This window comes from Notolepis coatsorum (assembly GCF_963971535.1).
Source record: "Notolepis coatsorum genome assembly, chromosome: 8".
Classification (NCBI taxonomy): Eukaryota; Metazoa; Chordata; class Actinopteri; order Aulopiformes; family Paralepididae; genus Notolepis; species Notolepis coatsorum.
Genome location: NC_140172.1, coordinates 86,454,667 through 86,598,845, shown reverse-complemented (window position 1 = coordinate 86,598,845; position 144,179 = coordinate 86,454,667). Strand labels below are relative to the sequence as shown.

At 44.7% G+C, this 144,179-nt stretch overlaps 1 protein-coding gene across 1 annotated transcript; it reads left to right on the top strand.

Moving 5' to 3' along the window:
• Positions 1-74,539: 74,539 nt before the first annotated feature.
• dlat (dihydrolipoamide S-acetyltransferase (E2 component of pyruvate dehydrogenase complex)) lies at positions 74,540-143,252 on the top strand. Its single transcript, XM_084320644.1, has 14 exons — positions 74,540-74,995; positions 86,669-86,770; positions 89,136-89,260; positions 95,901-96,054; positions 106,255-106,381; positions 120,336-120,517; positions 129,122-129,272; positions 131,349-131,419; positions 133,414-133,530; positions 133,824-133,931; positions 134,157-134,275; positions 134,743-134,905; positions 135,246-135,382; positions 140,478-143,252. The coding sequence occupies exons 1-14, from the start codon at positions 74,735-74,737 to the stop codon at positions 140,605-140,607; spliced, it is 1,947 nt and encodes a 648-aa protein (XP_084176770.1). The 5' UTR covers positions 74,540-74,734; the 3' UTR covers positions 140,608-143,252.
• Positions 143,253-144,179: the final 927 nt, after the last annotated feature.

Sequence of the window (144,179 nt, the reverse complement as noted above, 5' to 3'; positions counted from 1 at the left end):
AGGAGATGCTCTCCATCGTGCACGCATGCATCAAGTTTCACAACTACATATTTGGAGCACATGTCACAGTGTACAATGACCACAAGCCACTCGAAGATATTTAAAAAAAAAATGCGTCTCTCGCTGCAGTGGTACGACTTGACAATCAAGTACAGAAGAGGGAAAGACATGGAGTTGCCCGACACACTATCCAGAGCACAGCTCCCAGAGAGCACACCTCAGTTAAGCGGACTAGAGTGTGTCTCCATGCTCAACTATGTTGCAGTAAGTGACCAGAAGTACACAGAGCTGCAAGACAGCACAAAAGAAAAACGAATCGGTCTCCAGCAAACAATTCACCACGGCTGGCCTGAACACAGACGGGAAGTGCCCATTCATGTTCAGCCATATTGGGACTCAAGAAGTCAGCTGGTGCTGTCTGATGGAATCATCTATAAAGGACTGCGTATTGTGGTGCCCCCCACCATGCGTGAGCACATGCGAAAGCTCATACACCAGTCTCACCTAGGCATGGTGAAAAGCAAACAGCGGGCACGTGAAGTGCTATACTGGCCAGGCATGAGTGCAAAAATTGAAGAAATGGTCAGAAACTGTAGCAAGTGTGCAGACTTTCAAAACAAGCTGCCCAGACAACCCCTCAAACCAACTGAAACACCAGAGCTGCCATTTGAAGAGGTAGCATCAGATCTGTTTGAGTTCGAAGGCAAGCAGTACATCCTACTTGTGGATTACTACTCAAAATTCATTGAAGTAGATGTACTGAAAGACATGCAAAGCCGCACCACAATAGAGAATCTGAAAGCTCAGTTCTGCAGACATGGCATCCCTGCCACTCTTTGCACAGACAACGGTCCACAATACGCCTCAGAGGAATTTAAGGACTTCTGCAAGAGCTATGGAATATCACACAAAACATCTTCACCACACACGCCGCACTCAAATGGTGAAGCAGAGTGGGCAGTGCAAACTGTGAAGAGGCTTTGGTGCAAGGCACCAGACAAACACCTTGCGCTGATGGATTACAGGACAACTCCACTAGAGACAGTAGGATTGTCGCCAGCTCAGCTACTCATGGGCAGGAGGCCACGTGATAAGCTGCCTGCTGCTCGTGAGCTACTTGCACCAAGAGGATATGACCCCCACAAAGTCAAGCGTCTGCTGGACACGAGCAAAGACATTCAAAAGTTCTACTACGACCAAAAGAGAGCAGGCAATTCTCGTGTTGCTCTTCAGCCTAGGGATGAGGTTAGGATGCAGCCGCAACAGTCAACATCTTCGCATGAGCACTCCAGCCGCTAACCATCCTCGCCGCTGGGTACAGGAAGAACCGTGGACTGAAACATTAGGCCCACCCGCCGAGGAGTTACAACCTCCAGCTCTTCCTAGAATACCCCACTCCCCACCCAAACCGCCTCCGAGCCCCACCCGAGCCCAGCCACCTGGACTGAATGTTACTAGGCGGGGCCGAGTTGTTAAACCTCCAGATAGACTCAATCTTTAAGTGAATTATGCCATGGACTGAATCTATAAGTGACTGTTCTGTTTGCACTTTAAGTACACTCATTTTCAGGTTATTGGCAAAGTCATTAGCTAAAGTAAAGTTCTCACAGTGACTGTTATTTCGTTAATTGTTATAGTCACTATAGTACTACAGTTGGATAGTCGGTTTCTAATTAAAGTCTGATTATCTAGTTAGTGTGAAATAATTTAAAATAACAAACAAGCAGTTTTGATTTAAAAGTTTGGTGTGGAAATTCATGCATGTGTTATTGTGTATTGTTTTTGCTAAAAGAAGGGAGATGTAACATACTGTGTGTTATCTCACTAACACACTGATGTGATTAGCTTTCTGCATCCGTCGTGTCCCAACGGAGTTGCCATAGGTCGCGACTGTCAATCAGAAATAAACACACGTCTACAAGCTAAGTCGTGTCCGTGTCTGCTCGAGTACATTACAAGAACTAGAGCTCGGTGAAGGCTGCAGGGCAGTGCTGCTGGCTGTTCGTGCATCACTCGGGGGGCGTGCTTCAGCGGCCAATCAGAGCGCAAAATGGCAACGCGGAAACGGAACAGCGTTGTAGAAGGCATACACGCACCCCGGTCGGCTGTGTTGCACCGTAGTGCTGTATGCGGTGCGCCACTCGGACGCCCCCATTTTCTCAATTCTGATTAATTGAAAATGGTGGACCCCGATGTAAACAAGACGGAAGTCTTTTTCCGGTCTGCATCCTCTTAACAGATGTTTTGTATTGAGCCGTACTGTATTGTACCCATTCTGCAATCTCTTAATAAAGTTTTCAATCAACCCCCCCCCCCCCCCCTCTCTCTCTCTCATGATTTCATAACGCCGGAAGCCTGAATACTTTCGACAACAAATGTTTGTTTCCGCGTCTCTGATTGGCCACGCGCGTTTCTGGTCATGTGACATGTGCGCCAATCGTGGGACCGCAAGTTTCTACACTGGTTAAGCTTAGGCGCTCTTTCGAAGTTGGTTAAGGTTAGAGTTTGTCTTAGAGCAGGGGTTCCCAAACTTTTCAGGCCGTGACCCAAAAATAACGGGGTCAGAGAGCCGCGACCCCCACTATTATAGGAGGTAAAAAAAATTCAATCTCAATTTTTTTATTTTTATTTTTTTATTTTTATAAATGGAAATGTATTGTTGAAACATGCACACGTTCAAACGCACACACACTAATAAGCATTGGAGGCTTTTAACCAGGGCCGGACTGGGGAAATCATTCAGGCCAGGAAATATAGTGCAAAATATAGCCCCAGTCAGGCCACTTTTTAAGCAGGGGGTCTGGGGGTCCCCCACCAGGACATTTCTTGTTACAAAGACTTCATTTCCTGCATTCTGGTGCAGGCATTTTTTTATTTGTACCCTTTAAATGCCAGTGTTTGTGATGGCATCACAAATTATTGTTAAAAACAGGCTAGCATATGTATGATTAGCAACAACACTGATTTTGATGGATTTTCAGTTTTTTTGTAATGTCAGATTGAAAATAATACAATCTTTTATTCAACTTCAGCCCTGATCATAACACCACATATTAATTTTATAATTCTAACCCTTTAAATGCCAGTGTGTGTGATGGCATATATTTGCAATATATCAAATGCAAAGTAGATTTTTCTGGGGGGGATTATTACAGGCTAGCATGTGTCAATGATTAGCAACAACAGTTTTTTGTAAGGGTCCCGCCTCCACCAATCACATGCGGCTCCTTTTGTGTGTGTGTGTGTGAGAGCAAGAGAGAGAGAGAGAAGAGAGAGATAGTTCTCCAACTTGTGTGAGTTGCAGTGATCTCCTGGTTGTTCCCCACCTAGGTTATCTAACTATTGCGCTGCTGCAACTAGAAACAATGTCCTGGCCTGCTTCTAAGTTCAGTGGCCTGACTGCAAAAAAATAATTGGAAATCATCTGGCGACCCCCCCCCCCCCCCCCCCGCGGCGGCTCGCGACCCTCGCGACCCCGACTTTGGGAACCCCTGTCTTAGAGATTGATTGATTGATTGATTGATTGAAAATTGTATTAACAGATTGCAGAATGGGTACAGTACTGTAACGCTTGGTGTACTAATTTGAAGTAGAGAACACAGTTTAGCAGACAAGGGAGAATAAACGAGGTAGAGACGAGGGGTGAAGCTTAAAGAAGGGATATTTACTAAAATCAAAACTACAAAACAAAGGAGGCACAGCCGGGCTGGCTCTATAACAAACACGGACTGATAACAAAACAAACAGAAGAACGATCTCACTGACTGAACAAACTCACATGATAGGACAAAGGCACGGCACGGGGAACACACAGCATACTGGAGGAATGTCGCCACAAGGAAGGGAGGACAGACAAGACACCTAAATACCCACACTAATTGATAATCAACAACACCAGGGGCCCCGTTCCCCGTACCTGGATAACTGAGTTAGCCGGATAACTTTCGGTGAAGTCTGACTTAAGCCGGACTTTCCGGCTCCCCGTACCTGGATTATCCAAATCACCATGACAACAGATCCAAAAGTTTGAGCCTGGTCGAAAGCAGGGTTTAAGTTCAAGTTAGCCGGATCAACCATCGCCACGCCCCCGCAAAGAAGTGACAGCCCGTTTCCTGAAATTATTCCCACAGTCTACGATCTGCATTATACCATTCTGAATTACGTTTTTGTGCTCCATTCTTCCAGAGGGGGCTTTTGAAATGTAAAATAGACCCAAAATCCTGATACTAAATTCACTTTGTCCTAAATAATGCACGTTATATATACCGTGGCGCTCGCTCGGTGCGATGTACACATTATGTGGTTATTTTAATTGTAACTGGGATTAAGATGTCTGATGAGATGCGCTGTTTGACGGATTTGAGAAATGTAATGAGCCGTTGACGTCACATTAATGAATGAGGATAAAGAAATAAAACTTCATTCAAAATAAAGAATATTCTAAACACGGGTCTCTCGTTCATTAATGTATAAACAATGAATTTATCCCATCTGCCACAGTGGCGCAGCGGTAGTGCTCAATCCTGCCAACCCAGCGACCGGTGTTCGAAACCCTGTGTTTCCAATATAAATGTTTGGAATATAATATTAATGATTATACGCCAAAGTAGCCTGGTTTTAAGTTAAAATATTATAAATCTACATGCATTGAGGATGTCATTCTTTATATAGCTCTCAACGTGCACCAAATTGAATTATTCCTATATTGCAAAAAGAAGGAAAAGACTAGGGTTTCGAACCCCGGTCGTCTGCGTGAAAGTCAAAAGAACAACCCGTTAGACCACAGTGGAGATAAGTAAAAGATCGACCACACATCAATCAATGGGTAAGAGAGCCGTATCGTAATTCTGTATAACAGTTTAACTAATTATTTTCGCTAGCAAGATCTCATTTGATTATTCAATCCAGCAGGCAAGTTTAAAGAAATATAATCTGATTGATTGAGGTAATGAGGGACTTAAAATTAGCCTATAGATAACGCATTTAACTTGTCGGCGAGGCGATTGAGCCGTACTGCAATATGTTACTAAAGTTTTAAATCAATTAATCAATCAATGCCGCTAGAGAATCAGGATCTCTGCTCTCGACACTTGCTGCCTTCTCGGCTGAGGCGGGCACGCGCATTTATCCTGGGTCTCAAGTCTGGCTTGAGTTAACGAGACTGAATCCACCTTCGAGGAACAGGAAAATCCCGGCTTCAAACATCGGGTTAACTGAATCTGGATAATGACATCTTGATCGACTTAGTTGAACCAGGTACGGGGAACGGGGCCCAGGCCAACACAGAATCACAACATACACAATGACAGTAAAGCAATGACAAACTAAACAACAACTAGACACTAAGGCAATGACACACAACAACACAACAGGGGAGTAACATTACACATAGACAGTGGTGGCCAAAGATAATAAACAATTAGACACTATGTCTATTACTTGGAACCACAGTAGAATAGCCACCTGTACCCATAGGCTAGTCTGGCCACTAGAGGGTAGGAGACCAATGTCAGGAGGAGAGCAATGTCCAATGTTATTCTCCTGCCGGTCAGCAGGACCGGCCCTTGGGTCGTAACAGTACCCCCCTCTCAACGGGGGGCTTCCAGACCCCCGAGAACAACGTCCGCACCCAGGCGAGGGAGGAAGCCGGAACCCCGGAGGAGGCCCAAGGAGAGGACCCGGAGACCAGGAGCCGGGAGGCTGAGCGAAAGCCCCAGGAGGGGCATAGCAGCCAGGGGGGCTGAAAACGGGCGCAGACGCCCGGAGAGGGGGGAGGGGAAGGGAACAGAGGCACGGAGAGGGAAGCCGGATCCGGGAGCAGCGGCCCGACGAGGGGAGGTGGGGATGGGCACCGAGACCCGGGGAGGGGGGCTGGACCTGGGAACAGAGGCCCGACGAGGGGGGGTAGGAACAGGTGCCGAAGCCCGGGAAGGGGAGCTGGACCCCGGAGCAGGATCCCGGACGAAAGCCCCTCCAGCCGCCGGACTAGGAACCGGTTCAGGGGAGCCGGAACGGAGGAGCGGCGGCGGCGACCCCCGGAGCAGGATCCAGCGTAGACCACAGCGAAGACCACGGCGAAGACCACGGCGAGGACCAGGACGCCGGTCACGGCGTGGGGGTGGACCAGACGGAAAGCCAGGACCAGTCGAGGAGCCGGAGCCCAGCGTTGCAGCCGGACCAGTTGTAGAGGCTGGGCTGGGCGTGGAGACCGGTCCAGTCTCGGCGGCGATGCGTGGCGTAGAGGCTGGGCTGGTCGTGGAAGCCGGAGGGGGAGTGATGACAGCCAGGGCTACACCGAGCGGAACCAGGCTGGCAGCGACGGCCGGGTCAGCTGTGGAGGCCTCGTCTGCTGCACTAGCCATGCTAGCTGTAGGAGTGACGCTAACGGGCGGAAACAAACAGAAGAACGATCTCACTGACTGAACAAACTCACATGATAGGACAAAGGCACGGCACGGGGAACACACAGGATACTGGAGGAATGTCGCCACAAGGAAGGGAGGACAGACAAGACACCTAAATACCCACACTAATTGATAATCAACAACACCTGGCCAACACAGAATCACAACATACACAATGACAGTAAAGCAATGACAAACTAAACAACAACTAGACACTAAGGCAATGACACACAACAACACAACAGGGGAGTAACATTACACATAGACAGTGGTGGCCAAAGATAATAAACAATTAGACACTATGTCTATTACTTGGAACCACAGTAGAATAGCCACCTGTACCCATAGGCTAGTCTGGCCACTAGAGGGTAGGAGACCAATGTCAGGAGGAGAGCAATGTCCAATGTTATTCTCCTGCCGGTCAGCAGGACCGGCCCTTGGGTCGTAACACAGTACAGCTCAATACATACAATTGTTAAGGGGATGCAGACCAGAGAAAGACTTTCGTCTTGTTTACATCAGGGTCCCCCATTTTCAATTCATCATAACATATATGACATACATGACATACAGATAGACAGTACTGCTACATCTATACATTTATGACATACCAGATTTGCAAATACAGTACTGTTTGTGATACGAAAAGAGTCCAGAAAATAGAGTATATACATTTGACATAGAAACTGTACATTGGAGGAGGTTGGGGGGGGGGGGGGGATGTTGGGTAGGAGGAGTGGGTGGGGGACACTGTACAATTGAACAATCAAAACTGTACATTGGAATATTGACAAGACCATACTTGGTCATTTACTGTACATTTGGGGGGGTTGTGTTAGGAGATTTACAGGGGCCAGTTTAGAATTGCAGTCTCCCGTAGGTGTTTTTTTAGAGTGTTTTTGAAAGTGGGTAGTGATTCACATTCCTTTACAGTGTGGTAATATTGACATTGAATTTCATAACTAATATGTGTGAATAATTAGAGAATCCATAATGTAAAAGCAGGGCTTAGCCAAAAGTGATATTATTGGTGTTAGATAGACATTCCAAACCAACCCCCTCTCAGGGTAAGACTGGATTAGAGAAGAACAGTTGCAGGTCATAAAAGCCATCAGGGGACAACAAAGACTATGTAAATAAGTCACACCCCACAGACGAAACGGTGACTCACTCTAACTAGCAGATACCAGCACAAACTGGCTAAATATAATTCTGACACATCCAAGGAACTATTAAGTCAGCATACTTTATATAGGAAATCTGGTATTAAAATATGTAACTTATTACATTAACTATATCAATTTAGAAGGTAACTGTAAGGGGCTGAGGGGAATGGTGATCAATGGATGCTATGTTCCTGCCTGTTGGCTCCCCCCAATGGAGAGAAGAAGACTGACAGCTGCACACATGCAGACACACACACACAGCTGTCTTTCAATTAGCAATCAGCATGCCTCTCAAAGAGGACAGACCAAGAACATCAGAGGGTGTCTTGGAATGGAGAGTGGGAGAGCTGTGGGGAGACAACCAAACCGTGAGTTAAACAGCCGGTAAGCCGGACAGCGGCCCGGCCTAGTTAAAGACTGGACTATAGCAAAGACAATTCGGTGCTTCACTGGGAGCCAGTATGATTTTTGTTTGTTTCTTAATTTTCTGTTTTGTTTAAATAAATGCCCCTGGCCATTGTCCAGCGGGGAGCTAAAGCTGTTTGACTGTGTGTTTGATTATTTGTACAACCATATTGCACCTTCCACCTACCCCTGTCTGCTACCTTTGTTACATTGATGGAGAATGCGGGCATTGCAATATGTTTTTACAATAATCAAACACTGTTAAAAGCTGCATGGACAAATAGTAAACAGACTTGATTAAAAAAAAAAAAAAAAAACAGCATGGAGAACCTGGTGATACAGCTGTTAAAGGCCAATGAGGAGCAGAAGACTATGCACCGGGAGATCCTGGCAGAACAAAGGCAGCAGAATGCTCTCATGTATGCAGAGATGAAGAAAGGTATGGCGCCAGGCCCTACCCATCACAGTGGAGCTGGGGGTCAACCCAACCCGAGCAGGTTTATCCCCAAGATGACTGAAAATGATGATGTGGAAGCCTATTTTCTGGCATTTGAACGAACAGCCACCAGGGAGAAGTGGGCTGAGGACACCTGGGCAGATCTCATTGGACCTTTTCTCACCGGGCCTGCGCAGCATGCCTATCTTGACCTCTCCCCTGAACAAGCTAAGGTATATACCCATCTAAAAAAAGAGACTTTGGCTAGGTATGGTTACAGCCTGCATGCTCGAGCTCAAAGATTTCATTAGTGGAAATACACCCCAGATATGTCTGCCAGAGCCCAGCTGTATGACCTAGCTCGTTTGGGCAAATCCTGGCTGACTAATGACCCAGAGGGGGTGAGTGTGTTGGAGAGAGTGGTTATGGACAAATTTATCCGTACATTACCCTATGATGCCAAGAAAATGGTGAGCCATGGTAACCCAACCGGGATTGATGATCTGGTCAATCTTGTTGAAAGCCACCAGGTCACAATTGAACTGCTAAAGTCAGGAAGGACTGAGCGACCAGAGGCTGGGAAAAACAGGAAAGTCCCAGAGAAGGCCCGAGTGTGGGAAAAAGAACCAGAGCGAGAAGACCAGGTGCTGAGACGCAGACGGTTCCCAGTGCTTGGGGATAGGAGGAGGTGCTTTGAGTGTGGAGAGGTGGGACACCTCGCCTGGGACTGCCCCACAAGGGATGAATCCATGCCTAATGCGGCCTCGGCTGGTGGAGGCTCAGGGAGGCCTTGCCACCTACTGGACTCCTGTTGGGCCACCGAATGCTCCCCTCCCCACATGGTGCCAGTAAAAATAAATGGAAAGGATGCAGGAGCACTAGTGGATTCAGGTAGTTCAGTCTCACTGGTCCAACCCCATCTCCTTGACCAGCTGGAACCTGGTGAGTCGATACCTGTGTCCTGTGTTCATGGGGATACCAGGGAATATCCTGTGGGTAAGGTTCAGCTCACCACACCTCAGGGTACCTGTGAACTGAAGGTGGGAGTGGTTCCCTGTCTCCCCATCCCGGTGCTGGTTGGCCGAGACTGCCCCCTCTATGAGAAACTATACCGGAGGAAAAAGGTGAGCGAGAGAACTCAATATACTCGATGTAATGTAACCTCAAAAGGACGCAAACGTGTACTAACTTCCCCAAAGGTGTATTCCCCAGGAGGAGAGGCCTCCAAGCTGGTGTGTGTTGCTCCGGAGAACGATGACCAGAGCTCCACAGGGCCCAGCTCAGAAGAGGAGTTGGAGAACCCATTTGCTTCCTTTCCAGATGAAGTGAGCTCGGGGGAAGCCGAGCAGGGAGCCCATCCCTTACCCCGGTTGAGAGGACAGTTTGGTACGGCCCAGTTGGGGGATCCCAATCTGCTGCATGCTCGGAGCAATGTGCAAGAGATAGAAGGGAAACTGGCTCCCGGGGTGAGTAAACTCTCATATCCCCATTTTCTGATAAAAAATCAACTTCTCTACTATGCTCAGATGGTGGACCGTCAAAAAAGATGTTTGCTAGTGGTGCCCAAACAGTATGTGTCCACAGTTTTACACCTGGCCCACAGCCATGTCCTCGGGGCCCATCTGGGTGTCGAGAAGACCAGAGACCGTATCAGGGGACGGTTCTATTGGCCAGGAGTGGTAAGAGTGGTAACAGACTACTGTCGCACATGCCCAGAATGTCAAAAGATGGCACCAAAACCCCACTTCAAAAATCCATTGATACCATTGCCGATTATTGAGGTGCCCTTTGATAGGATTGCCATGGACCTAGTGGGACCGCTAGTGAAATCTGCAAGGGGACACCAATATATCCTTGTTGTCCTTGACTATGCCACCAGGTATCCTGAGGCCATTCCTCTCCGGAACATGACAACGAAGGGCATTGCACGGGAGCTGCTCCAGATGTTCAGCAGAGTTGGGATACCCGGAGAGATACTTACGGACCAAGGGACCCCCTTTATGTCTAGGATCATGAAGGACATGTGTCGGCTCCTCAAGGTAAAACAAATTAGAACTTCAGTATACCACCCACAAACGGATGGTTTGGTCGAAAGATTTAACAAGACCCTGAAGTCCATGCTCCGGAAAGTGGTTGATAAGGATGGCAGGGACTGGGATCAGTTGCTGCCTTACCTCATGTTTTACATTAGAGAAGTACCACAGGCATCTACAGGATTCTCACCATTTGAACTCCTGTATGGAAGGCAACCAAGGGGCCTACTTGATGTGGCTAGAGAGGCCTGGGAGGAGCAGCCCAGCCCACATCGCAGCCTGGTGGAACATGTGGAGGTGATGCGGGACCGCATGAAGGTACTGTGGCCAATGGTAAGTGTTACAAAGGGTCCGATTAAACCGAATATATATATTTATTACTTGAGATATATTGTATAATATTTGTATATCGTCTGATATCCCTTGTATATTCTTTGTACATATACACGGAATATCCCTTTACCTAGGTACAAGCCAGACCATAATATTCGTTCTCCTATTGGACAGCGACCCCTAGGCGCCAACGACCATACCCCCAATGGCGAGTTCAAAGCCACCGCCAAGACTTGTCTCAACATGTCCAGGTTTGCGCAGTAATACGAGACAGAACTGAGGTTGGCACTAGATTATTCACCTTACATATAAATACGGCGCAGGTGGAAACAGCAGCACTTCGTTCAAGTATCAGTTCATTCAGTTCATCATTCGTTCAAAGTAACGTATCGTCTTAACGCTAAAGCCTTCACCACGAGTCAACGACCAAGTGAAGTGAGCAACCTTGCGTCTAAATAGAGCACTTAGAACCGCGTGCGAATAGGATAGTAAAAGTGTCAGAGCTTGGTGAAATAACGTCAAGTTCAACATAGTTAATGTGAAGTATAGTGCACAGGAGAATCTACACCGGCGAATGCAGAGCCTTTTCCGGCTGGATTATATTGCTTTTGGTACTGTGGCTGCTGGAGCAGAGAACCGTCTACCCCACTGCTGTGTGGGATCTACCCGTGAGGAGCATCACTCGAGCCCGTCTCTAGGAAGAGGCTGGCTGACTTTCATCCATGCTGTCGCGCATACTGGATTATAGCTGCTGCTTTTGTCTGCCGATCAAGGGAGTAATGTACCGCCTCCCGTAGCTGGAGCTTCTTTATTCTTCGTTGATCCAGACTCTTGCTTCCGAACATTCTCCTACCCTGCTGGCTTACAACCGGAGGGAACCCCCTTAGTATCTCCAGCTGACTACAAGTGTGCCTTATGTAATTCTTATGCTACAGGTGGTGTCAATTCTACCCGTCTTATTATGCTCCTGGACTTACGCTCTTGACCTACTTAAGTGTCTTCGCCATATAAGCGCAATTCATAATTCTCATTCTGTAACCTATCGTTGCTTACTATAATAATAAATCCCTCAAAATAGAACTTTCTTTGTCATTGTTGTATTCTTGTGTGGGTGTTCACCAGATATACCGTGTACTGTATGGCCAGTAATTAAAGTACATAACTAAGTAGTGGTTTAATAATACCATACTCTCAATACAGTCAGGGAATTGTACCCCTCAGTTACAATTGGTCCTTCGAGCCGGAGGGTATCAGTGTAATATCTAAATATAATATTGATATTAACCATGGCCAGCGGTGAACACTCCCCAAGCAGCTCTCCCGAGCTAGAACGCCCGCAGCGCAGACGTCAGCCACCTCCCTATCTAGAGGCATACGCCGTCAGTCTAATACCTAGCTTTATAAAGACGTTAAATGCGGATAAAATAAATAAAGCGGATAGTCAAAGCATGTCAAATCCTACCGACCAGACGACCCTGCCAGTAGAGACCCCAGTGGGTTCTAACGAAACTGACCAAGCCCACGGGGGGGACCAGGGGGGACATGACATGACTATACCCCCAGACAACGTCAACGGGACGGTCCGCAGAGAGCTCCAGGATAAAGAAAGCGCTCCAGGGACAGAACCCGACCCACTACCAGAAGAGAAGCGCGCCCAGGAGACGGACCTTGAGGCGCGCCCAGAGAACAGATCTCCAATGAGCACTGCCAGAAGCCGATCACCTCCGTCGGTGTCTTCCCCCAGCGAAGCGGACAAGATGCTGGCGCAGGCATTCATCGCCACCCTGGCAGCCTCCACCGAACGCGATCGACTTCAGGGTGAACGCGATCGACTTCAGGGTGAACGCGATCGACTTCAAGCGCAACAGACGAGCGAGCGCGAACAAGCTGCAGACCAACGAGAGCGCTTCCAGGCGCAACAAAGGAGTGAAGACGACCGCATAAGACTGGAGACCAGACGCCTTCAGACGGAAGAGAACATTGAAAGAGGCCGCGCCGATGCGCAGCACGCCGCCGCCAATGCACAGCGCGACGCCGCCAATGCACAGCTCCACGCCGCCTATGCCAGGGCCAATGCGCAGCGCGACGCCGCCAATGCCCACCGCGACGCCGCCCATGCCCAGCGCGAAGCAGAGCGCGACCGGCTGCAGGCGCAGATGTTAGAACAATTGATCGCCATGGCGACACCCCCTCTTTCCGCACGGAGCTCCCGGAGATCATCACGACAAGGGTCTAGGGCACATTCCCCTACCCGACCAAGCGACCCGGGACCCCGCCAACAGGAGGATCCGAACCCCCTCCCCGACCGGTCCATACGAGACCCAGCAACCGGGAAGAACCGGCCTACGTAGCCGAGAGACTGACTAGAAGACTCCAGGACCTAGCAGAGGAAGAGGAAGAGGAGGAATGTCAAGCCGACCAGCAGCAATGTACTCTGGACCAGGAGGCCCAGTACAGCCCCGACGTCAGCCCCGAGCCACTGCACTACAAACCCCCGACCCAACTCACGGGTGAGTTTGATGTACAGTCAGCACCGAGGAACAGCACCTGGGTACCCGGCCCCTGGTACCCACCAAGTACCAACCCACGACAACACGTACGGGGAGACTCGCCCAGGAGGCCTCTTCCCCAACGCTCACCGATGTGCCAGCCATCCATGGCATCGTACCTTGGCACACCGACGTTCCCAGACTTTACGCGCGAGGATAGAGCACAGTACACGGAATTACGGATGTGCTTGGAAACTATGATGTCCGACGTCCCCGATGAGTCGTACAAATATGCCATCCTCAAGCATCTCAAGGTGCCCAGAGCGCATAATATAGCGCTGGCATATTCCAACTCAAGCACCCCATACTCCGCGGCTCTAGTGGCCCTCGACCAGCGCTATGGACGCATATGGGACTACGTGATACAGGAAATAAGAGATATCGACCGCCTCCCCCCAGCCAGAGACAATAGAGCATTGGATGACCTCTCTATCAAGGTACAGTCCCTGGTAGGGATGCTGGGGTCCCAAAAGGAGAAAGGGATATATGAACTGTATGCTAACTCTAATGTAGAACGGATATTAGAGAAGCTCCCTCCAGCCCGCCAAGAGCGCTTTCGGCGGCAGAGAGACCACCGCGACCCCAACGGCCCAGAGGCATCCCTCCTAGACTTATCTGACTTCCTCGCGAGAGAAGTCAGCAGCCTACGACTGGATACGTTCGTGTGGAGTGGACCAAGCCCAAGAGATGGACCTCGGAGATCTAACGATAACCGCCGGTCGGTGACCGTTATGCACCAAGCCGAATCAGTACCGCAGCACAAGAACCACAACACCCCCTCGACGAAAGAGGAGTGGAAGATTGAATGCCAGTACTGTGAAGGGGAACATCGGCTGTATCAATGTGACCCTTTCAAGAAGCTGACCACGGACGAGGTGAGTCAGTGGATCAAAGACCACCGCCGCTGCTTCCGCTGCGCGCGCAGCCATATGGCAGCTGAGTGCCGTTTGAAGAAGAAATGCAGCAGGTGCGGCGGCGCCCACTTGGAGGTCCTGCATGACATCAACAGGCGTCCGCCAGGACAACAAAGTGGGCCCGTCACGGTAATGTACCAGGCCGAGGCGGTGGCACCAGTACCGAAGATCCACCAGACCGCCCCCTGGTGTACCGACTGCTACAGCAGACACTGGGAGTCACGGTGCTACTCGGACGACCGCGAGTCGGCACCACTCCAGAAGATCCAAGGCAACCGACCAACAGGAGTGCTCCATATAGACCAGCATAGCGAGACCCCCCGAGTGCTCATCAAAGTGGTCAGAGTGCTCCTGAGCTACGAGGACAAGGTCCTGGACACTTACGCCGTCCTAGACGATGGGTCTGAAAAGACTCTCCTCCTCGCTTCCGCCGCAGCCCAGCTGGGTCTGCGGGGTGCCAAAGGAACAATGACAATACGTACCATCAGAAGAGACCAGAAGACCATAAAGGGTGAAAATGTCTCCTTCAAGATAGCAGCGGTGGACCAGCCCGAGAAGCAGTATAGTATTACCAACGTCTTCACCAGCCACGACATAGGCCTGTCACAGTACACCTACCCCATCCCACAGCTGATGGCGAAGTACGTGCACCTACGCAGACTACCTGTAACTGAGGGGTACAATTCCCTGACTGTATTGATAAGTATGGTATCATTAAACCACTACCGCTTTATGTACTTTAACTACTGGCCATACAGTACACAATATCTAAATATGATGAACACTTTCCCACAAAGGTAATAATCAAATATTTAATATATAGCAAAAGGTACATATAATAGTTACTATTACATTTATGATTTGAATGCACTTGTAAGGCAAATGAGTACTCGTAGGCAAATCAACACTGAATGTCCAATCTCTGGTTACGCAGGAAGCAAGTATACAACCTGGCTCTTAGGGAATTAGATCTATGGTACACTTAATGATATAGCGGGATATTCTTGGAAGGGGTCCTCCCGGTTGTAAGCCGGTAGGGGGGGTAGGAGAGCCGTCGGTAGTAGACCGTCTGGTCAACGATATCTAGGGAGACTTCAAGTACAGAAGACAGTGCAGTAGACTCTTGATCCGCAGATGAATACACCTTGGTTCTCTTGTAGGCTGTAGCTCCACAGTGAAGAAGAAGCTAGGCGACCTCAGTCTCTCTGAGCGCCGACTCAACTTGACTCCTCTCGGGGGTAAATCCAACACTCACAGGCGTTGGCGATTATCCGCTCCACAAATCACAGTACCAAAGCAAATATATATTCCAGCCGCATAGGGCTCAGCAGTCGTCGGGTAGGTAATCCAGTGTACATGTCCCTCGGTCCTCGTCTAGATCTCCTCGGATGAAAGCGCCATGTGGTCGGCCCAGCCTGGTTAAGACTCTAGATAACGGCTAACACGAAATGACTTCCGGTGGCATGGACTGAACACAGCTTGCGTCGTGTCGCAGCAAACCCTCGAATTATCACTATTTTTGAACCCATAATGAACAGAAACTAAGTTGACTTCACCTCGACATTTATCAGCTCCTTTTATTTTGTAAGCAGATTCTTTCAAAACGATCTAATCGTCCTTGAACAAACACATGTCCACGCGTGCACAAACAAAGTTCACAATGGAGAACGCTGACCTAGCGGTGCTCATGAGAACAATTGTACGAGAAGAACTTGCTACAGGACTCGAAACCAATCTAAAGCCGATCAAGGATCATCTAAACAAAATCCAGCTAAAGGTAACATCATGCCTGGACAAGATTGACTCTCTTGAGACGGCTGCCAACGACACTGATCAAAGGCTGTTACAACTGGAAGCGGAGAATAAATCACTATCTGAGGAAGTTAAATCATTAAAACAGAAGACGGAATCGCTGGAGGACCACAGCAGAAGACTCAACGTGAGAATCTTTGGGCTACCAGAAGGAACAGAACAAGGCAACCCGACACTGTTTGTAAACGAAATGCTGAGCGAACTTTTTGGTCAAGATCTAGGACGTCCACCTCACTTGGTCAATATCGCTCACCGCATCGGAGCAAATAAAGGCAAGACGCGATGCCTAATCGCTAAACTCAACAACTCTGATATAAGACAGACGGTTGTGCGTTTTGCCGGTGGGAAAGCTAGAGAGCCAGGCGGGCTACAGTACAAAGGACATAAAATCAGCATCTTCCGTGATGCCACAGCAGAACAACGCAAGCAGCAAGCCTCCTTTGATGAGCTCAGATCACTCTTACGCAAAACAAAACTGCGCTACGGGGTGGCTCACCCTGCGAAGCTGCTCATCACCTTCGAGGATAAGACTCACTCCTTCACCGAAGCATCGGAGGCAATGGACTTCTACACAACCGAGATCAAGCCCACATTAGACGCGGAGGCACACTCATCACCAGCGCCGACCTAGGACGAGACTGTCTACTACTGTACATACTGTACACATCATACAGAACACAGGTATGCCCATGGTGGCGCTGTCCACACTGGTCAGCTGAAAATATTGTGAACATTTCAGTCTAACGTGGCCACATGGACTTGGAGTAATATGAAACCCTCTTCTGTTTGGCACTGTTCATGGGTTTAAAAAAAAATATGATAACTTTTCTTTCTAACCATTAGTGCTGCTGTGGATGGTGCTGTTGTCATCATGATTGATGGGGACGTTAATATCACCCATGGCATTACTCTCCTTACCCAATATAACTTGGTCTATATATGGTTTATATTATTCATATATTTGTTTTGCTATTATTACAATCTATGTTATTAGCGACAGATATAGTGGTAACTGTGCTGGGTGAATTATTACTGCTGGTATCTTTATTTTATTTTATCTTTATTACCAGTAGTGTTGCTGTGGATGGAGCTGTGGTCACCATGACTGATGGGGACGATAGTATCACCATAGCATTACTCTCCTTACCCAATATAATTTACCATAAATTAAAGAAAGAAAGAAAAGGAAAAATAATTGATCTCCCTGTTTCCCTTCCAATTTAGTTTTTTGATAATGCATTGGATAGTTACTAACACAGGGAGACCAATAGAGGGAGCTGTTTGACCAGCTAACATGTCACAACTCTGCAATAGGCAGAAAATGGGAGGTAGGGAGATGGCTATGTGGAATAAGAATACTATGGTATTCTACCCACGCGACCGTCTTCGCTCTAAAGCGGGGCAAAGTGTTTGCGCATTTAAAGTCTCTTAACGCTGACATAATGTTTCTACAAGAAACTCACATAAAAGCTACAGAACAGAGGCGACTGAGGGCTAACTGGATATCTCAAGTTTACCAGTCACCTTTCACATCCAAAGCTAGAGGTGTCGCTATTCTTTTTCGCAAGAATATCCCATTCCAGCTTTCCTCAATAGTCACAGATCCAAATGGCAGGTATATTATGATTACTGGAAACATACATTCGTTCCCTATCACTTTATTGAACATATATGGCCCAAACACTGATGATCCAAATTTCTTCCGCAAAGTATTTGATTTAATTCCAGACCTAGGCACCACTAATTTATTAATGGGTGGAGACTTTAATTGCTACCTTGACCCATATCTGGATAGACTCTCCTCCCGCACCCCAACAGCAATAGCTTCTGTCCTAACATTAAATAATTTAATTAAATCTAGAAACATAGTAGATATCTGGAGACTACAACACCCAACGGACAAAGACTATTCGTTTTTCTCGCATGTCCATAAGTCATACACGAGAATTGATTATTTTTTAGTGGATGCAAAATTAATAACTAACATTGTGAATACCAAATATCATAATATAATAATATCGGATCACAGTCCAGTTTCACTAGAAATAAAGCTTGCTCTGCCCAAACAAAGCTACTGTTGGCGTTTTAACCCGTGGCTGCTCACAGACCAAGAGTTTATTAATTGTATGACAGCTCACTTGGAGGAATTCCTTGAGTTCAATGACACAGGGGAGGTCTCAGACTCCATACTCTGGGAGACTCTTAAAGCAGTAATGAGAGGTCATATAATTTCCTTTGAAAGTTCAAAAAAAAGGGAACAGCGCCATCGTCTGGTGGAAATCGAAAACACACTTCCGACCCTTGAACAGACTTACAGGAACTCTCTTTTGCAAGAAGACTATAATAAGATCTTGAATTTAAAGTATGAATATAATCGCATTCTTAGTGGAAACATCGGTAAACTCTTATTGAAGCTCAAACAGAGACATTTCGAACTGAGCGACAAACCAGAGAGGCTGTTGGCCAGACAGTTGAAAGGAGCACAGGCGAGCCGTGCAATCCACAAAATTGTATCTAAAACAGGTGATTTGTTAACTAACCCTAAGGAAATAAACAACCGCTTTAAAGAATTTTATTCAGAATTATACAAAACAAAGTCTCAGGCCACTAACGCAGACTTTAAAAATTTTTTTGACTCCCTCAACCTGCCAAAACTGGATGAGTCATCCAGGTTAGAACTCGATTCAGATTTTTCAGAGAGTGAGCTAGTTGAGGCAATTAAGTCATTCCCCTCTGGTAAGGCAGCAGGCCCAGACGGATTTGGCTGTGAATTTTACAAGACATTTCACAAGACACTTGCCCCAATCCTACTCAGAATGATCAATGACTCCATTAAGAATAACAGATTTCCGAACTCTCTGTATGAAGCAAATATATGTATCTTACTGAAGAAGGGCAAGGAGGAAACAGAGCCTGGGAGCTACCGGCCCATCGCCCTCCTTAATTTTGATCAAAAATCGATCACAAAAGTATTAGCCAATAGATTAGGGAGACATATTCCATCAATTATACACCCTGACCAAACAGGGTTTATCCCAGGCAGATTTTCATTTTGTAATGTACGTCGGCTCCTGAACAATGTTTATACCAACCACGAGGACAACTCCAGAGCGGCCATTTTGTCCTTAGATGCAGCCAAAGCGTTTGATCAAATAGAGTGGCCCTACATGCTCGAGGCACTTAAAAGATTTGGATTTGGAGACTCTTTTATTGCATGGGTCAAAATACTATATCTCTGCCCGACATCCTCTATCCTCACTAATAATGATAAATCTGGACCTTTTGACTTGCAACGTGGGGTCCGACAGGGCGATCCGCTTTCTCCCTTACTATTCGACGTTGCTCTGGAGCCCCTCGCGATAGGAATCAGGAGCCACCCCAATATCAGAGGCATTAAGATAGGGGACATGGAAAGCCGGGTGAGCCTTTACGCTGATGACACATTGTTATATCTTTCAGACCCAGAAACCTCTGTTCCTCCCTTGTTAGATTTCATTGAATCATTTGGTAAGCTTTCTGGCTACACAATCAATTGGGGTAAGAGTGAGTTCATGCCTCTCTCGGGCGGCCTGAACTCAGACTTTCTTAAGGCTCTACCATTTAAAGTAGTAAATGACCATTTTTCATATTTAGGACTCCGAATATCTAGAAATCCCAAACTCTTATTTAAACTTAACTATGCTGACATGCTCACAAAGTTAAAACTCAACATAGAGAAGTGGAGGACCCTGCCCTTATCTATGGTGGGGCGTATTAACGCAATCAAGATGGTGTCTCTTCCTAGATTCTTGTATCTATTTCAAAATCTGCCAATCTTCCTCACTGCAGCATTCTTTAAGACACTAGACTCTATTATTTTCCCATTTGTATGGGGATATAAAACCCATCGCATATCAAAAGGGCATCTGCAGAAGCCAACACAGGAGGGAGGCCTAGGCCTCCCTGCATTCAGGAATTATTATTGGGCAGCCAATGCTAGAGCTCTGACCTATTGGCAGAGGGGACTCTCGGGTGAGACACCATCTAATAATTCCCCCCTGTGGCTAAACATTGAAGCCACAGCAGTAAAAGGCTCCTCTCTCTGTACTTTGCTTTTTTCTAAAACAGAATCCCCTCAAAAGCTAATTGGTGACAATTTTATCTTAAGGAACTCACTTAGGATTTTGAATCAGATAAGAGGTGTTCACAAGCCACCAAATGTCTGTATGTATACCCCTATATGTCATAACCACTCCTTTTTGCCATCTCGGACAGATGGGGCATTTGCTGTCTGGAGGGACAAGGGACTCACGACCCATGGAGACTTGTACATAGACAAACAGTTTGCATCATTCGACCAACTGAAAACAAAATTTAACATTCCTAACTCCCACTTTTTTCGATATCTCCAAATCAGACACTATGTCAAAGAAAAAATTCCACATTTTGAAACCATGCCAGAGAATTGCCCATTCTATGATCTCCTGAAGCTCCCTCCAGACTCCAGACACCTGATATCTCGCTTTATGTCCCTGTTTTCCACCTCTGTGTCCACTGACCATCTGAGAGATGCCTGGTCCACTGAGCTGAATCTAGAGGTGTCTGAGAACATATGGAATGAAGGTTTGACTAGAATCCAAACTTGCTCGATCAATGCTAGGTACAAATTGATTCAATTTAAAGTCATCCATAGACTCCACTACTCAAAGACCAAACTACACAGAATTTATCCATCTCTTTCTCCATTATGTGACAGGTGTAAAGTTGCAGAGGGCTCTTTAACACATCTCTTTTGGCTATGTCCTCATTTACAAAAATTCTGGGGTGAAATATTCCAGTGGTTTTCCAGGGTCTATGGAAAGGACATCCCCCCTGATCCAGAGTTGGCACTCTTTGGGTGTTCAGAGACTGCCTTAAGGTACACAAGGGAGGAACAACAGACACTAATGCTCGGCATGGTAGCTGCAAAAAAAATGATTCTAACCGATTGGAAATCACCTACACCCCCGTGTTTCCAGAAATGGCTCAATGAAATGATCACAATCATACAGATGGAGAGGATCCGCTATTACAGATCCAAAGAGCACAACAGGTTTTCGGACATATGGAGCCCATTCATTGACTATCTGAAGGACAAATAATTGCACTCTGCAGAGACTCACCCCTGTATATCATGTTTGACCTGCACCTTGTAACACCTGGCTATACAACACACTTTAATGCTTTGAGTTAAGTCACACTGTTATTTTATTTTCCTGTCTGGCAGTCCGTTTAGTTTTTTTTTAGTTTTGTTATGTCTGTTTATTTTTGTTCTGTCTCCTCCTTTTTGTTTGTCTGTTCTTGTCTAGTAAACTGAGAAATAAAGTATTTAAAAAAAGACTCTAGATAACACGAGGAAGCGTTGGAGATGCTGGTCACTTTAGAACTCTAACCGCACGATGCACCATACACGATAGACTATTATTACTTAATAGAAATACGTCGCACTCGACGGTACAGTGCCAAACTCTGACAATTCAGCTATTAATTCGCACGAGGTCTCGATGCTATTCTAAGGCCAAACAGGCCATACTACACCGCACGTGGTATCGTGGGTGAGGCTTCATGTTCTGTTACTAAGTTGGAAGAAGGGTAAAGGACTAAGGGATAAGAGGACTTCTACATTTACTTGCGCCATATTTATATGCACGGTGAACAAATAGTGCCACTCTCCTTTCGGTAGCCGTATTCCTGCGCAGAGCCGGGGCTAGTAGAGACATGTCTCGTCGGTACCATTGAACTTGGCTCCAAGGGGCTTGTCCCCTGGCGCCAGGTCCTTGTCCAATAAGATAATGAACTATTATGGGCTATAGTAGGCTAAAGGGATATTCCGTGTATATGTACAAGGAATATACAAGGGATATCAAACGATATACAAATACTATTCAATATATATCCATAAATAAATATATATATTCGGTTTAATCTGATCCTTCACAACAGCCGCCCCCTAATTAGTCCCACCTAATTAGCTAAGCAGAGACAGATTAACCGCACTGTCCACTACTCAATGTCCGCTGTGAGGGTCAGTCAGTTCACAAAGTCATGGGGTCATGGTCGTCATCGATAGTATCAGGGAGCCTCGGCAGTTCTATTAGCCTCGCCACGGGTCGGGTGTAGGTCCGCCCTTGGACGAGCACTTCAGCTGCTCGGACCTTTCCATCGGCACCGGTGATCACTTTGCTTACGCGGCCAGCCGGCCACATAGCTCGGGGTAGTGACTGGTCGATAATCATGACGACTGTTCCTTCTTAATTGTCTCTCTCTTTCACCCACTTCTGGCGGGTCTGTAGAGACGGCAGGTAGTGGAGTAGGAAGCTGTTCCAAAACTTGTCAGCCAGTACTTGACTGTATCTCCACATTCTTCGGCCGTTCGCTTCTTCAGGCCTGTACATTGTCTGGGGTAGCGCGGGGTCCAGCCGCCCCATCAAGAGTGTGTTGGGGGTGACTGGGTCGACATCTGCTACATCACTTGAGACGTAACCGAGGGGCTTTGAGTTCAATACTCCCTCGATCTCCGTGAGGACTGTCATTAAGACTTCTTCCGCCACGGTCTGGGCCCCAAGCACGGCGTACAGGGCTGTCTTTATAGAACGTACTTCTCGTTCCCAAGTTCCACCGAAGTGAGGTGCGTTCGGGGGATTAAACTGGAAGTCAATCTGGGATGGAGCGAGGTGGGTCTTAAGTTCTGGGCCCATAGCTTGGAAGCTCTCTCTCAGCTCTCTTTCTCCGCCTTTGAAGTTTGTCCCGTGATCAGACAATAATGTAGACGGTTTTCCTTTCCGTGATGTGAATCTGCGGAAGGCCATAAGGAATGAGTCTGTGCTCATGGTTGGGAGGAGTTCAATATGTATCGCTCTGGTGGTCATGCATTTGAATACAATACCCCACCGCTTCTCGGTTCCTCTTCCTTTCTTTATATACAGCGGGCCGAAACAGTCCATACCGGTGGAGTGAAAAGGCTTGTCGCCGAGTCGGAGGCGACAGGGAGGTAGGTCAGCCATCCGGGGTATACTGGGCTGGGCTCGCCACTTACGACAGTCTAGACAGGTTCGCTGGAAGCGCCGCACTGCTTCTCTCCCTTGCAGTATCCAATAACGACGTCTGATCTCCGCGAAGACTCTCTCTGCCCCTGCGTGGTGCACATCCTCGTCGTATTTCTTTATGATCAGCTCTGTGACCTTGTGTCGGCTGTTCAAGACTATCGGGTACTTGACGTCATCCGGTAAGTCTGGGGCTCTCCGCAGACGACCACCCACTCTGATGAGATTATGGGCGTCGCTCTCGGGGGCTAGGTGGAGCAGTCTGCTGTCTGATGGGACGGGCTTTGCTCCCTGTAGACAGGCTAGCTCATCGGGGAACGAGTCTCTCTGGGCTCGTTGTAGTAGAAGAAGTTCTGCTTCTTCGTAGTCAGCTGCTGAAATGTCAGTCGTGGGCTGAACCTCTGGGTGGTGCCACAGAAATGTCTTTAGCTGCGCACTCTGTAGGGTGAGGCAATCGTCTAGATCGGGGTCTGTGGGGACGAGTGTGTGTGTCAACCCACAGAACATAGATTTCTTGTTCTCTGCCTCCTCTTTACTCGCCTCCCGTGGGGTGGGTGTAGGCCACTCTTCTTCGGGGAGCTTGAGAAACTCTGGTCCGTCACTGTAGAGGTTGTGACGGGTGAGGTCATCCAGGGACATTCCCCGGGTGATGACGTCAGCTGGGTTGTGTTTGGTGTCCACATACCTCCAGCTCGCTACTTCTGTTAACTCTTGAATCTCGGTGACTCTGACTCCCACGAAGACCTTGTATCTGCACGAATCAGACCGGATCCATGTGAGTACGGTCGTGGAGTCTGACCACAAGATTGTTCTTTGCACCGGGATGGTGAGTTCACGTTGGATTAACGTGGCGAGCTGCGCTCCTGCTAGGGCTGCGCAGAGCTCTAGACGCGGGATAGATTGTTGCTTTCGTGGGGCTATTCTTGAGCGAGCCAGGATGAAAGCAGTATGTATTTCTCCTCCCTCCTCTCGGGCACGCAAGTAGGCCACCGAACCGTAGGCTACTTCGGAGGCGTCGCTGAATACGTGCAGGTCGATCTTGCATGTCTCTGGCCTCACTGTGGGTGGGAAGTAGCTGCGGCGTATATTAACACCTGGGAGTGAGCGGAGTTCCGTCTCCCACTCTCTCCATGTGGATGCAAGGTGTTCGGGTATGGGATCGTCCCAGCCCTGGTCCTTGTCCCATAGCGCTCTTACAATCATCTTTGCCCTGGTGGTGTAAGGTAGAATACATCCCAACGGGTCATATTGTCTGGCGAGTGTTCTGTATACACTCCGTCTGGTGGTCGGTATTGCCGTCGACCTTCCCTGCTCCTTGGTCAGGGGTTTGTGTCTATAATGGAGCGAGTCTGTTTTGAAGCGCCAGACTAGTCCTAGTGTCATTTCTTGGGCTTCTCCTGGGATGGTCGCCATCCAGGTGTCGCTGCTCGCTGCCTTGTCCTCGGGGGAGAGGCTGCGCAGTACTTGCGGGTCGCTGCTGGCCCACTGCCTGAGATCAAAGCCGCCTTTGATCAGGGAGGCGCGGAGCAGCGCACGACGTCGCCAGTCAATTTTCTTTATGTGTCCCGCTGTGATTCGCTTGTTAATCTCAGCGTGGTACACAGTCTCTTGAGCGGGGTCTTTGGCTAGGCGCCGCTCTGTGTTCAATAGATACCGCTCCGTCGCCTCTTTTGTGGCGTGAAAGGTGGGCATTCCCTCTCGCCTCAGGAGTGGAGTTGCGTATCTCATCACTCCGTTGACGTTGACTCTCTTTGTCCCTTGCTCGAGGAGGGTTATAGCGTAAATATCTTCCTTAGAACGAATGTCTTTCTTTTCGTTCTTAAAGGGCATTGTCTCTAGTGTCCATAGCCTCTCGACATGCTGCAGGAGTGTGGTGTCTTCTTCTGTCGCTCCGGAGTGGAGGCAGCCAGTGGCTGCTGTTCGGTTAAGAGACTTGGCGAGGGGGCCTTGTAATGTCCATCCTAGGCGGGTCTCGACTGCTGCAGGACAACCTCTGGGTCCTGTATGGACCCGGTCTATCGGGACTATGAGGTCTGCATGGTCGGAGCCTATCAGCAGGGTCGGGGTGGCACCGTCTATGAGCGGGATAGGGAGTTGACGCAGGTGCACATATTTATCCATCAGCTTGGCGATGGGGTAGGTGTACTGCAAGAGTCCTATTTCTTGGCTGGTGAAAGCATTAGTAATCCTATACCGTCTCTCGGGCTGCCCGTTTGCTGCGATAGTGAAGGAGACATTCTCGCCCTTTATCGTCTTTAGATCTCTTCTTATTGTCCGAATCGTCATCTGGTTCTCGCTCCCCCGCAGCCCCAGCTGGGCCGCAGCGGACGCAAGGAGAAGGGTCTTCTCTGACCCGTCATCAAGGACGGCGTAAGTGTCCATGACCTTATCTTGGTAACTCAGTGTTACGCGGACCACCTTTAAGAGCACCTGGGCGCCGCTGCTGCTAGCGGGGTCAATGTACATAACACTTGCCTTTGTGCTGCTGGATGGTGCAGGCTTTCTTCTGTTACTGTCGTGTAGGACATCTAGGTGGGCTCCGTCACACCGACTACACCTCTTCTTGAGGCGGCACTCGGCTGCCATGTGACTGCGCGCACATCGGTAACAGCGCCTGTTGGACTTTATCCAGTGACTCACTTCTTCAGCGGTCATCTTCTTGAACAGGTCACATTGTGACAACCAGTGTTCCTTCTCGCAGTACGGGCACACCATCTTCCACTTCTCTTTCATCGAGGGGGTACTGTGGTTCTTGCTGCTCGGTACTGATTCTGATTGGTGCATGACAGTCACCGATCTTCGGCCATCGTTTGCTCTCCTAGGTCCCTCTCTGGAGCTTGGTGTGCTCCGCACGAACGTATCCAGCCGTAGGCTGCTGACTTCTCTCGCCAGGAAGTCGGCTAGGTCTAGGAGGGATGGCTCGGGACCGTTAGGATCACGGTGGTCTCTTTGCCGCCTGAAGCGCTCCTGTCGGGCGGGCGGCAGCTTCTCTAAAATCCTCTCGACGCTCGAGTTTGCGTATAGTTCGTGCATACCCTTTTCTCGTTGCGCCCCCAGCATCCCTACCAGGGATTGTACTTTGATAGATAGGTCGTCTAGTGAGCGATTGTCTGTTGCTGGGGGTAGGCGGTCGATATGCCTTATCTCTTGTATTACGTAATCCCATATACGTCCATATCTTTGGTCTAGTGCTGCTAGAGCCGCTGTGTATGGGGTAGTAGAGGTGGCATAGGCCAGCGCTATGTTGTGCGCTCTGGGCACTTTCAGGTGCTTCAATAGGATAGCATACTTGTGGCGTTCATCAGCTACATCCACCATCATTGTCTCTAAGCACATCCGTAGCTCCGTGTACTGTGCTCGGTTCTCATGGGTGAAGTCTGGAAACGTCGGTGTGCCAATGTATGACGCCGTGGATGGCTGGCACATCGGTGAGCGTTGGAAGAGAGGCCTCCTGGGCGAGTCTCTTCTTACGCCTCTCGGTGGGCTGGTACCGGCAGGGTACCATGGCCCGCTGGTCCAGGTACTATTCCTCGGGACTGGTCGTGCGTCATGCTCACCCGTGAATAGAGTCGGGGGTCTGTAGCGCAGAGCCGCGGGGGTATAGCCTGGGCTGTACTGGACCTCCTGGTCCTGTGGAGTAATGTGCTGCTGTCGGGCTTGACTCTCCTCTTCTCCCTCTTCTTCCTCTGCCAGGTCTTCTAGATCCTGTAGTCGTCTATTTAGCCTCTCCGCAGTGTCCGCCGTTCCTTCCTTGTAGCTGGGTCTCACTTGGACCGGTCGGGGAAGGAGTTCGGAGGGGGGTGTAGGCTCTCTCTGGTGGTCGGGCTCAGGGTCGCTTAATCGGTTAGGGGAGGGTGCCCTTGACCCGTGTCTTGACGAGGCCCTGGAACCCCTTGTGGAGGGAGGGGGTGTTGCCCTGGTGATCAGCTGCTCCATTAGCTGCGCTTGTAGTCTGTCGCGCTCGGCTTGTAGTCTGTCGCGCTCGGCTTCGCGCTGGATGAGAGCGATGTCGCGCTCTGCTTCTCTTTGGGCACCGGCAGCGGCGTGCTGGGCTTCGGCGGCGGCGCGCTGGGCTTCGGCGTGGTCTCTTACCATATTCTCTTCCGTCTGAAGGCGTCTCAGCTCCAGACGTACGCGCTCTTCTTCGCTCCGTTGCTGCGCTTGGAGGCGTTCTCTTTCAATGGTAGAATGTTCGCGCTCGCTAAGCGTCTGTGCTTGGAGTCGATCGCGCTCCGTAGCGGCTGCTAGGCTGGCGAGGAACGCCTGTGCCAGCATCCTCTCCGCCTCGCTGGGGGAAGACGCTGGTTGAGGTGATCCGCTCCTGGCAGTACCCGTTGGGGATGCGTTCCCCTGCGGGGAGTCCTGGAGCTCTATCTCCTCGGCGCTCTCCTCATCTTGTTCCGTGCAGAGTTCCATCTCTGGAGGGTTGTCTTCCTCCCGGAGCTCTTGGGGGACTACTTCTTCGGTCTTGGCGGGGGGTAAAGTCGTGTCAGTTCCCTCCTGGTCCCCACCGTGAGCTTGGTCAGTTACATTAGAACCCACTAGGGCCTCTGTGGTCGGGGTATCCTGGTTGATAGGGTCGGACATAATTTTACTTTCTACTTTTACCGCGTTTACCGTTTGTAGAAGGCTAGGTAGTATACTGGCAGCGTAATCCTCTAAGTACTGAGGTGGCTGTCGTCTACGCTGCGGGCGTTCTACTTTAGGAGGACCGTTTCGTGGAGTGTTCATCATAGGCCATTTCAATATTAATACCACTATATTAATATTACACTAATTACCCTCCGGCTCGAAGGACCAATTGTAACTGAGGGGTACAATTCCCTGACTGTATTGATAAGTATGGTATCATTAAACCACTACCGCTTTATGTACTTTAACTACTGGCCATACAGTACACGATATCTAAATATGATGAACACTTTCCCACAATGAAATCGGGTCCACACAAAGGTAATAATCAAATATTTAATATATAGCAAAAGGTACATATAATAGTTACTATTACATTTATGATTTGAATGCACTTGTAAGGCAAATGAGTACTCGTAGGCAAATCAACACTGAATGTCCAATCTCTGGTTACGCAGGAAGCAAGTATACAACCTGGCTCTTAGGGAATTAGATCTATGGTACACTTAATGATATAGCGGGATATTCTTGGAAGGGGTCCTCCCGGTTGTAAGCCGGTAGGGGGGGTGGGAGAGCCGTCGGTAGTAGACCGTCTGGTCAACGATATCTAGGGAGACTTCAAGTACAGAAGACAGTGCAGTAGACTCTTGATCCGCAGATGAATACACCTTGGTTCTCTTGTAGGCTGTAGCTCCACAGTGAAGAAGAAGCTAGGCGACCTCAGTCTCTCTGAGCGCCGACTCAACTTGACTCCTCTCGGGGGTAAATCCAACACTCACAGGCGTCGGCGATTATCCGCTCCACAAATCACAGTACCAAAGCAAATATATATTCCAGCCGCATAGGGCTCAGCAGTCGTCGGGTAGGTAATCCAGTGTACATGTCCCTCGGTCCTCGTCTAGATCTCCTCGGATGAAAGCGCCATGTGGTCGGCCCAGCCTGGTTAAGACTCTAGATAACACGAGGAAGCGTTGGAGATGCTGGTCACTTTAGAACTCTAACCGCACGATGCACCATACACGATAGACTATTATTACTTAATAGAAATACGTCGCACTCGACGGTACAGTGCCAAACTCTGACAATTCAGCTATTAATTCGCACGAGGTCTCGATGCTATTCTAAGGCCAAACAGGCCATACTACACCGCACGTGGTATCGTGGGTGAGGCTTCACGTTCTGTTACTAAGTTGGAAGAAGGGTAAAGGACTAAGGGATAAGAGGACTTCTACATTTACTTGCGCCATATTTATATGCACGGTGAACAAATAGTGCCACTCTCCTTTCGGTAGCCGTATTCCTGCGCAGAGCCGGGGCTAGTAGAGACATGTCTCGTCGGTACCATTGAACTTGGCTCCAAGGGGCTTGTCCCCTGGCGCCAGGTCCTTGTCCAATAAGAGAATTAACTATTATGGGCTATAGTAGGCTAAAGGGATATTCCGTGTATATGTACAAGGAATATACAAGGGATATCAAACGATATACAAATACTATTCAATATATATCCATAAATAAATATATATATTCGGTTTAATCTGATCCTTCGTAACACTACCTATACCGCTTATCGACGGCGCCACACTGACCCTGCTCATCGGCTCCGACCACGCGGACCTCATTCTCCCAATTGAGGCGGCCCACATCGGACCCAAAGGATGCCCAGTCGCGGTTCAGACCCGACTGGGGTGGACGCTCCAGGGCCCCCTCTACGGACTTGACAGTAAACCCACGTCTACACGCTGCCTGCACACAAAGGCGAGCGACACCGACCACTCTCTCGTACAGCCCGTTGAGAGGCTATTGACATTAGGCGAGAGGCCTGTGAGAGAACCGTGGGCACAAGAGGGAGTTCGGAACTCCACCCCCCTCAGCTGCGCTCCAGACGTAGCTGACCTCGAACCCAGCACCCCAAGCGACTCCTTGATGGGGCGGCCGGAACCGGCCCCTCCTCAGACGGGGTACAGACCAAACAAGAGAAACAGACGGAGGATGTGGAGGCACAGCCAAGCACAGATCAACCAGTCTCAGGCCCGCTTCCTCCTAAGCCCCCCTCCATCCCGTCCAGCCCGTCAGAAGCGGGTCAAGGACAGGGACAACTTAAAAGTGGACACAATCGTCATGATCATAGACCAGTCACTACCCTGAGCTGCGTGGCCGGCCGGCCGCGTAAGCAAAGTGATCACTGGTGCCGACGGAAAGGTCAGAGCGGCAGAAGTTCTTGTCCAGGGACGGACATACACCCGACCCGTGGCGAGGCTGATAGAGTTGCCAAGGCTCCCTGACTCCCTTGCTGACGATCATGACCCACTGACTTTGTGAATTGCCCTACTCCTCACAACGGACATTGAGTAGTGGACAAGACGGTTAATCTGTCTCTGCTTATCTAATTAGGTGCGGACTAATTAGGAGGCGGCTGTTACAAAGGGTCAGATTAAACCGAATATATATATTTATTACTTGAGATATATTGTATAATATTTGTATATCGTCTGATATCCCTTGTATATTCTTTGTACATATACACGGAATATCCCTTTACCTAGGTACAAGCCAGACCATAATATTCGTTCTCCTATTGAACAGCGACCCCTAGGCGCCAACGACCATACCCCCAATGGCGAGTTCAAAGCCACCGCCAAGACTTGTCTCAACATGTCCAGGTTTGCGCAGTAATACGAGACAGAACTGAGGTTGGCACTAGATTATTCACCTTACGTATAAATACGGCGCAGGTGGAAACAGCAGCACTTCGTTCAAGTATCAGTTCATTCAGTTCATCATTCGTTCAAAGTAACATATCGTCTTAACGTTAAAGCCTTCACCACGAGTCAACGACCAAGTGAAGTGAGCAACCTTGCGTCTAAATAGAGCACTTAGAACCGCGTGCGAATAGGATAGTAAAAGTGTCAGAGCTTGGTGAAATAACGTCAAGTTCAACATAGTTAATGTGAAGTATAGTGCACAGGAGAATCTACACCGGCGAATGCAGAGCTTTTTCCGGCTGGATTATATTGCTTTTGGTACTGTGGCTGCTGGAGCAGAGAACCGTCTACCCCACTGCTGTGTGGGATCTACCCGTGAGGAGCATCACTCGAGCCCGTCTCTAGGAAGAGGCTGGCTGGCTTTCATCCATGCTGTCGCGCATACTGGATTATAGCTGCTGCTTTTGTCTGCCGATCAAGGGAGTAATGTACCGCCTCCCGTAGCTGGAGCTTCTTTATTCTTCGTTGATCCAGACTCTTGCTTCCGAACATTCTCCTACCCTGCTGGCTTACAACCGGAGGGAACCCCCTTAGTATCTCCAGCTGACTACGAGTGTGCCTTATGTAATTCTTATGCTACAGGTGGTGTCAATTCTACCCGTCTTATTATGCTCCTGGACTTACGCTCTTGACCTACTTAAGTGTCTTCGCCATATAAGCGCAATTCATAATTCTCATTCTGTAACCTATCGTTGCTTACTATAATAATAAATCCCTCAAAATAGAACTTTCTTTGTCATTGTTGTATTCTTGTGTGGGTGTTCACCAGATATACCGTGTACTGTATGGCCAGTAATTAAAGTACATAACTAAGTAGTGGTTTAATAATACCATACTCTCAATACAGTCAGGGAATTGTACCCCTCAGTTACAATTGGTCCTTCGAGCCGGAGGGTATCAGTGTAATATCTAAATATAATATTGATATTAACCATGGCCAGCGGTGAACACTCCCCAAGCAGCTCTCCCGAGCTAGAACGCCCGCAGCGCAGACGTCAGCCACCTCCCTATCTAGAGGCATACGCCGTCAGTCTAATACCTAGCTTTATAAAGACGTTAAATGCGGATAAAATAAATAAAGCGGATAGTCAAAGCATGTCAAATCCTACCGACCAGACGACCCTGCCAGTAGAGACCCCAGTGGGTTCTAACGAAACTGACCAAGCCCACGGGGGGGACCAGGGGGGACATGACATGACTATACCCCCAGACAACGTCAACGGGACGGTCCGCAGAGAGCTCCAGGATAAAGAAAGCGCTCCAGGGACAGAACCCGACCCACTACCAGAAGAGAAGCGCGCCCAGGAGACGGACCTCGAGGCGCGCCCAGAGAACAGATCTCCAACGAGCACTGCCAGAAGCCGATCACCTCCGTCGGTGTCTTCCCCCAGCGAAGCGGACAAGATGCTGGCGCAGGCATTCATCGCCACCCTGGCAGCCTCCACCGAACGTGATCGACTTCAGGGTGAACGCGATCGACTTCAAGCGCAACAGACAAGCGAGCGCGAACAAGCTGCAGACCAACGAGAGCGCTTCCAGGCGCAACAAAGGAGTGAAGACGACCGCATAAGACTGGAGACCAGACGCCTTCAGACGGAAGAGAACATTGAAAGAGGCCGCGCCGATGCGCAGCACGCCGCCGCCAATGCACAGCGCGACGCCGCCAATGCACAGCTCCACGCCGCCCATGCCAGCGCCAATGCGCAGCGCGACGCCGCCAATGCCCAAAGCGAAGCACAGCGCGACGCCGCCCATGCCCAGCGCGAAGCAGAGCGCGACCGGCTGCAGGCGCAGATGGTAGAACAATTGATCGCCATGGCGACACCCCCTCTCTCCGCACGGAGCTCCCGGAGATCATCACGACAAGGGTCTAGGGCACATTCCCCTACCCGACCAAGCGACCCGGGACCCCGCCAACAGGAGGATCCTGTCCACGTCTCCGAACCCCCTCCCCGACCGGTCCATACGAGACCCAGCAACCGGGAAGAACCGGCCTACGTAGCCGAGAGACTGACTAGAAGACTCCAGGACCTAGCAGAGGAAGAGGAAGAGGAGGAATGTCAAGCCGACCAGCAGCAATGTACTCTGGACCAGGAGGCCCAGTACAGCCCCGACGTCAGCCCCGAGCCACTGCACTACAAACCCCCGACCCAACTCACGGGTGAGTTTGACGTACAGTCAGCACCGAGGAACAGCACCTGGGTACCCGGCCCCTGGTACCCACCAAGTACCAACCCACGACAACACGTATGGGGAGACTCGCCCAGGAGGCCTCTTCCCCAACGCTCACCGATGTGCCAGCCATCCATGGCATCGTACCTTGGCACACCGACGTTCCCAGACTTTACGCGCGAGGATAGAGCACAGTACACGGAATTACGGATGTGCTTGGAGACTATGATGTCCGACGTCCCCGATGAGTCATACAAATATGCCATCCTCCTCAAGCATCTCAAGGTGCCCAGAGCGCATAATATAGCGCTGGCATATTCCAACTCAAGCACCCCATACTCCGCGGCTCTAGTGGCCCTCGACCAGCGCTATGGACGCATATGGGACTACGTGATACAGGAAATAAGAGATATCGACCGCCTCCCCCCAGCCAGAGACAATAGAGCATTGGATGACCTCTCTATCAAGGTACAGTCCCTGGTAGGGATGCTGGGGTCCCAAAAGGAGAAAGGGATATATGAACTGTATGCTAACTCTAATGTAGAACGGATATTAGAGAAGCTCCCTCCAGCCCGCCAAGAGCGCTTTCGGCGGCAGAGAGACCACCGCGACCCCAACGGCCCAGAGGCATCCCTCCTAGACTTATCTGACTTCCTCGCGAGAGAAGTCAGCAGCCTACGACTGGATACGTTCGTGTGGAGTGGACCAAGCCCAAGAGATGGACCTCGGAGATCTAACGATAACCGCCGGTCGGTGACCGTTATGCACCAAGCCGAATCAGTACCGCAGCACAAGAACCACAACACCCCCGCGACGAAAGAGGAGTGGAAGATTGAATGCCAGTACTGTGAAGGGGAACATCGGCTGTATCAATGTGACCCTTTCAAGAAGCTGACCACGGACGAGGTGAGTCAGTGGATCAAAGACCACCGCCGCTGCTTCCGCTGCGCGCGCAGCCATATGGCAGCTGAGTGCCGTTTGAAGAAGAAATGCAGCAGGTGCGGCGGCGCCCACTTGGAGGTCCTGCATGACATCAACAGGCGTCCGCCAGGACAACAAAGTGGGCCCGTCACGGTAATGTACCAGGCCGAGGCGGTGGCACCAGTACCGAAGATCCACCAGACCGCCCCCTGGTGTACCGACTGCTACAGCAGACACTGGGAGTCACGGTGCTACTCGGACGACCGCGAGTCGGCACCACTCCAGAAGATCCAAGGCAACCGACCAACAGGAGTGCTCCATATAGACCAGCATAGCGAGACCCCCCGAGTGCTCATCAAAGTGGTCAGAGTGCTCCTGAGCTACGAGGACAAGGTCCTGGACACTTACGCCGTCCTAGACGATGGGTCTGAAAAGACTCTCCTCCTCGCTTCCGCCGCAGCCCAGCTGGGTCTGCGGGGTGCCAAAGGAACAATGACAATACGTACCATCAGAAGAGACCAGAAGACCATAAAGGGTGAAAATGTCTCCTTCAAGATAGCAGCGGTGGACCAGCCCGAGAAGCAGTATAGTATTACCAACGTCTTCACCAGCCACGACATAGGCCTGTCACAGTACACCTACCCCATCCCACAGCTGATGGCGAAGTACGTGCACCTACGCAGACTACCTATACCGCTTATCGACGGCGCCACACTGACCCTGCTCATCGGCTCCGACCACGCGGACCTCATTCTCCCAATTGAGGCGGCCCACATCGGACCCAAAGGATGCCCAGTCGCGGTTCAGACCCGACTGGGGTGGACGCTCCAGGGCCCCCTCTACGGACTTGACAGTAAACCCACGTCTACACGCTGCCTGCACACAAAGGCGAGCGACACCGACCACTCTCTCGTACAGCCCGTTGAGAGGCTATTGACATTAGGCGAGAGGCCTGTGAGAGAACCGTGGGCACAAGAGGGAGTTCGGAACTCCACCCCCCTCAGCTGCGCTCCAGACGTAGCTGACCTCGAACCCAGCACCCCAAGCGACTCCTTGATGGGGCGGCCGGAACCGGCCCCTCCTCAGACGGGGTACAGACCAAACAAGAGGAACAGACGGAGGATGTGGAGGCACAGCCAAGCACAGATCAACCAGTCTCAGGCCCGCTTCCTCCTAAGCCCCCCTCCATCCCGTCCAGCCCGTCAGAAGCGGGTCAAGGACAGGGACAACTTAAAAGTGGACACAATCGTCATGATCATAGACCAGTCACTACCCTGAGCTGCGTGGCCGGCCGGCCGCGTAAGCAAAGTGATCACTGGTGCCGACGGAAAGGTCAGAGCGGCAGAAGTTCTTGTCCAGGGACGGACATACACCCGACCCGTGGCGAGGCTGATAGAGTTGCCAAGGCTCCCTGACTCCCTTGCTGACGATCATGACCCACTGACTTTGTGAATTGCCCTACTCCTCACAACGGACATTGAGTAGTGGACAAGACGGTTAATCTGTCTCTGCTTATCTAATTAGGTGCGGACTAATTAGGAGGCGGCTGTTACAAAGGGTCAGATTAAACCGAATATATATATTTATTACTTGAGATATATTGTATAATAAATTTGTATATCGTCTGATATCCCTTGTATATTCTTTGTACATATACACGGAATATCCCTTTACCTAGGTACAAGCCAGACCATAATATTCGTTCTCCTATTGAACAGCGACCCCTAGGCGCCAACGACCATACCCCCAATGGCGAGTTCAAAGCCACCGCCAAGACTTGTCTCAACATGTCCAGGTTTGCGCAGTAATACGAGACAGAACTGAGGTTGGCACTAGATTATTCACCTTACGTATAAATACGGCGCAGGTGGAAACAGCAGCACTTCGTTCAAGTATCAGTTCATTCAGTTCATCATTCGTTCAAAGTAACATATCGTCTTAACGTTAAAGCCTTCACCACGAGTCAACGACCAAGTGAAGTGAGCAACCTTGCGTCTAAATAGAGCACTTAGAACCGCGTGCGAATAGGATAGTAAAAGTGTCAGAGCTTGGTGAAATAACGTCAAGTTCAACATAGTTAATGTGAAGTATAGTGCACAGGAGAATCTACACCGGCGAATGCAGAGCCTTTTCCGGCTGGATTATATTGCTTTTGGTACTGTGGCTGCTGGAGCAGAGAACCGTCTACCCCACTGCTGTGTGGGATCTACCCGTGAGGAGCATCACTCGAGCCCGTCTCTAGGAAGAGGCTGGCTGGCTTTCATCCATGCTGTCGCGCATACTGGATTATTTTGTCTGCCGATCAAGGGAGTAATGTACTGCCTCCCGTAGCTGGAGCTTCTTTATTCTTCGTTGATCCAGACTCTTGCTTCCGAACATTCTCCTACCCTGCTGGCTTACAACCGGAGGGAACCCCCTTAGTATCTCCAGCTGACTACGAGTGTGCCTTATGTAATTCTTATGCTACAGGTGGTGTCAATTCTACCCGTCTTATTATGCTCCTGGACTTACGCTCTTGACCTACTTAAGTGTCTTCGCCATATAAGCGCAATTCATAATTCTCATTCTGTAACCTATCGTTGCTTACTATAATAATAAATCCCTCAAAATAGAACTTTCTTTGTCATTGTTGTATTCTTGTGTGGGTGTTCACCAGATATACCGTGTACTGTATGGCCAGTAATTAAAGTACATAACTAAGTAGTGGTTTAATAATACCATACTCTCAATACAGTCAGGGAATTGTACCCCTCAGTTACAGTAAGGGAACATATGTCACAAGCCCAGGAAGCCCAATGACGGGTCTATAATAGGGGTGCACAGCCACGTGAGTTCCAACCTGGGGACAAAGTGTTGGTACTGGTACCCACCACTGACCACAAGTTTCTGGCCTCCTGGCACGGACCATATGAGGTGGCCGAAAGGGTAGGCCCAGTTAACTACAAAGTGCGCCAGCCAGGACGCCGAAAGCCTATTCAAATCTATCATGTCAACCTGCTTAAGATGTGGTATGCCAGAGATGTGCTGGTATCTTGTGTTTCTCCTTGTGTCTTCCCTTACTCCTCACCAAGGGATGAAGGTGTCGAGGTGACGTATGGGCCAGGGCTCTCAAAAATGCAGCTGCAGCAGATGAAGGAATTGGTGCAGAGAGCCTCAGGTGTGTTCTCCAGTGTACCAGGCCAGACCACCCTGGTGGAACACCACATCCAGACAGAGCCGGGTCGGAAGGTGAAAATGCGGCCTTACAGAACCCCAGAAGCCACGAGGGTCATCATTGAAGAAGAGGTCAAGAAGATGCTGACACTGGGCGTCATAGAGGAGTCCTATAGTGAATGGGCTAGCTCGATTGTCCTGGTCCCTAAGCCAGACAACACAAAAAGGTTCTGTAATGATTTTCGGAAGCTTAATGAAGTATCTAAATTTGATGCCTATCCCATGCCTAGGGTTGACGAGCTGATTGACCGGCTGGGGGAGGCCCGGTACATCAGCACCCTGGATCTAACCAAGGGGTATTGGCAGGTGCCTCTAGCAGCTGACTCCAGGGAGAAGACTGCGTTTGCTACCCCCACAGGGCTGTACCAATACACTGTGTTGCCCTTTGGCCTGCATGGAGCCCCAGCCACCTTCCAAAGGCTAATGGACAAAGTGTTGAGACCTCACCGTGAGTATGCAGCTGCATATCTGGATGATGTGGTAATCCACAGTGAGGACTGGGAGAGCCACTTGGACAGGCTTGCCGCGGTATTGGAGGCTCTCCGCAAAGCAGGTTTAACAGCCAATCCAAAGAAGTGCAAGCTTGGTTTGGAGGAGGCTGAATACCTGGGTTTCACCATCGGACGAGGAAATGTGAAACCACAGGAGCGTAAGGTTCAGTCTATTGAAGAGTGGCCCCGACCAGCAACTAAGAGACAGGTAAAGACATTCCTGGGACTTACCTCCTATTACTCTCGTTTCATCCCTAACTACTCCTCTATAGCTGCTCCCCTCACAGACCTAACCAAAGCCACCAAGCCCCTCATGGTGGAATGGACGGAAGGGGCAGAGAAGGCGTTCCAGGGTCTCAGAGAGGCACTTTGTGCACGGCCCGTTCTGGTCACCCCGGATTTCACACAGGAGATGATCGTGCAAACGGATGCATCAGAGGTGGGAGTAGGAGCCGTACTCTCTCAACAGATACGAGGTGAGGAACATCCAGTACTCTACATCAGTAGGAAGCTGAACCAAAGGGAGCAAGGATATGCTACGGTAGAGAAGGAAGGACTGGCTATCAAGTGGGCACTGGAGCGTCTCAGATATTATCTGGTGGGCCGACATTTCTCTCTCGTAACTGACCATGCACCCCTAGTCTGGATGTCCAAAAAGAAGGAGACAAATGCTCGAGTCGGTAGATGGTTTCTTTCCTTGCAAGAGTTTGACTTCTCTGTGATCCACAGGTCGGGAGCCAAACACGGGAACGCAGACGCCCTGTCCCGGAGGGATGCCCTCTGGACCTTATTTGCCTCTCCCAAGCAGGGACTGAAGGGGGGGGTATGTAAGGGGCTGTGGGGAATGGTGATCAATGGATGCTATGTTCCTGCCTGTTGGCTCCCCCCAATGGAGAGAAGAAGACTGACAGCTGCACACATGCAGACACACACACACAGCTGTCTTTCAATTAGCAATCAGCATGCCTCTCAAAGAGGACAGACCAAGAACATCAGAGGGTGTCTTGGAATGGAGAGTGGGAGAGCTGTGGGGAGACAACCAAACCATGAGTTAAACAGCCGGTAAGCCGGACAGCGGCCCGGCCTAGTTAAAGACTGGACTATAGCAAAGACAATTCGGTGCTTCACTGGGAGCCAGTATGATTTTTGTTTGTTTCTTAATTTTCTGTTTTGTTTAAATAAATGCCCCTGGCCATTGTCCAGCGGGGAGCTAAAGCTGTTTGACTGTGTGTTTGATTATTTGTACAACCATATTGCACCTTCCACCTACCCCTGTCTGCTACCTTTGTTACATAACTTACAAAGAAGAATACCATTTAGAATGTCACCTGATTATGAAAGTAATAGTGTTATTTCACTCTTGTTATAAATCCTGGTATATTTATCACAGTTATATTATAAAGATTCAGTCTGGTAAATAAAGGTTGGTGCGGTCTCCTGTGGAGTTTGGTATCAGCCTAGAAGCAATGACTGTACTGGGGTGATATTAGAAGTCTATAGGTGCATTGCATGAACCATGTACATTGGAAAATCAAAATGGTACACGAAGGAATGTTAAAGTGTTGGATTCATTCAGAGGAGACCTGAGCAGCCAAGGAGGGGGGTCATCAAAAGCGCCTTCCTCTGTACTCATCAAGAGGCCACACCGACGGGGGCCACCAGCAGACCCCCCCTCTGTTCACTGAAGGAAGACACCGGCAAGGAGATCGAGGAGGGGGGGGCCAGCTAGCCCCCACAGAGGAAATCAGGGGGGGCGGACCGCCTCCCCCAGAAGATTATCTGAGGAGAACTCCATATATAGAATTAAGAAAGCTGATTGGACCAACGTATTATTAGAATAATGTGCTACTATTGGGGGAAATCAGAGTATAAATAAGAATGTAGAGGAGAGAGAGAGGCCAGCCCACCGACCCGTCCCCAGGGGGTCAGGCTGAGCCTCTATCCATCCACCAGAGAATGTGCTGTTATACATGTGAGTAGAATCATGGACTCATTATTGTTGGCTAGAGTAACATGTACAGATTCAAGTCAAGTCAAGTCAAGAGTTTTAATTGTCACGGCATACAGGTATACAATGAAATGCGGCTGGTCTTGCCCGCGACGATGTGCAATACAGTGGTACAACATATAATAGAGTCCAATAAAAATACAGTGGTACAACATATAATAGAATCCAATAAAAACAACAGTGCAATAAACAGGTACATGGTGTGCCATCTCGGTATCTGTACATAGTATTTACAGAGCATATAGGACATGCTAGGTAGCTTTAGTAGTGCAATACACTGTTCCTGATGTTATACTAATTTAAGTGGCCTTTCCTCTGGCCATAAGTGTGCGTGTGTGCGGCATGAGTGTTAAAGTGGCTGCTAGTGTGTGAGCGTGCTCAGCGTGCGTGTCGTGTATGTGCTAGTGTGTGCTTGTGTGTGGATAGTTCAGTTTCTGTGACTCTCAATGTTCATTGTTCAAGGCTCTGATGGCCTGGGGGAAGAAGCTTAGCCTAAGCCTCTCCGTCCTAGTAGCTGGGGTTCGCAGGCGTCTGCCTGACCTCAGCAGCTGGAACAGGCTGTTATTGGGGTGGTGGGGGTCTTTCATTATCCTGCAGGCTCTGGATTTGCACCTCTTGTTGTATAGAGCCTGCAGGGGAGGTAGCGCAATACCCGTGGTACGCTCGGCTGAGCGCACCACTCTCTGTAGGGCCTTCTTGTCCTGTGCCGTGCTGTTCCCATACCAGGCAGTGATGTTTCCGGTCAAGATGCTCTCTACAGCTCCTGAGTAGAAGGACTGGAGTATCTTCCCCGATACTCTGAACTTCCTTAACTGTCTCAGGTGGTAGAGGCGCTGCTTCGCTTTCTTTACTACTGTGTCTATGTGTGTTGACCATGTCAGATCCTCTGAGATGTGGACCCCCAGGTACTTGAAGCTGCTCACCCTGTCCACGGTAGCCCTGTTAATCATCAGTGGTGTGTGTGTCTCCTGCTGTCCTCTCCTATAATCCACGATCAGCTCCTTGGTTTTACCAATGTTCAGGAGCAGGCTGTTGTCCTGGCACCAACGTTCCAGTACCTCAACCTCCTCTCGGTAGGCCTTCTCGTCGTTGTCTGAGATCAGCCCCACCACCACTGTGTCGTCTGCGAACTTCACTATTCCTACCTTAGACCAGGTTGTGCCCATGTGTATGGCTTAGTACATTCTCGTTTCATACATAACATGACTACTATTTATGTGCAGAACTGTCTTGATGTGAAGAAGCCACTGTGTCTGGGCTATTTTGATTATATAAACCTCATCAAACCTTTTGTACAATCATGTATTATGATGAATAATTCCTGTATGTAACTGATTGCTAATCCACCTTGGGCCCTTTGGAAAATAAATCAGTTGAGTTGAAATATAGTTCCTTTTGTCTGGACTGCACGTTTATTTCTCATCTGACTAAGTCAGGGGAGGAGACCATGTTTCTATCACTCTCCTTTTCCTCATTCCAGTTAACAACCTCATTGTGCTGCAAATTACCTTAGGTATTGTATAGAATATACGACAACAGCTTTGGGTAGGGCGTTCCACATTGATGTGGCATAATTGCGAAACGTGTTTAATATCTTCTTTCCTTGTGACAATATTGTCACCCACTGTAACTGAGAAGCCGTCGTTCTTGCTGAGTTTGTTATTTGAACCGAAGAGAATGGACTCTGTTTTGCCCATGTGTAATGATAGTTTGAGCCATATGCAGATTTTGCCTAGTTCTGAGCTGAGGGCTTTTTCAACCTGTAACTTGTTCTTGTCAGAGACCAGCAGGGCTGAGTCGTCCGCAAACAGGAACAAGTTGCAGTCACAAGCTGACGACATGTCATTTGCATAAATTAGGAACAGTAGCGGACCTAGTATGCTTCCTTGTGGAACACCACAGCTCACTGTGAGGGGGGGGATAGGGTACCGTTTACCTCCACCATCTGCTCTCTCCCCTCCAGGTAGGATTGCATCCAGCTCACTGATAGACTATCAAAACCAATTGCTTTTAGCTTGTCAATCAGAATGGTGTGATTGACAGTGTCGAAGGCCTTTTGTAGGTCCAGCATGACCATGGCGATAGAACGCCTGCCTTCTTTCGACGGTTAAGCTTAGGCACTCTTTCGAAGTTGGTTAAGGTTAGAGTTTGTCTTAGAGCATGGCGATAGAACGCCAGGTAGTTTGCAGCATAGATATATATGTTTGCAGGCTGTTAGACCCGGAAATAGGCGCAGAACTTGCTGTCCCACGATTGGCGCACATGGCACATGACCTGGCCAATCAGAGCGCAAAACTTGAATGCGGAAACAAACATTTGTTGTCGAAAGTATACACGCATCCCGCAAGTGTCGGAAATTAACGTCAGACTTTAGGCTCATATCATATATAAATATATTAGTTAATTAGGAACATTGATTAAGTTAAAAGTCATTGATAAATAGGATTACAGTACAATCAGTATCATAAACATTGGAGGACACTATGTTTCCCTTTACATTTAGAGGCTTTTTGGCCAAGGTTACAGGGGCCCCCTTATCTCCAGCAAGGTGGCTGGCCGGTCCGGGAGGGATGCCTGTTTATTTTCTTGTTACATAACTATGACCTGGTCCTCGCTGGATCATATGGGAAAGGACACAGGTGTCTCACACTTGATTGGTCAGCCAGCAAAGACACCCTAGGGTGGACAGTATATCAGACCATCTAGAATAGAGGGAGGAGGGCTCTTTGGCGACTCTGCTATACACTGCATTGCTGTCAACAAGCTTGTCTGTGATCCATGGACCACCCGATAATTCATGTAATTATGCTTTCTGATTATTCAATAAATACCATACATGATGTTGGAACTCATTGTCCTGTGTCTAATATTCGATATCCTTTTGTCCTGATTCGAGGAACACCAAATGATCCCACATTAATGGCGAGCTTACAGCCAGGAGAGGTCAAGAGGCCAAGGAACAACGGGGCTGCTCATCGATGGTGAATACTGAATTCAGAGACCAGGATTAAGGTAAGCAAACATCTTGCTGACATATGTTTTTGGCTCCGAGTTCAGTATTTTCGTTCTGTGAGTACTCCGGGCCTCTCCTCCAAAAAAACCTACAGTATTGGATAATGAGTTCATGTATTGTATTGTTTGAATGGTTTGCTTTGGGCTAATCTGGTCAAATTGGTGCGGTTTTTATTATTTTGTTTTCTTTTTTTTATTAAATTTTTTTTTATTATTATTCCTTTCGGTGTGAAGGAAAAGCCTTGGTAGACAGGCTATATCAGGGCTCTACGCTAACCTTTTTCACTAGGGGCACAGGTGCTCCTAAATGAAAAAATTTAGGAGCACACAAATAAATTTAGGAGCACACAAAGAAATTTAGGAGCACAGTGAATTTTTTTCTAGTAACCGAGTTTATTAACAAACTCACATTTTTTAAACAAAAATAAATGTACATAGTAGTACTCTGTATGTGCATGTTTGAATGGGAACGGAACTGTGCAATAGCACCAAAGTCACTGGCCCACACTGTGTGTGCTAAACAAACTCACATTTTTTAAACAAAAATAAATGTACATAGTAGTACTCTGTATGTGCATGTTCTGGGAACGGAACTGTGCAATAGCACCAAAGTCACTGGCCCACACTGTGTGTGTGTGCTAAACAAACTCAAATTTTTTTAAATAAAAATAAATGTACATAGTACAGTAGTACTCTGTATGTGCATGTTCTGGGAACGGAACTGTGCAATAGCACCAAAGTCACTGGCCCACACTGTGTGTGTGTGTGTGCTAAACAAACTAAATTTTTTTTAAATAAATGTACATAGTATGTGCATGTTCTGGGAACGGAACTGTGCAATAGCACCAAAGTCACTGGCCCACACTGTGTGTGTGCTAAACAAACTCAATTTTTTTTAAATAAAAATAAATGTACATAGTAGTACTCTTGTATGTGCATGTTCTGGGAACAGAACTGTGCAATAGCACCAAAGTCACTGGCCCACACTGTGTGTGTGTGTGCTAAACACAAAGGATATTGGTTGTCCAGTTGCTTTTATAGTTTGGTTGTCTGGCACGCTTGGAGGACAGCCAGTAGTCCATGGCAGGAGTGGGATCATACTCCTCGACAGAAGGCCCCTCCAGGCTGATCCTCATCAGATCTTCGGTGGTGGAGACCCCAAGGCAGCTTATTTTCGAACTCTTTATGCGGTTTTGCGCAGAGAAGCCTCGCTCACACTGGGCGGCTGAAATGGGCAGCACCAGCATTGTTGCTGACCAGGTATTTCAGCCCCTGCCACTCATCCTGTATCTCAGCCATGTTGCACCCTGATCTGCAGGATTGAACAGAGCAAGTGAGTTTGCAAACATATAATACACATTTGCACATTGCATATACACATATGCAAACATAACATTGTCTCATATGCAGTGTCAAATAAATTCTTACCTCTCTAAAGGCTCCGTGAAATGCCTCACCAGGTCTGCCACACCATCATCACCAAAGGTGAGAAGGCTGGTCTGGTCTTCTGGCCATGTGTCAGGGTTGAGCACTTTGAAAGAGTCCAGTGGGGTCTGGACACCCTCATCCTTCAGCAGACCACCAAACCTGGCTTTAAGTTCATTCACGCCGATGTTGATGGCCGCCTTGATGTGTTGCTTCAGCTGGGGATGGGTGAGGTCCGTGAAGCCGCTCAGATTCCCCTTCAGCGTTATTCCCTTTACAGAAATAACACACACACACAATCTTTTTAAAGACTTCTCCACTGCATTTCCCTCCTTATCCTTAAATTGTTCCATTATAGTATACAATGAATACATTGATTCAGTAACACACCTGGAATCTCTTCTCATCACCCTGCTGCTGAGCAAGCATGGTCTGGATCTTCTCCAGCATGCCTCCCGCCTTTGCCCTAAACTGTAATGCCTCCAGTCTGGTCACTGTCTTCCTCAACGCTGACGTGGCTTGGGGAAGGATGAGGTCATTCCTCTGCAGGGTGAGGCTAAGTGAGGATAGCTCCTCAAACATGTCTGAGAGGAAATGGCAGAATACACAAAAGAGTGCATTCTCCATTTCCCGCTTTATCTGTTTAGTGAGTAAATAAATGCACAAAAGTGTTAAGGGTTAGTGTTAGTTAGTTAGTTAGTGTTAACCTATTTTTTTTTTTTACTATTAAATTGACTGTTAAACTGACCTTCTTTGCCCGCCCTTGCACTTCTGGTGATATTGCTGCTACAGCCAGGTGCTCCATGTGCTGCAGAACAATTGAGTACTGGCCTTCGTCAGTGGCAAGGTCCTTGTCTTGTCCATGCCACAGGAAGACTTTGAGGGCTCTGTGGACATGGGGGATCCAGCGAGTTCCCTTGACGCTAGATGGTGTGCAGATATCCACACCGAGCTCTTGCCCAAGAGAATAGAGCTCTCTTTTTGATTTTCCGCTCAAGTGATACGTCTTCCATATAAGATGGAGAAGATCGTAGACAACGGACACCTTTGGCTCTTTTTTCTGGATCGTCAATATTGCCAGCTCTAGCCTGTGAAAGGGTTTGTATTGAGCCGTACTGTATTACCCAATTCTGCAATCTGTTAATAAAGTTTTCAATCAATCAATCTATAATAGTTTAACATTATCTGCTAGCAAATAAAACTAAATCATATACAGGAAAATGTTTTATTAGTTACAAACCTATGTGGCATACAGTGGATTGGGATTATATGCCTCCCTGCCTCTCTCTGCAGGAGGGCAATCACTCCCCCACGGTGGCCCATGTTCACAGAGGCACCATCTGCCCCAAAGGAAATGCATTTCTTCATCCATGACCCGGCCCCTCCATCCTCTTCTGGGCAATCAGCATGAAATGCTGCTTTGGTGGCATCCAAAACACCTTGATTGACAAAACAAAAAACAATTATACAAAACAACAAAAGTCTTTCTGACAAACAAAATTATATCTCATTACTGATTGATTAAACTGTACACAAGAATAAAGCATATAAAGATAAACAACTTACCAATGGCATGGGAGTGTTCAAGGGTCTGTTGGCCGACCAGGAGATTGACAGGCTTCCCATCCTCCAACAAGCGCACGTAAACGATCTCGCATTCCGTGTTAGATATATCTGTGTCTCCGTCAATGAGAACAGACAAATATTTCGCGGCTTTCAGCTTCGCTGACAGGCTCTCTCTCATCATGTCGGCAATTTGCCCGATCATCTCCGCACATCTCACGTCATTGTCATAAGTGGGGTTAATGTCGAGCCCGTTTTTTTATGGAGTCTGATCAGCGGGCCAAATTTCACAAACGGTTCTTCTTCTTTTGCGATGAAGTACGCTATGTTCATTTTTATTTTTAGCTATCTCCTCGTCTCCTGCTCTGATATCAGTACTTGCCTCCCCAAGGCAGCTGACACCGTGCCGGACGGTCTCTCCTCTCTCAATATGTACAAATCTCTACACTCGATGTGCCGCCGCGAGACGTTGTGTTTTACTACTGAATCTCTTTTCAGGTACGGGTTTCCCGACACAAAGGGCGTATTGCCTGCCTGTTTCTGCCCTCTGCAATATTTACAAAACATGTGATTGTTTTCGAACTCTAGCCATGGGAAAATCTTTAGCCAATTCACGTTAAATTTGTACGTCTTCCCTCCGGCTCCAGTGGGTGTAGCATCGTTAGCTACAGTGGGTACATTGGGTGTAGCTTCGTTAGCTACAGTGGGTACATTGGGTGTAGCTACAGTGGGTACATCGGGTGCTACAGTGGGGGTAGTAGTGGGTGTAGCCTCGCTAGCTTCGCTAGCATGCTGGCTAGCGTCAGTATCTTGGTTAACTGCCTTGCCTGACTTCTCACTCCCCGTTATCTTTCTCGCAAAATAAAAATGAATGGGCTTCGACATTGCTATATCGTCTGACTCAAGACACTGACTCTCTATGCTGACGCTAAACAGTACTTGAGTTTCCAGTCGCGTGACCACAGGAAACGCTACTGTGATTGGAACGTTTATGCGGCTGTGAACTGTGGGACTTGTAGTTTTTTAAAGATTCTCGCAGCGGAGAAAAAAAAAGGACGAATGAGGCTGTACTCTACACTCGCCAGCCCCACTTGCACGCCGTGCGAGCACTTGATTTTGCATGTTCGCACGCAGATATTTTTAGGGGCATATGCGAGCAATTTGGTCGCACTGTAGAGCCCTGTATATACGGTCTTGGTAAACAGACTACGTATTTATTTTTTTATTCCTTTCAGTGTGAAGGAAAAGCCTTGGTAGACAGGCTATATACGGTCTTGGTAAACAGACTACGCATTTTTTATTCCTTTCAGTGTGAAGGAAAAGCCTTGGTAGACAGGCTATATACGGTCTTGGTAAACAGACTACTGAATTTATGTATCCCTTTCAGTGTAAAGGTGAAGCCTTGGTAAAAAAAAAAAATATATATATTTAAATATATATATATATTTTTTTTTTTTAATACAGTCAACATATTCTTAAATAATAGCGCTGCCCGAGGCGGGGCATGATACAGTCAACATATAGCAAAAGAGAGAGCGAGAGAGAGCTCCCGTTCTACAGTCAATATACAGTGTACAGAGAGAGAGAGAGAGAGAGAGACACATTGGAAAGAAATTGAAATGCTATTTGGCCCTAAACAGAGAGTACACAGTGGCAGAATACCTGAGCACTGTGACTGAAGATCCTTGAGCACAGCCTAGCCATCGAGAAAGGCCGCCATAGGCAGACTGTGTGTGTTAGAAAGAGAGAGAGAGAGAGAGAGAACATGTGTGTTTGTCATGTGTGTGTGTGTTAGAGAGAGACTATAGCATGTATGAGAGATTCAAAAGGACAAAGATCAACAATCCAACAAGAAGAGCGTCTATACCAGAGAAACCAAAGCAGCAAGGAGCCAATGGCCGACATCAGCTAAATAGGCTAGCCAGGTACTGTGACACCAGGCCACGTGACACACAGCTTTGGCCAACGGCCCAACGCTACCCAAGCTACACAAACGACCATTCACACACAGCACATGTCGTATCTCCAAATGTTGTGAAGTAGCATATGTTTTGCCTGGAAAAAAACATTGTTATTAACAAAACATTCGGGAGGGGAAGGAAGGAAGAGTGGGGTAATGTCATGACATTTTACCTGCACGAGGAACACAGGTCTCCACGTTGACGAAAGGCCTCTCGCTGTCGGGACAAAGCTATGGCCAGAGCCTTGTCATGGTGCAGGCCCGACTACATCTTCTGTCAAAGATGATGTCGTAGTCAGAGTGCCAGGGCCTGCTATTCTCAAGGCTAACTGATAGCATCAAACGAACGTTCCCAGCTGACGCTAAACAGCTAACTGGCTAACAGTTAGCTCAATCAGGCACCTGGCTGCATGTAGTAGCCGCATAGCTTGCTTCTGCGTTAGCTAACAGCTAACAAGCTATGCGGCTACTGTCTACATACAGCCAGGTGCTCTCAGCAGGCACACACAGTTAGCTACTAGTAGTACTATATATATAGTCGACCAGTTTGGCTCCAGAAAGAGAGAAAGATAGATAGGTCAGGACAGGTCCACGGCGGGTATTTAATCATAGGTTGACTCACATAACGCAGTATCAATGAATGCGGCGCGGCCGGCCCCAATGGTGAAGTTGGAAGGAGACTTGGCCCACGGTGTAATTCTTCTTCTTCTTCTTCTTCGAGTACTTTCCGGCAGACTGGACACCTTTCGGCATATTGCTGCCTAACAGATTTATCTGCTCACAAGTTCTCTTCTCCTTCTTTTGAAAAGACATCCACTCGCCTCGCTCCTCTGAATAGCGCTGAATTATCTACCTCGTGTGTCTTCTTCTTCTATTTGGTATTACGGCGGTCGGCGGACGGGCCGGAAACACTATCCTAAAATCTGTAGAGCAGCAAATCCGCAGAAACCGGAAAACTGCAGTCTGCAGAGCCAGGAAGTCAGACACATTCTACAAACGTGTCTAATGTGAAATATATAAGCATATAAGCAAAACTAGATTTTAGGTCTGTGATGAAAACGCTACTGTGATTGGAACGTTTATGCGGCTGTGAACTGTGGGACTTGTAGTTTTTTAAAGATTCTCGCAGCGGAGAAAAAAAAAGGACGAATGAGGCTGTACTCTACACTCGCCAGCCCCACTTGCACGCCGTGCGAGCACTTGATTTTGCATGTTCGCACGCAGATATTTTTAGGGGCATATGCGAGCAATTTGGTCGCACTGTAGAGCCCTGTATATACGGTCTTGGTAAACAGACTACGTATTTATTTTTTTATTCCTTTCAGTGTGAAGGAAAAGCCTTGGTAGACAGGCTATATACGGTCTTGGTAAACAGACTACGCATTTTTTATTCCTTTCAGTGTGAAGGAAAAGCCTTGGTAGACAGGCTATATACGGTCTTGGTAAACAGACTACTGAATTTATGTATCCCTTTCAGTGTAAAGGTGAAGCCTTGGTAAACAGGCTACATTGATTGATGCTGGCCAGCTAGGAAAATAACACAGTGGTGCACGCTGTTCTTTTATTTATATAATTTTTTGTAGTGTTTGAAGTGAAGTCAGCTATTACAGCGGATTGTGTTATCAATCCTACATACACACATATCTCCCTATCTCCCTTTACACACACACTTCAGCGCAAATTTGAGTTTTTGTTTTTCAAAACCTGGATTGTTCCATTTCCGTATGTACAGAGAGGGTTTTGGGCCGTGGCTCATTTAATGGGTATCGCTCTGAGTATCTGCTAACAACCTTTGCTCGAATCTCATACCAGAGAGCGGTAGTGGGAGAACAAAGTGAGAGTGACATTTTGAAAAGAGCTTAAGTGTTGCTGTGTGGAGCGCAGAGTGGCCTATGACCTGGGTAGTGGTGATGAGACTCGTTTGTGCATGGGAAATGGACATCTAGAAAGAACAAAGATCTCATTTGTCTTGTTCTGCTGATAAACACATACATCTTTCTCTCACACTCACGTTTGACTATTACATCTCTGTCATTTTTGTCTATACACTAGAGGTGGGCATAGATTAATTTTTTTAATCTAGATTAATCTATCTGCAATCCTGGATTTAATCTAGATTAATCTAGATTAAAATGGCTAAAAAAAAGAAAAAAAATGCCGAAGGCATTCAAAATATGTGTGTTCTACCCAAATAATGACCAGAAGTAAGTCCTTACTTTTTCTTTCCTCCTTATGTTTCTCAGGCCAGGTGGCCCATTACACCATGAGCCCATCTCCCGTTTCCAAAATGCATTACAGACTGTTTGAAAAAGCTGTTTTGCTATGATAATTGGTAATGAAATATCAAAATAATATTCAATAAGATGTACTTGTGTTTAATAAGTTGTTTTATTCAGAAGTTAACACAAATACATAATATTACCAGTACAGTACAGTCAGGGCCGCCTGGGAGAAATGCGAGGCCCTGTGCGAGATTTAACGCGAGCCCCCCCCCCCCCCCCCCCAAAGGTAAAAAAAAAAAAAAAAAAAAATATATATTTAAATATATATATATATATTTTTTTTTTAATACAGTCAACATATTCTTAAATAATAGCGCTGCCCGAGGCGGGGCATGATACAGTCAACATATAGCAAAAGAGAGAGCGAGAGAGAGCTCCCGTTCTACAGTCAATATACAGTGTACAGAGAGAGAGAGAGAGAGAGAGACACATTGGAAAGAAATTGAAATGCTATTTGGCCCTAAACAGAGAGTACACAGTGGCAGAATACCTGAGCACTGTGACTGAAGATCCTTGAGCACAGCCTAGCCATCGAGAAAGGCCGCCATAGGCAGACTGTGTGTGTTAGAAAGAGAGAGAGAGAGAGAGAGAACATGTGTGTTTGTCATGTGTGTGTGTGTTAGAGAGAGACTATAGCATGTATGAGAGATTCAAAAGGACAAAGATCAACAATCCAACAAGAAGAGCGTCTATACCAGAGAAACCAAAGCAGCAAGGAGCCAATGGCCGACATCAGCTAAATAGGCTAGCCAGGTACTGTGACACCAGGCCACGTGACACACAGCTTTGGCCAACGGCCCAACGCTACCCAAGCTACACAAACGACCATTCACACACAGCACATGTCGTATCTCCAAATGTTGTGAAGTAGCATATGTTTTGCCTGGAAAAAAACATTGTTATTAACAAAACATTCGGGAGGGGAAGGAAGGAAGAGTGGGGTAATGTCATGACATTTTACCTGCACGAGGAACACAGGTCTCCACGTTGACGAAAGGCCTCTCGCTGTCGGGACAAAGCTATGGCCAGAGCCTTGTCATGGTGCAGGCCCGACTACATCTTCTGTCAAAGATGATGTCGTAGTCAGAGTGCCAGGGCCTGCTATTCTCAAGGCTAACTGATAGCATCAAACGAACGTTCCCAGCTGACGCTAAACAGCTAACTGGCTAACAGTTAGCTCAATCAGGCACCTGGCTGCATGTAGTAGCCGCATAGCTTGCTTCTGCGTTAGCTAACAGCTAACAAGCTATGCGGCTACTGTCTACATACAGCCAGGTGCTCTCAGCAGGCACACACAGTTAGCTACTAGTAGTACTATATATATAGTCGACCAGTTTGGCTCCAGAAAGAGAGAAAGATAGATAGGTCAGGACAGGTCCACGGCGGGTATTTAATCATAGGTTGACTCACATAACGCAGTATCAATGAATGCGGCGCGGCCGGCCCCAATGGTGAAGTTGGAAGGAGACTTGGCCCACGGTGTAATTCTTCTTCTTCTTCTTCTTCGAGTACTTTCCGGCAGACTGGACACCTTTCGGCATATTGCTGCCTAACAGATTTATCTGCTCACAAGTTCTCTTCTCCTTCTTTTGAAAAGACATCCACTCGCCTCGCTCCTCTGAATAGCGCTGAATTATCTACCTCGTGTGTCTTCTTCTTCTATTTGGTATTACGGCGGTCGGCGGACGGGCCGGAAACACTATCCTAAAATCTGTAGAGCAGCAAATCCGCAGAAACCGGAAAACTGCAGTCTGCAGAGCCAGGAAGTCAGACACATTCTACAAACGTGTCTAATGTGAAATATATAAGCATATAAGCAAAACTAGATTTTAGGTCTGTGATGAAAAAGGGCCTCGCGGGAAGGGGGGCCTCGCAAAAAAATAAAAAAAAAATAAAAAAAAATAATAAAAAATAAAAAAAATAAAAAATAAAAATTATTTTTTTTTATTTTTTTTTTATTATTTTTTTGCGAGGCCCCCCTTCCCGCGAGGCCCTGTGCGACCGCACTGCTCGCACACCCCCTGAGGCGGCCCTGAGTACAGTATCTAGCACACTCTCAGGAGCAAAACAGAAAGAATCTTTTCAAACTTGAACTATGTGACATGGCTTGAATCAACTGCTCCAGTGGAGTTGCTCAGTGGCCAATGGTGTCAACTGTGGTTGTACTGGGCAGCTCCCAGGTGTGAATGGAACTGTGTGAATGTGAAGCAGGGCGTTCCTGAAAAAGAGCATCTGTGCTCAGCGAACCTACCCTGGGTAAAGGTAAAAAAAAAAAAAATGTAAAAAAAAAAAAAAATATTGGATTAATGCGTTAATTATATTATCGCGCGATACTAGTATAGCGTTAACGCAGCACGTTAACGCCGTTAACGGCCCAGCTCTACTATACACACACCTACAAGCCCCCCCTGCTATCTCCCTGTTTTGCTGACGGAATGAATGATTGAATAAATTTGAGTGGTCTGCAGACATTGTGTGTGAGGAGGAAAGATTGAAGTTTTTGTTATTTGTAAAAGTATGTTTGATGTAATTTGTGTTAATTTGAATGCTTATCTTGTTGGCATTTGGATAGCAAGGTCTGACTGTATCATAACAAGACTGAGTTTATATCATCAAACAGTTTCTAGGACGATCCATAATTCGATTTAAAGAAAAAAGAGTGAATTAAACTCAGCAAACTGTATCTTCTATTTTTGTCCCTGTAAAAAGTTAAATTTGGTCCTTACAGTATAGTCTACAGATTAAAGTGAACAATGACTGATAACAGGCAAGCGGGCTAGCTGCGTTATCTACACATAGGGAATCATTACACTTTCAGCACAAGGGTCAAAGCGAAATTGACCCTGAGAGCTAGATTTAAATTTAAATAACTATAGGGTTGTATCATCTGCATTCTAAATTAAGTATTTAGCTAAGTATTGTTATACAGAACCAAGCACTTTACTGTAATGTACGTGTACCTTGTATAGTAAACTTTATATCGTTGATTTGAGTTATCGCATAAGGGTTGGTGGTTCGAATCCAGCTCAAGCCCATGTCCATCCCATCGCCGTTGTGTCCTTGGGCAAGACACTTAACCTACTTGCCTCGTATGAATGTGTATGCATGTGAATGAATGTTGGTGGTGGTCGGAGGGGCCGTAGGCGATGATTATTCGCCACGCTTCCGTGAGTCTGCCTCAGGGCAGCTCTGGCTGCAATTGTAGCTTACCACCACCGGTATGACTGTGTATGACCGAATAATGGACTCTGTGAAGCGCTCTGGGTGTCATGAAGAGCGCTATATAAATCCAAGTCATTATTATTATTATTATTATTATTATTATTATTATATCTGTGATTCGATGCTGATCTTGCGCTGCTGTGCAAATAGTGAGTATTGATTGAGTGGCTCCCCTCTCTCCTGCGGCCGCGGCGAGATTGTGAGCTGTGAGGTCAGTGCACACCGGGCATTTCAGTGTCGGATTTGTGTGTCATAGTTGTATGTCATAATAAATTGATAAACAAAACTTGAAACTTCAACTTGAAACTACAGACGAACATTTAGATGGTGTCTTCAGGCAAAACCACATGTCTGAGGTCACAGAGACAGAGAACTGATAACAGGCCCTGCACGGTGGCGGGCTGAGGTTAATCATTACATTGTCACACATAGGTCGGGTACACAGACTGTGGAGTGGATGCAGGGCAGTATCTGTCATAATTGAGGTGGACAGATCATTATTGTTGTATTTTAGTAACACTTCTTGTGGGATCATAGGGTATTGCAATGATTTCATATAAACAAAACAAAAAATTGGGAGATTTACAGTATTTATAAACATAAAATAATAAAGAAAATAAAAAAAGAGACCACATCACCCCTGTCCTTGCCTCCCTTCATTAGCTTCCAGTACGCTACAGGATAGATTTTAAGGTTCTCCTATTTGTTTTTAAAAACCCTTAATGGTCAGCCGATCAGAGGCTCCTGACAGTCCGGAGGTCTAACCTTAAGCTCAGGGGGGGCCGTGCCTGTGTTGTCGCAGCCCCTGGACTGTGGAACAGCATCCCCACCTCCATTAGGCTCCTCGCCCCCTCGATAGATGACCTACTAGCCGTTCCTGTTCACTGACTCATGCCCTGTTTTCCTGTGTGCTTGCCTGTGTGCCCTCCCATACAACGGAGTGTGATTGTTGTCTATACGTATCTATGTATCTACCCTCTGTACAGCACTTGGGGTTGACACGTGTCATGTTAAATGTGCTATATAAGTAAATCTGATTGATTGATTGATAAAACTTGTGTTTTCAATTTTAGATAAGGTAAATGTTGAGTAGCCGGCTTTGCATGTTTGACTGTAGCCTTTTAAACAGATACAAGGTTGTTGCTTCTATTAAATTGGTAGGTTTGATAGTAAAAGCAGGGTTAACATACATTTGAAATGTACTTTTGTGCCGCATCCCAATTTAAACTAGACTTTATTTAGTGTTGCATCTAAAACTAAAGCCTGGCGCATGCTATAACTTACATCATTGTTCTCCCACGATTAAGTCAAGACCATACACCAATTACACATGATTTGTGGTATTAGTGGAACATTGTAATTGGCTTAGATCAAATTTGTTTACTTACGTTTGGTGATGAAATTGGACTACACACCTTAATCCGACTTCGGGGGGAAGCCCTCACAGTTGATGCTACTGTATTCTATGATAAATCATACCTAAATTAGACTTTGAGTTTGACTTTTAAGTTATTAAAACATATCTGAGTCTTTCAGAATAATGTGTGTTATCAAGATGAGTAACTAACAATATTTAGGTTGTGGCAAATCATTAAGTGATCAAAGCGGGCAAAAGAACGAATGTTTTTTCCCTGTGTCATTTGAGGAACACTGTTAAAAGAGTTGTGACGGTTTTTAGGAGTTTGTGGAGTTTCCCCTGGGTAGGCATAGCAACAAAGCGTTGTTGAGTTGTTTTTTGTTTTAATTTCTTATTTTTGTGTGGTGTTGCGGCTAGAGCAGTTGTCTCGGGTACACTTCAGAGCTGTCAGGAGAAGTAACCAGCTTGCTGGTGGCGTAACTGCGCTACTGAGTTAAGTGTTTCAAAATCCCACTGCTAATCCACATGAAGACAGTGAGATAGGTTTAGTCTTGAGATAGGCAGAATAGGTAGAGGGGACTTCCACATTAGTCTGGGAAATACCATCATAATCTCTTTGGTGTACGCTAGATGACGATGGGAACACAACTATACAATGGGGGAATATGTTGGTAAAGAGACTGTGGGTACAGTGAGTCAAAATAACGTTAGGTTATGACTATAACCAAGTTCTGTTAGTATAGCGACGCTCGGCGTCACTCTCTGCACTGTCCTCGCACACGTGCACACGCACTGAATAAAGACCACAATGTACCTTTAATCCCAATATTTGTCTGACCACACCCCTATCAGCTTACCCATATAAGCAGGGGTGGGGCCACCCACTCGCCTCCTTCCCAAGCTTTCACCACAAGGCGAGATCAAGGGCTGCAGCGGCGTCGGACGCCGAGCGTCGCTATACTAACAGAACTTGGTTATAGTCATAACCTAACGTTCTGTATCGTATTAGCTCTCGCTCGGCGTCACTCTCTGCACAAGGGAGGCCGAGCGAGAGCCATCGGCCGACAAATACACCCCGCTGAAAGCCCCCCACAACCATCAGAACAGGGAGGGCCGAGCCCCCCCGACCCACCCTAATGGAGGGCACCCCCCCTATTGGGGCTTCACGGGAGGGCGACGGACCCAACCGTGCGAAGAGGCACTCAAGCAACTCAACGCACAGGGTGAGCAGACCGTGGCTTGACCCCACGACTACACACACGCACAACCCGCATGCCACCCGGGAACGAACGGAGGAAACAACCTCGTTACTGCCCCCAGAATCACGGGGTCAAGGGCAAACCCAACCCCGTGGCAAGGCCGTAGCAGCGGAGCGCGAAGGAAGACCCAGACCCACCAAAGGGACTGGACCCCCTGGAACGGGGGAACCACCTTGGTGTTACCCAATGCGGTGGTTGTTCCAACAACCCCTCAAGAAAAAACTCCAAAACACACCTGCGGGTATACACCGGCTATACCGCAGTACAAGTGTTTCAGTTTTTCAAAAAAGGGTTAACCCAGGCCTACGGGTCGACGAAACATTACTTCGGACCGGGCCCGGCGATACGGGAAGCACAGGGTCACCAGAGGAGGTCAAAAACCACCCCAACAGGCCCCTCTTCGCCATGCGTGAGAGAGGAGCGAAAAAGAATGGAGAACCAGCCCCTATGCACACCGTACTTGGTATTCCCAGGCGGTCTCCCAACCAAGTACTAACCAGGACCAACCTGTGTAGCGGCCGAGATCCGACGAGATCGAGCGTGTACAGGTTGGCATGGCCGTAAGCCATTACGACAGTGCTGAGTAAAAACGTACCCAACCAGGGTCTCCATAGCGCTTAACCCTGTGACACCCGGACCGACCTGGCATTTTTCCCCCTGAAAAAAGCCCAAGTCCCTCAGGGTACCAGAACAGCAGATCTGCATCCCCGGCGGACAACGGGTTCAACTGATCCGGACCAGCGTGACCAGAACCAGTCCTGTGCCCTAACCACGCCGACATGCCTACTCCAGGAGAAAGGGCAGATATGCGTGTTGATCTTAACATGAAAAGAAGGCGCCACCCAGACGTTCGGGCGAACCGCGCCCGGTGGCCCACCGCCAGGGCGTGAGACCCCTCTACATATGTTCAGATCCATTCCGTCATCATCCCCCAGACATGAACGAGAATCCGTCGATAACCAACCCAGGTCGTGGGATGTAGTCGTCGGAAGAGGAAAAACCTCCATCCCAGTTGCTCTATAAAAACGCCGTTTTAACCTCAAGCAACCAAGGCGTGCCAGTCAGTCGCCTGTTTACAGCGAGCTAGCACTATCAAGTCAAGTCAAGTCAAGAGTTTTAATTGTCACGGCATACAGGTATACAATGAAATGCGGCTGGTCTTGCCCGCGACGATGTGCAATACAGTGGTACAACATATAATAGAATCCAATAAAAATACAGTGGTACAACATATAATAGAATCCAATAAAAAACAACAGTGCAATAAACAGGTGCATTGTGTGCCATCTCGGTATCTGTACATAGTATTTACAGAGCATATAGGACATGCTAGGTAGCTTTAGTAGTGCAATACACTGTTCCTGATGTTATCCTAATTTAAGTGGCCTTTCCTCTGGCCATAAGTGTGTGTGTGTGCGGCATGAGTGTTAAAGTGGCTGCTAGTGTGTGAGCGTGCTCAGTTTCAAGTTTCTTTAATAGTTGTCATACAGAAGTACAGAATACTTTCATACAAAATGCTTCTCACTGTTACGCTCCAGAGACTGTGCTAGACAAGATAGTATCAAATAACATAGTATAGCATGTAATTTAGAAGAAGAAAATGAGGTCACAGTGTTCGGTATAGACATATGTACAATGTTCTGAGTTACCATATAATATACAATACTATGCAGTGTACTAATGTACAGTACTATATAGTGCAAAGCAGAAATGGGATGAGGTACAATTTAGGTACAATTTACAGTAAGGTGTACGAGTTGTAGTGCAATCCTTCATCAATAAATATAAAGTGTGGGGAGTGGGTGCTACAGTGTGTTTGTTTAAAGTGGGTGTGTGCTAAAAAGTGTGTGGAGTGGGTGCTACAGTGTGTTTGTTTAAAGTGAGTGTGTGCGTGTGGATGTGTGTGCTATGTGCGTTTGGTGGTTGTTGTTGTGTAGTGTTCATTGTTCGTTTAGCAGCCTGATGGCCTGGGGATAGAAGCTTCTTCTGAGTCTTTCTGTGCTCGCCTTGAGACTCCGGTATCGCTTGCCTGACCGCAGCAGTTCAAAGAGGCAGTTGTTCGGGTGACTGGAGTCTTTAATGATTCTCTTAGCCTTGCCCTTGCAACGCTTGTTGTAAATGTTCTGGAGGGTGGGGAGCCCCCCTCCAATTGTGCGTTCGGCTGAACGTGTCACTCTTTGTAGTCTGCTTCGGTCTTGTGCAGTGCTATTCCCAAACCAGGAGGTGATGTTGCCGGTCAAGATGCTCTCTATTGTACATGAGTAGAAGTTCTTAAGGATCTTCTGACTGACTTGGAACTTCCTTAGGCGCCTGAGGAAGTAGAGGCGTTGTCGTGCCTTCTTCACAACACTGTCAATGTGTGTGGTCCATGTCAAGTCCTCGGATATGTAGGCTCCGAGGTACTTAAAGCTGTTGACTCTCTCAACCGGTGCCCCGTCGATGCTGAGGGGGCTGTAGTCCTTGACCCCCAGCGTGCGTGTCGTGTATGTGCTAGTGTGTGCTTGTGTGTGGATAGTTCAGTTTCTGTGTCTCTCAATGTTCATTGTTCAAGGCTCTGATGGCCTGGGGGAAGAAGCTTAGCCTAAGCCTCTCCGTCCTAGTAGCTGGGGTTCGCAGGCGTCTGCCTGACCTCAGCAGCTGGAACAGGCTGTTATTGGGGTGGTGGGGGTCTTTCATTATCCTGCAGGCTCTGGATTTGCACCTCTTGTTGTATAGAGCCTGCAGGGGAGGTAGCGCAATACCCGTGGTACGCTCGGCTGAGCGCACCACTCTCTGTAGGGCCTTCTTGTCCTGTGCCGTGCTGTTCCCATACCAGGCAGTGATGTTTCCGGTCAAGATGCTCTCTACAGCTCCTGAGTAGAAGGACTGGAGTATCTTCCCCGATACTCTGAACTTCCTTAACTGTCTCAGGTGGTAGAGGCGCTGCTTCGCTTTCTTTACTACTGTGTCTATGTGTGTTGACCATGTCAGATCCTCTGAGATGTGGACCCCCAGGTACTTGAAGCTGCTCACCCTGTCCACGGTAGCCCCGTTAATCATCAGTGGTGTGTGTGTCTCCTGCTGTCCTCTCCTATAATCCACGATCAGCTCCTTGGTTTTACCAATGTTCAGGAGCAGGCTGTTGTCCTGGCACCAACGTTCCAGTACCTCAACCTCCTCTCGGTAGGCCTTCTCGTCGTTGTCCGAGATCAGCCCCACCACCACTGTGTCGTCTGCGAACTTCACTATAAAGTTGGAGCTGAACTTGGTCACACAATCGTGTGTGTAGAGTGAGTACAGCAGGGGGCTTAGAACACAGCCCTGGGGGGACCCGATGCTCAGGGTGATGGTGTTGGAGGTCTGACCCCCCACCCTGACCGCCTGGGGTCTTTCACTCAGAAAGTCCAGTACCCAGGCGCTCAGGGCGGAGCTCAGACCTAGCTCGATCAGCTTGTCCACCAGTCTGGTGGGGACTATGGTGTTGAAGGCTGAGCTGTAGTCAATGAACAACAGTCTCACATAGCCCCCCTTCTGACGGTCAAGGTGGGAGAGAGTGCTGTGCAGTACCTGGGAGACCGCGTCGTCAGTGGACCTGTTTGTCCTGTATGCAAATTGCATAGGGTCCATATCACTGGGGAGAGAGGCACAAATGTGGTCCTTGACCAGCCTCTCGAAACATTTCATGACCACAGAGGTGAGTGCCACCGGTCTGTAGTCATTTGGACATGTTGGGGAGGGTTTCTTCGGTACAGGGATGATGGTAGACCTCTTGAAGCAGGCAGGGACTACTGACTCCGCCAGGGATTGATTAAATATGGCGGTGAACACCGGGGCAAGCTGGTTTGCACAGGACTTAAGTATGCGTCCTGTTATACCATCTGGGCCCGCAGCCTTCCTGGTGTTCACCTGCATAAATGCTCTTCTCACACTGTGTTCCGACAACGAGAGAGCGCCCCCGCCGCCCCGCGGTTGCCCCCCCCCCCTCCACAACAGCCGGTGTGCCAGTGACGTCACTAGCCAGAGGGCTAGCGGCGACACTGTCTACACCGAACCGAGCGTAGAAGGAGTTGAGTTTGTCCGCGAGAGAGGCGTCGTCGCTCCCCATTGAGGGGGCGCTGACTTTGTAGTCAGTTATTGTCTTCAGTCCCCTCCACAAGCCTCTTGTGTCGTTTTGTGCCATTTGTGTCTCCAGTTTCTCAGCATATGTCCTCTTAGCAAGTTTAACAGCCTTGCGCAGAGTGTAGACTGAAGCCTTGTACTCTTCCATATTTCCTGACTCTCTGCCCAGGTTATAAGCCGTGGTGCGTGAGTTCAGGGCTGCTCTTATAGTGCTGTCCACCCAAGGCTTCTGGTTTGGGAAAACCTGCGCCTTCTTTGTGAGGACAATACCGTCTGCCACTGTTGTTATATAACTCACAACGGTATCAGCGTACTCGCTGACGTCACTGGCGCTTCCTTTAAACACGTCCCAGTCTGTGTCCTCGAACGCATCACGGAGCGCGGCCTCTGATTCGTCAGACCACTTTTTTGTCTCACGTGACACGACGACGTCACGCGATCTTTGTTTGTATGCAGGAATAAAAAAAATTTAGTCGTGATCGCTCGCGCTTGCAGCGCCCATCAGTGGCGGAGCCACTACAGCCTTGTAGCTGGCTTTGAACGGGGTGTAGCAGTGGTTGAGTGTGTTTCCCCCTCTTGTGGAGCAGGCGATGTGCTGAAAAAAGGTCGGCATCACTTTTTTCAGATTTGCCTGGTTGAAGTCACCAGTCACTATCGTCGCGGCTTCCGGGTGCTTGATTTGTTGTTTGTTGAGGTGGTCGTGTAATTCCACCAGCGCTTTGCCAGTATTTGCCTGTGGGTGGATATACACGACGGATATAATGACCGCGGTAAACTCACGGGGTAGGTGGTACGGGCGGCACAGGATTTGGAGATGTTCCATATCTGGGGAGCATGAACTTGAGAGGACATGTACTTCCTTGGGATTAACCCAGAGATTGTTCGTGAGGATGCAGACCCCACCTCCGATGCTCTTCCCAGAGGCTGCCGTGCGATCTGCTCTCAGGACGGTGAAATTGTCCGATGGAGAGACGCTGTTGTCCGGCGTTGCTGGCTTGAGCCATGTCTCCGTGAAACACATGACGTTAACGTCTCTCATCTCCCGTTGGAATCGGACCCTCGCTCTCAAGTCGTCCATCCTTCCCTCCAGCGAACGTGCATTCGCCAGAAAGATGGATGGAATTGCTGGACGGTAAGCAGATCTTTTTAATCTGAGTCTGATCCCGCCTCGTCTTCCTCTATGCCTCTTTCTGCCGTTTCCTTTGTTGTTCTCCCGCTTGATTTCTGTTAGCCATTCTGGGCATAAAGTGTCTCCCAACTCCTCTTTGAGTCCGGAGTTTAGGTCCATAAGTGTCTGGCGTGAGGTAGTGGAACTGCGTGCCAAGTTCAAGACGGTGATGTCTCAACTATACCTGGGGAAATACAGACCCCTACTAATATACCCTGCAATACTTCGCGTCGTCGACAAACAAGGAGCAAAGGTTCTCCTCAACTCGCCTGAAGATGCAGCCAAATTCCTGTCTGAACAGGAGCAGAATAGTGTATAAATGGCCTTTTAAATCTCAGTTATGCAAGGTCACCATATAGTACAACCTTTAATAACCGAGGATTTGGGACAGAGAGACCTACGTGCTCAGAGTTTTTGAATGCTTTCCCCGACGTGTTTATATTATTGCGGACATATTGGATTTAAGATTGGAACACTCCAGAACATACTGGAACATTCAGACAATGTAAAAATGACATATTGGAATAATCTAGAACATCGAAGCATTCTTTGATATATGGAGCATTCTGGAATATCAGCAATACGTGGTCATTCATTCTACCAGAAGCCCCTCGGGGGAATAATCAACAGCTATCTAGATGCAGAACCACAGAGCCATCATAGCCGGCCGGCTGAAAGATCACTCTACACAACGATCATCGCCCACCCCGGTCGGGGGAAATGCTGCATATACGTATTTAAAAATTGTTTTTTATTAATGGGAAATAATTTCACTACTTCTCCAATTAATACTTTAGATGTTTAAGCATAGCAATGCTCTTTTAAGATCTAAGTTAATGTTCTCTTCCTTTTACTTGTTTTTTTTTTTTTTTTTTCATCCGCTCTCTCTGATTTATTGAGGCTCTCTCTTCAGTTCAATACCTTCATATTATTCATGGGTTACTATAAATTACTATAAATTACAAGTTCATATAAAATGTAAGTGATTAAGGCATGACAATTGAAGCTTATTTTTGGTCTTTATTTTTAGTTTATCTCATTTAAATTTTTATTTATTTATTTTTTACGGGTAAGTGGCCAAGCCACAGTCGACATTCTACTTATGGTAGAATTTAGAGTGTTAGATCCTATGGTATACATAGGAATGTTAAGGATAATTGGATCATTCTGGGATATCCGGTGGTGCAAGGGAGAGAGTCATACGCAAAGGTTGTGTTCATGGAACACAATCCTGTACGACTCTCGGTGGGAGGGAAGGGTAGGGGATTTTTATTTGTATATATGTATGTTTTTAAGCTCGGCTCTCAACGGGACCTCACTAGTGGGATGTATATCTATTATTGCCTCGCACTCTAGAAGCATTACCAACAATTACAATGCAACATGTATAGACTATGGCTAGTTTGAATATAATGATATGGAACACCGGGGGAATAAATAACCAACTCAAACACAAAAGCGTGCCGACACTGATGAAAAAAGAACATGTGGACATTGCTCTGCTAAGCGAAACACACATTCTAGGGAAAGACATAGGTAAATTAGCGGACAACATATACCATAATATCAGTCACTCCTCTATTGGTACGAGAACTCGGGGTGTAGCAATAGTCGTTAAACGTAAGTTGAATATTGTACTAAAGGGAGTATGGTCTGATGTAGAAGGTCGGATAACTATAGCTAAGATTGAACATAAGAACAGGAAAATAGCGTTGATAGCGGTATACGCCCCAAATTTGTACGAAGAAGATTTCTTCACTACACTAACCAATGCAATGTTAGACATTCCCGATTACTCATTTATAATAGGAGCGGATTTTAATGCCATCTGGAACCCAAGGATAGACAAATCTTACCTCGCCTTTTCCAGCGAACAAAAGAATTCATCGAAGGCATTAAAGGATTGGTCAAAGATTACAGGTGTAAAGGACTTATGGCGGTTACTTAATCCCACGACCCGAAAGTACTCTTGTCGATCTGCGAGACATAAGACACTATCCAGAATAGATTATGTCTTTGCATCACAGAGACTATTTGATAATTATGAAGTGGAAATGATACCCAACGCACTATCAGATCACTGTTATTTACTCCTTAAAGGTACATTTGGTATACTATCCTCCCGAGCCCCAAGATGGCGATTTAACTCGTTGCTGCTTAACAACAAGGAATTCATTACACAACTCAAAGAAGCTCTTATAGTATTCCAACGGGAGAATGCAAACTCGGTGCAAGACCCCAGAATAATATGGATGTCGGAAAGGGAATGATCAAAGACTTCACGGATAGCTTTTCCTCCAAAATGCGCAAGAATCAAAGCACAAAACTGGATGAGCTGGAAACGCTTTACTCAACGTTATTTAATTCTCTGAAATACAACAACTCAACTTGACTAGAAAATCAAGTTAACGTACTAAAAATAGAGATCAATGCCATATACAGACAACAATCGGAAATACAAATACGCAGCACAAGACAACAGCAGTACTCCCATGGTTCCAAACCCAGCCACCTATTAGCCATGCGATTAAGAATGAATGCAACATTTGCAGATATAACTACCATTAGAGCACAACAAGTACTTGTAACAGATCCTGTAAAAATAAACGATACATTCAAAGTATTCTACTCCGATTTATATAAATCAGAAATGACCTTCGATCAAAACAAAATGGACACATTTCTTAATCAAATTATTCTCCCTAAACTTTCAGAGGATGACGCTAAACAGTTAGAAATACCGATCACACTAGAGGAACTCAAGAAGGCCATAACCGCAATGAAAAGTGGTAAGGCTCCAGGAAGAGACGGTTTCCCATCAGAAATGTACCTTTCTTGTTGGGACATAATTGGCCCCTTATTACTAAATATGATCTTATACTCAGTCAAGGAGGAGAACTTCCATAAAATTGACAATATTGCACTCATAACAGTCCTCCTTAAAAAAGACAAAGACCCCAACGAGTGCGGTAGTTATAGACCTGTAAGCCTCCTCGGAACAGATATCAAACTGTACTCTAAGGTATTAGCCATCAGATTACAAAAGCATATGACGTCTTTAGTTCACCCGGACCAAACTGGCTTCATAGGAGGCCGCCTGATCACTGAGAACATAAGACGTATACTGCACGTACTTGATGCCGACAAGGAGGACACCATACCTAAGGCGATGCTGTCCCTGGATGCTATGAAGGCCTTTGACAGGCTGGAATGGTCGTATCTGTGGGCAGTGCTAGAAAGGATGGGGTTAGGAAAAGGATTCATCGATATGATTAAAGTATTATACAAAGACCCATCGGCCATGATTACAACAGGCACAATCATCTCTGAAATATTTCCGGTATCACGCTCTGCCAGACAGGGTTGTCCTCTTAGTCCCGGACTGTTCAATCTATCATTAGAGCCTTTAGCACAATATATAAGACAATCCCAATCCATAGAATCGTAATCAAGGGCACACAACAAAAAATTTGTTTATATGCGGACGATGTAATATTGTTCATGAAAAACCCCAACACCACATTGCCTCATCTGCTCAAGTTGATTGAGGACTTTGGTGATTTATCGGGATTTAAGATAAATTGGCCGAAGTCGGCTTTCCTTCCACTTAACACCCCTGCAAAAAAAGATACAACCCTCCCAGGACAGATACCGATGGTAAAACATTTCAGATGCTTGGGAGTGGAAATATTCCCTACCATAAGACAAACGGTGAAGCACAACTACACAAAAATCCAAAACAAAATCAAAGACGACCTTGATAGATGGGCAAAACTTAAGAACACAGTACAAGCACGGATATCAATAGTTAAGATGGATGTACTACCTAAAATCAACTTCTTCTGTTCAATGCTACCGTTACCCCCTCCAGAGGGTTACTGGAAAAGATTACACTCCTCCACATACAAATTTATTTGGAATAACAAACCACCACGTATAAAAAGATCCACCGCACAGAGAAATAAAGCAGATGGTGGCATGGCATTTCCAGATTTTTTCCTATATTTTAAGGCGTACTCATTAAGTCCATTGACAACATGGTTTGACTCCCAAGCATTAGCATCTTGGAGAAAAATAGAAGAAAACATAGTAGCCCCACATAGACTGAAGGACATAGCATACACTAAACTACCAATCAAGCACTGTGAACGAAAATTTGGCCCCATAATTACTCATGCGATCCGGATATGGCGTGAATCACAAAAAAAAAATCCTAACCCACAAGAATGGCACAATCATACTCCCTTATTCAATAACAATGCTCTCTTAATTGGAAAACGACCTATAAGATTCCCTATATGGGAAGAGCAAGGCATACACTCATTAGGGGATGTTTTTAACAAACAGGGTTTTTGTAGTGATAAAGAAATACGCAAAAAATGTTATCTCACCAAGTCCACATGGCTTTTTCACAAACAGTTAGAGCTATGTTTGAAGTCTCACGGTGTTCCATTAGACAGACCAATTGAACACCACAGATACCACAAATTCTTCTACTCAAGAGAGACATCGAGAGGTTTTGTTTCAGAATTTTATCATCAATTACTAACGTCCTCGTATGAAACCCTCCAACTTGACTCTGTCTGGAGGAGGGATATACCAGACCTGGAAAATGACTTTGATTGGCAAGGAGCCTGGGCAAATGTCCGACTTACATCAAGGAACCCGGATCATCAACAAATCAATCTTAACTATATTCACAGGACATACTTGACTCCTATAAGACTGTGCCGAATGGGGCTCAAACAAGATTCCAAATGCACCCAATGTACAAATGGGGACGAAGGGACATTTATGCACATGTATTGGGACTGCTCACCAGTTAAGGTGTGGTAAATTCCCACAGACTTTCTACAATAATTTGAGGTTATTGTAGCACAACACAATGAGATTGATTATCTGGACGGAGGAGGAAAGATTCATACTTGATAGAATTGTTAGTCTCCTCATCTGACTTAGCAGATGAGGAATAAAACGTGTAGGCCAGACAAACCAGTACTGTATTTCAACTCAGCTGATTTATTTGAACCAGGGCCAAGAGTGAATAAAAGGTTGACTTTTACATACAAAAGAGTATCAGAAAACATTAACAGCTGTCTGTTGTACAGAAATATCACAATCAGGTTTGCATCTCCAACCTCAATAATGTACATAAAACAGTCGGTAACATAATCTGAACATACATTGACCATGCTGCACACATTTATACATGAGTAAATCTGGTTTCAGATATTAAGGATTTACACTAAACTTTAAACAACAAATGGTGTTTTCCCATGATTTTACTCACATAAAATGCAAACAGCACAGCAGTTCAGTCTCTCTGGTGGTGAAGCGGTGGAGCCCCCAGACCCCCTGTGGTGGTGCCGGTCTGAGAGCTCCCGAATTACAATTTGTCTCTTCCTTATATCCTATCATGTCTAGCCAAAATAGCACTATTACAGTTGATCCAATCATGCATCTCCTGTGGGCGCCTTCTGTGGGGGGTTGGTGTTTTCTTCCTGTTGGGGCTGGTTGCCCCCACCTCTGGGTTTCTCTGGGGGGAGGCCGGCTGCCCCCCCCTTTGATCTCCTGTGTGGATCTTGACTCAATACCCAGAGGGGCCGCTAGTGGCCCCCGTCATTGTCTTCCTGATGGGTCTGTCCCAACAGAAATCTCCTCTTAAATGAATAATATATAACTTTAACATTCCTTCTATATGGCTATAGATGTCTAATATCATCCAAGTACAGTCAGTGCTTTCTTAGACTGATACCAGACATCATATGAGACCTTTTGATACTAAACAGTTGATTAATAGATTGTCCTGTCTTATAATGTCAGAGCCAGTATGAGGTCTCTGGTTAGACCAGCTGTCCTCTGCGGTAATCTGGTCACAGTAGGTGTGACCTTTGTCTCTTTGTTCTGAGTACATTTGTTAGTGGGGGTTTATTGACTATTTCTGTAACACCAGTATCACTTAAAACACCCTCTACTGTTGAAAGGGTACACATTCCTTTTTGCAGTATGGTTCTCTAATTTATTCACACATATTAATTATGAAATTCCAAGGCAATATTACCACAAAGGCATTCTGGAAAGATGTGACCCAACAAATATCAAAACTCGTATCTTGGAATATATCTGTACACCCCTCGGTATTGCTGTTGAATGATGTTTTTGAGTTTGCAGTGAATCCACAGCTAAAGAGATTGGTTTTATCGGGTATCACAGTAGCCAAAAAGCTGATCGCATCACGCTGGTTTCAACCGGAAAAAATGTGCCGTAAAGTTTGGTTTCTTACATATCTCGATGTAATTTACCATGAAATATCTACAGCAAGAATTCTGGGTCTCAATGAATCCAAAATGTCAATGTGGTTAGAAGTGGTGGAGAGAATAAAAGCTAGCTTATAATGGTAGTGTCTGGTTAGGTGCGAGGGATAGTGGAGGTACTTCTCAAGGTGGGGTCCGGGAGGGGGGGGTTCGAGCTGAGCATATGTGTGTAGGTTTTTTTTTTTAGATAACAGGTATTATGGGTATATCTTATATAAAACAACTAACCAAAAGGTGATCTCATTGGATGTGCCCTGACAATTAATGCTTGTATATCTTATCGTGTGTTGTCATGTTTGTTTATATGTTTGTTTAAAAAATAATAAAAAAATAAAATACAAAAAAAAAGTGTCTGGCGGTCGTATGACATACCCGCCAGTGATGTTTTAATAAAAAATGTAGAAAAAACAAACATAATAGCTAAAAATGTGCACAATCGTCGCGGAGCTAAACCAAAGGCGACTGACCGGGGTCGCGCCATCATCATCAAGGCTACGTGCGTCGGGACACACCCACATCAATGAACAGGCTATTTAGACCTGTCATTAAATCCCCCAAGGCGCCCAGGGGAACGACAAGAGGGGTGTGACACTTCCTAACTCCAACTCTTTCTTAATAGAAAAGAAGGAAGCACCAACAGTATGTATCCCAGTCTACACAGCCAGGGGTAAATTTTTTTCACATTTTTACATCCCACCACCCTCCCATAGGAAGGAGACGGGAATCCCCAGAGAGACTTCCCACGCGAGCTGTACAGATTGAAAAGAATATATTGCACCTTGAGCCATGTAAAAGATTGGTTTTAGGGCTCTCCGGGGAAGAGGCACTGAACCCATACACACTCAATAATCGAATTGAATCGAATACATACACAATAGAATAGGACACCTTCTAGAGGGTCCACTCACTTTGACAATCTGAGGAGGAGGCTCTGTACTCTGATGGAGGCTCCCTCACATGGAAGGAGGAGTCCGAACTCACAGAAGGCCCGAATAGGCGCTTGGTGAGGAGGAGCCCTGACCACCCCCCCGAAACAGATCCATCACATGGACCTGAACAGCACACGGAAGTCCTACCAACAGAGACGCGCACGGTGATGTACTCTATGGCGGGGGAATTTCTGCGGTGCACACGCCCAATATCCCAGGCCGTGGTACCAGGAAACTCCCCCCCCCCCTCACCCCGTAACGTGCCGAACCGCAACGTGACAGGAACCTTGAAGGACAGGGGGTGTACCCCTGACCAACAGAAAAAAGGGGGAGAGGAAAGGTTACCAGTTCACCCCTTTACGACCCCACACCCATGATACGATGTAATGACAAAAAGAGAATATGACACAGTCATAGTCAGCTCTATGAAGCGTTTGACAGCTTCACACAGCGCATGAGCTAACCTGCTATCTGATTTTTACTAAGGAAAAAACACAGAATAGAGAGGGCTCTCTAAGAGCCCCGGTCCAACTCACACATGTGCTTCTGTGGCCAGTCCAACCCAGTTGTAGGTCTCATGACACACACAACCCATCATCACCTACAAAAAATGGCAAAAACACTCTACAGAGGAACGCCGTTTTTCATAATGAGAGAATACATAATTCTCGATTAGTATCGGCCACAGGCCTTGCTAAGCACACACGAAAGCGACCAAACAATCTTTTCTTTTAGGAAAATAAAGTTTCTCCAGCTGTCTTAGCACAACCTCAGCAATCAAGCTAAGGGTTACATCGCATCGCTACCACACAAAGACACAATGTAGTGCAACAACATGTCTGATAGGAGGATGAAAAAGTCCCCAGGGAACCGGGGGAAACACAATCCTCCTACTTTACCCTTAATACGGCCAGTTAAAACAGGAAAACCTGTTAATATGTGAACACACTGTTCATTGTCATCACAGGCTGAGAAAAGAAAATTCTTTACTCATTTGTCACTAAGCATAGCTTCATAGGTTAGTTACCCCTTAGTAGTGAGTACACGGTACATATAAACACACATGATGTTTCTCACACAACAACCAGATCATTTTCACATCTGTAACAACAACCCGATTTGCACGGAGAAGCTAATTACCAGTGACAAAGACAATTCACACAAAACTCGCGTCGTATCCTAAATGTATTGCAGCAACACACGTTTTTGGAAAACAGCGTTATTTACAAAACATGTAGAAGGTAAAGCCAGAAGACGCGTATAAGGTCTGGCCAAACCTTTGTCCTACCCGGAGCGTAGATCAGCGAAGTGCAGTCTCAAGGCCCCGTAGAAAACACAGCAGTCCTGTGTTGTTCGAACTGGGCAGTGTCGCCGCACCAACCCGTCGTTACGGTCCCCTTTGTTGACGCAGGCTTTGCCGTCCTAGCCCAGGGCAGGTTCGACGAACATACTCTGTCAAAGATGACGTCGTAGTTAAGAGTGTTTAAAACATGTTATAATCAAAGCACGTTCAACAGAGTAGCATTAAGCTAACGGCCGCTCCAACCGTCGGTCGCTACTGCCCCTGCCCGCGAGACGCTGAGCGAACGGCGCACGCGACCAGAGGGGAGCTCGCGGCGGCGCGCGAGGAGCCGGAGCTACCCCGCGCTGGGCCTTGGCCGATAGCAGCAAGCTAACGTTTCCTAGTGATCACAGCAAGCTAGCGCCGCAGCTAACAGCTGACTGGCTAACAGTAGGCCCAACATATGTAGGCCACGCAGTGATCACAGCAGGCTAACGCCGCAGCTAACAGCTGACTGGCTAACCGTAAGCTAAGCAGCTATCACCTGAACTTGTACACAATGATATAACACTCACCCAGACAGGCCGCCGTTCTGAAACCCTCCTCACTTTTTAAGAGAAAAGAGAAACAAGATGTCAACACAGCTTTACAACAGTGATTTTACCAACACCCGACGGAGCCAGCACAACACCCAAACTGGCCTGTGTAGCTGACTTGAACATAGATCTTCCGCTATCGAACATCTATGCCCATATCTCCTCGTGAAGGAATACTCTCATTTGGATATGAAAGAAGGGGCTACACGGTGACAGAAGAGATATCCACTCGTCCAGAAAACACAGGGATCACCAGTGTTAATGGTTGCGGCCCACTAGTTAAAACTATAATGGGCTTCAGACCAAGGTCTTCTGTCGCCTAAGAGGCTGAACAAAGGACCCTAGCCTGGGGCCGGTTTTCATAAACATTGTTAATTAGCCCCCATAGCACTAACAGACAAGTGGCAAAACATAACTCACCAAAACCAGGAACCCACTGCTTCTCACAACAGCGGCGCGTCCTACAGCCCAGCTGTGCCTTTACCGCAACCAGCACACAGCAAGGACTGCAGTTGGAAAAGCATGTAGCGGCGCGAACTCCCAATACGAAAACCGGTGGAGGATTTTTAGAATGATCATCATCTTCCAGACACTCCAGTACGAAGACAATATCGCCGTATTTTCTCGAAAAATAGTGAGAGAGAAAATAAAGATATGATGTCAACGTATCCTTGTTTTCCAACTCTTCTCCTACTTCAAGTGTGGGGATCTACCGAGGCACTTCTTCCTTGTGGTGAAAGCGAGAAGGAGGCGAGTGGGTCCCACCCCTGCTTATATGGGTAAGCTGATAGGGGTGTGGTCAGACAAATATTGGGATTAAAGGTACATTGTGGTCTTTATTCAGTGCGTGTGCACGTGTGCGAGGACAGTGCAGAGAGTGACGCCGAGCGAGAGCTAATACGATACAGAACTGAATATACGCTTTGCCACTAGCACTAATGAGCGGGAGAATACAAACTAACATTTCCAGCACCGCATGAGAGTTAACTGACTATTCCCTATCATAGAAGTACATTAACTTTGAATTTTCCCACTTATTACTGTACATTCACTGTACATTTTCGTATATTTTTGGCTGGAGGGGTGTGTATTTGGAATTTTAGACGGTTGTGTATGCCAGACCGTATTTTGTTCTCTATTCTATTTAATTTTTAATTTTATTATTCTTATATTCTTATTCCTATTTTAGCCCTATTGACTACCTAAATGTTTATTGTTGTTCAATGTGTGTGATCTGTAGTGCCAAATTTTCGTCGGGGTCATTCAAAGGCGATTATTTTATTCTATTCTATAATTAGGGAAAATAATTGTCCAAATATGTATGATATATAACTAACTATTAAACATCTATCAAGCAATCTGTCATCAGGTGAAATGAGACAGGGAAGAGAAAGCCAATGACGAAAGTGTAACGAGCCCAAGTGAATAAGACCTGAAAAAGGACCAAACCGAACAGCAATTAAGGTGGGAGGTAGGACTGTGTGGCACATGTGAGAAGTGAGAGAATTGAAGTGGAAATTAAGAAGGATCTAGAAAGTATAAAGGAGAACCAGGACAAAGGTTATGCATCACATCAACAGGAGATGCATAGAGAAGCAGAAGGCTAAGTTGTTCTGTTCAAAGGAGTTTGGACAGATAGCTTAGTGGGAAACAGAAAGCTAGGTTGTTCTGTTCAAAGGAGTTTGGCCAGAGAACTTAGTGGAAAGGGACCCATACCTGGGACTACACTATGTTGGGAGAGGAAAGTGATGATGATGGAAAAAGAAGGTGATTTGATTTGATTTGAGTTGTCTCTGGAAGGACATATCCAACTCAACGAGGACAACAGCTACCGACCCCACCGGAAGATGAGAGACTGGTCTAAGGGACCAGCAACCAACTCACTGAGGATCAGGCTTGTAGAAATCTGACATAATGCTCTTACACAGTATGCAATAAGACACACATCATTGTCTTTAGGACTTCGTATTGGCTATAGTTTTTCCCACGCTGGAATGGAGATGGTGGAACTTTGTTCGGGGTGGGATGTTGTTTGGACTCATTTGCTCAGGCAGGAGGTGGAATCCTTGGAAACACTGCGAGGAGGGAGATCTGGTTTGGATTACTTGGCAGACGAAAATCAACGCCGTCCACCTCAACGCTACAGGGTCAACGCCATCCCCTTCGATGCCACAACGTCGATGCCGTCCCCCTCAACCCCGGAAGTCGTTGTCAAACCCCTCGACCACCAGGAGATCGTCCCCGTTCCCCTCATCACCATGACCCCCGTTCCCCTCATCGCCATGACCCCCATTCCCCTCATCGCCATGATCCCCGTCCCCCCCATCACCATCCCCCACCCCAGAAGTCGTCACAAAACCCCCCGAGTCATCCCCTGACCCCCAGACCACACAGTAACAGGTAGACACGGCTAGGCATATGCTGATACAGATTATTATCGCACATCCCGGAGGACTTCACATTTTATTTCTATGACACTGTCACTAGGCGGATGAACAATTCATGTCCAGAGTGCATTGCGTTTTTTTAGAAGCCACTCTGGACCATCACTTCAATAGCCATTCCCCAGGGAAGTTTAGACACACACACAGTAGGAAAGATTATGTGGGGAATTCGACCAGGATGAAGACTTGTCTCATACGAACTGTTGGAACATAATTATGTATGATTGTATGATGTGATACTAATGATTGTCATCATGTTGGTTATTGAAGATCTTTTTCCGGGTGGATCCATATGTAGTGTCATGTGTGTTATTTGCTTGCCATGTTTAGGTCATGAAGGCCACAAAAACAGCATTTTTGACATTATTTGCTTGCCTTAATTTAGGCCATATAGGCCACGAAAACAGCGTATTTCTTGCAATATTTCATTGTTCCCTATGTCATGTTGATTATCCTGATTGGGGGTGGTTGGGGGTGCCTGTCTGCAAACAGGTCATGTTACCGCTCAAAAACATCTGAGGGTGGTTGGGGAATTTTACCCTGTTTCACAACATCTAACACTTAAAGGTTTTCGCCCCAACTTGCAGATGTGGACCCCCTCTCATTCTCCGACATAATAAATTAGTAAATTACTTTAAGTGTAAGCGTGATGATGGTCTGATATTACAATTATATATGATGTGTGGTTTTTTAACGTTAATTCTGGTTATGTTTAGTTATATTCTAGTTTTCTATTTTCATAGGATGTTACCACTGACTGAGCTTGATGGATTTTGATATATATATTGGAAGGGCGTTTGCAATTTATAAGTCCACAGTCGATTGAATCTGGGGCTTAACAGCCCCACAGGAGGGGTATGTATTAAGGGTGGGGCCTATAATTCTAATATGTGTTGTCATACTCCATTATTCTCAGTCAGAATTTTTTTTGTTTTGTTTAGTTATGTATTTGGTGCTTAAGAGCACCACAGGAGGGATTATGTCGAAAATTAACGTCAGACTTTAGGCTCATATCATATATAAATATATTAGTTAATTAGGAACATTGATTAAGTTAAAAGTCATTGATAAATAGGATTACAGTACAATCAGTATCATAAACATTGGAGGACACTATGTTTCCCTTTACATTTAGAGGCTTTTTGGCCAAGGTTACAGGGGCCCCCTTATCTCCAGCAAGGTGGCTGGCCGGTCCGGGAGGGATGCCTGTTTATTTTCTTGTTACATAACTATGACCTGGTCCTCGCTGGATCATATGGGAAAGGACACAGGTGTCTCACACTTGATTGGTCAGCCAGCAAAGACACCCTAGGGTGGACAGTATATCAGACCATCTAGAATAGAGGGAGGAGGGCTCTTGACTCTGCTATACAGGCTAAGGCTAAGAGAATCATCAAGGACTCCAGCCACCCGAACAACTGCCTCTTTGAACTGCTGCGGTCAGGCAAGCGATACCGGAGTCTTAAGGCGAGCACAGAAAGACTCAGAAGAAGCTTCTATCCCCAGGCCATCAGGCTGCTAAACGAACAATAAACACTATGCAACAACCATCAAATGCACACAGCACACACACCCACACGCACACACTCACTTAAACAAACAACACACTGCAGCACCCACTCTCCACACTTTAGATCACACAAACACACTTTATATTGATTGATAAAGGATTTGCACTACAACTCGTACACCTACTGTAAATTGTACCTAAATTGCACCTCATCCCATTTCTGCCTTGCACTATATAGTATTGTATATTAGTACACTGCATAGTATTGTATATTATATGGTAACTCAGTTACGTCTGACTCTATTCTGCATCAAACATTGTACATATGTCGTGAACACTGTGACCTCATTTTTTTACTTCTAATTTACATGCTATACTATGTTATTTTATTTCATACTTATCTTGTCTTGCACAGTCTCTGGAGCGTAACAGTAAGAAGCATTTTGTATAAAAGTATTCTGTACTTCTGTATGACAACTATTAAAGAAACTTGAAACTTGAACTTGAAACTTGATACACTTGCATTGCTGTCAACAAGCTTGTCTGTGATCCATGGACCACCCGATAATGCATGTAATTATGCTTTCTGATTATTCAATAAATACCATACATGATGTTTGAACTCATTGTCCTGTGTCTAATATTCGATATCCTTTTGTCCTGATTCGAGGAACACCAAATGATCCCACACAAGCACGTTGACAGTGTGAAAATGACAGAAACTACATTTCCCACAACGCTCCGGGCGCCACAGCAGCTTCAGAAAGAAATGTCTTTTTGCTTTTACCATATCCGCTCGCCACGACCGTAGAGCCAAGACTGACGGCTGCCGTAAAGCGGTGTGTTTTGCACCGGGAGGTCATTGAGGTTTGGCTCGGGCTTTAAACCGGGGGACTTTCGGTACACAAATTAATAACAACAACAAAAACGGCAACCACCGACAACAACACCGAATTGCAACCGAAATCTGCCTTTAGAATTGAAACCCAACCAGGTGGAAGATGCTTCGTTTGATCCTCCGGGTCCACCCGGCCTGCTCCGGCCTGTCCTGCCCCAGGAGGGGCCTCTCTCCGGCGGGTCTCTCCCAGCTCGTCTCCCGGACCAGATCTCAGTCCGGATTCGGAAGCCGGTCCCGGGTGGGGTTTAAGTCCTTGAGCAGCAGTCTGGTTCTGGTGCCCAGGACGGCCTTTCTGCACCGGCCTCACGTCGCGTTAAGCAGCACGCAAAGCAAACGCACCTACAGCCTGCCTCCTCACCAGAAGGCAAGTAGTTACAGTTTCCATTAAATTAAATGAAATGTAATGAATGCATTTTAAATATATATCAACATGTCGCTTTACCTGGAAATTACAAAATAATCGATGTAAGTAATTCACTAGAGGACAGCTGTAACGGAACATTTTCGAATACGTTGTAATATTACGTTGTGGTTGGTGACCTCCATTGCATGGCCACCAAAAATATAACCAATAAACGACTGTGTGTATTAATATATAACTGTTATATAATCGTAATCCTTCATTATGTCATTGACGTCGTTTAATTTTAAAGTCTAATTTTAAAGCCTTAATTAAACTCAGGAGGCTCGTCCCTCGTCATTGACCTCCATCATCTTGAAGCTTGAATATTACAAGTCATAACATTATAAATAATATACTTGCACACGTTATGGTATGTCGCTGGACCAGAATATATATATATTTTTTTAATCTGTCGTCATAGCTTTTAGCTCTGTCGGAACCGATTTTAAATAAAAAAAAGATCTATATCCTTGAAGCTAAGCTAAGCTAACTCGTCCCACTGACCTCCATAGCGACGGGCTAAGGCTAGCTGGCTAGAGAGCTGCTACTCTTGATGACTTGTTTTCTGAGTTTAAATATACTCATGCGTCTACGTGTATGCGTGGTATGTAGTACATAGTGACAGTGGAATGGTGGTAATTTATATTATTTATATTATATTCAAATGTAGTACAAGTACAGTACAACGAAAAGACGTTTGGCATATTTTCGTTGTACTGTACTTGTGCTGTATAATGATGACAATACATTTGTATCTAATCTAACGTTACTGCTGCCATCATTAGTAGTAGTAACAGCATCAGTAGTGACAGTAGTGTTATAAGTAGGCCTAGTTGTCGTAGTAGTATGTGTTACTTGTGCAGTAGTAGTGGCTCCACAAAGCCAGAGCCATATTATCCATATAATAATACCTATTCTACATGTACCCCCCAATGCTGCTATGACACAGGTTCAAACCAAATGCACAATATGCACCAGGCAAAACCTTGACAATAGCCGACACCCTCTCACGAAGTCCACTATTGTGCATGGGACAGGAGACTGACACTCAGGCCCTGTCCACACGATCATGGGTATTAATGACACCGGGGTTTAAAAAATTATGCAAAAAAATTAAACTGTCCACATGACTGGTTTAAACTCTGCACAGAGTGACGTCATATACAAGTAGTACAATGCCAAAGCAGTGCGATGTTGTTCAGACATGAAGGCCATTTCAACCAATCAGAAAAGGTTGAACGCTCACTATACTTCCTGCTTAAAAACAACAAAGTCACCATCTTTAAATACCTCGCGTTAGCCATTTAGCCAACGTAGCATTTATTTTTCAGCAAAGAAAGTGCAATAAAAGTGCAATAAACAAAACGGATACATTAACTGTGTTCTACTGTTCTGCCTCATTTGTTGATGAAACAACCAACATCAACACAATTTACCACCAAGAGCGGATAGTTTAGTCTCACAAAAAGATCTCCGTGTTGTTAGCTACATGCTAATGTGAATGGCATTCTCCATGTATAGTTAGCATCGAGGCTAGCTGGGGCTAGCATCGGCGATTTTGTTAGCTTACATGCTAACGTAATAATGTGGTAACGTTAACGCTAGTAGAATGAATGGATGCAAACGTTATTTAACACATTGCAGAAAGGGTACAATACGGCTCAATACAAACAATTGTTAAGGGGATGCAGTCTGGACTGGGTTCCTTATAACAATAACTTGACAACACATGAGTTTAGTTTAGCTGCAGCTTCAGGTTTACTCAGCGTCAGGTCAGGAATGCGACAACAGACTTCAGTCGATCACAACACTCTTCAACACAGATGATATGTTTCGAACAAAAGTTTGTTACAATCATTTTCATATAATGCTACTTGGGACAGCTCTGCTGTAAACACTGGGAATAACCTCGGTTGCTATGCCCACACGCACCCACTGAAACCGGGATGTGCGCAAAACTGTCATGCACTTGTCCTAATAAACTAACCTACACTGTAACACGCAACACTTGATGAACATTGTTACTCAGCTGATAGAGTTGTACCCTTCTTGCTGTCTTGTCGTACAGAACTTGTAAGTCGCTTTGGATAAAAGCGTCAGCTAAATGACTAAATGTAAATGTAAATGTAAAACTTCACCCTGGACTCTGGTTTTCAAAGACCGCGGTTGCAGTGTAGCAAAACCCCGGTTGTGTGTGGGCGAACAGTGCAACTGCGCACATACAATCACGGTTACATTAAACCCAGCGCTCGTGTAGACAGCCCCTCACTCAGATGTGGAGTGTTACATTGCAGCCGTTGTGGATAATAATATGCCTGCTACCACACATAATGCTAGACACTATAAGGGAAGCTACAGCAGCTGACAGTACGCTACAGATGTTGCTGCAGTATATCAAGTTCGGGTGGCCAGAGTATGTCGGTAATGTACCAGCAACAGTCGGAATATGTCTGAATACACTGGAATTGTTACAATAGGAAGCTGCATGATAATTCTGGATGTTTTGAAAACCGATGTTCTAGACAGGATACATGATGGACACCAGGGGCTGACAAAATGCAGAGAGCGGGCTGAGCTCACACATCTGTGTGGTGGCCTGGGATCTCATCTGACATCAAACGGAAAGTTCAGTCCTGCCGTGAGATGAAACACACACAGCAAAAGGAACCTCTCATCTCAACTCCTCTACCTGAGCGGCCATGGAAAAGACTCGCTATTGAATATATCACACATGTACCTCATTGTGTCTGACTACTTCTCCAGGTTTCTCTTCTACTTCACATGCCAACAACCAAGCCTCACATAAAACTAAAGACAGTTAGACAATTTTTTTTTTAAATAATTTTTTTTTTTTTAATTTTTTTTTTTTACTATCCTCAAACAAAATCCTCAATTTGAATAAAGTGATTCATCTGATTAAATGAGTCTTTTATTTTTTATTAAATCAACTTTCCAGCCCCAGACCCAGCCCAGGGAGAAGCCCCAGCCCAACTAAATCAATTAAATCAACTTTCTTTAATGAATATAACTCATCAGTTTATTTTAATACTATAATATTAGTGTAGCCTAATCTTTATCTGCAACTGTGAAGAAAAACTGCATATATCGGTATCGGTTGATATCGGTATCGGAAATTAAGAGTTGGACAATATCGGTATCGGTAAAAAAGCCAATATCGAGCATCCCTAGTTTAAACGGAATTAATAGAAACTAATATTAAAAAAAAAAAAAAAATGTTATTAAAAATTCGAATGTTGATTTAGAATTTGAATGCCAACATAACGAACGAAGGTTTGAAGGTTCGAACGTTTGGGCTCAGCCCAAACTACGGCCCGCCCCCCTAGAGCCCCGGAAATATTTTTTATTATTTTAAGATGGCAGCATCCCCATTGTCTGTGCTGAATGTTTGATATTTTGTTTGTTTTTAGTACTTTTAAACATCCATTTTTAGAAAGTAGTAGTTTTCATTTGATCCTATACTTTTTTCATTCACCGATTTGTGGACCTTTTTTTAGTGTCCTGAAAGGCGTCTTATAAATAAAATGCATTATTATTATTATTATTATTATCATCCAGGAGGGAAAATACACTTTGGATAGTAGTAGGGCTGACCTTCGATATTTTTTGGAATTCGAAGCTTCGGGGCCGAGATTCTATTTTAATTCGAAGCTTCGAAATTAAAAATTTTAATTATTAAATAATTTTTTTTATAATTTTTTTGTTGTTGTGGGACTTGTACAGCACTTTGTTCAACTTTGTCAGTGCTGTAAAGTTTAAACCTTTTTAAATCTTAGTCAAACTAAACACTTTGCTTCCATGAAATATTGTAAGTCGTCATTTGAGGCCTTATAAAAGCAGCACAATGAACACAAATCTGTCAGTGCCGAGTCCGACCTCATCTTAAATAACAAACAGCATTGCTTGTTGTAGTTAACAAAGAGAGGCAAAAAAATTATTTGTTCAATAACAAAGAGAGGCAGAGTTCATTTAGCAATATATATATATTTTTTTACATAATCGAATTTTATTTTCATATTCGAATCCCATGCCCATCGAACGAAGCTTCGAAGTATTTAAGACAGCCCTAGGTAGTAGGGACTGCATCTATGCCTGTCCTGGCCAGGAAACACTTTGCAACTGTGATCTCCTCTGGCAGTAGTTGGATATTGTAATGTGTGGCGAGGGGTTGCAGCAATTCCACTGAGAGAAACTGGTCTGAGGCTGGATAACATGCCTGTATGCCTCTCATAAGTTGTTCTCCAACTCATGAGAACCTGCTCTCAAGCTCTTGCAGCATTCTGTCGAGGACTGGATAGAACAGTCTGTCTCAGCTGATCTCCTGAGCTGAGGTCTGAGCTTGTTCCACAAGATGACTCAACTACAACTATGCTTCCTCCTTTGGCTGGTAGTATGTTCCTCAATCCCAAGGCCATACATATGGCCTTGTCCTGTCCTACATGTCCACTGCCATCTCTGAGGTGCGATAACCTTTGAGTGTGTCCTGCACTGTGCTTTTAAATAGTACAGAGCTAGAGCTAGGTGGTCTGTAGGTACTGTATATTTATTTCATAAATAGTGTTATTTATTTCATTAATAGTGTTATTATTTCCTGACTTTTCTTTCTGTGAAGATCCCGGAAAGGGTTATTAATATTTGGTTATGTGTTGATTTCTGTAAAACAATAAATGTTTACGTTTAGGCACCCCTGCGATCGTCACACTTTTTCTGTTACAAACTGACCCCGTCCCCCACCAGAGAAGGGAAAAGTTATGTGGCCCTCACAGGAAAAAGTTTGGGGACCCCTGTATACGGTCTTATGTCATCGAGACTAGGGATGCCCCGATCACGTTTTTTGCCACCGATACCGATCACCGATCGTTGTGAGCCCTATCGGCCGATACCGATCCGATACCGATTGTTTTTGATTAAAAAGAAATTAAAACTTATTTTATATAAAACGTTTTTTTTTTTTTTTTTTTTATATAAAATATATATATTATATAATTAGACTTGTACTTGTATTATCTGCGAGACATCGCCACCATGCAACAAGTCAAAATGCTCGCTATCTGCAAACAGCTCCACTGTCTGTGTGTACTCTAGTAGCCTCCAGCTCCAAAAAGGATTCTCCGGCGCTGCAGCGGGACCCTATTGGTAACTTTACTGTGCTTTGGTCATTTCACATTCAGCAAGCCCTCAGCTCGAATACGCATTAAATCAATGTTATAAGATATTGATATCAAGAGCTATCTGTAGCTACTGCTAGCCGGCTAGATGACGTTAAGACAGAACTTTAGTTCAATGGGACATTTTGAACAGTAAACTAACGTCAGCTAACGCAAGCTAACGGAGGTATGAACATGGACTACTAGACTTTCTGGATCATTTGTTGATATCAGGAGCTATCGGTAGCTAGCCGGCTAAATACCGTTAGACAATGCCTACTAAACGTGAATAGTTGACTGGGTAATTTTGTTTAAACAGTAACGATAGCTAGGTAGCTAACGTTAGCCCAGGTCGAATGCACTACAGACTCGAGCAGAGGAGCCGCCTCTCAGTCCTCTTTGTTTACAAACTCTACACGGGGGCGGGCGGGGCTAGGGAGGAGGAGCAGCGGCAGTTTGCAGGTCGTGTGTGTCTGAGACAGACAGCGAGTGAGAGCTTCGCTTGATCGGTTTCCGCGATCGGCGAATATGACTCATTATCGGAATTCACAGATTGCATATTTATACTGAGTATCGGCCGATAACGATCGGTGGCCGATCGATCGGGGCATCCCTAATCGAGACACAACAGGGAGCAGCACTGAGACGCAACCGTCGTCACCTGCAGTAACGGTGGCTATACAGCAGCCTGACCCTACAGTCACCACTGACACACACTGTCTCACCGACCGACCGACTGTGTCCGACCACCGGATCCACAGGGTGGACTGTTATATACCCGGTCTGGCAGACTGAGAACCTGTGATTAGGTTAAATCTGTAAGAAAAAAAAGGGGAAAGAGAATGGATGTTAATGGCATACTATGTATATGTTCTGAATGTTTAGTAATGCTCAAGCAATATTTATTGGTTACAAGAAGGAACACAAAAAACCTGAAGAAGGGGAGATGTCATAGAATGTATTTATATGTGACGCACTATGCCTTTAAGTAACCTGTTTTACAACACTAACATGAAGTGGACTTTTGGCGTCTTTGATGTAGGGCTGGGCGATATGGAAAAAAATCATATCGCGATAACGATATGATAATTTTATTTTATTTCTCGATATCGATAATTATCGAATTGTTATAAGTATACATTTTTTTTTTTTTTTTTTTTATAACAACAGATGTATGTTTATTTTGCAGCAATTCTTTGTCATTGCCGCCATCTTTAGTGTTACATCCCCTCACACTCCAGTTCTCAGGCTGCAGCTGGTTTAAAAGCTAAAGTAAACCGGCTTCTCTGCTGGCTGTGGTAGAGCCATATGAAATCCGTTTTATTTTTTTCCAAATTCCATTTAATTTTTTTCCAAATTCCGTTTTTTCCGTTTTAATATTTCAGAATTCTGTATTTTGCTTTGTACGCTCATTTTACCATCAGAAATAGTGTCTAATAAGTGGGAATTAATAAATGTCCACAATTTAATAAGATATAACAGTCCATTTAATAGGGCCGTCTTAAATACTTTGAAGCTTTGAAGCTTCGTTCGATGGGCATGGGATTAGAATATGAAAATAAAATTTGATTATTAAAAAAAAAAAAAAAAAAATTATATATATTTTTGCAAAATCAACTCTGCCTCTCTTTGTTAACTACAACAAGCAATGCTGTTTGTTATTTAAGATGACGGACTCGGCACTGACAGATTTGTGTTCATTGTGCTGCTTTTATAAAGCCTCAAATGACGGCTTACAATATTTCATGAAAGCAAAGTGTTTTGTTTGTCTAAGATTTTAAAAGGTTTAAACTTTACAGCACTGACAAAGTTGAACAAAGTGCTGTACAAGTTCCACAACATAAAAAAAAAAAGTAAAAAAAAAAAACAAACAAAAAAAAAAATGTAATTTTTAATTTTTTTTATTATAGTGGATTCCATTTTTATTGCTCAATTCCGCGATTCCGTCCGCGATTCCGTGATCGCGGATTCCATATGGCTCTAGCTGTGGCTCCAGAGGAGTTGAACAGTTCTGGCTCTGCTAGTTTATTTTTGATCTTTTGGCGCTTTTTTGGTGGACAAACCACCGCACATGTGCACTGTGACTCGTGACTGGAGTCTAGTTCTGCTAGCACACATAGCCTACTGTGTACAGACGGTTTCAAAATGTATTTTAAATTAGAAAGCAAACAAAATAAATGGACAAGAGAAAAAGAAATCTGAATTTGGTCAGTATTGTCATTTGGACAAGCAAAGCCATTACTTTAAGTTGCAGGCAAGAAAGACAAGTCTGTCCACTGTCTCTGGTTTTAAAACTGCCCTGTTGCAGGTAAAAAAAAAAAAACGATTTTTAGATTTTTTTTTAAAATTTCGATATCGATTATTAAAATATATCGCGATATTTATCGTTATCGTTATATCGCCCAGCCCTACTTTGACGTGATATTCAGTACTTATACGTGTGATGTAACCTGTATGCTCTTGCTCATTGGCTCTCAGAAGTTAGAGCCATATGAAATCCGCGATCACGGAATCGCGGACGGAATCGCGGAATTGAGCAATAAAAATGGAATCAACTGTAAAAAAAAATAAAAATAAAATAATTATATATATATATATATATATATATATATATTTTTTTTTTTTTTTTTTTTACTGTTGTGGGACTTGTACAGCACTTTGTTCAACTTTGTCAGTGCTGTAAAGTTTAAACCTTTTTAAATCTTAGACAAACAAAACACTTTGCTTTCATGAAATATTGTAAGCCGTCATTTGAGGCTTTATAAAAGCAGCACAATGAACACATCTGTCAGTGCCGAGTCCGACCTCATCTTAAATAACAAACAGCATTGCTTGTTGTAATTAACAAAGAGAGGCAGAGTTGATTTTACAAAAAAATATATATATATCATTTATATTTTTATATTTTTTAATAATCAAATTTTATTTTCATAAAAAGCTTCGAAGCTTCGAAGTATTTAAGACAGCCCTATTAAATGGACTGTTATATCTTATTAAATTGTGAACATTTATTCATTCCCACTTATTAGACACTATTTCTGATGGTAAAATGAGCGTACAAAGCAAAATACAGAATTCTGAAATATTAAAACGGAAAAAACGGAATTTGGAAAAAAATAAAATGGAATTTGGAAAAAAATAAAACTGATTTCATATGGCTCTATCAGAAGTAAACAAAGTCGAACAGATCCTAGCGTGTTTGGACAGTGGAATGCTTTACTTTTACACATAGTAAATACAAAAACAGTGTAGAAACAGAAAAGTAAATTAATTAAACATTTAAAATAATGAACAACTACAGACTAGGGATGGGCATCGATTTTCGAATATTCTAATAGTTGTTAAATTATAAAAAATAAAACGATTTGTTCATGAATATCATTTTGTCTCAAAGAATATATTTCCCCTTGTTTTTACTGGCACCTGCAATGTTTAGTGTATTACCAAATCTGAATTTTTACACATAACAAAGGGTGTATCACAAGGTTAAATTCTAGGTCCTGTCCTCTTTACTATTTACATAAGTGATATAATTTCATCACTGAAAGATTGTCGGTGCCATTTATATGCGGATGACACAATTGTGTATTGTGTAGCGGACTCTATTCACCTGGCGATGGAGAACCTGCAGCTTTCATTTAACTCCCTCCAAAAAGTCCTCATTGATCTCAAATTGGTTCTAAATGCAAATAAAATGGTTTTTATATTGCATGGTTTTCTCGAAATCCGGAAAGATAAGACTATAGCAATTTGAATATCTCTGCTATTAATGTTTCAAATATTGAATTGGTCACAGAATATAAATATCTTGGAATCTGGATTGATGACAAATTCACATTTAAACATCACATCAGGAATCGTGCAGGCAAATTGCGTCAAAAGATTGTCTTTCTGTTAGGGCTGGGAGATAAAACGATAATGATAATTATCACGATATATTTTTCTTCGTCGATATGAAACATGGTCGATAATAAATTATTATTATTATTATTATAAAAAGAAAATTTGTATTGTATTGCAACAGGGCAGCTTTAAAACCAGAGACAGTGGACAGACTTGTCTTTCTTGCCTGCAACTTAAAGGAGACATGCATTGCTATTCCTAGCACTATTTGGGCAACTTTACACAATTCCTGTGAGTCTATTGAACACATTTGTAAGGTTTTATTAAAAAAAAATGCATTGTTTTATATTTTTAATCAAGTACTCAAAAGCCAAATTTTTCTTACTTTGGATTTCAGGCTGTGTTGGCCTGGCTCCGCCCATAAGCACTTTCATCCACACAGTCTGCGACTGGCACAGAGAGAGATTGAGGGGATACTAATAAATGTTGCCGCAGGGGGGCATAATCCCACGGGACAATGTATTGGTAACTTGTTTCAAATGACAATATATACCTCTGTGATTATTATTGTACGGATCGGAATACGGGTGTGCGCGTGGGAGCATGCGCAAAGATATTACAGTGATATGCTAGTGCTCCCGACTCGAGAGAGACAGACAGACGCGCGCACGACGCGCGCACGTGTGTGTATGTGTGCTCTGTCGCGAGTGTGTAAGCAGGGGCAGACAGCTGAGGAGAGATCGCTCAGAGAATGTATGTGTGCTCTGTCGCGAGTGTGTGTAAGCAGGGGCAGACAGCTGAGGAGAGATCGCTCAGATAATGTATGTGTGCTCTGTCGCGAGTGTGTGTAAGCAGGGGCAGACATCGCTCAGAGAAACGCAGCATATGAGCCTCTATCGGTTTCTCCCTCTCTCTCTCTCGCTCTCTGCCTCTCCCGTTTGAGGAAGTGTCAGGTTTCACTATGCGCTACAACCACAGAGCGAGTCAAATCAGAATGACCTAATTCACTGGAGGAGGAAATTGTCTCAACTGAATGAGAGCAATCCGCCAATATGGTATTTAGAGACACAGACCCATTGCTACTTAACCCTAATACTATAAAACAATGCTAAACACTGAAAAAAGCCATTTATAATGCATTTCCCCTTTAAATTAATGGCTTTGCTTGTCCAAATGACAATACTGACCAAATTGAGATTAATTTTTCTCTTGTCCATTTATTTGGTTTGCTTTCTAATTTAAAGTACATTTTACACGGTAGCAGAGCTAGTCTCCAGTCGCGAGTCACGGTGCACGTGTGCGGTGGTTTGTCCACCAAAAAAGCGCCAAAAGATAGAAAAGAAACTAGCAGAGCCAGAACTGTTCAACTCCCCTGGAGCCACAGCCACTTTTTTTTGGTACTTTCACTTTCAAACCAGCTGCAGCCTGATAACTGGAGTGTGACGGTCTGTAACACTAAAGATGGCGGCAATGACAAAGAATTGCTGCAAAATAAACATACATTTGTTGTTTAAATAATAATAATAAAAAAAGATTATCGATATCGAACTATATGACATTTAGTTTATCGTGATACCATTTTTGGCCATATCACCCAGCCCTACTTTCTGAAACGAAGCCTGTTTCCCATTGACATGTAGGAAAAGGATTGTTGAATCAACCTGCATGGCAGTTTTGGACTATGGGGATGTAACATACAGACACGCTGCAGCCTCCACACTCAGGCCTTTAGACTCTGTTTACCATTCAGCACTGAGGTTTATTACTGTTGATGCTACAAGACTCACCACTGTGTTCTTTATGATACGTTTGGTTGGTCCTCAGTTGATCTGACAGACTAAATAATAATTGGTATTTATTTTTTTATTTTTTATAAAGCCTGTTTGGTAAATTGTCACCTCTATGCTATTCTGGAACACTGGTCCATGCGTAACACGCTCCAGTGATTGTTTAGTTCTTCAGGTTACCCGAGATAGAACTAATCTAGAACTAATCTTGGCAAGGCCTAAAAAAAATGTTGGTTCCTGTTGCCGACCGACCCTGCCGATTTAGGTGTGACCCAAAAAAAAGAAGTAAACATTTCTTTTTCTTTTTTGCAATAAAGTTTAGTTAAATCTTAGTCAAAAAGTGCAGTCCATGTCAATAATGAGAATATATAAAAACAAAAGCAAGTATTTCACAAACAAAGAAATTCCCTATCCATAGTCGCTGTGGAATAAAAATAAATAAATTCCCTACCTACCCATGGCCTTAACTGACAACCAACAGGAACCAAACAATTTTTTTAGGCCCAAGACTGCTTTCTATATTAGTGCAGCGGAATCATGGAATCTATTAGAACGTGACCTAGAACTAATCACTCTTGTTTCTTTTGGATGTTTTAGATTTTTAATCAACAACCGTCCATCAATGTAGTTGTTTCTGCTAATTTGCTCTTGCACTATGAACTGTATTTATTATTATTATTATCTTTCTGACTATGTATTTATGATTGATCGATTGTGATTGATTGTGTCCTGTTACTAGTATTAGTTGTAATGGTACTATTGCTGTGTTCGTATTAGTAGTAATGGTACTATTGCTGTGTTAGTATTAGTAGTAATGGTGCTTTTTCTGTGTTTTACAGGTAGAGTTGCCTGCTCTGTCACCCACCATGCAGACTGGAACCATCGCTCGCTGGGAAAAGAAGGAAGGAGAGAAAGTGAATGAGGGTGATCTCATCGCTGAGGTTAGTAAGATATTAACCTAGATAATAACATGTTAGTAAGATATTAACCTAGACAATAACATGTCAGTAAGATATGAACCTAGATAATAACAGGTTAGTAAGATATTAACCTAGATAATAACAGGTTAGTAAGATATGAACCTAGATAATAACAGGTTAGTAATGTATTAACTTAAATAATATGTCAGTAAGATATGAACCTAGATAATAACAGGTTAGTAAGAAATGTACCTAGATGGTAACAGGTTAGTAAGATATTAACCTAGACAATAACATGTTAGTAAGATATTAACCTAGATAATAATAGGTTAGTTTAATATCTTACTAACCTGTTAATATATTACTAGTAGATAGTAACAGGTTAGTAAGATATGAACCTAGATAATAACAGGTTAGTAAGATATTAACCTAGATATAGAGCCATATGAAATCCGCGTTCACGGAATTGCGGACGGAATTGCGGAATTGACCAATAAAAATGGAATCAACTGTAAAACGTGGAATATTGCAGAATTTGCCCTAATCTGGACTGAAATTCCATGTTCGGGAGAATATGGAACGTTTGGTGCAACGCGAACATGATTGGGGACGCTACAGCGTGTTACACACAACACGGAGAAATATCCAAGCATCTAGGTGCGTCGTTAACGTTGGAAGAAATTCTGCACTAAGCCCTAAATTCAGAGCAGAGCAGTATCCTAATGACTTTTATGCTTCAGTCGATAAGGTGTTTTGCAAATTCTGTCAACATACCGTGGGGACTGGACTCGCAAAACACGTGCGAAGATCACTTCAAAAGCCATGTCAGGAACAAGGACCGTGCTTCCCAAAACACACCAACTCTCTTAACGATGATCTCTGGTGATCACAATAGATACAGCTAGAGGGCGAGGCTAATCACTGACACTATTCTGATTTAAATAGCTATGTAACGTTACAGTACATAGGACTATAGATGGAAATTATAGCTTCTTGCTAAATCTGGTGCACCCATCTATTTGCAAATGATTGTCAGTAGGCCTACACACTGTCCTTTATAAATGAAATAAACTAAAGGTGCATAAATTATGCATTACTATATTCCATCACAATAGACTAGATATAGCTAGGCTACTGACATTGTGATAAAAGTAGCTAGCTGTATCTTGTTTACACTTGAAATGTGTATTTTTATTTTGTCACAATATTATTTGAACAATATTGTGTAAAATTGAACTGTATTTCTGAGTTGCAGCACTTAAAAACATTAAATGGACTGTTATATCTTATAAAATTGTGGACATTTATTCATTCCCACTTATTAGACACTATTTCTGATGGTAAAATGGGCGTAAAAGGCAAAATACAGAATTCTGAAATATTAAAATGGAAAAAACTGAATTTGGGAAAAATAAAATGGAATTTTGAAAATAATAAAATGGATTTCATATGGCTCTACGTAGATAATAACCGGTTAGTAAGATATTAAACTAGATAGTAACACGTTAGTGATACATTAAACTAGATGGTAAGTTACAGGTTATTTAGTTGGTAAATCCAGATAGTAACAGGTTAGATAGACATTAACCAACATAAAGCATTAATTATGGGTCAGGGTTGGCGTTGGGGCCCCTGGGCAGAGCTCCCAGAACCCAACCTACCGTTTGAATCATCCCAAATTTAAGAAGAACCGTCGCAAATCCAAGAAATGTGGTTTTATATTGAATTCGGCATACTTCATTCAGAATTTCATCTACTATTCTGGGACCGCCCCTAAATGTGTTCTGCACCATACCAGACCCTAGAGCGGTTGTCTGGTAGAACGTCGTCTGGTAATCGGACATTTCCTGGTTCGATTCCTGCTCCTCCCGGGCAGCATGTCGAAGTATCCTTGAGCAAGACACTTAACCCCTAATTGCTCCTGATGAACAGGTTGGCATGTTTGTTTCCGCCGTCGGGGTTTGTGAATGTGTGGGTGAAGGGTGAATGTGAGGAACAAAATTGTAAAGCACTTTACACTAAGTTCTCGTTTACCTCTATATTTACATCCACTCGTACATTCATTTTTTAAGCTACTGTCTACATTGTATATAGTCCTGTATACTGTCCATATGTTACTTTATGTTTATAGTGTACTATATGTTACTTTATGTTTATATTAGATCTTGTTTTTATATATACTATGGGAAGGGGGAAACGCAATTTCATTATGAGAGGTGACAATAAAGCTGACTTTGACTTTTGATAAAAGCGCTATATAAATGCACCATTTACCATGTGAGGCATAAGTTGTAAAGCGATTTGGATAAAAGCGATATATAAATGCAGTCCATCGCATTCCATAAATACTACTAATTATTACCCTGTACTATGTGTGTACTTGTAGGTAGAGACAGATAAAGCCACTGTGGGCTTTGAGATGATGGAGGAGTGTTACCTTGCCAAAATCCTCGTCCCCGAAGGTACCAGAGACGTCACTGTAGGAGCGGTCATCTGTATCACTGTCGACAAGTATGTTGTTTTTCTAAGTACTAGTAGTTAGTGATGGTGGAACTAGTAGTACTTAGCAGTACGGCTTGGGCGGTATCATTTTTTTCATACCGTCATACCTTGCTGACATAATACCCCGACGGTATGACTTTCATTTTCATCAGCGGGGGGGTTAACAATATACTCGTTATCACCATACATAACGCTTATATTGAAACACGTTGACATTAGGGCCGTTCTTTCAGCCTAAAAGTGCACTTTCTTCAACCTCCTTAGCGACCTGTGTTGCCAATGTATACAAATCAGCGCGCACAGTCGAGACACACAGATATGAAACAAGTCATACAGAACAAATAATGTATAACGGAGGCTGAAATTAGAGCAATATACTCGTTATCACCATACATACCGCTTATATTGAAACACGTTGACATTAGGGCCGTTCTTTCAACCTAAAAGTGCACTTTCTTTAACCTCCTTAGCGACCCGTGTTGCCAATGTATACAAATCAGCGCGCACTGTCGAGACACACAGATAGGAAACAAGTAATACATAACAAATAACGTATAACGGAGGCTGAAATTAGAGCAATATGACTCACAAACTCACAACAGTAGTACACAACTACACATACAGACGCACAAAATGTATTCTGCATTGATTAAGTGATAATCAAAACCCAGCTTAAAGGGGAACTCCAACATTTTGGGAAATTAGCTTATTTAACATCTTCCCTGGAGTTAGACAAGAAGATACATACCTTTTTTGTCTCTGTGCGTGCATTTTAGCTTTGGGAATAGACGCTACGTTAGCATAGCTTAGCTTCATCACTGGAAGTGAGGCAGGACAGTAGCCTTACAGTGCCTTACAGTGTATTGCAAGGTCTGACATTGACCAAACTTGATATGTATGACCTTGGTGGGCTCTAGGTCAACTCCTGAAAAGGGGGTCAATGTCAGACTTTGCAATCAAAAGTTAGGGGGCTAATAACCCTTGCCATAATTTCAGTGCGCCACCTAACTTTTGATTGCAAGTAGGGCTGGGCGATATGACGATATTATATAAATATCGGGTACAGTTCATTAACGATACACTTTTTCAACGTACCGTGGATATCGTGATGTTTTGCCCAAGAGGATTGTGTCGCGTCAATCTGTCCACACGTTACTCGTTCATATCTCAGCCCGTCTGTTAATAAAGTTTTCAATCAGACAGATGTATGGAAAGGCTTTTATTATAACATTCGTTGTAGTAAAATCATTATGCCTCATTTAGTCATCCTGAAGCACTGGTCTCCTACTCGACGGCCGCGGGGAGCTAACGTTAGTAGCTTTGTTGACGTTGTTCAGCCACAGGACATTCAGGAAGTAAAAAACTAGGAGCTTGCCGATTGGTGCTAAGAACAGCAGGGCGGGTGCAAGCGCTGTGACGTAATTGGCAGACTCGACTGTCAATCAAAATTATATGTTTCCGTCAGAATGAATGAGTGAAGACTTTGTTAAAGGGTTGCAGAATGGGTACAATACAGTACAGGAGGATGAAGACCAGAAAAAGACTTTCGACTTTTTTACATAAGGGTCCTCTATTTTCAATTCATCAAAACATTTAGAGACATACATATATACAGTAGTTTCATTAAAATGCTATTGATTGATTGATTGATTGATTTAAAACTTTATTAACATATTGCAGAATGGGTACAGTACAGCTCAATACATACAATTGTTAAGGGGATGCAGACCAGAGAAAGACTTTAGTCTTGTTTACATCAGGGTCCCCCATTTTCAATTCATCATATTTCATATCTAAATCATATAATATCTCATTGCTAAATATATGCAATATATAATCTAATAATCTAAATCTAATATATAATATAAAAATGCTAAATGCATGGGTATTTTATTTTGTCTTTAATGTTAGCTTGCAAAATCAAATACTGTCTTGGTAAGCCTCATAATGAATTGTTTGGGGTAAAAAAGAAAAACATCGTGATGTGTATCGTGTATCGCCGAAAGGTCAGAAAATATCGTGATATCATATTTAGGCCATATCGCCCAGCCCTAATTGCAAGGTCTGACATTGACCCCCTTTTCAGGAGTTGACCTAGAGCCCACCAAGGTCATGCATATCAAATTTGGTCAATGTCAGACCTTGCAATACACTGTAAGGCACTGTAAGGCTACTGTCCTGCCTCACTTCCAGTGATGAAGCTAAGCTATGCTAACGGAGCGTCTATTCCCAAAGCTAAAATGCACACACAGAGACAAAAAAGGTATGTATCTTCTTGTCTAACTCCAGGGAAGATGTTAAATAAGCTAATTTCCCAAAATGTTGGAGTTCCCCTTTAAGCCGTTAAACCAATGTAGTGAATCGCGAAGCCAATACGCACACACACACACACAGTCGAACTGGAACGCTTTACCAAACATACACTACCAGCATTCATATCTCATACGTTCATCTTCTAATCCCTTAACCATAACATAACTTACCGGTACTTAAACAACGTGTCCCAGAGTCCACTCATGCAGACCCAAAGGAACACGCGCGTTGCGTCATCCTGCTCTGCTGATCTCTGACTGAGAGAGGGAAAGACAGACTGCCCTGCCCTCTGCTGGCACGTGCTGTGCACTACAATCAACTCCGTGTCAGTGTAATAGAAGGAAACCCATTTGTGATTTGGCGCACAGTCTGTGACGTCACGGTATTGAGAATCATACCGGCGGGATTTCGAAATATCCTGGTATACCGTAATACCGTCATACCGCCCAAGCCTAAGCAGTAGTAGCAGCAGCATCAGCAGCGGTAGTAGTAGTTGCTGTTATATCCTGACGACTTCTTTACCTCACCTGTACAACAATGAGGCTCGGACCACAACTTTAGTTTGACCATTTATTTACTACAGCTCAGGTACATGCGTCAATTACTTCCGGTTACCCACAACACCTGGAATACCGGCTGGAAACTACGGCAAGTAATAAAGGACAACCACATTCCCCCCCTCTTAAAATATATGTCCTATGTAACAAAACCGTGTCCAACACACAATATGCAGAATATTACAGTCTGACTATATATATCTGCTTCTTACGTACTAACCTAATAAACTCTTATATAAGTATATACTAGTGCTGTCAATCGATTAAAATATTTAAGCTGATTAATCGCATGATTGTCCATAGTTAACTCGCGATTAATCGCAAATTAATCTCATTGTTTAAAAAAAAATTGTATCTACCTTAAACTGATCTTTTTCACGTTTTAATACTCTTATCAACATGATAGTCAACAAATGCTTGCTTTATGCAGCCATCTAACACAAAAGGATGACCCTCATGCATTGCAAATTTGCATCAAATTCAAAACAGAGTGATGCACAAAATAACTTAAAAGAAAATAATCATTTTAAACAATGAATAAAGTGCATGAAATAATAGGGGAAAGAAAACGTTAGGAACTTGTTACATTCACCCACACAAGGGCTGAGAACTCTCTCTCACACACACACTCTCCCAGCTCTCTTTCTCTCTTGCCCTTTCCTCATCTCTCTCACCCCCCCTCTCTATCTCTCTCTCTCTATCTCTCACACACACACACACACACACACACACACACACACACACACACACACACACACACACACACACACACACACACACACACACACACACTTTGAGTCAGAAACAAACATAGTATCAATGTGAGAGTATCAATAATACACCCGAGTGAAGTCTAGAAAAAGTAAAAAAAAATTAAAAAAAAATCTTTTTTGAGAAAGTTAATCGTGAGTTAAAAAAAATAGTGGCGTTAATTATAATCGGGCGTTAATACCGCGTTAACTTTGACAGCCTTAGTATATACATATATTTTCTATACATGTAACTTCTTATTTATTATTATTAATAACTAACCCTGGGGTGAGGGTGGACTACCTCAGACCCCTGAGTCCCCTGCAGGGTTTATTCTGCCCCAGTTGGTTTGGGTAAGTCTATCTTATAACTCCAGACGTTCAGGGGGCCGCTGCTGTCTTGCAGGGTATCGGCGGTCAACTGGAACTGCAGTGTCTCTGTATTTCAGTGGTGAGCCTGAAACAGGGACTGACATAGGAGGATGAGTTGAACGGGAGATCCAAAGCGGCTGAATATCTCTCCCAGCTTCTCAACTGTTTTCTCGGTAGTAGTAGATCGCATGATAGCCACTTCAGGCCATTTGCTGTGTGCATCCACAGCGATAAGGAGCATTCTGTCAATTGATTTCAGTCCTGCGTAATCAATGTGCACACGGTGCCATGGCTCTGGTGGGAAACTCCAGGGGTGCAGAGGAGCTATTTGAGGATTGTTCCTGATTTTCTCACATGAGGAACCGTTTTCTTTTAGCGGTCTCCTCAATCTGTCCACCCATGCTTGGTCACCAGAAGGAAGTAGCTTCTTGCTATTTCCTTCATTCATACTATTCCACTGTGTCCTGAGTGGAGTTGCTGCAACACTGGTTTGCGTAGTGATGGTGGAATCACCACTCTCCTCCCCCACAGCAAACATCCAGATTGCACTGACAGTTCTGCCCTCCTCACGAGGTAAGGCTTCAAGGTGCTGTTGTCGCTGCCAGAGTGCACCTTTACAACAATTTCCAACACAGCTGATAAAATGGGGTCACTGCGTGTGGCTTTTCTCACCTGTGCAGCTGACATAGGTGGTGCATCATCCACTTGGCTGAAGTAGAAAACCTCTGCTGTATGCCTATGGTTTAGTGACCGGGAGCGATAACATCGGCGTTGCAATGTGAATCTGCCTTACGATACTTGATGTCGTATGAATGTGCAAACAGCAGCAGTGTCCATTGTTGAAGGCGGCTTGCCTTCGTTGCTAATTTATGTTCTATCCTGAGCATTTCTTTACCTCACCTGTACAACAATGATGCTCGGACCACAACTTTAGTTTGACCATTTATGCTTAGACTACAGCTTAGGTACATGCGTCAATTACTTCCGGTTAACCGACACTTGCGGCTGGAAACTACGGCAAGTAATAAAGGACAATACAATACACCACAGTGGTAGTACTGGTAGTAGTAGTACTAGTAGTTGTTGTAGTGGTAGTACTCGTAGTAGTAGTACTGGTAATAGTAGTTGTGGTAGTAGTAATAGTAGTAGTGGTAGTAATAGTGGTAGTAGTAGTAGTACCGTACTTTTCGCACTATAAGCCGCACCCGACTATAAGCCGCAGCAGCTAAATTGAATGATGTGTACATATATAAGCCGCACTGGACTATAAGCCGCAGGTGTTTTAATGTTTAATTACCATATGTAATTAGCATTGGGACACAATACTGTCGGACAAATAACAAGAATTAACTCATTTACAAGTTGTATTAAGTTTAGCAAATAAGGGAACAGATAAATAACATTTCAATGCAGTCAAAAAAGCAATATTTAGATTTTTACATTTTCGGGTTTCGTCACGTCGAGTCACATATAAGCCGCACCGTTATATAAGCCGCAGGGTCGAAAAATGGGGAAAAAAGCCGCGGCTTATAGTCCGAAAAGTACGGTACTTGAACACATAAGACACATTCACCCTGCATTGCACCTTAAGATGCACATGTACACTTTTATGCAAGACACTTTCTGTAATCAATTGACTTATTTATCTTACCTCATTTTGATATTTTATTTTATTTATCGTACTACTACTACTTATTGTTATTGGACACACACACCCTGTACTGCACATTACCATGCACATAGACTACACACAAGACACTTTCTGTATCAATTGCATTTTTTTTTATCTTACCTCATTTTATATTTTATTTGATGTTGCTACTGTACTACCTTGTTACCATTCTTGTATTCATTGATGTTTCTTGATTGTGCTGTTGAGTCTGAGCTCCAAACACGAGCATTTCATTACCTGCAATGCCCCCTGTATTGTGTGTATTTGACAAATAAAGTGAACTAGTAATCGTAGTGGTAGTAGTTATTGCTGGGTATCGAAAGTATATATCATCAAGCCTTGAAGGTATTAATTGAATCAGATTTATACTAACTGGTACTGAAACATATTGAGAATAAAACATTTTAAATTCTTAAATTGTGTCCAACATGACTTGATTGACAAATGAATGCAAGGCTCCTTGGGTACATGTTGTGTTTTAACTACTGCCTTAGAGCAGGAAGACTTGCCCTCACCAGCAAGTGTTTTAGTACACGCACCATGCACGGAAGTATTGATGAAAGTATTAGGTACTGCCTGGTATAAGATAAGATACGATTTTCCTTTATTGATCCCCTTGGGGGAAATTCAGGCTTCATAGCAGCATGGGGGAGGGGAGGTACAGGTAGTAGAAGACAGTACAGGTCATAGAATTATAGTACAGAAGACATGATGGTACAGGTCATAGAATTATAGTACAATAGTAGTATACTATATGGTATCGCTTATTGAATGCAAGGTATTTATCAGAATTAGCATAAAATTTTCAAACAATACCTAGTAGTAGTAACGGTAGTAGCAGCAGCAGTAGTAGTGCTAGTAGCAGTGGTGGTGGTAGTAGTAGTAGCAGTAGTTGCAGCAGCAGTAGTAGTAGCATCTGTAGCAACAGCAGCTGTATTAATTGTGATAGTAAATGTAATACATAATTATGTACCGTCTCTCCCCAGTCCTGATCTCATAGCAGCCTTTAAAGACGTAACGTTGGAGTCCCTTAGCTCCGCCTCCTCCGCGGCCCCACCCACACCATCAGCAACCCTGCCGCCAGCCACACCCCCTGCTGCAGCCCCCGCCCCAGGCAGCTCTTATCCCACTCATCTCAAGGTATGTGTGTCCATAGTACTATTACAATGTATTATTTTGTCTGCTGTTGTTACTATTATTGAATACTATTGTAATTATGCTATTATTATTATTATTATTATTATTATTATTATTATTATTATTATTATTATTATTATTATTATTATTACTGCTATATCGGATGAAGTACTGCTGCCATTATTTGTGTGTTTTTATGTCCTAGGTCCTACTACCAATATCTCGTATCCTACTAGGGCTACTGTGTGAGATAATAACAATAATTTTGTACTATGTACATACTATTACTACTACTACTACTACTACTACTACTACCACTCTTATGACTACTACTACTACTACTACTACTACTGTAATACTAATACTACTGTGATTCTACAATTACTCTTACAACTACTGCTACTACTACTACTACTACTACTGAGATTACTCTTATTATTATTGCTGCTACTACTACTGCTGCTACTGCTATTACTACTGCTGCTACTACTACTATTACTGCTGCTACTACTACTCTGCTACTACTACTACTACTACTGCTGCTACTACTACTACTACTACTACTACTGTTATTACTATTACTACTACTGCAACTATTATTACTACTGATATTACTATTACTACTACTAACACTACTACTGCTATTACTACTACTATTACTATTGCTACTACTACTATTAATATTGCTACTACTACTGCTGCTACTACTATTAATATTACTACTACAACTGCTGCTGCTACTACTGCTGCTACTACTATTAATATTACTACTACAACTGCTACTGCTATTACTACTGGCTACTGCTATTACTAGTACTACTAACACTACTACTGCTAGTAATAGCACTACTACCCCCCCCCCGGTCCAACACTGTCTTACAGCTAGTATCATTAGTACTTAGGGATGGGTACCTTTCACATTTTAACCGGTACCGGTACCTGTAAATCGATACCGGTACCCAACGGTACCTTTTTTTCGGTACTTTAGTAGAAATTTAATTTACCTACATCAGTCGTAAAAAAAAAAATCCAAACTTCAAATAACTACAATTTTGACAGTTTTCGGCTTGTCATTGCTCCGACTGCTTTGTTGTTGAATCAAGTCAAATCCTAGGTAAGCATATATTGTGCGTGTGAAAGTTGACATGAAAAGAAAAAAGTATTTTTATTTATTTTTTTTAATTAAAAATTCCGGTTTCTCACTTGATTAGATACTCGGTAGTACCGACGTGTTTCGGTTCGGTACCTCAAAAGTACCGAATTCGGTACCCATCCCTATTAGTACTACACCCAGGGGCATAGCTGTAGATTCTGGGCCCCCTGAAAGAATCCTTATGAACCCCTAATACGCAAAAAAAAAATTGGCCATGTATTTATTGATGAAAACGCATAATATGTTTTTTACCTATACATTCGGATCAGCAGTTCAGCACCTGAACTGTTGGTGGGTGAGCCTAGTAAAGGATGTCTCATTGCGTTCTTCTTCAATGAATGAACCAATGCAATAGTCTACCAAAGAACCTTGAGTCGCACTAGGCTAGGCATATTTTCCCCTATTCTTGTGACAATGTGTTCTGATACTCAACATACAAAAGCTGTTACTTGTCCTGTCTCTCTGTAATCCCATCTCCCACACAAAGTCTACTCAAGCACACTATTAGGTTGACAGACACTTACATTTTGATGTGCTCTGTAGTATACAATCACTCCCTGCTTCGATATACACAGTACATTTCGCAGAGTAAATTTGACTCAAACTGAGGACATTTTCCTGTCAGTCTGTTCAAGCTGCAAGATGCTGGTGCGCTACTGTGCCGCCTAGTTATACTGTAGTTGAAAGTGGGGGTGCAAGATTAGTAACTGGCTGGCAAGGGGTGGTTTGGAGTGGGTCCGGCACGACCACCTCCATGGCAGAATATTTTTAATTTAATGAACACCTGTATGTGCAATTTTCTGCAATATAGAGTACAGAACTGTCTCAAAATCCTATGGGATCCTAAAGGATTGCTATAGGGTTCCAAAAACGTATAGAGATTCCTATAGCATTTTTTTTTACTAGGGATGTTATCCTACACTTTAAGCTGTCTGATATCCCATTACCTGTAACTCTTGGGTCTCTTTCTCACTTCCTCTGCCTCCTCCCTGAGTCTGCAGTCACCACATCATTCTACACAGGAGAGCAATACACTTAGGAATACACTGAACTGGTTTGAATACATGATTTTTTTTTCTTTTTTCTGCCATGTTCTACCTGGTTGGCTGGCTACACACACACACACACACACACACACACACACACACACACACATACAGTGTGCAGGTTAGTTACAGTAGGAGATGGGCTTCTATCATATTATCTTCTATCATTCTATAATGCATTCTTCTCTTTTATTTTCATTTCGGGTACAGTAGTTGTACCTTAAGATACTTGAAGGCTGGCATCTGTAAACGCAGTCATAAGTACTTTATTCTTATTTTATTATCATTATTTTCTTTCGAATGAAATGAAATCAGAAAGTGGTATATGATGGAAAATATGAAAGTCAATGCTTGAAGGAAAATGATAGTTGTGAGTTGATGAGACAAGGAGTGGCAGCTGTTTGCACATCTGTAATCAGAGGTAGCAAGGGAGAGCGAGCACAGAGGAAGAGAGCTAGAGGGAGAGAGAGACCGAGGCAACTAGTGCAGAGAGAGAGAGTGTCCAATTATCTAGCGGTCTCAGTCAATGAGTCAACTAAATGTCCCCATTGGAAGGGTGTAGGCGAACGACTTATAAATTGAACCAAAAGAAACAATTCGGACTTTGCAAGAATGTTCATTTATTGGGACTCCATGTCCAAACATTCCGTTATTTGGATAACTGTCATGCCATCATCACCAGGTGGTCAATCAAGCAAGCGAGTAGCTGGTAGCTGGTAGCAGCTTAAGTCTGTAGATAGTAGTACTTGTTTAGCAGTTAGCCAGCAGTAGTAGCATTTAGCCAGTAGTAGTAGCACTTAGCCAGTAGTAGTAGCACTTAGCCAGTAGTAGTAGCACTTAGCCAGCAGAGTCGATACAGTCAGTAGCATTTAGCATCGGTTAGTAGTCAGATTATTTACCTATACAAAGGAAAGGAAATAAACGGCATCAATTAGTAACTAGATATATATATGAAAGGATAATTACGAATATAAACGGTGCATACAATGCAACGTACCGTTGGCCAGTCAGTTCGCCCACAGGGCTTTTCACTTTACAGGCATATGGCTACGTGTGTCTCTTAAATAGTGCGTCACAGAGACGCTGAATCAGCCTCACCTGTCCATATCTCAATCCCCTGGCGTCCTATAGTTGCAGTAAACGCCCACTAGGTGGCACCAGATGATAAATAATACTTGTATAATAAGTGCCCCTATAATAATGATAATAATAATAATATCTCTGTAGGAAAGGCGCTGGATAATTCTCCACCTCCCACCTAGTATTCTGGCCGTAAGGGCTCAGAAAACTACCCAAACCATACAAATTGTTCTACCCATACAAATGTACTTATATTTAAAGGGAAACAAAAGAAAAGATACAACTCTCGTTCTATCTACAGTGGTAGCTCAACGGCGTCCGTGAAAACTACGTAAGTTATGTCGTAATGTCGGCTACGGGCGATTCTCGACGTCCTCAGTTGTGCCAGAAACAGGCAATCCACGACATCCTCAATCGTGCCAGAAACAGGCAATCCTCTGCGTCCTCAATTGCGCCAGAAACAGGCGACTTTCGACGTCCTTCTTTGTGCCAGAAACAGGCGACTTTCGACGTCCTTTGTGCCAGAAACAGGCGACTTTCGACGTCCTTCTTTGTGCCAGAAACAGGCGACTTTCGACGTCCTTCTTTGTGCCAGAAACAGGCAACTTTCGACGTCCTTCTCTTTGTGCCAGAAACAGGCGACTTTCGACGTCCTTGACTCCGTCATTGTTCCTCAATTGTGAGAGGGTTTCAGCAACGCCCTTGTGGTTGGCCCTGTGGACTTCTCCTTCCTGCCCAGCCAGGCATAGTTCATCGGACGTGTTTTGGAGTTCCTTGCCCGTCAATGCATCCCATTTTGCAGGACCGGGCCTGCCTGGTGTGGGCTTCCTTGCACTTGAGGCCCCTCTTGAGGTACTTTTGGGCCAGTGTCTTTGGTCTCGCCTCCGTGGCGCTGTGCCTCCCACCTTGACCAGACCGGGTCTGCCTGGTGTAGGCTCCTTTCCACTTGGGGTCCCTCTCGAGGCGCTTTTGGACGAGTGTCCTTGGTCTCGCCTCTGTGGCGTTACGCCTCCCACCTTGACCAGACCGGGTCTGCCTGGTATAGGCTCCTTTCCACTCGGGGTCCCTCTTGGGGCGTTTCTGGACCAGTGTCTTTGGTTTGGCTTCTGTGGCGTTACGCCTCCCACCTTGACCAGACCGGGCCTGTCTGGTGTAGGCTCAACGCCATGCGAGGTCCCTCCTGAGGCTTTCTCCGTTCTCAGGAGTGCCGACTGTGAGATTCTATGGTCGTTAGGGAGTGATGCAGGTTGCTCCTTCGCACCAGGCGGTCGCCCACTCTCGGTCAGGTCTACCGCGAGGTGCTTCTTCACTTCGACGGCCTTCGTTCCCATGGAGTGCGCAAAGTGGGTCAATGATTGGCGTGCCGTCAACTCTACCCCCTCAAAGAGGTCTGGATGCGCACCACTCACAGTCTTGCCCAGCGGGCCGTCCCACAGCACCAGATCGCCGACTCTCCCCACCCTTTGTGGGACTAAGCGACCTTCCCGGGGAGCTGATGAGCAGGTCGATGGTCTCGGGCCTGGTCAGTTCTCCTGGCTGGACACGTGGGAAGAACAGCTCCAGCTGCTCAGAGTCCACCACTCGGTCCACCTTGGCAATGTCCTCAAGGCCATAGCAGAGCATCTCATGGCACCTTGAGGTCCCCTTCGGGGTCCATACCTTGATTGCCACCACATACCTCTTGGTATCGACTTTGACTGCCATCTTCCCAACACCGTACACGACCAGTGTGATTGGCTCGCCGGTCAGCCCGAGTCTCTTGGCGGCTCTGTGAGTGATATAGTTGGTGTCGGAGGCGAGGTCCATCAACGCTCCAACACAGTCTCCTCCTCTTGTTGTGACATCCATGAGCATCATGAGGACTGGGTATTCTTTTATGCCGCTTTTGTCCAACAGGCTCTTGCTGGCGCACACTTTGGAGGTTGTTTTGTTCGTGAAGGCCTTTTTGAATGCTTCCATTTGGAGCGCAAACCCAGCGATGACTTCCTCCTGCTTCTCCGTCAGGCCTTGGGGTCCTCTCCTAGCTCGCGGCTCCTCGGTTGCTTCACTCCTCCCTTGCGTCTTGGGGCAGAGGAGGAAATTATGCTCGACAGGGCCGTCCTCTTCCACACACTCTTCCTCATGGCAGAAGAATCTCTCCCTGCACCCGCTGTCAACCCCGTGATAATCGAGACATTTGGCACATCCCTGCCTTTTTCACCTGGGCTCTCTTCTCCGTCAATGAAGCCTTCTTGAAGGCCGGGCAGAAGTAAAGTCTCCCTCCATGTGCTTTGTCTCCACACATGGTGCACGGGTCCCCCCTCTGGGACTCCCTCCTGACATCACTCACTGTTGTTCTGGTAAATGACTGTCTTTCACTCTGTCGCTCAGCATCTCACGCTGGGTTGGTCTATCGCCAGCGTGGGTGGTTCCGATCTCCAGCTGTGCTAGCCTCTCGAGGATCCTTTCCTGTCCTTTCAGGAATGACAAGAGCCTGTCGAAGTAGCTTCTGGGCGTGACGCCATTTGCGGGGTCACGCTCGTAGGAGATCCACTTCTCTCATGCCTATAGGCAGCTTCCTCTCTATGGCGGCGACAGTTAAGTGGTTCTTGATAACATCCTCCATTCCAAGGTCCTTCAGGTCATACAGTGCGGTTTCCACTGCCTGGACCAGGTCTATCATCGGCCTAGGCTGGTTGCTTCGCACTGCAGGCACTTCTTCCAGGTCCTTGAGGATCAGGCTTGCGGTCACGCTCCTGTCCCCAAAGCGGTTGTCTAGGAGCCTGAAGATGTCATCCGCGGTTCTGCAGCGATCCAGCCCAAGCTTCTTCCTCAGTGGCTCTTCCACACTGTCCAGTAGGTGATACAGTTTACACACTGGTAAACCTGAGGGTTCTGCCAGCGCCTGGAGGTCCTCCCAGTTATCCCGCCAGCGCCAATAGGTCCTTCTGTCTCCACAGAATTTGGGTAGATTGATGGCGGCGAGCTTGATCCTAGGTCGGGCCCCCTGGTGGTCTCTGTGGTGAGTGAGACCTTCCTGCGTTGCGCCCTCATCACCTGGTGACGTGGCGCGGTCACCTCGTGACTGAGGCGTGTCAGTGGGGTTGGCATGAATATAGATGGTGACGGATGAACTGAACCGGGGTTCCCTGCTGGGTTGTCTTACCCGTGGGGGTGATTGCCTTCCAACATGATGGAGAGGCCCACTTCCTGCGGTCCCTACTCCATACTGGAGATGGACGGCGTTGGAGGCCTCCTCACGGCTGCCGGGAGGCAAGGGAGGGCTTCCATAAGCGCCCTCTGCTTGAACGCTGTTACACTGGAGAGGTGAATGGGCATGAGCGACCGCCCCTTTATCGTCGGCGGACAGGGAGGGGTCAGCTTCAGTGGCATGTTGAGGAGCGTCCCTGGCGACGCCAGGTGGGCTGGTTACGTCGCCATCCCTTTCAACGTCGTGTACCTTTTCCTCCTCTTCATCCTCGTCGTCCAGCTCAACGCCACCCTTTCCTCCAGGCTCTAGGAGGGTCGACCACCTGTCCATTAGTGCTGCTCTTTCCTCGTCTAGGTGCCTGTACCGCTTCCCCAATTCAGCTATGTTGGGAGTTGGAAGAAAGTATCTCCACTCTCCCACCATCTGTTTGAAGGCATTGAGTCTCCTCTCCAATTTGTTCCCCTCCAACGCTCTTTTGTTTTTGGGTGCCCATTGGGTGCTGAGTCTCTTTGTCTCTTCCAAGGCCTCCTTGAACTCTACTTCAAGGGGGCCTAACTCTGGCTGAACGAAGCGGGACCATACCTCAGAGAAGATCTTCTCCAGTGCCGTTTTCCTCTGCTTGCTTGCGTCTTTCTTTGCTGTGGCGTCGGCTATCACGGTAGCATGTGCGGCTCCGTCGGCCTCCTCCAATGCTCCAACATAGTCTCCCGTCGTGTCAACGAGCTTAGCAAACTCTACTTGAAGAGCTTTCTTGTCGTTGACCAGCTCCGCTGGCGATGCGGTGTCAACATGGTCAGCTACCTGGTTAGCTCTCCTTGTGAAAGTTGTTTGCGCCGCAGTACGCCTCTTCTTTAGCTCTTCCACATCTACACCCTCCATCTTGTCCCAGTCAGCCGTTGCCCCAACTGGAGCTCATTTTGCGGCTGAGTCACTGGTCGCAGGCAGTAGTAAACAATGGGGTTAACAGTCAGAAGCACAGTTGTACAGTTGGCGTGTAGCAGTGTGATTACAATGATACTGCTCCCAGCAGGGGATAATGACGGGACCGTTTGGTGGGTCAACGTAGTTTTGCTTAACTCACTTGAAACCTGGTAATGACCACAATGTGAGTGAGCAAGTAGGATAGAGTTGGTGAGCACCGTTACAGCTTTTGGTTAATTCATTTATAGTACAGTTCACGACGTGAAGAGCAATTTGAAGACTGTCGGATGAAACATAGTCACTTTAGGTTAGTTCATCAATAGCAACGTTCACAGCGTTTGGAGCAACAATATAATTGCAAAGTTCAACACAACCAAGGCATAGGCGTGTCAATGATAATGTTCACAGCGTTTGGAGCAACAACGTAGTTGCTTGGTTCAACACAGCCAAGGCATAGGTGTGTCAATTGATAATGTTCACAGCGTTTGGCGCAACAACGTAGTTGCTTGGTTCAACACAGCCAAGGCATAGGTGTCAATGATAATGTTCAGTGTTTGGAGCAACAAGGTAATTGCTTGGTTCAACACCGCCAAGGCATAGGTGTGTCAATTGATAATGTTCACAGCGTTTGGAGCAACAACGTAGTTGCTTGGTTCAACACAGCCATGGCATAGGTGTCAATGATAATGTTCAGTGTTTGGAGCAACAAGTAATTGCTTGGTTCAACACAGCCAAGGCATAAGTGTCAATGATAATGTTCTTTAGCTAGCATTGGCGGCCAGCAGTGTTAGTATTCTTTGGCTAACAGCGTTAGCATTGGCATTGGTTGGCTAGCGGTGTTAGCATTGGTTGGTTAACAGCGTTTAGCATTGAGCATTGGTTGGCTAGCGGTGTTAGCATTGGTTGGCTAACAGCGTTGGCATTGGTGGCTAGCAGTGTTAGCATTGGTTGGCTAACAGTGTTAACATTGGTTGGCTAATGGCTAGCGTTTAGCATTGGCGGCTAGCAGTGTTAGCATTGGTTGGCTAACAGTGTTAACATTGGTTGGCTAGCAGCGTTAGCATTGGTATGCTAACAGCGTTAGCATCGGCGGCTAGCAGTGTCTTAGCAGTTAGCATTTTGGATGGCTAGCGGTGTTAGCAGTTAGCATTGGATGGAATTCGGCGACTCCACCACTTCAAGCAGTCATCATGTGGGCGGAATACGGCGATTCCAACTCAGTAAGCAGTCAACATCAACGTTATCACTTCCCTTGAGCTGACTGCGTCCTCTCGATGTGCCCCGTCGTGTGTATCCACTCCGTCCTGGTTCCACCTTGATGCTGAGATGGTATCTCACGCGGGCACTTCCTTCTGCGTTCCGTTCGTCCCGTCTCGTAGTGGGGCGCGTACGGTAAATAATTGTCCAATTATCTAGCGGTCTCAGTCAATGAGTCAACTAAATGTCCCCATTGGAAGGGTGTAGGCGAACGACTTATAAATTGAACCAAAAGAAACAATTCAGACTTTGCAAGAATGTTCATTTATTGGGACTCCATGTCCAAACATTCCGTTATTTGGATAACTGTCATGCCATCATCACCAGGTGGTCAATCAAGCAAGCGATTAGCTGGTAGCTGGTAGCAGCTTAAGTCTGTATATAGTAGTACTTGTTTAGCAGTTAGCCAGCAGTAGTAGCATTTAGCCAGTAGTAGTAGCACTTAGCCAGTAGTAGTAGCACTTAGCCAGCAGAGTCGATACAGTCAGTAGCATTTAGCATCGGTTAGTAGTCAGATTATTTACCTATACAAAGGAAAGGAAATAAACGGCATCAATTAGTAACTAGATATATGAAAGGATAATTACGAATATAAACGGCGCATACAATGCAACGTACCGTTGGCCAGTCAGTTCGCCCACAGGGCTTTTCACCTTACAGGCATATGGCTACGTGTGTCTCTTAAATAGTGCGTCACAGAGACGCTGAATCAGCCTCACCTGTCCATATCTCAATCCCCTGGCGTCCTATAGTTGCAGTAAACGCCCACTAGGTGGCACCAGATGATAAATAATACTTGTATAATAAGTGCCCCTATAATAATGATAATAATAATAATATCTCTGTAGAAAAGGTGCTGGTTAATTCTCCAGAGAGAGAGAGAGAGAGAGATCGAGGCAACTAGTGCAGAGAGAGATAGAGAGAGAGACCGAGGCAACTAGTGCAGAGAGAGAGAGAGAGAGCAGGGGAGGAGGGAGCCTGAGGTCTGGATTTTGACAACACCGTTAGCTAACAGCTGAGCTAGCTAACATAAAGACTGTGACCTGTAATTCAAAGCAGCAAAATTAAGAGAAGATGATGATTATAAATGTGTTTTATTGTATTGAGCATTGTAACTTACATGAAAGGTCTGCCTGCCAGTGCCACCACCACCAATGACAGACCGTATAAACACACGCACTCAGCCGGCAGCACCTGGCTGCATGATGGACTGGACTGTTGTGGGTGGGACTCGTGAGGCAGTAGATCAAACCATTGTTAGAGAAATGCAGGGGAGTCACAATCTATGGAAACTTAAAAAAGCACCAGTTTGTTTCTTTTGTGACGTTTTTCTTTTAATACAGGCAATTATACTTCTGAGTCATCTACATTAACTTACTTTAGGATAATAATAAAACCATATTAATAAAAAGATAATAATAGTGTTCTCTGGGCCCCCCCCCCCAGTGCTGGGCCCTTAGAATCATCCTAATCTACCCCCCCCCCCCCAGCTACGCCCCTGACTACACCTCCTAGTACTCCTACTAGTACTAATACTTTGTGCTTTTGTACTCTAGATCCTACTGCCAGCTCTTTCTCCGACCATGACGATGGGGACGGTCCAACGCTGGGAGAAGAAGGTTGGAGAGAAACTGAGCGAGGGCGATCTGCTGGCCGAGATCGAGACAGACAAGGCAACTATCGGTAAGTACTAGTACTAGGGTACTTGAAAGGTGTTAGATTATGGTCGAATTAGCCTGTTGTTGATTGTTATCTGCCTTCATCGCCTCTCCTGGCCATCTCTGCGTTGTGTATTGTTAGTAGTTCATGGTGGCAATCGTTCGGTGGAATTCTCACTCCCACGTGCTGACTGGCTAAACCACTGTCTCGCTCCCCCATATGCATCCTCAAAGAACATACGTTGAGTCGTCATTTCATATCAGAAGGCTCGTTTATTTGCATAAACAAAGGTCTTGTACAGAATGAAACTAATTGAAAGTCTTTAAAAGTTTTAACCCTTTAACCGTCGGGCACATTTAGCATAAAACGCCTGTCTGTTGCATTATACCCAAAGTCATTTGCGATGTATTATACTTTATACTTATAGCACATGCATAGGAGTCTGGTCTCTTTTGAAAGGTAACATTTTGAAGTTTCTGTGTAATGTCACTTTGAGTGCTAATGTAATAGAGAAACGGAGGTTTGAACACACTGAAATAAAATGTTTGCTCCTTACATTTGTGTTGACTTGTTGCCAGATGCCTGTTTTTGGGTTCCAGCTGAGAGGTAGGAGCTGTTCCATAGCCTGAAGTCTTATAGTTATATAGGTTCAAAGTTTATAAAAATCCCACGGAAATTGAGTGTGTTACAAAGGTTTTTGTAACGTGTGTACCACAATAATTCAGCGTGATTATCCAAAATGACCGTTCGCTGCCATTCATTCAGACGTGCGAGTCAAAACAATGAGCTTGTTGGTCTTCTTCTGCCCCTTTCTCCTTGCAATCAGTGCTCGTCTGGGATCGCTTTCGGAGCAGACGCTCCGTGGCTACAACGGTGGTCAATCATTTTCGCCATCAGCAGTGGTGGTCAATTCAGGACCGCTCACAATTGGATGTGGTCACTCGTCTGAACGGCTTGTCAAATGCCGCCGGATATATCATCTTGTAACTCGAGACCCGAAGCACGCAATAGGTTGAGTGAGGTGACGATCGAAAGGCGGCAAATTAAACTTTCCAACAATGTGTTGAATGATCAGGAGAAACGCAGCCCGGAGCCGGCAGACAAGGGCAAAGTGCGTGACGGCCCATATGTGGGCCCCCGAACGTTAAGAAGGTTAAGAAACCTTATCAGGCGGGCAGAAAAGTGGCAATTTTTTTTACTTGAACTTGAGGACTGCATACTTTTTTTGCAAAGCTTATCTTTTTTATTTTTTTGATCAAATCTTTTTATTGCTTCTTTTTTTTCACAACAAGACACCACACAATACAGTAATAACAATAATACACAACAATAATAGACAGGACTTCACATGACAACAACAGCAGCAACAACAACAATGACAACAAATTTAAATAATAAGAATAATAATAAAAACAGTATAAAATAAAATAAGTTGCCACAGAATATACCCAGTAAGGGAATAGGAAAAAGAAAACATTTACTATATAATGAGCCTCCTGTCCTGAGCCCCCTCCATCTCCCGACCCGGCAGTCGCGAACCCCAACCCCGGAGGACCCGGAGTCCGGCGCCCCCGCGAGCCAAAGCATCACGCCTCTTTAATGCCTCGACCCGCAGAGACCCCGAACCACGGCTCCCCCCAGTCCGAGCCCACGACCACCAGACCCACAGCTAAAGGGGCCCAGAAATATATACATAATTAAATATACAAGAAAAAACAAGTGGACATGGGCACTCTCTCGCTCTCCCCCCACTCACCCCAGGACCTCAACGTGTTAAATACATAATATATAATATATTATCCAGCTAGAATGAGTCTCTTCACATGCATAGAGGTCGGTAATTGAGAAACATCATAACAATAACAATACAGCAGGCAAAACGGGTATTGTCAGAGAGAAAATATCTGATAGCTGAGAGGCAACATCTTCCCAAAAGAGCTCAACAGGAGGACATTTCCAGTACATATGCATAAATGTTCCGGTGGTACCGTTTGGACATAAGGTACATCGAGAGTCAGGTCTGAGACCCATTAGATTCAATCGTCTAGGGCAGCGGTTCTCAACAGGGGTGCCGCGGCACACTAGGGTGCCTCAGAGAGCTGCCAGGGGTGCCTTGAAATTTCTCAACAAAAAAATAAGTGCTATCTGTTTCAGCTGCACTGTTTTCCATGAAAATAGCATATTTGGATAAGTTTGACCATTTCTCAAACTGAAAACCATTATTATTATTTTTTTGCATTTTTACAGCTTTATTGGTTACGCAGGACCGACAGAGGAGAGGGCGAACGGGAGGAGAGGTGGGGGAGACATGCGACAAATAACGACGGGAGCTGGGATCGAACCCAGGTCGGCCGCGTAGGTGCGCGAGGCACTATGGTATGCGCCACGAGGGCGCCCCTGAAACCCATTATTATTATTATTTTTTTTTTATTATCTTTTTCCCCAGTATTTTTTTCGATTTTTCTCCCATCCCACTGTTAGTCGTTATGCCAATTCCCAACCCCCTTCCTGGTTGTTGCGCACCCCCCCTACTGTTGGTCCGAGAGGCCGGAGACTGTCTCATGCTTTCCTCCGACGCATGTGCAGCCAGCCGGCAGCCAGCCTGGCCGCTCAGATTCTCACTGAGAGAGTGTAACGTGTGGAAGGTCGGACTACCTCTCTCCAGATCCTACCCTCGCTGAGCAGGCGCCCCGACCGAACTGTAGGGGTCGCTGTCCACAACGCCCAGGACCCACCCGCCAGCTTTCCCCACCCCCTAATACTGCCAATTGTATTAGTGTGAACGGCCAGCCAAGCTGGTGACAACGCCGGGAGCTGGGCTCGAACCCAGCATTTACGGCATTGGTGACGAACACAATCTCCGCTACGCCACCTGACCGCCATGAAAACTATTATTTAATGAAACACAGAAACGGATCACCAAGTTACTCTGGATAAAGAACCCCTTTACAGAGAACATTGAGACAAAGCTTCCTGACACATCTCCATCCAAACTCTTGGAAGAACTCATTGAAATCTCATCTGATACCACCTGGAGAGCTTGTTTCAGTGAAGTGAAACATCTTACAGGAGAGGCCATGGCTAAAAAAGCCCACACTAAAATCTGCCAGAAAACGAAATTCGAAAGAAAAAAGGGGAACTACTGGACCAGGCAACACTTAAAATGCTGTTTTATTATGATGCTCTATGTTTTATGATGTCTGTCCATGTCCAAAATCAGGGACCATGATGGAAATAAGTGCTTGCTCTTTCTCATGTTTTTATCCCTTGGATGCGGTCTTTTACTCCACAATAAAAATCGATCAATCAATCTGTGCCCCTGGAAACATTTTGGTCTGAGTGTGGTGCTGAGTACCAAGTATCTCATGATGCAGCAGTTAATAAGGTGTTGATACCATTCAGCACCACATATCTGTGTGAAGCTGGCTTTTCATCCATGACAGCTCTGAAAACAAAATATAGGGCCAAGTTGAGCCTTGAGGATGACATGTGTGTTGCCTTGTCAAAGATCTCCCCATGTATTGACCTTATTATTAGCCAGCAGCAGCAGACCTCGCATTGAGCTAGAAATGTCCACTGAGTGAACAAGTGCTTATTTTCTGTATTTATTTATATTTCTTGAGAAATGGTAATTTGGTTATCCTTTTCTGTATTTTTTTAAATAATGATTTTCTGTTTTTGAGAAATGGTCAAACTTATCCAAATATGCTATTTGATTTACTACTACAAGCAGTGTAATGTCAACAGTACTAAGCACTTAAAGGGGAACTATCTTATAAATGGCCTTTTTGAGTGTTTAGCATTGTTTCCTAGCTATGTTAACTTATTATTAATATGATCTATGTCTCAAAATTCTCATATTGGCGCATTCTTCCAATTCTCCTCTCACAATATTCACCCTCACTGAACTGAGTCATTTGAAAATGTGCGCGATATGTGATGTCAGAAAGACACCGCTGCATGTTAATGTTGAGATAGAAGATGAGCTCCACACAGTGGCTGGACCCTGACCAGGAGCCCACACAGCTCAAAACTGCTCGAGATCTTGAGGTAGAAAAATGCTGTTTTTGAGGACTTGATTAGAAATACAAAACAATGAATAAAAAAAATATATATATTACAGAGGTGTTCCATAGACTCACAGGAATTGTGTAAAAGTGCCCAAATAGTGAAAGAAATAGTAAAATAGTTCCCCTTTAAATAAACGTTATTTTGAAAGGAAGCACTTTTGTAATCATTGTAGCAAAAAAGACGGAGGGGAAAAGTCTTTATCGTATGTAGGGGTGCCCTGGAATATTGTATTGGACACAGGGTGCCTTGGCAGCAGAACGGTTGAGAACCCCTGTCTATCTATCCTGTTCTAGGGGTCAAATAAGTCCTGTGAACAAAATTTTTATGAATCTGTTGGTGATCTGGGTTGCGTGAGGATAGCCGAACATTTTCCCAGACTGCATCCCAATCAAAATCTACATCCAACTCCGGGACATCCTTTCTCCAAATCGTGTCCAGGCGGATGTCCTTATACGAGGACATAAGTAAATGCCGATAAAAGTCAGAAACGAAGCCTCTCGATGTCTCTGTCATAAAATAATTTGTGAAAACGGTGACTCTCTAGTGGAACGTCCCTTGGAACGCCATGAGATCTCAGAGCTGCTCTTATTTGTAAATAAAAGAAAAAGGAGGTTCCTGGGAGATCATATTCCTTGGATAGATCCTGGAAAGAACGGAGACCAGAGTTATCGAAGATATCCCCCAACGTGTGGATGCCTTTCTTTTCCCATCTAGGGTACCTAATAGGTTGTTGTCCGATGAGGAGTAAATTGTTATTAAATAGAGGGGAATGCGTGTGCCTTTTATGGCGGTTAGTACACGCTTTCTGGGTGTCACACCAAGTCTGGATCACATGTGTGATAAGAGGGCCAAATCGTAATTTGCATTGCTTAATTGAAATGTTGGTATATACCATGGTTAGAATTTTTTTATTTTTTTTTTTTTTCTCTTCTTTCAGGACTTTTTTTGCCCCCCTTAATTGATTTTCGGGGGCTTTTTTTATTTCGGGGGCACAGAATTTTTATGATAAAAATTTACAAAGATTATAAAACATTGTTGACACTTTTTTTTACAGTCTTCGTCCCTATGTTTGATAACGTAATGTTAATGTCTCCATATATAGGGCTCTACGCTAACCTTTTTCCCAAGGAGCACATGTGCTCCTAAATAAAATGTTAATAAATAAAATCTAAATAAAAATGGAGGAGCACACAAAGAAATTTAGGAGCACAGTGAAAATTGTTCAAGTAACAGAGTTTATTAACAAACTATTTATCACATACATATTATACTGTGCGTGTGTGTGCACACTATGAATTGAAAATGGGGGACCCTGATGTAAACAAGACGAAAGTCTTTCTCTGGTCTGCATCCCCTTAACAATTGTGTGTATTGAGCCGTACTGTATTGTACCCATTCTGCAATCTGTTAAATAAAGTTTTCATTAATTCAAGGGCTAAACATCTGTGCAAATAGCACATACCACCAAAATCACTAATTGGCCCATGCCTACTACTAAATGCAAAGGATATCGGTTGTCAAGCTGCTTTTGTATGTTGTTATGATACCAACATTTTGATTTTGATACAGATAGGAAAGGCAATGGAATATATTATTAGATGACAGAACATTGAAAATTCTTTATACAATTATTTAATTCATTATAATTGAAACGCTATTGAATAATAGTTAATTAATAGTTAATACAATTATTCTGTTACAGCTACAACTGAGCTATAATTTATACTATAGCTACTGTCCATCAATGTGTTCCTTTTGAATTAAATAGGTTCAGGAGAGAGATGTAGAGAGGGAGAGAGAGCGAGACACACACACAGGTAGAGCCATATGAAATCTATTTTTATTATTTTCCAAATTCCATTAAACTTTTTTCCATTTTAATATTTCAGAATTCTGTATTTTGCCTTTTACGCCAATTTTACCATCAGAAATAGTGTCTAATAAGTGGGAATGAATAAATGTCCACAATTTAATAAGATATAAGTCCATTTAATGTTTTTAAGTGCTGCAACTCAGAAATACAGTTCAATTTTACACAATATTTTTCAAATAATATTATGACAAAATAAAAATACACATTTCAAGTGATCACAATGTCAGTAGCCTAGCTATATATATTCTATTGTGATGGAATATAGTAATGCATAATTTATGCACCTTTAGTTTATTTCATTTATAAAGGACAGTGTAGGCCTACTGACAATAATTTGCAAATACTGTAGATGGGTGCACCAGATTTAGCAAGAAGCTATCATTTCCATCTATAGTCCTATGTACTGTAACGTTACATAGCTATTTAAATCACAATAGTGTCGGTGATTAGCCTCGCCCTCTAGCTGTATGTATTGTGATCACCAGAGATCATCGTTAGAGAGTTGGTGTGTTTTGGGAAGCACAGTGCTTGTTCCTGACATGGCTTTTGAAGTGATCTTCGCACGTGTTTTTGCGGGTCCAGTCCACGGGGTATGTTGACAGAATTTGCAAAACACCTCATCGACTGAAGCATAAAAGTCATTAGGATACTGCGCTGCTCTGAATTTAGGGCTTAGTGGCGAATTTCTTCCGACGTTAACGTTAACGACGCACCGAAGCAGCTAGACGCTTGGACATTTCTCTGTGTTGTGTGTAACACGCAGCGGTCCCCGCCTCCCTCCCTCCTTGCAACAAACGTTCCACCCAAAAACGGAATTTCAGTCCAGCGGAGCTGTTTGTAATCTTCACTCGCACACTGCGAGTAAATGATTTTTACGGTTCGCACACACATATTATTAGGGGCAAATACGGGGGAAATGCTCGCACTGTAGAGCATATATATAATTAGTAAACTGTCGGGGGCTTTTCTTGCCCCCCTTAACTGATTTTCGAGGGCATTTGGTCAATTTTCGCCGGCATTTTGCCCCAAGCCCCCGTTAATTTCGAACCCTGGTATATACAATATCCTGAAGTCTATATGGGGACACAATCTTCTCCTCCAATGGTCTCCAAGACACGGCTGCTTGAGCGTCAAACCAAGTGATCAGAGGTCTCGGAGAGAAACCCTGAAAATAATATTTAAAGTCTGGAAATGCTAACCCACCATCGAGTTTACTCCTCTGGGCAGTTGATCTCTTCAAGCGCGGACGTTTATGGTTCCAAACGAATCTATATGAGGCAGAGTGCAATTTCTGCCAGTAACCAACAGGAGGAGGTAACTGTAGCATGGAGCTGATAAAGTTACTTCTGCTTAAAGTATTAATTTTAATTATTGACGCACATGCCTGTAATGATTTCTTTTATTTGGACCATCTGTTGAAGTAATTCGCAATCCTGTCACCCAAGCTGGAGTAATTATATCTTACCGTCTGGCTAATAGTGGGGAATATTTCAATCCTGAGACATTTAAAGTGCTCCACCATAAGTATGTTTGCAGGTAGGATGGTAGCCTTCGCAGGCTCATTAAGTGGAAGAAAAGCAGATTTTGGCCAGTTGATTTTAAAGCTGCATAGGCTGCCAAACTCATCTATCACATTGAGAAGATGAGGCAGAGAGAGGGATTCTGCATAAACAGGAGTACATCATCCGCGTATAAGCTGATATGGTGATCCTGAATTGAAACAGGAGATATAATTTGGGATTGTCTTATGTATTGAGCTAGAGGTTCGAGGGATAAGATGAAAAGTCCGGGACTAAGAGGACAACCCTGTCTAGAAGAGCGCGAGACAGAAGAGTGGCAAGCAGAACTTCCCTGTTAAGATCATGGCCGAGGGCCCTGTGTAGAGAACTTTGATCATATGAATGAAACCCTCACCCAACCCCATCCTTCTAAGAACTGCCCACAAGTAAGACCACTCCAATCTGTCAAAGGCCATCATTGCGTCCAAGCACATGACCGCTGTAGGGACTGCAACATCCTTGCTGGCATCAATCACGTGTAGTAACAGTCTGATGTCAGTAACCAAGCGGCCTCTTATGAAGCCGGTCTGATCAGGGTGAACTAGAGATGTCATATGTTTTTGAAGTCGGGTGGCTAGAACCTTGGCATATAGCTTAAGATCGGCTCCGAGGAGACTTAGGGGCCTGTAGCTGCCACACTCGGTGGGGTCCTTATCTTTCTTGAGTAAAACAGATATAAGCGCCATATTGACATCTCTGGAAAAATTGCCCTCTTTGATTGAGTGTAAAATCATTGAGAGTAATAAGGGACAGAGTACGTCCCAGAATGTGAGATAGAGTTCCGGTGGAATGCCGTCCCATCCGGGAGCCTTGCCCCGTTGCATATCTGCAATCGCCTCTCTAAGTTCAACTAGCGTGATAGGCGCAGCTAACAGTTTAGCACTATCTTCCGAGATCTGTGGTAGGTTGATTTGATCAAGAAAATCCTTCAGCTTGGTATGATCAAAGACCACCTCTGACTTGTACAGGTTGGAATAAAAATCTTCATAGCTAGTAGGTGACTAGGTCTGGAACCGTGAAAGTAGTAGTGCTGTCTTGTTCTGTGCATTTGAAATTCAGATTGTTTGTCTTAAATGGAGTTAATCTCTTTTTTCACTACCTTAATTTGAAGCTCCAGTCGACTAGAGTAGTTGTGCTGCAATGAAGAGATCAACGTGGCATGAAGCTTTTCCAGTTCCACCAGCTTGGAGAGACGTCCCTTGCGGAGATTAGATGCAAAGAGAGTAGTGTTACTTCTGATAAAACCCTTAACCGAATCCCATAAAATTCTGGGATCCTGTAGCGAGCCAGCATTAAACTGCAGGAATTCAGTGAGCTTCTCTTTAAATTGCAAGTTAAACTCCCCGTTTTTCAGAAGTGTAGAGTTAAAGCGCCATCTAGGGGCATGGGACGTTATTTTACTGAGTGAAACCTTAAGTAGGATACCTTTGTGGTCTGAAAGTGCTATGGGCAATAAGTCAACATCAAAGCTATCAAAGAGCTGTGGGGGAGAAAAAACAATCAATCCTGGAAAAAGTCTTATGTCTCAATGAGAAGAAGGAATAATCTCCCGCAGATGGGTTGAGCGATCGCCACATATCAATTACCCCTGTGTCCCTAGACCAGGCCTGTAGGGCTGTGGTAGCTTGCTTCTGATCAGAGGTTTCAGCGTGACTGGACCTATCAATCAATGGATCCCAAACTGCATTAAAATCAGCTCCTACTGTTAATGAGTAATCAGGTAGTTTCAGCATTGCTGCAGTGAGTACAGCATAAAAGTTAGCGTCATACAAATTAGGGGTGTAAGCGGAAATCAGCGTAATTTTTCGATTCGAACATTCTATTTTAGCAATAGTGATTCGACCATCTGCATCGGACCACACATCTAACAGTTTAATATTCAATTTCCGCTTCACTATTATGGCTACCCCACGGGCCTTGGTGTTAAAAGAAGAATAACTTATGTTATGGTAAAATGTATTTGCCAGTCTTGTGTTATCCACCATTAAAAGGTGTGTTTCACTCAGTAATGCAAGGTCCACTTCCTTCCTTTTTAGCCACGTTAGTACACTTGTGCGTTTATGCGGTATATTGAGACCCCCTGTATTCCAGATCAATATGTTCAAATTAGCCATAGTCTAAAAAGGCTGCAGTATGATTGAATGTAATTCGTTTGGAGTAGAACACCATAATAGATACATATCTATTTGTTAAGGTCCTATTGAGAACCGAGCGTGAGCGTGAAAACAAAAATAAAACCGAGCGAGTCAACTGGAAAGAAAAACAAAAAAACACACAATCCCCCATTCCCTCCCCCCTCCACCCCTTCAAAATACTTGTTGGTCAACCCTGACCGAGCACAGCAACCACAACAACAATATTTTTTTTTCTTTTTTTTTACTTTCTCTTTCTCCTATTTTTTTCTCTGATTTTCTCCCCGTCCCAATTTAGTCGTTGTGCCAATTCCCCCCCTCCCCTACCTGGTTGTTGTTTGCATGTTCTCCTACGAGTCGGTACAAGGGTGCCCTGATGTCGAACGCACGCTTCCTCCGAGACGTGCGCCGTCAAGCCAGTGACGCTCTTTCCACTTGGCAGCGAGGACTCTCATTGGTGGAGTGTAACGAGTGGGAGGGCACGCTATCTCCAACAAGTCCTGCCCCGCTTAGCAAGTGCCGAGACCTGACCTGTAGGCGTCGCTGTCCACAACGCCAGATTCCCACCCACCAGCTTTCCCACCCCCTAATACTGCCAATTGTATTAGTATGAACGGCCAGCCAAGCTGGTAGCAAAGCCGAGAGCTGGGCTCGAACCCAGCGTCTCCTGCGTTGGTGACGAGCGCAATCTCCGCTACGCCACCTGACCGCCCCAACAATATGTATCTTAACACTTTGGCTGCCATGGGTTAAATTCATTATCAACCGTAGGTTGCCAGCGCTATTTGTCTATGGAGAAAGTCCCCTTCTTTGCAGGGCTATAACTTTTTAAATTCTATTGCTACATTGCCATTATTAGGGCCCATTCAAAGTCCTATATGTATTGTTCATTGTGTAGCAACGTTAAACTTTTTCATTCACATATTCATAGTAAAGTATGGTCTAATGTATAAGTATATTTTCATCTCTTTCTGCAGCTTTCTCCAGAACGTGATATATAGCCCCAAATGCATTATATTGATGATGAAATACAGTTTGATGGCAATCGGCGCGATATAAAAAAATCCAACTGGACATGGTTCTAGAAGTTACTACACGTCATCTGATGTTGACCGGATGGCCGAGGGGGCATTTATAATTCCGTGGGCAGCATTATACCATTCATCTAATGTGGGTCATATGTTCATCAGATCAGTTAGTATAGAAGACATTGAAAAATAACGCTGAATCTTACAGTATCTTCCTCGCGCCGTTGGGCGATGAGCGTGGAGTATACATTTTCCTATTATGGGATATATTTTTACCCGGTCCATCTCCAGCTTGTATAATGGTATATACGTCCAAATCATGTTGTTTATCGAGTTATTGCCAATCGATCACCGTGTAGCGTGACGAGCCAGAGTCACATGAACTATAGCGAGCGCCCGGAAGTACTACGGTCGTCATGACAACCTCTATTCAACATCCTGTTTGGCGATTGCGCCGATCGGCCACCAGATGGCGCTCCTGAACCGCCAGAGAGCTCAGTGGGTCCTGCTGGTGGATCTCAGGCCAGCGGAGGGGGAAAATGAATCCGATCGCAGATTTTTGAAATATTGATATAAGGACGCTGTACAGCGTCCCCCGGCAACTTTAGCATGGCCAGCAAAGACGTGAAAAGACGTGTCCCGGCACTCAAAGTTTTAACCATACTAATAACTTGTAAGGTATATTGTAACAAATTAGAAAAGAAGAACTCACTTCACTCAACTGAGAGAAGAAATCTATGCAGCGTTCAATGTGCAGTTTAAAGTGCAGACGATAACAACGGGTGCATTAAAACACAATTCGTCTGAGATGAACTAGAGAAAAGGGCAACATGCGTACCCGTCATTGAGATAAACCCAGTGGATACAAACCTTAAGCATTATCATTCATCCGGAGCAACAAAGTCATAGTAGACACGTGGCAGCGGTAATGTTAGCTAGGAGAGCTGGACAACCAGCATGCCTTTAGCTTAGCTCAATCAGGCTCAAGGCCTGTTATCCTGATTCACGTAGGTAGCTCCACCAAGAGAGGGCCATCCCCCTTGACCGGCAGATACGTTAGCACATAGTTCGTTTGAGTGAAACCTATCAAGCATAGTTCGTCCAAGTGCAAACTCGAAAAAAGACAATATGCATAAGTCAATGCGAAGTCTAGTGCGAAGTTCAATGCTCAGACAATAAAAATACCAATGCGTTAAAAAGCACAAGTCGTCTGAATTATACTTGAAAATAGTCAATGTGCATACCTATTTCTGGAAATATACAGCGTAGATAAACCATGAATATTACCGTTCTGTTGGACCGAAAGGCCGTGCTAGGCGAGTGGAACGTTAGAGTTAGCTGAAAGAGCCCGATAGTTAGCATAGCTTGCGCTTAGCATACCAAGGCTCCGAGGACTGTCACTCCCCGACGCCCGTCGCCTGCTCTGCCGGGGCCGGCTCACCGTCCTTGGACGGGGAGACGTTGTGTCGCATCGAAGGAACCTCTCCGCCTCGGATGGTGACGTGAATAGGTGGTTGCAGGAGACAGCTCCGCGGCCCTTCTTGATCTTCATAGTCGCTGGGTATATTAGGTAGACTTCTATGCCCTTCTCCCGAGCAATTCCCATAGCCTTAGAGAAGGCCCTGCGACGTCTGGCGGTATGGTCGCTTAAGTCCGCGGCGAATCTGAGGGTATAATTACCCACTTTTGGAGGGTGTTTCCTGGCCTCCTGTAGAATAGCCTGACATGTAGGGAACCGCAGGCAGCAAAAAATAAAAGCTTGTGGACGTTCGCCCTTCTCTGGGGGGCCGTTCCTAAATATTCTATGTGCCCGCTCAATCTCCGGTTTAGGGACGGTCGGAAACTATTGTGAAATCATCTTTTTGAGATAAAGAATCGGCGCATCGTCTTCAATGTCCTCGGGCAAGCCGTAAATTCTAACGTTGCACCTTCTATTCCGGTCCTCTAGGTCAGGGGTTCCCAAGTTTTCAGGCCGTGACCCCCGAAATAACGGTGTCCGAGAGCCGCGACCCCCACTATTAAAGGAGTTTTTTTTATAAATGGAAATGTATGGTTGAAACATGCAAACGTTCAAACGCACACACACTAATAAGCATTGTTTACATTGTGGCCCATTTACATAGAACATAAAAAGGCACAAAAACACGAACGAACATGTACACAGACAGGACACCCTAAATGCAAGTACAAAAACACCTAATCCGAAAACTCATACAGTCAACTAATGTTAAAAGAAATAAAAACCCAATTAAGACCAATTTGAGTTGCTGCTGAGCCATGTTTTTAGGGCGGATTTAAATCCGAGAGGAGAGTTCAGGAGTTTTAGCAATGTTGGCAGGGCATTCCACATCACAGTAGCAGAGTAAAAAAGAATGAATCTTTCCCCATGCATGTTCTGACTTTTGGAGGGACCATGTCCGTGGGGCTCCCTCTTGTGGCGTATTTGTGGACATCTCCTACTTTATTAAAATGATTTACTAGGTACTTGGGGACCGTTTCTTTGAGTACCTTAAAAACCAGAAGCATTTTAAGCTGGTGTACCCTTTCCTCAACCCAAGTCATCCCAGACTGCTAAAGTGAGCTGGCGTTAGATGAGTCCTAAAGTGAAGGTTGTGCAGGAGTCTCACAAGTTTATTTTGGGAGGTCTGGAGCTTTGTCTTCATTTGTTTGGAGATGTTACTGTACCATGAAGTCAAGTGCAAGCGTAGTCACAGTGACACTGAATGAGGGCTCCAGCTAGATGGTTCCATTTCTGTATTAATCTCATGTTTCTAGGCAGTGATGATACTTTAAATGTACAGGGCACAGTATCCAAAGAGGGATAAGATAAGATATTCATTTATTGATCCCCTTGGGGAAATTCGGGCAGCATGGGGAGGGGAGGTACAGGTATGGGCAGGGTAATAATATAGATGAATACATAAATATAGGCAATATTCAATCTGAATATGAGTATCAGAAGAATAAACCATCTAAACAATATAATTTGAATCTAAATATAAAGATATGAGACAAATAAACTGTAAATAAAGGTTCAGATGAGGGTCTATATGCAGTTATAATCGGTTATAATTACATTACAATAAATATACAGGCAATACAATTAAAATATTATAATTAATATTCTGTATACCTCACCAGCCTAATAGTAATACTTACTGAAAATAAATGGAATGTTAACCAGTAATACTATGAGCGTAATAGTTATCCTCCTGCTGTGTTTTTATTAATGAAGTCATCAAAGTACACAATAGTTTTGAAATGACAATGATCTAGTAACCCTGGTCTCACCACAGGTTTGTTTTTTGTATCTAGGCTTCGAGGTAATGGAAGAAGGCTACCTGGCAAAGATCTTGGTAGCCGAGGGAAGTCGTGACGTTCCGCTAGGAGCGCCGCTCTGCATCATCGTGGGGAAAGAAAGTGACATCGCTGCCTTCGCTGACTATGTGGAAACTAATGCCGTCGCAGACGCTGCCGCATCACCGCCACCACCACTGGTACCTGCCTTATTACCTGGGGCGGGGGCTGAAACACACACTTAGTAAGAGTCGCTACCACAACCCTAGCCCGAGCTGCTTTATTACTGAAACACACAGTTAGTGAGACGACCAGTACCTGCTTTATTCCTCTGAAACACACACTTAGTAAGATGACCTGCTTTATTACTGCTTTATTACTCTGAAAAGCACACTTAGTGAGACGACCAGTACCTGCTTTATTACTCTGAAACACACACTTAGTAAGACAACCGGTACCTGCTTTATTACTCTGAAACACACACTTAGTAAGCCAACCTGCTTTATTACTGCTTTATTACTCTGAAAAGCACACTTAGTAAGACGACCGGTACCTGCTTTATTACTGAAACACACACTTAGTAAGACCTGCTTTATTACTGAAACACACACTTAGTAAGACCTGCTTTATTACTGAAACACACACTTAGTAAGACCTGCTTTATTACTGAAACACACACTTGGTAAGACCTGCTTTATTCCTCTGAAACACACACTTAGTAAGACCACCGGTACCTGCTTTATTCCTCTGAAACACACACTTAGTAAGACCTGCTTTATTACTGAAACACACACTTAGTAAGACCTGCTTTATTACTGAAACACACACTTAGTAAGACTTGCTTTATTACTGAAACACACACTTAGTAAGACCTGCTTTATTACTGAAACACACACTTAGTAAGACCTGCTTTATTACTGAAACACACACTTGATAAGACCTGCTTTATTCCTCTGAAACACACACTTAGTAAGACCACCGGTACCTGCTTTATTCCTCTGAAACACACACTTAGTAAGCCAACCTGCTTTATTACTGCTTTATTACTCTGAAAAGCACACTTAGTAAGACGACCGGTACCTGCTTTATTACTGCTTTATTACTCTGAAAAGCACACTTAGTGAGACGACCAGTACCTGCTTTATTACTCTGAAACACACACTTAGTAAGACCTGCTTTATTACTGAAACACACACTTAGTAAGACCTGCTTTATTACTGAAACAAACACTTAGTAAGACCTGCTTTATTACTGAAACACACACTTGGCAAGACCTGCTTTATTCCTCTGAAACACACACTTAGTAAGACCACCGGTACCTGCTTTATTCCTCTGAAACACACACTTAGTAAGACCTGCTTTATTACTGAAACACAGTAAGACCTGCTTTATTACTGAAACACACACTTAGTAAGACCTGCTTTATTACTGAAACACAGTAAGACCTGCTTTATTACTGAAACACACACTTAGTAAGACCTGCTTTATTACTGAAACACACACTTAGTAAGACCTGCTTTATTACTGAAACACACACTTAGTAAGACCTGCTTTATTACTGAAACACACACTTAGTAAGACCTGCTTTATTACTGAAACACACACTTAGTAAGACCTGCTTTATTACTGAAACACACACTTAGTAAGACCTGCTTTATTACTGAAACACACACTTGGTAAGACCTGCTTTATTCCTCTGAAACACACTTAGTAAGACCACCGGTACCTGCTTTATTCCTCTGAAACACACACTTAGTAAGACCTGCTTTATTACTGAAACACACACTTAGTAAGACCTGCTTTATTACTGAAACACACACTTAGTAAGACTTGCTTTATTACTGAAACACACACTTAGTAAGACCTGCTTTATTACTGAAACACACACTTAGTAAGACCTGCTTTATTACTGAAACACACACTTGGTAAGACCTGCTTTATTCCTCTGAAACACACACTTAGTAAGACCACCGGTACCTGCTTTATTCCTCTGAAACACACACTTAGTAAGACCACCGGTACCTGCTTTATTCCTCTGAAACACACTTAGTAAGATGACCTGCTTTATTACTCTGAAACACACACTTAGTAAGATGACCTGCTTTATTACTCTGAAACACACACTTAGTAAGGTGACCGGTACCTGCTTTATTACTCTGAAACACACACTTCGTAAGACGAGTAGGGCTGGATGATTTCCTTTATTCCTATACATCCCTAGATTAGGTTTTGATATCATAATCCTTTCGGTTCGGGCGCTTATTAGTGGTTATCACCTCCTGAAAGAATGGAGTGCTTTTTGTTAAAAACACCACAAGAGTCTCCTGCCATATTTTGTCTCCTGCCATATTTTGCTCCCCTTCCCAAGATTCGCTCGTATTGTCTACGTGTTCAGGAGACACAGGTGCATACAAATCATATTATGATCATGTTTCTACCACAACCCCAGCCCGAGCTGTGAGCGAATAACGCGAAGGGGAGCAAAATATGGCAGGAGACTTATTTAGCTAAGTACACTTAAGTAGATAGAGAAACAAAATAGATAGTTTGTTAGAGAAATTAAATAATCTTTAGTAGTAATAGTAATAGGCCTTTATTATATGCCTTATGCACACTGCCAGCCAGCCTTTATGCGACTGAGAGATACACTTTAATTTTGATGGAGAGAAGATAATCTCCCGATTCAGATACAATTGAACACAAACTGTTCCAAATATATGAATGTTTCTCTGCATATTTTCACACTGCCATGAAAGTACTGGGTCCGTTGTGTCGGAATGGATTTGGTAGCTGTCATTTCTGCGCATCTCTATCTCCGACACTTGCGACCGAAAGTACTTAGACACTCCCCTATAATAATAATAATAATACAGCCGCACTATCTAACAATAATTTACATATTTACAAGTCATATTAAGTTTTGCAAATAAGGAGACTGATAGAGAATATTTCAAAGCGCTCAAAATTGCCAATATCTCCATTTCAACCTATTTTTTAATTGCATGACATTTTGAGATGTTCTGAAGAGAGCTCCTTAACAAGGGGGCCTAGTCCGTGTTGGGTCACATTTGTTCTGTGACCACCTCAGTATTCAACATGTTATATGTGAGATTCATTCACTTGATAGAGATGGTCGACGTGAGACCTAGATAAATCCCAATACCACGATGATTGATTGAAATTCCTTCAGCCTAGTGTAAAGAGTGTGCCTGGTCTAAATTTAATCTATGGTCTATGTACCTCTCTAGTCTCTGACCACAGCTGTTATCTCTGTACCTCTCTAGTCTCTGACCACAGCTGTTATCTCTGTACCTCTCTAGTCTCTGACCACAGCTGTTATCTCTGTACCTCTCTAGTCTCTGACCACAGCTGTTATCTCTGTACCTCTCTAGTCTCTGACCACAGCTGTTATCTCTGTACCTCTCTAGTCTCTGACGAGTCTGACCACAGCTGTTATCTCTGTACCTCTCTAGTCTCTGACCACAGCTGTTATCTCTGTACCTCTCTAGTCTCTCACCACAGCTGTTATCATTGTACCTCTCTAGTCTCTGACCACAGCTGTTATCTTTGTACCTCTCTAGTCTCTGACCACAGCTGTTATCTCTGTACCTCTCTAGTCTCTGACCACCACAGCTGTTATATATCGTAATAGCTTACGCTCTGCTCGTAGTGGAACTATCCCTTTATCCAGTCTAATAATGAATAATTTTAGTGGTAGACCAACCTGTGTTGCGGTAGGGCTGGGCGATATGGCCAAAAACGTTATCGCGATAAAATTATAAAATTATTTTCATATACCGTACTTTTCGGACTATAAGCCGCGGCTTTCCCCCCCCATTTTTCGACCCTGCGGCTTATATAACGGTGCGGCTTATATGTGGACACAACCCGAAAATCTAAATATTGCTTTTTTTACTGCATTGAAATGTTATTTATCTGTTCCCTTATTTGCTAAACTTAATACAATATATATATATATATATTGTAAATGAGTTAATTCTTGTTATTTGTCCGACAGTATTGTGTCCCAATGGGAGTCATTCTCTGTAGAGGTGGGAACTTAAAGCTCAATATAAGAACGGCCATGCACCACCACCCACAGAATCGAGAAAGAGCAATCAATCTGTCGATCCTTTCCGTGTCCGGGCCGGGTGAAGTTTCCCAGTGTTGAGTCAAATTAAGCCGCAGGCTCCACTCCTTACATATGGTAATTAAACATTAAATCACATGCGGTTTATAGTCCAGTGCGGCTTATATATGTACACATCATTCAATTTAGCTGCTGCGGCTTATAGTGCGAAAAATACGGTAACTCGATATCGATAATTATCGTCGATATAATTTCTGTCAAGTTTAATTAACGTCTTATGCCCGGCGCCGATGGACGGGCTATTAATAGACTCACTTGCATAGATTATTATATTCCACCAGGGGGCAACCTACCGCCACTGGATCATATGCATTATAAGAATGGAACACAGTTAGCCAGAGCAAGCGGTGTATCCCATGACAATGTACTAACTATCACCCTAAAATACTCCGTTCCGCCCCAATACATATACCCAATACCCGGCATATGATCGAGGGCCTGAGTCCCTCTCTTAGCTTGTTATTCTTTACTTAAGGGTATTGATGAAAATAACGAGTGGAGGGGGCTCCAGTAGCTCACCGCATATTTCGGCGCTATTTCTGCGTCGGGGAAAACCGTGCTGCGTCACGGATCTGGTGGACTCCGAGTTTGATTCCCGGACCCGCCGTCATTTGCCAGAATGTCTTCCCCTGATCTATATCCTGTTTCACCCTGTATCTGTCGGTCATGCTTGACCAGAAAAGCGATAAACGCTAAAAAAAAAAGTTTAAAAAAAATAAAATAACGAGTGGCAAGTTTTTTCACACATAAGCAGAGCTGTGGGAAACCTGTTTTCAAACAAGGTTATCGGCTGTGGCTGGCGTGCATGATGTAAAAGCTTTTACTCTACAGGTAAGTGTGCTTCATCTGGCGCGCCATGCACCTGGTATCACGGCTCTGTTTTTTCATTTGGTGTCGTATCAGGGGTGAGGTGGTGAGGGGGTGGGTGAAATTATTCCCCGGTTTGCCCAAGGCCCCCCCCCCCCTCTCAAATATGATTTTGTTTACAAAATGTGTGTTGATTCACTATATTTTTGGGGATACGGTGTAAATCCCTCAGCTACTGCTGGGGTTGTGCTCTTGCTTAGAGAGAGGCAGTTTTCTCTGAAAATTGTTTGGTCGCTGTTATGTAGACTTAGCAAGGCCTGTGACCAGCACTTGATCGAGGACTTATGTCTTCTCATCATAAAAAACGGCGTTCCTCTTGCAGTACGTAGTGAGAGTGAACTTTTTGCCCTTTTTTATTGTGATAGAGCGGGTTGTGTGTATCGTGTTTCACGTTTAAGTAAACGTGGCATTGAATCCACAACTGGGTTAGGTGTTGGCCTACAGAAGTTTACATGTGTAGCTCTTGTACCAAGGCCTTTGGCCCCTCTCTTTGGTCTGTGTTTTTCTTACTTTAGAGTAAAGGTGTAAAAAATTCAGGTGGCAAGTTCGCACATGAGCCTGAAGCCATGTATAAAGCCAGTTTTTGCACAGACAAGGTTATCATCTGTGGCTGGCGTGTAGAATGTGAAGCTGTTACCCTAACAGGTATAATGCGGCAGCGGTCCCAAATGAAATCCATCAGTGGAGGAAGCGGCAGCGGTCCCAAATGAAATCCATCAGTGGAGGCTGCATCAGTGGAGGACGCAGGCTGCTGACTGATTATGAAATGAATGAATGAAGCGCGGAGCATAATGTATAATTGAAGCGCGGAGCATAATGTATAATGTTATTTCGTAACGTCATAACCAGGGACCGAAACTAGAGAGCGCCACCCGCCATTTGCGCTCAGTTTTTACGTTTGGTGCCTCCCACTGAGAGGTCTGACCGCCGTGTGGCGGGCAATCAAATAGTCATGTGAAAACCGAAAATCATGATCCAATTCTTTAGCGGAGTTCTCACTCGCTGTCTCAGCACAGACATGCATCGCACCGCGCACTGCTGCTGCTGCTCCTACCCCCTCCCCACCTGTTTCTGTATGCCTGCATGTAAACGGAGGCTATTGCCTCCGAGTCACCGTGACGTTAGTCTAGTCAGTGTGGGACCTTCGAGAGATAACGTTAGCTACCGTTACAAAATGACCCAGTCAACTATTCACTTAGTTTAATACATGAGGCATTGTGTAACGTTATCCAGCCGGCTAGCTACTGATAGCTCCAGACATCAACAAATCCTCCAGCAATAGTCCAGTGCATAATACCTCCGTTGGCTAGGTAGCTCACTAGTCACTACGAAATGTCGCAGTAAACTAAATAGTTCACTGAGGCGTTGTCCCAACGCCATCCAGCAGTAGCTACAGATAGTTCCTGGCATCAATGTCCTACAACAACAACATGCGTATTCAAGTCCCTGGCTTACATCGCATGAGTGAGGGCTGCTGATAGGGTCCAGCTGTAGCTCAGGAGAATCCTTTTGCATGCTGAATGTAGCGTTTAGGGTCCAGCTGCAGCGCCGGAGAATCCTTGCTGGAGCTGGAGGCCACTCGAGTATACACACACAGTGGAGCTGTTTGCAGACAGCGAGGTGGCGATGTCTCGCAGATAACACCATCACAAGTATGATTATATAATATATATATTTTATTAAAAAAAAATTATATAAAATAATAATAATTTATTTTTTTTTAATCAAAAGAAAGTTGGCAGGTAAGAAATATGCTTGGCGGGTAGATTCTTCCCATCTACCCGCCACTGGCTGGTGAGTCAAAAAGTAAATTTCGCTCCCTGGTCATAACATCAGTGGAGGCTGCTGACTGAACTAGAAACTGTACGCTGTAACGTTATTATGTTATTTCGCGTTTTTAACAACAAACTACCAGATTCACTCGTCACTGTACATCACTTCTGAAGTATAAACAAACTGTACTGCTGTGACGATTTTGAATATCTTAACATGTATTTACGCCCATATACAATTTTTTAGATGAATGATTGTGGATATAATATAGAAAACACATCATTATGATATTGTCAGATGGCGTTGTCAGATGTGTAGAATTCACCTACTTACGATTATTTTCATATAAAATACAATGGTGAGTGAGAAATGTATCTCCAGTGATAAAACCCAGTGCTCTATGATACACAGCGTGGATGGGCTTTCAGAGGGAGAGGCATGCATGTACATAATTTCACCATAATCAAATACAGACATAATTACTGTACCTCTGCTTGCACCTACAGCACAGCAGGTAATGGCGTTAATCAATGAAACGTGTAACCTACACCTACTGTACCTTACTGTACCTCTGCTTGCGCCTACAGCACAGCAGGTAATGGCGTTAATCAATGAAACATGTAACCTACTGTACCTTACTGTACCGCTGCTTTGGCCTACAGCGCACAGCAGGTAATGTAGTTAATCAATGAAACATGTAACCGCCTGTAGCTTACCTCTGCTGCAAACACAACGAGGCATTAACCAACGAGCACCTCTCAGAGCACCTGGGGGAGCCTCATGCGCATGCGCGGCCGCGGTCACTCTCTGCCGCGTCTCTCAGCGCGGATAAGGGCGTGTGCTAGGGTGGTCACGTGGCCGTGTGGCCAATCAGAGAAACGCTGAACGAAAAGCTGAACACAAGTTGGTTGCCTTTTAATATTCACGCGTCCCAGACGGCATGGAGGGAACGTTGTCTGGTGTTTCTTATTAGAATTCACCATTGATGTGTTTCGGGTTCCTGACGTGCATATAGTGCTGGCCCTGGGCGCTTCCAATGTGGAACCACGTTATGGGCCGGCGCGCCTTGGTTGCCCAATTCATAGAAACGGCATTTTTTATGCGGGCGACTAGGAAGGAGATTTTTATCTCTACCGAGCGCCAGTGCACTAGGTTAGACTCGACTCAAGTGCATCTGGAGAGATGACGGAGTAGATCATTACATTGGCGGAGGGGTCTCACGCCCATGAGGTGGGCCGCCAGGAGCAGCGCATTCACGTTCTGTCCATCTTGGTGGCGCCCTCTGTGATGTTTTAGATCGACACGCGTACCTACCCCCCTCTTAGGACTGGGGATGGCGGAGTGACTAGGACGTGGGACTGGTTCTGGTCGCGCCGGTGTAAATAATTTAAAAAAAAATGTTAATACTTTGTACTGTACTAAAATACTAGGTCTTGTGGCATGTTTTAGTTAAATCATCCCCATTTCATGTAAATTCAGTTGAATTGCAACTCTGCACTGTGCATTCAATATCAGTGCACTCCTCCATCACATCCAGAGACCACCGACTATAAAATGAGAAGGATCACTGTGGTAGTTTTGAATGTGGAAATCTTTAACACTAAAGATGGCGGCAACGACAAAGAATTGCTACAAAATAAACATATTTGTTGTTTAAATAATAATAATACAAATTTTATAATTAAATGTACTAATAAAAATATCTATTTATCTATAATTTTGTCCCGATTTATCGATTATTCCAAATGGCATATCGTCTCAGCCTTAATCATAACACTAGAGGGTCTAGCAATGGTCATCTTGTACTGCCTCATCTGAGACATCTGTTAGTAGCGGCATCAGAATCGACTATTCACTCAGGCCATGGTATTATAATAATAATACACTTTATTTATATAGCACCTTTATTTAAAGTAATAATCTCAAACATTTTCTTTTAAATAAATATTACGTTATTTTTACCCAGGTTTAGTAGTAGTAGTACTGATTTTCTAAAATACTGTGTGTGTTCCAGGCCTCGCCCACACCTGTAGTTGCTCCGCCCCCCCCTGTTCCTGTGGCAACAGCAGCAGCTCCAGTGGCAAGCAGGAAAGGACGTGTGTTTGCCAGCCCACTGGCCAAGAAACTGGCAGCTGAGAAAGGCATCGACCTGGCCCAGGTTACTGGTATGTACTTCTACTGAATGTACTACTACTACTATTACTACTACTATTATTACTGACTGTACTACTACTATTACTGACTGTACTACTACTACTACTACTACTACTACTACTATCACTACTACTACTACTACTATCACTGCTGCTACTACTACTACTACTACTACTACTACTACTACTGCTGCTGCTACTACTACTACTGACTGTATGACTACTATTACTACTATTACTGACTGTACTACTATTAGCCTACTGACTGTACTACTACTACTAATATCACTACTATGGCTACTATCACTACTGCTGCTGCTGCTACTACTACTATTACTGACTGTACTACTACTACTATCACTACTACTGCTGCTACTACTACTGACTGTATGACTACGGCTACTACTGACTGTGCTACTACTACTATTACTAGGGGTGGAACGATACGCATTCGAACCGTACACCGTTCGGCACGACCTCCACGGTTCGGGGCGTCTGTGTATTGTACGGTTCAGGGGATGCGCAAATAAAAAAGAGAACTTAATTTGGCACGGAGCCGGGAGAGGTGAGCGCTGGCTGCAGGCTAGTCAGTTTATGTAAATGACAAGCGCAATATAAATCAATCTTCATTACGACTTTAAAAACATAGCCAATAGGCCTACACACATCTTGCCATAACGTTAGCAGTTTGTACAACACAACGCACGTTTTAACTATGGTAGCCCGAGCGATCAGGTGGCGTAGCGGAGATTGTGCTTGTCACCAATGCAAGAGGCTGCGGTCTCGACTCCCGGAGAGTCAGCATTGCCTTCGCTCGGGCTGATCGCTATACTAACTCGTTTGGCTGAGTTAGGGGGAGGGGAGCCGTGGGTGGGTCCTGGGCGTTGTGGACAGCGACCCCTACAGTTCGGTCGGGGCGCCTGCTCAGCAAGGGTAGGATCTGGAGAGAGGTAGTGCGACCTTCCACACGTTACACTCTCCCGGTGAGAATCTGCGCGGCCAGGCTGGCTGTCAGCTGGCTGCACATGCGTCGGAGGAAAGCATGTGACAGTCTCCGGCCTCTCGGACCAACAGTAGGGGAAAGAGTGCAACAACCAGGAAGGGGGTTGGGAATTGGTATAACGACTAACAGTGGGATGGGAGAAAAATCGGAAAAAGGAGGGGGAAAAAGATAATAATAAAAAAAGAAAAAAAAACGATGGTAGCCCGCCAGCTAATACAGCCAATGAAATGTTACCGTAGCTATAGCTAGCAGAGGAGAAAATGGGAGTCTGAGAGGCGTGGTGTTTAAAGACAATGATGGGCGTTTATTTAACATCCAAGAAGGCTAACATACAACTGTGTTTACTAACTCCAACCGGGACTATTACCGCTTTTCCACTGCATGTTATCAACTCCGGTAACGTTAAGAGTCGAGAAGGTCCGTGACGCTAAAATGTCCGTGCGGTCCCCCAACCCATAGATAGTTCCAACTCACCGAATTACGTTAATCCACCACAGTTGCACTCAATATTTAAATAATGTTAGTCTAAATAAATGTAGACAGATAATGTACATATTTTAAAAATAGAATGAACAGAGCAGTGTTGTTTTGAAACAGTACAGTGTGTGTGTTAGTTTGATGTATGCTGCAATTTATATTGATGGCCTTTTAATTTGTTTATTTATTTATTTTAAATAACAGTGACACTTTTCCCTTTGATAAGAAATCCAGCCATAATTCCTTTCATTGTATTTCAAATACGGCACTTTAATTTCAAGCGGAAAACTAATCTTTCCATTTAAGAACTGGCGATCAGGGAATTTAAACATTTAAAGATTTTTGAGTGTTACATTTTTTTTAAATAAAAAACAACGTATATCGAACCGAACCAAAAACCGTTAGCCCAAAACCGTGATACGAACCGAACCGTCGATTTTGTGAACCGTTCCACCCCTAACTATTACTGATTGTACTACTATCACTACTACTACTACTACTACTGACTGGAGAGATATAGGAGAGACAGTAGTAGCAGTAGGAGCAACAGTAACAGCAGTAGGAGCAACAGTAGTAGTATTTTGTTCAAAGAGCTGGTTATATTTCAGGCTCTGGCCCAGATGGACGTGTCACGAGGAAAGATATAGAGAGTTTTGTACCTCCAGCTGCTGCTGCCCCTGTAAGTACTACAACCTCAATCTAACATCCTCAATCTATCTACTACACCTTCAGTATAACATCCTCAATCTACCTACTAAACCTTCAGTCTAACATCCTCAATCTAACATCTATTACATCCTCAATCTAACATCCTCAATCTAACATCCTAAATCTAACTGCTACACCTTCAATCTAACATCCTCAATCTAACATCTATTACATCCTCAATCTAACATCCTAAATCGACCTACTACACCTTCAGTCTAACATCCTCAATCTAACATCTATTACATCCTCAATCTAACATACTCAATCTAACATCCTAAATCTAACTGCTACACCTTCAATCTAACTTCCTCAATCTAACATCTATTACATCCTCAATCTAACTTCCTCAATCTAACATCCTAAATCTAACTGCTACATCTTCAATCTAACATCCTCAATCTAACTACTACATCCTCAATCTAATGTCCTCAATCTAACTACTACATCCTCAATCTAATCTCCTCAATATAACTACTACATCCTCAATCTAGCATCCTCAATCAAACTATACACCCTCAATCTAATCTCAATATATCTACTACATCCTCAATCTAACTACTACACCCTCAATCTAACATCTTCAATCTAACATCCTCAATCTAACTACTACACCCTCAATCTAACATCTTCAATCTAACATCCTCAATCCACTACACCCTCAATATTCGTATTACTAAAAAGATGGACATGGTGACATATTTCAGATTTAATGAGAAATGTAACTTAGTGTTACGCTGTTTGTATGTTTTAAGAGAAAAAAAACACTTGATTCACAATGTAAAGGTGGACAAAACGCCACATTATGATGATCACACAAACGACGAGCAATAAATATCTTGCCCTGTCCAATTATCAGGGTTTGCACAAGGTCATTGAAGTGCTTAAAGTTGTAAAGTGTACAACTAAAGTCCAAACTGATCCGTCTGATGCAGACTGCATGGAAGATCATAGGGGTCCCTGCAGTCTATTTTTGAACAGGCTACTCTAAGGCAATCCAATATTGTCCCGGACCCCTCCCATGTTTTACATGCCGAGTATGAGCTACTGCCCTCTGGGAGGAGGTTTAGAGTTCCACGCTCTAGACTAAACAGGTTTAAAAACTCCTTTATCCCGATCTCAGTTAAACTTTTAAATAGTGCCAGATAAATGGCCGGCAATTATCGAATAACCAATATTTGGTCGTTATATTATCGATAATCGACATTTGGTTATACTATTACTATAGATATGTGGTAGGGCTGGACGGTATGGTCTAAAATTTATATCACGGTATAATTTGAAGCATAGACGGTAACGGTATATATCACGGTATATTAACTTATCTTAAAATGTCTATATAAATGCTTCTGAAGGGGTAAAACACTGGTATGGCAGCTATTACTGTACTCTTGTATTACTAGGACATATTTCACATAGTACAGAGGTATTTTATTAAGAACATTTATTGTGTAAAACTGCAATAGAAAGGCAGGCTTCTATAGTGGAGCCAGCTAACGTTAGCTTTCTGAGGCTAGTACATCGACAGGCTGCTATAGTGGAGCCAGCTAACATTAGCTTTCTGAGGCTAGTACATCGACAGGCTGCTATAGTGGAGCCAGCTAACGTTAGCTTTCTGAGGCTAGTACATCGACAGGCTGCTATAGTGGAGCCAGCTAACATTAGCTTTCTGAGGCTAGTACATCGACAGGCTGCTATAGTGGAGCCAGCTAACGTTAGCTTTCTGAGGCTAGTACATCAACAGGCTGCTACAGTAGGAGTGGAGCCAGCTAACATTAGCTTTCTGAGGCTAGTACATCGACAGGCTGCTATAGTGGAGCCAGCTAACGTTAGCTTTCTGAGGCTACATCAATAGTTAACATTACATAATGTTTTAACGCGACGTGTGCCATGAACCATTAAATGTTGTTGGTTCTGCTTCAGATTTTCTTTTATTATTTGTATTTTGTATTGTATTTGAACTTGCAGGTTGTAGCAGCAATCCCCACACCCACACCTGCTGCTGTGGCCAGGCCCCCTGCCGCTGCTGTCTCCACCTCCCCCGCTGGCACTTTCACAGATATTCCCATCAGCAATGTTCGCAAGGTGAGACACTCTTTCACACTCACTCACTCACTCACTCACTCACTCACTCACTCACTCACTCACTCACTCACTCACTCACTCACTCATACTCTCTCACACGAGACGTGATGTTAAGTACACCATAGGGGATTCTATTCTGCATGTAGTGAAGTATTACTATGTTCTATTCTACATGTAGTGAAGTATTACTGTGTTATTCTACATGTAGTGAAGTATTACTGTGTTATTCTACATGTAGTGAAGTATTACTGTGTTATTCTACATGTTGTGAAGTATTACTTGTACCTGTAAAGGTCATCGCCCAGAGACTGATGGAGTCCAAGCAGACGATTCCACATTATTACCTCTCAGTTGACGTCAACATGGACCAAATCCTGGAACTTCGAAGGGAACTCAACAATGTGAGTTGTCTGAGACAATATTTGTGACCAGGCACAGACTCTGGGTCCTATCGGACTACTTTCAGTCTAATTGTAATTCTCACCAGAGGCTACGGGGTAAATACAAATATTTGAGAAATGTGTAAGTACCCTTTACTGTAACTAGTTTAATTGTATCTTCCCACCTCCGCTCAAACCACTACTACTAAAGTATGTGATTGTGTTTATTTTGTGTTTTTTTTTTAGGAAGTGAAAGCTAGGAATGTCAAGCTGAGCATCAACGATTTCATCATCAAAGCCAGCGCCTTGGCGTGTTTGAAAGTTCCTGAAGCCAATTCATCCTGGAGGGACACAGTAATACGCGAGTAAGTACACACACTGTACACACGCACACACTGTACACATGCTGTACACTAGCATGGGTTGATATTCAAATTTGAACACCCTTAAACCTTCATCGAATTGTCTCGGGGTGTACAGTATCACCAGCTAATTAGAAAATCACAATGAACACTCTTTCATTTAGTGTTTATTATACACTGCTCAAAAAAAGATGTGTGGCCTCCACGTGCCTGTATGCACTCACTACAACGTCTGGGCATGCTCCTGATAAATACTACTACTACTATTACCACTGCTACTACTACTACTACTACCACTACTACTCCTACCACTGCCACTACTACTACTACTACTACCACTACTATTACTACTACTACCACAGCCACCACTACCACTACTACTACTACTACCACCACTACTATTACTACTACCACAGCCACTACTACCACCACAACCGCTACAGCTACTAAAGCTGTTATTCTGCTTCCAGGAACCATGTGGTCGATGTGAGCGTAGCGGTGAGCACTCCCAATGGCCTGATAACGCCTATCGTCTTCAACGCCCACACCAAAGGCCTCGCCGCCATCAACGCTGATGTCGCGTCCCTCGCCGCCAAGGCACGCGAGGGCAAGCTACAACCACATGAGTTTCAGGTAAGGACCCGTCCATCACCAAGTTGCATATGTGCATGACTTGTCCATCACGTCATGAAGTGAAAAATGTGCTCACATTTTCCCAGCAGAATGGATACAGTATAACTTAATTTAACAAAGTACTTGTCTTACAGTATAACTTAATTTAACAAAGTACTTGTCTTATAGTATAACTTAAATTAACAAAGTACTTGTCTTATAGTATAACTTCATTAACAAAGTACTTGTCTTACAGTATAACTTAATTTAACAAATTACTTGTCTTATAGTATAACTTAAATTAACACAGTACTTGTCTTACAGTATAACTTAAATTTACAAAGTACTTTTTGCACCCCAGGGAGGAACATTTACCATCTCCAACCTGGGGATGTTTGGGATCAAGAACTTCTCAGCCATCATCAACCCTCCCCAGGCCTGCATCCTTGCCGTAGGAGGCTCAGAGAAACGCCTGCTGCCCGCAGACAATGAGAAAGGGTTGGTAGTACCATTATAATTAAACACATATTATTATTATTATTGTTATTATTACTACTACTATAAGGGTTGGTAGTACCGTTATGTTAAAAACATAATATTATTACTACTAAAATTATTATTATTACTACTATTAGTGTTGGTAGTACTGTTATATTAAAAACACATTACTATTAGGGCGGTCAGGTGGCGTAACGGAGATTGCGTTCGTCACCAACCCCAGAGACGCTGGATTCGCCTGTTCGAATCCAGCTCACAGCTCCGGGGTTGTCACCAGTTTGGCAGTATTAGAGGGTGGGAGAAGCTGGCGGGGTGGGTCCGGGTCGTTGTAAACAGCGACTCCTACAGTTTGGTCGGGGCGCCTGCTAAGCGCGGATAGGATCTAAGTGGGATAGTGTGATCCTTCCACACGCTACGCCCCCTCTCAGTGAGAGTCCGCGCTGCCAGGTGAAAAGAAGCGGTTGATTGGCTAGACGTGTGTCGGAGGAAGCACGTGATAGCCTCCACTCTCCCAGACCGACTGTGGGGGGTAAGTGCGCAGCGACCAGGAAGGGGATTGGGAATTGGCATAACGACCAACATTGGGATGGGAGAAAATCGGAGGAAAAAGGAGGGGGAAAAAGATTTTAAAAAAAAGTAAACACATTACCATTATTATTATTACTACTACTCTTAACACTTTGGGTGCCAATCACGTGTTAACACGTTTCTGGGCCCTGACCATTGAGTGCCAATCACGTGTTAACACGTTTCTGGGTCGTTTTTTCCTTTTTTCTGATTTTAATACCCTATTCAATGTCAGGGAGCTGTATGTTGCCTGTAAAAGGCATACTGGGACTCCGAAGGTGCAGTACCGGCCATATCCTCAGGCGGCGGTATCGAGCACCCTTTGAAACGTTGTATCTTGGGCTGTGCGTTGATTATATGGGTCCCGGTCGGCTATTATTCTCCAGGCAAGACGAGCGGTTATAACGCATTCATGATGAAACAATACCTATCATATGCATTTGATTTTTAATTGTAGCGTGTGTAGGGACAAAACGCCAATGGATTTAGTATAATACACATTGCAACTTATAACCAGCCTCCCAGGAATTAGCCCGGATCATTCCGAAATAACACTCATATTCATCACGGTATCAAACTGGAACGTATGGATGGATTTTTTTTTTCTTTTTTGCATCTTGACCGGAAGATACTCAGTGTCAAATGACCATAGTATTGTATCCATAGCTATAATATAGAATATAGTTATAGCTCTACAAACAAGGTGACGGCCTCCATTCGTTTAATGCATAGCAGCGCATAGCCGTCACGCCCGACAACAGCGCGGCACTGAAAGTGTTAAAGGGTTGGTAGTACTGTTATATTAAAGAAATATTATTATTATTGTTATTACTACTTAACACATTGGGCGCCAGCCATTACCCTTATCCTTGTAGCTAATGCGCCAGGTTTCCATAGCATATTTTCACTGTGCGTCACTATGTTTGGAGAGCTATATTCTATATTATAGCTATGGAGACAATACTATGGTCATTTGAGTCACTTTCTTCCGTCAAACATGCAAAAAAGAGATAATCTTTTCATGTATACGTTCACGCGTTATCCCGTGGTGAATATTGTATAGTTTAAGAGTGATCCGGGCTAATTCCTGAAAAGCTGAGTTATAGGGCGCTACGTGCATTCTGCTATAAGAGTTGGCGTTTCTTGCCTGGACATGCTACTATTTCCAAATCAAATGTATATAATAGGTATTATGCCTGTCTTAAATACTTCGAAGCTTCGTTCGATGGGCATGGTATTTGAATATGAAAATAAAATTCGAATATATAAAAAAAAATAATATATATATATATATATATATATGTATTTAATTTTTCTTTGTGCAAAATCAACTCTGCCTCCAACAAGCAATGCTGTTTGTTATTTAAGATGAGGTCGGACTCGGCACTGACAGATTTGTGTTCATTGTGCTGCTTTTATAAAGCCTCAAATGACGGCTTAGTTACAATATTTCATGAAAGCAGTGTTTCGTTTGTCTAAGATTTTAAAAGGTTTAAACTTTACAGCACTGACAAAGTTGAACAAAGTGCTGTACAAGTCCCACAACATAATTTGTATTTATTTATTATAATTTTTTTTATCTCGAAGCTTCCCATTAAAATCGAATCTTGGCCCCGAAGCTTCGAATTCCAAAAACTAATTCGAAGGTCAGCCCTAATAGGTATTATGTTTCATCATGAATGCATGAAAAGGGGGGGGGGGGGGGTGTTTTTTGATGCTTTGATCGCCAGTAACGGCATTCGTTTTGAACACCACACAAGCTGATCAGCTGGATCGATATGAAATCATTGTAGGATCAAGGTGGAATTGACGTCATATAGTCCTTACCTTTGATCGGGGTTATTCCAAAAAGAATATTCCAATTGTCTGATCGCGATTTCCAGTATTGATGTCCATCTGGTCCCGGACATAATTTGGCACAACTTATGGATAGTGTGCAAGATGCGTTTCGAAGTGGTCGGATGAAGCGATTTACTTGGCTCCGTCTAAATTCTGGGCCCGGAGGGGTTTAGATGCAACACACGGTGTGAAATAAAGTTTCAAAGGGTGGGCGATACTGCCACCTAGCAGGATGCGGCCGGTATTGCACTTTGGTGATCTCAGAATGATTTCCTATGGGAACACCGAGGTCAATGAATGAAATGAATACAAATAAAACGACCCAAAACCCGAGAAATCTCTCGTCTGGCGCTCAACCGCTGGCGAGTTGTTTTGGCTTTTATTCCATTGTAATAACCTACTCGATGTCACCGAGCGGCACTGCAGAAGTACCCTACTCTTTGGATTCGAAAAAGTGCATTACCGGCCAGATCCTCTTAGGGGCGCTATCTCGATAATGCAGTGTTCCCTGTGGCAGAAGTTGTCTGGTTTTTTCTGGATTTCCAATGTAGTTTACTACTAACCTGAAGCGATGCCTATAGCCTGTAGCTTGGAATACGTGTTGGGACGCGGATTTCACTATGCAGTAAAGGAATTTATCATCGGCCAATGGACATATCGATCTACCAGATGGCGATCGATAACTGGGAAATGCTCTGGGGGATCCAACCGGCCCACGGTAAGATCTTTTTCACGTAAATTACACGCTGATCAGGCATTGTTTTGATAGCCATCCACTCGGTCAATGAATGTGGCTACTGAGGCTAACACGGTTATTGGTAATCAATAATCAGAAACGTGGGGGGGCAGGTGGCTCACGGAGATTACGTTCGTCACCAACACCGGGAGACACTAGGATTCGCCTGTTCGAATCCAGCTCCCGGCGTTGCTATCAGCTTGGCTGGCCTCTCACACTGATACAATTGGCTGTATCAGGGGGTGGGAAAGCTGAAGGGTGGGTCCTGGGCGTTGTGGACAGCGACCCCTACAGTTCGGTCGGGGCGCCTGCTCAGCGAGGGTTGGAACTGAGGAGAGATAGTGTGGCCTCCCACACGCTACACTCTCCCCGGTGAGAACCTGCGCGGCCAGGTTGGCCTGCCCCAGGCTGCACATGCGTCGGAGGAAAGCATGTGACAGTCTCCGGTCTCCTGGACCAACAGTAGGGGAAAGTACGCAACAACCAGGAAGGGTGGGATGGGAGAAAAATCGGGAAAAAGGAGGGGAAGAAAGATATAAAAAAAAAAATCAGAAACGACGTCCCCCCCCCCTTCATGCATTCATGGTGGACCATCAATACCGATCATATGCAGTTTGAGTTTTAACTGTAGCTTCTGTATATCCGAAATGCCATTGGATTTAACGTTAGTAGCTTAGCGCCTTATATCTCGCCTTCCAGGAAATATCCTAGCTGAAATTCCTTATAATGCTTATATTCAAGACGCTATAAAATGAGAACGTGTTGATGAAAAAATTATTTCTTTAAGCCATTTTGAAGGGACAGTTTATGGTCTCAATTGACAATGAGAATGGACAGATAGCAATACTATGAAGTATAGATTTAGCTCTACAAACAGCCCCACGGACTATGCAAGTCTATTATGATATGCTGGCCGTCTAGAGTGATTTTAGACGGATCCAAGTGGCCGCGAAAGTGTTAAGGGTTTTTTACGATGTGTGTGAGATTAATAATTCAACATTGTTTTTTAGGGATGCCCCGATCGATCGGCCACCGATCGTTATCGGCCGATAATCAGTATAAATATGCGATCAGTGATCTGTGATAATGCTTTATTTTCGCCAATTGTCAAAACAGATCTCACTCGCTGAGTTCTGTCTCAGACACCGGGAGCTGCACACACTCACTCCCACACAGTGGTGCGGCGTCTGCTCCTCCCTCCAGCCCCTCCCGCAAGCATGTAAACACAGGTCTAGTCTAGTGGGACGGGAGGATGGCGTCTCCCTGAGCTAACGTTAGCTACCGTTACAAAATGACCCAGTCAACCATTCACTTCCAGTCCAATACATGATGAGGCATTGTCTAACCGAACGGTATCTAGCCGGCCAGCTACCGATAGCTCCTGACATCAACAAACGCTCCAGCAAGTCTAGTAGAGACGTGTATGATACCTCCGCTAGCTCACGTTAGCTGACGCCAGCTCACTGTTCAAAACGAAATGTCCCACTGAACTAAATAGTTCACTGAGGCGTTGTATTAACGTTATATATCCGGCCAGCAGTAGCCACAGATGGCTCCTGATATCAATGTTTTATAACACTCATTCGATGCATATTCGAGCTGAGGGCATGTTGTTGAATGGGATCAATAGGGCCCAGCTGCAGCTCTGGAGAATCCTGGCCGTAGCTGCAGGCTACTCGAGTATAGGGTCCAGCTCCGGAGAATCCTGGCCGTAGCTGGAGGCTACTAGAGTACACACAGACAGTGGAGCTTGTTGCGTGGTGGCGATGTCTCGCAGATAATACAAGTACAAGTCTAATTATATAATATATATATATTTTATAAAAATAAAAAAATCTGTGATCGGTATCGGTGGCAAAAAACGTGATCGGGGCATCCCTATTGTTTTTCGTGAATTGCCAGAAGGATGAAGCTTTCACATCTAATGCCGGTGTTTTTGTGCGTCATGTTCAGGTTTGACGTGGCGAGCGTGATGGCGGTGACGTTGAGCTGTGATCACCGTGTGGTGGACGGGGCCGTCGGCGCCCAGTGGTTGGCAGAGTTCCGCAAGTTTCTGGAGAAGCCGGTCACCATGCTACTGTAAACAAACATTTACATTAAAAAAAGAAAACCAAACTCCTCCATTGGCCCTGACCCCCCCCCCCTCCCCGTTGGCACGCCAATCGGATTGGTGGAAAGCACTCAAGGTTGGCCATCGAACGAGGAAGGCGGGGCTGTTGCAAGGACACTCCTTCAAAAGGACGCTCTCTGTTTCTCTCTCTTTCTCTTTCATCGTTTTCTCCTTTGGATCTTCCTCTCGTTCTTGTTGTCATTCGTGTATTTATTAAGAGGCCCCCATCGCTTGGTCTCATAAGAGACCAACTGTACTTTCAGTAGAATGCAGTGTGAAGTTCATTTAGTTGTCGTAGTTCAACAATAAAAAACAAAAAGCCAAACTGCCATTACGACATGCAGGTACATCTTCCATTTTAGTTTTCTTGCAGCAGGTGAAACATTTTCAATTGAAAACGGATTTAAATGACTCAAAGTATTCTCAACAGTACTCCATTACTGTAAAAATAAAAGGAACATTGATCTGGACGACATGGGGCCGGAGCAGATTGATACCGCAACCTAAGAGAATCCTACGTCTCCCAACAGAAAGGGTGACATATTGATCTTCCTTCCTGCTCAGTCTTGTTAGGGTTGGGCATCGTTTGGATTTGAACGATTCCGGTTCCGATTCTCCATTTCGATTCCTGTTCTAAACGATTCTCGATTCCGATTCTTTGAGGTGCAGGTCAAAACAGGTCACAGCTTATTTCGCAGGAGATTTTATTTTGATTTTTTTTTTATCAAATTTGTTTTTCATACTATTCACATTGTCAGTTGACTTAATACAGTTTAATTTGGTTGCTGTACTGTAACTAGGGTATTTCTTTTTAGGAATCGAAATTAAGAATCGAAATGCAAATATGTTACTTCCGGTTCCAGAACCGGAAGTTAGGAACCGGTTCCTAATAGAGCCGGTTCTCGGTGCCCAACCCTAGCCTTGTATGGCACTGAAGAAATGTGCAGATCTAGGTTAGTATTTCACTCATCAAGCAGGTGGTTAGTAAAAGGATTATTGGTGTTGGGGGCCTAATTCACCTGGAACGAAAATCCTCCCTACTTCAATCACATTCTTTACCTTCAATTATCTTCAATTACTTATTGCATTATGTCTGAATGTACAGTCAAGAGCTAGCACTTGTATATTGTAAAAAATAAAAACTATTGTATTAAAGGGAACTATCCGCACTGAACCAATGTCACCACACTATGTGTGTGTGTGTTGAAATTGACTGAATAGCAGTGAGAGAAATACTGGTTTGTGACAGTGATCCATACAATTGTAAATTGTAAAGCACTTTAATAATCTATGGGATTGTTAAATTTGTGTGGCAAGCGTGCACACACACACACTCACAAATCAACAAGTAACCCATTCGCTCATGAAAACACTGTTAATGTCACACGTGGGTTAAATGTATAACGTTTATTGGTGGGTCAATGTCTCATCTCCTTGATGTCCATCAGCTTAACGACTGTAAATGAGTTGGTCACGAGGGACTAGATCGAAGCCTTCAGACAAAGATTTATCTACAAGTTTGTTTTAAAGAATTCTTCTGATTTAAAGGCTTAAGTTTGAATGTCAACTGAAAAACCCTGTTGGTTCTTTGAACCGCATCTAATTCACACTTTCAGTGCGTTTGTGATGAGGATTTACATAGAGCCTCCAGGGACATGACTTTGCAATGGTTTTAATTCCCTGAACCAGTCAAACTACAGAGGAACCTGGTTTAGAAACCACCTAGGAACCTGGTTTAGAAATCACCTAGGAACCTGGTTTTGAAACCACCTACAGTAGGAACCTGGTTTTGAAACCACCTAGGAACCTGGTTTAGAAACTACCTAGGAACCTGGTTTAGAAACCACCTACAGTAGGAACCTGGTTTTGAAACCACCTAGGAACCTGTTTTAGAAACCACCTAGGAACCTGTTTTAGAAACCACCTAGGAACCTGGTTTAGAAACCACCTAGGAACCTGGTTTAGAAACCACCTAGGAGCCTGGTTTTGAAAATGTGTGTATCGGTAGAGTCCTTTCTCAACAACTAAAATCTACTCTACACTGCAACACAAAGTAGATTCCAGTTGTCTTCAGTCAGCTTGTCCAGACAGGAGCTTGACCCCATTGACATTGTATTGGTGTGTGGCTAACTAGCCAGAGCTATGAGGAACAGCAGTCCTGAGAAACCAGTCCTGATCAACATAATTGATAAGTAGGAAATGGGGCTATCGTTCCAAAAATCACAACTATCCCTTTAAGACCACATAATTCACTCTTTCATCATGTTACTAAAAAGTATGCTACTAATTGTTAAAGCTCATAGTTGTGAACTTTTTAGTCAAAGTGATGAAATCCACTTGCAAAAGCCATTCTTGAACAACTCATCATCCGATAGCTTTAAGATGTAGTTTTAATGAACATGAGTATAGTCTCTATTTGACTAGAAAAACAAACCACGTTAGAGTTTTTGAATAAACTCCCAATTATATTAGTTTTTTTCTGCCAATCCTCCTTTGATTGGAATGTTTAGTTTCTAACTGGGGGAACTAAGAGACTGAAACATTCTGTATTTGCGCACAAAGATGTGAAGCTGTAATGTTGTTAAAGAATAATATAAAGAGGTCAAATGCTGGTGGCAGACTTGTGTTCCGGCTGTTGTTTTTTTCCACACACGTGAGTTTATGACTAGTCGTAGACTAAAAAGTACCCAGAAATTATACTTAAGTGAAAGTATGGGTACCGTCTCAAAATCGTACTCAAGTAAAAGTCAGTGTATCTGGCTAAAAATACACTTGAGTAAAAGTAAAGTTTTTTTTTTACTCTGGTGCAATGGAATGTTCCGTTTTGTCCTTCCTCACTCATCAATTTTAAATTAAGGAGTAAAAAGTATTGTTTTTTTTCTCTGAAATGTAATTGAGTAAAAGTACAAGTATACAAACCTAAGGCGGCTGGGTGGCGCAGCGGACATTGCACTCGTCACCAACGCAAGATACACCGGGTTCGACTCCGGCTGTCGGCGTTGCCTCCGGCTTGGGCCGGCCGTCATACTAACTCAATTGGCAGAGTTAGCGGGTGGAAGTCGATGGGTGGTAATCTGGACGTTGTGGACAGCGACTCCTACAGTTCGGTTGGGGGACGCCTGCACAGCAGAGACAGGAAAATGGCGGGGGTAGTGTGAGCCTCCCACACGTTACACCTCGCCAAATGAGAGTCCGTGCTGGCAGGTGAAAAGATGTGACAGGCTCCCTCCACATGTATCGGAGGGGACATGTGATGCAAGGCTTCTATCCTCCCTACAACCGGCCAGTGGGGGGCATATGCGAGCAACGTTCAAGACAGGGGAGGGCAGAATTGGTATGGCTATATTGGGAAAAATAGAAAAAGTGGATACAAAAAAAGTATACAAACCTAATAATACTCAAGTAAAGTACAAATCCCCAAAAACGGTACTTAAGTATTGTAACGAAGTACAATTACTTCACAGCCACAAGAAGTGAGTGAGTAGGCCTACTTGTCACAAGTGAGTACTTGACAGCAACAGTCTCGAGGTTGGCGTAGGGATCAC

What these genes read in the sequence shown, in the direction of transcription:
- dlat (XM_084320644.1), top strand. Translation starts at nt 74,735, where the DNA reads ATGCTTCGTTTGATCCTCCGGGTCCACCCGGCCTGCTCCGGCCTGTCC. An exon ending in GCCTGCCTCCTCACCAGAAG is followed by an intron (nt 74,996 to 86,668) that starts GCAAGTAGTTAC and finishes TGTGTTTTACAG; the next exon opens with GTAGAGTTGCCTGCTCTGTC. An exon ending in AGGGTGATCTCATCGCTGAG is followed by an intron (nt 86,771 to 89,135) that starts GTTAGTAAGATA and finishes GTGTACTTGTAG; the next exon opens with GTAGAGACAGATAAAGCCAC.